Genomic DNA, 144,179 nt, shown 5'->3' with positions numbered 1-144,179 from the left:
GGTGGGTGGGGTGCTTGGTTGTCGTGCGCTCCTTCCGCTGTTTACGCTTGGCTTCTGCGTGCTCCCGTCAAAGGGACTCGAGGTGTTCGGTGCCTTCCCGGATGCTTCTCCTCCACTTTGAGCGGTCTTGGGCCGGGGATTCCCAGGTGTCAGTGTGGAAGTTGCACTTTTTCAAGGAGCCTTTGAGAGTGTCCTTGAAGCATTTCCTCTGCCCACCTAGGGCGTGCCTGCCATGTCAGAGCTCCGAGTAGAGTGCTTGTTTTGAGAGTCTAGGATTGGGCGTGCTGACGATACAAAGATAGGAGGAAAAGCAATGTGTGAGGAGGAAACACACAAAATCTGCAAACAGGCTAAGTGAGTGGGCAAATATTTGGCAGATGGAGTATAATGTTGGAAAGTGTGAGGTCATGCACTTTGGCAGAAAAAAAATCAAAGAGCAAGTTACTATTTATATGGAGAAAAATTGCAAAGTGCTGCAGTACAGCGGGACCAGGGGGTACTTGTGCATGAAACGCAAAAGGTTAGTATGCAGGTACAGCAAGTGATCAGGAAGGCCAATGGAATCTTGGCCTTTATTGCAAAGGGGATGGAATATAAAAGCAGGGAGGTCTTGCTACAGTTATACAAGGTATTGGTGAGGCCACACCTGGAATACTGCATGCAGTTTTGGTTTCCATATTTACGAAAGGATATACTTGCTTTGGAGGCGATTCAGAGAAGGTTCACTCGGTTGATTCCGGACATGAGGGGGTTGACTAATGAGGAAAGGTTGAGGAGGTTGGGCCTCTACTCATTGGAATTCAGAAGAATGAGAGGTGATCTTATCGAAACGTATAAGATTATGAGGGGGCTTGACAAGGTGGATGCAGAGAGGATGTTTCCACTGATGGGGAGACTAGAACTAGGGAGCATGGTCTTAGAATAAGGGGCCGCCCATTTAAAACCGAGATGAGGAGGAATTTCTTCTCTCAGAGGGTTGTAAATCTGTGGAATCCGCTGCCTCAGAGAGCTGTGGAAGCTGGGTCATTGAATACATTTAAGACAGAGATAGACAATTTCTTAAACGATAAGGGAATAAGGGGTCATGGGGAGCGGGCAGGGAAGTGGACCCGAGTCAATGATCGGATCAGCCATGATCGTATTGAATGGCGGAGCAGGATCAAGGGGCCGTAGGACCTACTCCTGCTCCATCAGAGGGGATCTCCTGTGGTGCAGCTTGTGATTGGATGATTTGCTGTTTTATAAGGATAGGAGTGTTACATAATGTAGTACATAATTATACAAACTCTTACAACACAGAAACAGGCCGAACTGGTTGATGATCAGCCTCCTTCCCACCCTACTTCATCTTACCCATCAGCATTACAGCAACTACTTGTATTTATATAGTGCCTTTAACATAGTAAAATGTTCCAAGGAGCGTTATCAAACAAATTATGACGCCGAGCCACGCGACAACAACAACAACTTGTATTTATATAGCGCCTTTAATGTAGTGCAACATCCCAAGGCGCTTCACAGGAGTATTATGAGATAAAAGATTTGACACCGAGCCGCATAAGGAGAAATTAGCGCAGGTGACCAAAAGCTTGGTCAAAGAGGTAGGTTTTAAGGAGCGTCTTGAAGGAGGAAAGAGAAGTAGAGAGGCGGAGAGGTTTAGGGAGGGAGTTCCAGAGCTTGGGGCCCAGGCAACAGAAGGCATGGCCACCAATGGTTGAGCGATTATAATTAGGGATGCTCAAGAGGGCAGAATTAGAGAACTTGGTGCGAGTTAGGATGTGGGCTGCCGAGTTTTGGATCACCTCTAGTTTACATAGGGTAGAATGTGAGAGGCCAGCCAGGAGTGCGTTGGAATAGTCAAGTCTAGAGGTAACAAAGACATGGATGAGGGTTTCAGCAGCGGATGAGCTGAGGGAAGGGCGGAGACGGGCGATGTTACGGAGGTGGAAATCGACAGTCTTAGTTATGCTGTGGATATGTGGTCGGAAGCTCATTTCAGGGTCAAAGGTTGCGAACAATGTGGTTCAGCCTCAGGCAAAAGTTGGGGAGAAGGATGGAGTCAGTGGCTAGGGAACGGAGTTTGTGGAGTTAAGGAGGTATTAGGACAGCTGACTAAAAGATTGGTCAAAGAGGAACATCTTAAAGGAGGAAAGAGAAGCGGAGGTTCCAGGAGAGATTTCCAGAGCTTAGGGCCCAGGCAGCTGAAGGCACGGCTGCCAATGGTGGAGCGATGGAAATTGGGGATGATCAAGAGGCCTGAATTGGAGGAATGTTGAGATCTCGGAAGTTTGTAGGGCTGGAGGAGATGGGGGGGGGCGGGGGGGCAAGGCCATGGAGGGAGTTGAAAACAGGATGAGAATATTTAAATCAATGAGTTGTTGGACCAGGCACCAATATAGGTCAGCGGGGTGCTGGGTGAGCGGTTGGCAGAGTTTTGGATGAAGTCAAGTTTACGGAGGGTTCAAGATAAGAGGCTGGCCTGGAAAGCATTCAAATCGTCGACAGTAAATGCTGGAAATACTCAGTGGGTTCAGGCAGCATCTGTGCAGAAAGAAACAGAGTTAACGTTTCAGGTTGATGACCATTCGTCAGAAGACTTATGAGGAAAGGTTGAGCCGCTACTTATTGGAATTCAGAAGAATGAGAGGTGATCTTATCAAAATGTATAAGATTATGAAGGGGCTCGACAAGGTGGATGCAGAGAGGATGTTTCCACTGATAGGGGAGACTAGAACTAGGGGGCATAGTCTTAGAATAAGGGGCCGTCCATTTAAAGCTGAGATGAGGAGAAATTTCTTCTCTCAGAGGGTTGTAAATCTGTGGAATTCACTGCCTCAGATTGCTGTGGAAGCTGGGTCATTGAATATTTTAAGACAGAGATAGTGTAGGGGGTGGTGTGTGGGGTCAGGTTCACTTCTGACCTTCTGAGCGGTTCAAATCGCTCCCACTCCCTGCGTTCTAGACTTTGGATTTATTTGGGGATGTGACAAAGTGCAAAAGACAACTGGTTTTGATGCAAGAAACTTCGATTTTATTAAGGAAAAGAAAAGTACAATGTCAAAACTTATAAACACTAGAATAAGGAACAATTCATCACACGTTCAAAAGGGGTTACCGAAAATAATATACCTCCGACCTCCCAATGCCTATCTCTGACTAGGCTGAACTCTAGGGCAAACAGGGATAATGCTCACCAATCCTCTTATTGTCAGTTAGCGGTGGTTCGCGGTTTCGGGGTTCGCTGGATTCTGTAGGTTCTGCTTGCCGTACCCCGAACGTCGTGGAAGACTTGCTGCGTGGTCTTTAGTTGGGTGGTGTCCACTGATGCGGTAGGACACGTATCGGATTTTATGGGGTGAGTACCCACTTTCTTCCGTCAGCAGTAGGTTTTAAAGTTCTTTTAAGGTAATGTTTCACCTGTTGGTAGCTAGGAACAGATTGTAGAGTGGAAACTTTCGAATCTTCGGTTTCTTCTTGAGGAGTTTTGTTCTTAGAATTTGTCAATCGTGGTGGTTTCGATCTTACCACGTTGGCTGTGGTCAGTTGGTGCCGCGATAAGTTGGTGATGTCCGAGGTCACTGGGAACTGCTTTTCTCTGCTTTGATGATGTTCTTCCTTCTTCTTTGGTAGCAGAGCAGTGTAACCCAGGAGTGTCGTTGAGGCTGAAGACGTTGATGTTCAGAAGGCTGGGTGGAAGGCTGTGTAGGAAGCTCTCTGGAAGGCTCATTAAGGCTGTTCCTCAAACCCATAGAACGGGGCCTCAGTTATACTTTGGGGGTCGTTCTAATCTGCGCGCCAAATCAGCCCCGATTCTTTGTCTTAATTTTGGTGGGCTCGTTACGTTAATGATAATTCATTTCGGATGTGCCAATCTGTCGAATTCATTTTTCAATCGGGAAAGTTCGTTTTGGCATTTGCGCTGTCTGCCTAGGTCTGGGTTTCCCATGCGGGCTGGATGGGCCATTAACATTATGTGTGCGCTGGATGGGTTTCATGCTTAGAGCTATGGCTGGCTATCTCTGGGTCGATTGTTGCTATGTTACTGTTCCTGGGGCGAAGGGTTTTCGAGTTTACACAATTCTCCAGACAATTTGTTTAGCTTCAATACCCCAGACGGCTTCAATATCCAAAGACTGGCTTGTTTAGAGGCTAGTTGTCCCTTAGTTTTGTAGCCCTTTTCACACAGACCCAATATGCCTTTTAAAATCCCAAACTTGGTTGAAACTCATGGTTTCTTCCACGTGCATTTCTGGATCCCAAACTTTCTGGTTGATAGTTCCAAATCAAATTCCCTTTTCAATGAGTCCAAACGCTGGGGTGGTTTTTCCCACGAATTTTGCAACCTTACAATAGGCAGTTTCTTAACCGATAAGGGATTAAGGGTTTATGGGAAGCGGGCAGGGACGTGGACCTGAGTCCATGATCAGATCAGCCATGATCTTATTGAATGGCGGAGCAGGCTCGAGGGGCCGTATGGCCTGCTCCTGCTCCTATTTCTTATGTTCTAAAATTTTCTTTATTCTTTTCCTTATAAATCAGGGAATAATAGACAGCCTGGAGGGAGTCGACTTTAATCTAATCATTAATTGGAGAGGTGTAATGCTAATGAGGGGAACTCTGCCTAACCCGATCCCCCAGCCATTAGGCTGATAAAACAGGATTGTAAGAGAAGATTGTTCCTTTCAGGCAGGTCCATGTTAAAGAACATAGAAACATAAGAAATAGGAGCAGGAATAGGCCATAGGTCCTTTGAGCCTGCTCCGCCATTCAATAAGATCATGGCTGATCTTCTACCTCAACTCCACTTTCCTGCCCAATCCCCATATCCCTCGAGTTCCTTAATATCCAAAAATATATTCAACTCTGTCTCAACGACTGAGCTTCCACAGCTCTCTGGGGTAGAGAATTCCAGAGATTCATCACCCTCTGAGTGAAGAAATTTCTTCTCATCTCCGTCCTAAATGACCGACCCCTTATTCTGAGACTGTGACCCCTGGTTCTAGACTCCCCAGCCAGAGGAATCATCTATCCTGTCTAGCCCTGTAAGAATTTTGTGTGTTTCAATGAGATAGCCTCTCATTCTTCGAAACTCTAGAGAATTATAGGACTGAATTTTCGCCGACTTTGCGACTGAGTTTTCTCCGCGATTTGACCCTCCGCGGGCGAAAACACGGTCGGCGGGATCCTCGGGCACCTCTTTGCGGCGGCGCTTCCACGTACCGCCGGGGAGAGGGGCGCCGACATGCAACGACGCGGATTGCGGGACTTTCGGCTCTCTCCCAACCCGTACACCGCGCCCAGAATACCGACAGGGCCGAACCTGCCGATGCAGCATTGCCAGCAGCGGTAAGTATGAAGACCTGCAAAAAATGTAAGTTAAAGTTTTTATTTTTAATTATTTTTCAGCGATTTAGTAGGTAAGGATTTTTTTAATGCTTTTTTTTGCACATTTTTGTTTATTTTTCCCCCCTCTTAAGGCCTCTCTTGCAGCGCTACCGGCCCCGGACTAAAGTTGCCGAAACTTGCGGTTTGCGCCGCAAATCCTTGTGCAATGCCGACTTTACCGACATAAAGGCCGAAAGTTAGGCCTAAAAACGTTAGCGCAGCGAAAATGGTAATTTTGGCGTAAAACTATCATTTTCGCCAAAAAAAACAAAAATCTAGCCCATAATATAGGCCTAGCCTACTCAATCTCACTTAGGGCAATCCCTCCCATCCCAGGAATCTGTCTGGTGAATATAGTCAACGACTGAGCATCCAAAGGCCTTCTGGGTAGAGAATGCCAAAGATTCACCATCCTCTGAGCGAAGAGATACATCACGGTTTTTAGTGTGTCTCTCAGCAACTTCCTGTTTCTCCGCTATTTTGGTCTTGTTTGACAAAGAAAGGCAGGGAAACTTCTTAGAATTGTTCTTACAGCTTCTCAAATCTGAGCTGCCGCTGCTACGTGTGACTGTACAGTTGAGGCTGCTCGAGACTTCATTCATACCCATTTAGGGGAGCTGTATTGGACAACCTCTGAATTCATAGTTTCTGGTGGAGGAAAAAAGAAATACTTGGCTTTCATGAAATACAGCGCTTTCATGACCATCGGCCTTCTGAAAGCGTTTCACAGACAATGAAGTACCTTTGGAGTGTGGTCACTGTTGTAATGTGGGAAACGCGGCCGCCAATTTGCGCACAGCAAGCTCCCACAAACAGCAATGTGATAATGACCAGATCATCTGTTTTTGTTATGTTGGTTGAGGGATAAATATTGGCCCCAGGACACCAGGGATAACTCCCCTGCTCTTCTTCGAAATAGTGCCATGGGATCTTTTTACATCCACTTGAGAGAGCAGACGGGGCCTCGGTTTAACGTCTCATCCGAAAGACGGCACCTCCGACAGTGCACCGGGATTGTCAGCCTAGATTTTTTTTGTGCTCAAGTCCCTGGCATGGGACTTGAACCCAGAACCTTCTGACTCAGTGGCGAGGGTACTAACCGCAGAGTCATGGATGACACAATATCAGATTTTCTCTGCCTTCTTGGGTGGCATCCGTTGTATATTGTATAAACTTCCCCAAGTTTAGTCACCTCTATCAGTTCCAGCTCTCTGCAGTGTGTGTTTATTCAGAAATTATTGACAGTCTGAGTCATTCCACCCACCCCTCCCCAACATCACTCACTTCTCTTGTATTCTTTCCTTCTCCTTTTTAGATTGGAACTTGAATTCACGTTGACTTAATCTATAGCTGCAATGTTTTGTGAAGAGTCTTAAACTTCATCTTTTATTTTCATCCTTAGTCCACTTGGGAGTTTGCTTCCTCAGAAGAGTTATGTAGGTTGCTGTCATGAAAGCAGAGCTTGCCTCTTAACAGGAAATTGTTTTGTAATGTATCCATTCTTTTTATACAACGACCATGGACATTAAGGGTAGCTGCATTCCCAACAAACTAGACTTAAAATGGAGGCTGTAATTACCAGCTGAGCAACCAAATGGAGGCCAGCACCAATGTGTCTACAAGATCTAGGCAAGGGTCTTTGATTTGCAGATGAAACTGGATGTGAAGACTCTGCCCTATGGAAGTCCCAAGCAACGGTTCGATTCCCGGGTAAGCAACGCCTCGATTTCAAATTTCACATCCTTGTTTACAAATCCCTCCAGGACCTCGCCCCTCCCTATCTCTGTAATCTCCTCCAGCCCCACAACCCCCCCGAGATCTCTGCGCTCCTCTAATTCTGCCCTCCTGAGCATCCCTGATTATGATCGCTCAACCATTGATGGCCGCGCCTTCTGTTGCCTGGGCCCTAAGCTCTGGAATTCCCTCCCGAAACCTCTCCACCTCTCTACCTCTCTTTCCTCCTTCAAGACGCTTCTCAAAACCTACCTTTGTGACCAAGCTTTTGGTCACCTGCCCTAATATCTCCTTATGTGACCCAGTGTCAAATTTTTTGTCTTATAACATTCCTGTGAGACACCATGAGACGTTTTACTACGTTAACGACGCTATATAAAAACAAGTTATTGTTGGTGTTGTATTGGGGGTGATTGTAATCTCAGCCACCCGCCGGGAAGCTGATGCCATTGAAGTCAATAGAAACTGACACCATGTGTAAATTAGGAAGTCGGTCTAATTGTGTCAGTTTCCTGCTGGACCAGTCAGGTTAAAATTACTCACAATATCTCTGAACTGAGCTTAATTAGACCAGCAAGTAGTTAGAAAGGCAACTGGAATGTTGGCCTTTATTGCAACGGGGATGGAGTATAAAAATAGGGAAGTCCTGCTACAACTGTACAGAGTGTTGGTAAGACCACACCTGGAGTTCTGCGTATAGTTTGTGGGCTGAAATTGCCGCCCTCCTTAAGGACCATTAGCGCCTCTAAGAGGCCATGTTAGGGCGATAAAGCCTTTTCGACTGGGGGCAGGTGGATGGTCCAACCCATCTGAAATTGCCGCCGGTCGAGAGCAGCGGAAACGGGTTTCTGCCCCGCCCATCGGCCACGCACTGACCCCTTACCGCCCGGCGAGGGAAATTGCCCTGCAGGAGCGTAGCAGCTGCCGGTCGGTGCCCCCGACACCTTTTCCCGGCGGGAAGCTGCCAGTGGCTGGGCGACGCGTCCGCCCTTAAAGGCAAACGTGCAACGTCGGAGACGCCATTTTATTGACTTTGAAGTCGGCCCGACAATGGCGGCCACTGGTTTGGCAGGGCCGCCAACCATCAGCCTGTTTGGCACCAGACTGCCGGCCCGGCCGAAGCCCTCCCTGGCGGGCTACAGGGCATCACTAAAGTGGTTCAAGAGCTCGCAGCAGCCCTCCCCTTTAACTGAAGGGGAGGGACGTAGCTACGCATCAGCGTGCTGATGACACCACCCGCTTTCCGTCCTGCTCCCAACCCACTTCCGCTCTGTTCCCGACCCACTTCCGCCCTGTTCCCGACCCACTTCCGCCCCACTCCCGACCCACTTTCGCCCTGCTCCCAACCCACTTCCGCTCTGTTCCCGATCCACTTCCGCCCCGCTCCCAACCCACTTCCGCTCTGTTCCCAAACCACTTCCGCCCCGCTCCCGACCCACTTCCGCTCTGTTCCCGACCCACTTCCGCCCCACTCCCGACCCACTTCCGCTCTATTCCCGACCCATTTCCGCCCCGCTCCCGACTCACTTCCGCCCTGCTCCTGCCCCATTTCCGCCCCGCAGCTGTCTGAAACACCGCCCCAACTAAATCACAGAAGAAAAGAGGGCAAAATCCGACTATTCTCCGCCCCACGGATTCGGCCGGAGAATAATCATTTAATTCGAACTGTGCGCCCCGTTTGTGGCGGAGGGCTATTTCGGCCCCTTGGTCTCCTTATTTAAGGAGGGATATACTTGCATTGGAAGCAGTTCATAGAAGGTTCACGAGGTTGATTCCTGGGACGAAGGGATTGTCTTATGAAGAAAGGTTGAGCAGGTTGAGTCTATGCTCATTGGAATTTAGAAGAATGAGAGAGGTGATCTTATTGAAACGTATAAGATTCTGAGGGGGCTCGATGTTTCCTCTCGTGGGGGGAATCTAGAACTAGAGGGCATAGTTTCAGAATAAGGGGCCGCCCACTTAAAACGAAGATGAGGAGGAATTTCTGCTCTGAGGCTCGTGAATCTTTGGAATTCTCTACCCCAGGGACCTGAGGAGGCTGGGTCATTGAATATATTTAAGGTGGAGATAGACAGTTTCTTAAACGATAAGTGATTAAGGGGTTGTGGGGAATAGGCAGGGAAGTGGAGCTGAGTCCATGATCAGATCAGCCACGATCTTATTAAATGGCAGAGCAGGCACGAGGGGCCGTATGGCCAACTCCTGCTCCTATTTCATGCTTTTATAAAGCCTCATCAAAGTATTAATTGGATATGCATGGGTTGGACGAGGTACAAAGAGTATCTTATCACATCATTCCATGAACCAAATGCTCCATTGTGTCTTTGAGCCGAAAGCCTACTGAAAGGGGATATAGAAGCGAGCCTTTCCTTCAAATTTTTGTTCCGTTTCTGTGCATTAGATATAGCGTTCATCCACTTTATCAGAGATAAGAAAGAAAAACTTGCACTTATATAGCGCCTTTCACGACCACCAGACATCCCAAAACGCTTTACAGCCAATTAAGTACCTTTTGGAGTGTAGTCACTGTTGTAATGTGGGAAATGCGGCAGCCAACTTGCGCACAGCAAGCTCCCACAAACAGCAATGTGATAATGACCAGATAATCTGTTTTTAGTGATGTTGGTTGAGGGATAACTATTGGCCCCAGGACACTGGGAATAAATCCCCTGCTCTTCTTCGAAATAGTGCCGTGGGATCTTTTACTTCCACCTGAGAGATCAGACGGGGCCTCGGTTTAATGTCTCATCCGACAGTGCAGTGCTCCCTTAGCGCCGCACTGGAGTGTCAGCCTAGATCTTTTGTGCCTTTTATTTTTTTGCCTTATAACACTCCTGTGGAGCGCCTTGGGATGTTTTACTACCTTAAAGGTGCTATATAAATTCAAGTTGTTGTTGTTGTTATTAGGTTCTGTATCATTAGCCCACTTGTAAATAAATCTGACTATTAGTTTGGGCCTAAATGCTACAGTCTTGACAGTGTGGCATTTCCAAACCTTTCAGAATGAACAGGAACGCACGGAGCGCAGCTCATGTGGGCTGGAATAAGGTTCCAGACATCAATCCGCAGGGCCTGTTTATGGAAACGTCCCTTTTCACTTTGACAGTGACTGAATTATAATAACTGATCAGGCGAGATCACCCCTTTCTTACTTGCTGGCTGCTATTTATCAGCTTCAACATCAGCGTTCTCCCTCAGGCCAACATCCCCAGCATCGAGGCATTGACCACGCTCGACCAGCTCCGGTGGGCGGGCCACATTGTCTGCATGCCCGATACTAGACTCCCGAAACAAGCACTCTACTCGGAGCTCCGACACGTCAAGCGAGCTCCAGGTGGGCAGAGGAAACGCTTCAAAGACACTCTCAAAGCCTCCTTGAAAAAATATAACATCCCCACCGACACTGTACATTAATGATTTAGACGAGGGGATTAAATGTAGTATCTCCAAATTTGCGGATGACACTAAGTTGGGTGGCAGTGTGAGCTGCAAGGAGGATTCTATGAGGCTGCAGAGCGACTTGGATAGGTTAGGTGAGTGGGCAAATGCATGGCAGATGAAGTATAATGTGGATAAATGTGAGGTTATCCACTTTGGTGGTAAAAACAGAGAGACAGACTATTATCTGAATGGTGACAGATTAGGAAAAGGGCAGGTGCAAAGAGACCTGGGTGTCATGGTACATCAGTCATTGAAGGTTGGCATGCGGGTGCAGCAGGCGGTTAAGAAAGCAAATGGCATGTTGGCCTTCATAGCGAGGGGATTTGAGTACAAGGGCAGGGAGGTGTTGCTACAGTTGTACAGGACCTTGGTGAGGCCACACCTGGAGTATTGTGTACAGTTTTGGTCTCCTAACCTGAGGAAGGACATTCTTGCTATTGAGGGAGTGCAGCGAAGGTTCACCAGACTGATTCCCGGGATGGCGGGACTGACCTATCAAGAAAGACTGGATCAACTGGGCTTGTATTCACTGGAGTTCAGAAGAATGAGAGGGGACCTCATAGAAACGTTTAAAATTCTGACGGGGTTAGACAGGTTAGATGCAGGAAGAATGTTCCCAATGTTGGGGAAGTCCAGAACCAGGGGACACAGTCTAAGGATAAGGGGGAAGCCATTTAGGACCGAGATGAGGAGGAATTTCTTCACCCAGAGAGTGGTGAACCTGTGGAATTCTCTACCACAGAAAGTTGTTGAGGCCAATTCACTAAATATATTCAAAAAGGAGTTAGATGAAGTCCTTACTACTAGGGGAAATCAAGGGGTATGGTGAGAAAGCAGGAATGGGGTACTGAAGTTGCATGTTCAGCCATGAACTCATTGAATGGCGGTGCAGGCTAGAAGGGCCAAATGGCCTACTCCTGCACCTATTTTCTATGTTTCTATGTTTCTATGTTTCTTGGGAATCCCTGGCCCAAGGCCGCTCAAAGCGGAAGAGGAACATCCGAGAAGGCGCCGAACACCTCGAGTCTCTTTGCGGGGAGCACGCAGAAGCCAAGCACAAACAGCGGAAGGAGTGTACGACAAATCAAGCACCCCACTCATCCATCCTTCCAACCACCGTCTGCCCCACCTGTGACAGAGACTGTAGGTCCCATATTGGTCTCATCAGTCACCTTAGAACTCATTTTAGCGTGGAAGCAAGTCATCCTCGACTCCGGGGAACTGCCGCAGAGAGCGAGAAATATTGTCTCACACGGTCACGGTTTCTTTATTTACTTCACAGACATTCCTGGAAAAACGGATTAATGCGACATCGCACTGGATTGGTTTCACAGACTTGGCCGCTGAAGGTGACTGGCGTTGGGTGGACGGAACCAATTATTCCTCCTCGGTGACGTGAGTTCTCTCTCAGAGCGTGCATTCCACTTAACCGTTGTGCTTCATATTAAATAGAAAATAGTGAGCATGTCAGTCGCAGACGTCAGGAGGACATAGACAGACTGGTGACATGGGCAGAGGCGTGGCAGGTGCAATTTAACGTGGAAAAGTGTGTACCGACACGCTGAGGCAATAGAATCTAAATGGTATAAAAACAGAAAATGCTGGGAACACTCAGCGGGTCAGGCAGCATCTGTGGAGCGAGAAACAGAGTTAACATTTCAGGTCGATGACCTTTCGTCAGAAACTGGAAAAAGTTAGAGGCGCAACAGTTTTAAGCAAGTGTAGGGGTAGGGAAAGGGGAGGGATGGGAGGAAAGAGCAAAAGGGAAGGCCTGTGATAGGGTGGAAGGCAGGAGAGATTAGAGAGACAAAAGAGACGATGGTGTGAGGCAAAATGAGATGGTAATGGGACAAGTTAAGAAACAAAAGATGAGTCTAGATAGTGTGTAAATGAAGATGGCAGAATCGTCAACAGCTGCTGTGGGAAATAGAAAAAAAATATATATAAAAATAATAAGAGCAGAGGTAATGGTTTGAAATTGTTGAACTCGATGTAGAGTCCAGAAACAAAAAAGTGTAAAATGCCTAAACAAAAAATGAGGTGCTGTTCCTCGAGCTTACGTTGAGCTTCATTGGAACAGTGCAGGAGGCCGAGGATGGAGAGATCAGAGTGGAAGTGGGGCGGAGAATCAAAGTGACAGGCGACCGGAAGCTCAGGGTCACGCTTACGGACTGAACGGAGGTGTTCCGTAAAGCGGTCACCCCAATCTGCGTTTGGTCTCCCAATGTAGAGGAGACCACATCGTGAGCTAAATGGTATTAGTTTGAGTACAGTGCAAGAACAGAGGGACCTGGGGGTGCCTATTCACAAATCTTTGAAGGTGTCAGGGCAAGTTGAGAAGGCAGTTATGAAAGCGTATGGTGATACTGGGCTTTGTAAATAGGCCAAAGACCGCCCTAAGTGGAGGAGGTGCATCCGGGAGAACGCTGAGCACCTCGAGTCTCATCGCCGAGAGCATGCAGAAATCAAGCGGAGGCAGCGGAAGGAGCGTGCGGCAAACCTGTCCCACCCTCCTTTCCCCTCAACGACTATCTGCTCCACCTGTGACAGAGACTGTGGCTCTCGTATTGGACTGTTCAGCCACCTAAGGACTAATTTTAAGAGTGGAAGCAAGTCTTCCTCGATTCCGAGGGACTGCCTATGATGATGTAAATAGGGGCATTGAATGCAAACATCAGGTAGTCATGCTAACCCTTTATAAATCACTGGTTAAGCCTCAGATGGAGTATTGTGTCCAATTCTGGGCACCACACTTTAGGAAGGATATCAAGACTCTGGAGATGATGCAGAGGATATTTACCAGGATGATACCAGGGATGAGGGAGTTCAGTCATGTGGCGAGATTAGAAAAGCTGGAGTTTGTTTGCCTTGGAGCAGAGAAGGTTAATGGGAAATTTAATAGAGGTATTCAAAATTACAAGGGGTTTGGATGGAGCAAGTCGGGAGAAATTGTTTCCTCTAGCACGTGAGTCAGTGGGTCATAGATTTAAAATAATTGGCAAAAGAACGAGAGGGGAAATTAGGAGAAATTTCTTCATGCAGAGGGTTGTTAAGATCTACAACGCACTGCCTGAAAGGGTGGTGGAATCAAATTCCATCGGAACTTTTAAACAATTGGACACGTATTTGAAGAAGACTTATTTGGAGGGTTATGGGGAAAAAGCTGGGGAGTGGCCCTGAATTGGAGAGTTCCTTCAATGAGCCAGCACAGGTATGATGGGCCGAATAGCCTCCTATTGTGCTGTACGATTCTATGGGCTGGACTTTCCACTGAAGATCGGAGGGTAGTAGAGCTGGAGGAGGTTACAGGGATAGGGAGGAGCGAGGGAGGTACACTCGATTTCATCGAAAAACCGAGGCTGATCTTCTATTCCAATTCTATTTCTCTTCTTTAGATTTTGGAAATCGGATGAACCCAATAATTCTGGAAAAGGGGAACATTGTGCAATGATGCTGGTTGATGGAAAATGGAACGACATTTCATGTGACAAAAATTTTAAGTTCATTTGTGAAAAACCAATGCTGTATTAATTTGCATAATATTTCACTCAAGCGAAGAGAGAAGGTTGGATTCCTTGCGTTTTATTGCAATGCTGATGTATTCAGTCTGAACAAACTGCTTCACAAATGCTTGACCATTCTCTGCGGGAGCCAATCTCTAGGCCTCTGCGTCTAATTGTATTCAAGGAATCTTTAATGGCAGAGTTCGTGCTATGATGGGTAAATGCCCACCTCCAATACTCACTTACCCAACGCGAAGTATTAGAACATAAGAAATAGGAGCAGGAGTCGGCCATTTGACCCCTCGAGCCTGCTCCAACATTCAATAAGATCATGGCTGATCTGATCATGGACTCAGCTCCACTTCCCCACCCGCTCCCCATAACCCTTTACTCCCTTATCGCTCAAAAATCTCCACCTTAAATATATTCAATGACCCAGCCTCCACAGCTCTCTGGGGAAGAGAATTCCACAGATTTACAACCCTCTGAGAGAAGAAGTTTTAAATGGGCAGCCCCTTATTTTGAGACTATGTCCCCTAGTTTTAGTTTCCCATATGAGTGGAAATATCCTTCCTGCATCCACCTTGTCAAGCCCCCTCATTATCTTATAACTTTCAATAAGGTCACCTCTAATTCTTCTGAACTCCAATGTGTATAGGCCCAACCTACTCAATCTATTCTCATAAGTCAACACCCTCATCTCTGGAATCAACCGAGTGAACCATCTCTGAACAGCCTCCAATGCAAGTATATCCTTCCTTAAATATGGAGACCAAAACAGTACACAGTACTCCAGGTCTCACCAATACCCTATACAGTTGTAGCAGGATTTCTCTGCTTTTAGACTTTATCCCCCTTGCAATAAAGACCAACATTCCATTTGCCTTCCTGATTACTTGCTAAACCTGCATACTAACTTCTTGTATTTCATGCACAAGGACCCCCAGGTCTCTCTGTACTGCAGCACTTTGCAATTTTTCTCCATTTAAATTAAAATTTGCTGTCCTATTATTTCTGCCAAAGTGATAACTTCATATTTTCCTACATTATACTCCATCTACCAAATTTTTGTCCACTCACTTAGCCTGTCTATATCCATTTGCAGATTTTTTGTGTCCTCCTCACAATTTGCTTTCCCACCCATCTTTGTATCATCAGCAAACTTGGCTAAATTACACTCGGTCCCTTCATCTAAGTCATTAATATAGATTGTAAATAGTTGAGGACCCAGCACCGATCCCTGTGGCACCCCACTATTCACTGTTTGCCAACCAGAAAATGACCCATTTATCCTGACTCTCTTTTCTGTTAGTCAACCAATCCTCTAGCCATGCTAATATATTAACACCAACCCCATGAGCTTTTATCAAATGCCTTCTGGAAATCCAAATACACCACATTCACTGGTTCCCCCTTATCCACCCTGCTCATTACATACTCAAAGAACTCCAGACTCTGCTTGATTGAATCATGCTTTTCCAAATGTCCCACTATTGCTTCCTTAATAATGGACTCCAGCATTTTCCCAACAACAGATGTTAGGTTCACTGGTCTATAGTTTCCTGGTTTTTTTAAATGGGAGCGTTACATTTGCAGTTTTCCAATCTGCTGAGACCGCCCCAGAATCCAGGGAATTTTGGTAGATTACAACCAATGATTCCACTATCTCTGCAGCCACTTCTCTTAACACCCTAGAATCTAAGGCATCAGATCCAGGAGGACAAAGGGTTTAATTAGGAGGGGGAAAATAGAGTATGAGAGGAAGCTTGCTGTGAACATAAAAACTGACTGCAAAAGCTTCTATAGATATTTGAAGAGAAAAAGATTGGTGAAGACAAACGTAGGTCCCTTGCAGTCAGATTCAGGTGAATTTATAATGCTAAACAAAGAAATGGCAGACCAGTTGAACAAATATTTTGGTCTGTCTTCACGAAGGAAGACACAAATAACCTTCTGGAAATACTATGGGACCGAGGGTTTAGTGAGAAGGAGGAACTGAAGGAAATCCTTATTAGGCGTGAAATTGTGTTAGAGAAATTGATGGGATTGAAAGCCGATAAATCCCCGGGGGCCTGATAGTCTGCATCCCAGAGTACTTAAGGAAGTGGCCTTGAATCAGTTCCTATGGACTGGAGGGTAGCGAATGTAACACCACTTTTTCAAAAAGGAGGGAGAGAGAAAACGGGTAATTTTAGACCAGTTAGCCTGACATCAATAGTGGAGAAAATGTTGGAATCAATTACTAAAGATGAAATAGCAGCACATTTGGAAAACAGTGACAGGATCGATCCAAGTCAGCATGGATTTATGAAAGGGAAATCATGCTTGACAAATCTAGAATTTTTTGAGGATGTAACTAGTAGAGTGGACAAGGGAGAACCAGTGGATGTGGTGTATTTGGACTTTCAAAAGGCTTTTGACAAGGTCCCACACAAGAGATTGGTGTGCAAAATTAAAGCACATGGTATTGAGGGTAATGTATTGACGTGGATAGAGAACTGGTTGGCAGACAGGAAGCAGAGAGTCGGGATAAACGGGTCCTTTTCAGAACGGCAGACAGTGACTAGTGGGGTGCCGCAGGGCTCAGTGCTGGGACCCCAGCTATTTACAATATACACTAATGATTTAGATGAAGGAATTGAGTGTAATAACTCCAAGTTTGCAGATGACACTAAGCTGGGTGGTGGTGTGAGCTGTGAGAAGGACGCTAAGAGGCAGCAGGGTGACTTGGACAGGTTAGATGAGTGGGCAAATGCATGGCAGATGCAGTATAATGTGGATAAATGTGAGGTTATCCACTTTGGGGGCAAAAACACGAAGGCAGAATATTATCTGAATGGTGACAGATTAGGAAAAGGGGAGGTGCAACAAAATCTGGGTGTCATGGTTCATCAGTCATTGAAAGTTGGCATGCAGGTACAGCAGACGGTGAAAAAGGCAATTGGTATGTTGGCCTTCATAGCTAAGGGATTTGAGTATAGGAGCAGGGAGGTCTTACTGCAGTTGTACAGGGCCTTGGTGAGGCCTCACCTGGAATATTGTGTTCAGTTTTGGTCTCCTAATCTGAGGAAGGATGTTCTTGCTATTGAGGGAGTGCAGCGAAGGTTCACCAGACTGATTCCCGGGATGGCAGGACTAACATATGAGGAGAGACTGGATCGACTGGGCCTGTATTCACTGGAGTTTAGAAGGATGAGAGGGGATCTCATAGAAACATATAAAATTCTGACGGGACTGGACAGGTTAGTTGCACGAAGAATGTTCCCGATGTTGGGGAAGTCCAGAACCAGGGGACACAGTCTAAGGATAGGGGGTAAGCCATTTAGGACTGAGATGAGGAGAAACTCCTTCACTCAGAGAGTTGTTAACCTGTGGAATTCTCTACCACAGAGAGTTGTTGATGCTAGTTCATTGGATATATTCAAGAGGTAGTTAGATATGGCCCTGATGGCTAAAGGGATCAAGGGGTATGGAGAGAAAGCAGGAAAGAGGTACTGAGGTGAATGATCAGCCATGATCATATTGAATGGTGGTGTAGGCTCGAAGGGCCGAATGACCTACTCCTGCACCTATTTTCTATGTTTCTATGTCTGCCTTTAGTCCCATTATTTTACCTAGTACTTCTTCATTAGTGATAGAGATTGTATTAAGTTCCTCCCTACCTATAGCCCCCCTTGTTTGTTATTCTCTGAGTATCGGAGCAGTTCTGCTGTGGATTAAAGATAACAGCGGTTCCCACTGCAGGAAATCGAGAACGACTTGCAGTCCTTTTATTGATAAGATTGGCACCAGTGTGATTGGCAAAAGAACCAGAGGTGACATTTCTTTACACAGCGAGTTGCTGTGATCTGGAACACGCTGCCTGAAAGCACGGTGGAAGCAGATTCAATAATCACTTCCAAAAGGGAATTTAATGAATACTTAAAGGGAAATAAAATACAGGGCTATGGAGAAAGAGCAGGGGAGTGGGATTAATTGGGTAGCTCTACCAAAGAGCACGATGGGCCGAATGGCCTCCTTCTGTGCTGCATCGTTCTATGATTCTAAACCACTGTTACTTACCTGCATGTTGTGATAATGTTTTAATGTGTATTAATGTTTTAACTATTATATGATAGAAGTAACTGCAATGTGTGTAAACTTGGCTAACCATGATACAAAGCCGAGAAGCAAAGCATGATGGTAAATTAAGCCAATATTATGTTAACTGCTATAATGTGCTGAAATAATGGGAATGTTGTTATGTTAGAATCCAGGATAGAGTCAAGGACCGAACATTAATTATTTTTGAAATGAGATAAAGGGTCTGCAGAATATATATCATTCCTTATCGCTAAATTTGCGAGCTATGAAATTTGTGTAGTTGTCTGTGTAAAAGTTCTCAAGTGTAACAATGGCTCCTTCTGCAAAAAGGAGGGTAGCAAGATAAGCTTGAAGGTCAGGGAATGCTTGAATTAATAACTAGAGGATTGTGATGGATGCCCAGGCAGCTGCGAGCTGTCACGAGTGTGTGAAAGGGGAAAAAAAGATATAAGAGAAGCAGCTATTGAACCCTGAAGGCAAAGGACGATAAGAACTACAGTTAACAGAAAACCGCAAGAGACTACACTGCAATCACTCAGTGGGCTTCTGCTGAGGGTCCAAGAAACAGACTGTCGACTATCGCCCTGTTAAGTATTACTTTTTTGGACTGGATGTAAAGTACTTAATAAAATCTGTAGTGCCGATAAACAATATACCTGTACCAATCATGGTTTGTTGTGGTCACAAACAAGTCTCTCATGTCAGAGTAAGCTGACGAGCAACAGGTTACACCACAGAGAAAGAGAGCGAGTGAGTGTGAGAGAGAGAGAGAGAGAGAGAAAGAGATGGAGATAGAGGGAGAGGGCGGGAGAGAGGAAATGGGAGAGGGAGAAACATAGAAACATAGAAAATAGGTGCAGGAGTAGGCCATTCGGCCCTTCAAGCCTGCACCACCATTCAATGAGTTCATGGCTGAACATGCAACTTCAGTACTCCATTCCTGCTTTCTCACCATACCCCTTGATCCTCCTAGTAGTAAGGACTACATCTAACTCCTTTTTGATAGAACTACAGCTAACTCCTTTTTGAGAGAGAGGTGGAATGGGAGAGGGGAATGGGAGGGAGACTGTGAGAGGGAGGGAGACTGGGAGGGGGAGGAAGGGGCAAGGAGAGGAGATGGGAGAGGAAATTGGAAAGGGAGGAGGGAGCGACAGAGCGAGGGAGTGAGAGGGAAGTTGGGAGAAGACAAGAAGAGGGAGAGAAAATGGGAGAGGGAGAGAGGGGGAATGGGAAAGAGAGAGAGAGGGGAATGGGAGAGGGAGGTAGACTGGGAGGGGGAGGAAGAGACAAGGAGAGGAGATGGGAGTGGGAGGAACAGAGAGGGAAGGAGGGAGAGGACAAGAAGAGGGAAAGGAAATGGGAGGGAAAGGGAGAGGGAGAAAGAGGGGGGAGATGAAACTCTCCTGAAGGTGTTGGTTTTTGCATGGTAGGGTTCCAGAGAAACCAGGACCTTCTATTTGCCATTGTGAGATGGGAACGAATGTGTTTAACACCCGGGAACCTCACCAGCACGAGGCCTGACTGATTCCTCCCCCTCGCAAATCCAAGGGTGTTGAGGCTAACCGGTTCCCCAGCTGAAATGAGTCCCTGGAGGAGGTGCAGAGAAGATTTACTTCGGCCCCAGGGCAGTGAGGTGCGTGTTTCGGGCAGAGACACTCCCGGGCTACCGCTGGGGTTCCAGCTGAAGCAGCGTGAGGAGGCCTGGTCCAAAGCAGGCGCCTTTGCCAGGCGCTCAATGGGAAAACACACTCAGAATTCTCTGGCCAGGTTCAGAGGGCGGCGGTGCCTTCTATTTACCCAGCAGGCTCTCCCAGCAGATTTCCTCCAGGGTCCGCAAACCAGAGCTGCGGGGTGAGCTGGTCCATTGTGCTGTGAGCTTCTGTTCAGAGGACGACAGCAGTCCCAGGGGGCTGGGCTTCAGGGTCTTAACAGTTTCAGCTGAAAGAATTTGGTGTAAGGCCAGAGAGTCACGGCAGTCCGCTTTCCAAGGAGAAAGAGTCGCCTAAACCCACAACCTCCGACGTAATGTATTTGCTTCATGGGTTCTTTGCTTACGAATTCAAAGCAACTCATTGCTATTAAGAACTAGTTGCTTTATTGATAAAGGTTTAACAATCACACTACACATTACCAGTTCATTCACACTGGGCTCACAACCACCTGCCTCATCGTGGATCCCCCGAACCCAACTGGCTGGGGTTTTATTGAGTCTTTGAACACCACATGACTGGCTAAGCCACTCACAATTCAACAGCTCTACAACTATTTTAGCTAGAATCCTCTTTTAGTAAGGGCACTAGAACCCACAAATTTCCAAATCAACTGGGAACTTTGCCAAATTAAATAAATATTCTGTTCCCGGGTGTGATGATGCACTCCAATCCCTCCGGTGCTCACCTCTCGCGGAAGGCCGCGAGCGTACCGGTGGACACCGCGTGCTCCATCTCCAAGGACACCCTGGCTCGGATGTAACTGTAGAAGAGAGGCAGGCAGTCGGGCTGAACGACCCCCTCGACTGCCCGCTGTCTAGACCGGTTAATGGCCACCTTGGCCCGGCCCAGGAGCAGTCCTACGAGGAGGTCCTCTGACCTACCCGCTCCCCTCTGCACAGGGTGCCCAAAGATCAGGAGCGTGGGACTGAAGTGCAGCCAGAATTTGAGGAGCAGCCCCTTCATATATTGGAAGAGGGGCTGCAACCTCACACTCTGTAGCAACACCTCTACAACTATTTTGTTGTAAGACAATAATCAAGTACCCCCTGATTAAAGGGGGGGGGCACACTCCAATCACTTTTCAGGTGCCCCCTTTTTTTCTCTTTTTTTTGCATCTTGTTTTGAGGTCACCAACACACAAGTTATACAAGTGCCAACTTGCTAAAGGGGGCGCACTAAAACAGGCACAATAAACAAATTAAACTTTAGACAAAAAACACCAAATTAAAATTTGGTTGCCGGGGGTGATGATGCACTCCAGTCTCTCCGGCGACCACCTCTCGCGGAAGGCCGTGAGTGTACCGGTGGATCAACAGCTCTACAACTCTTTTGGAGAAAACCATAATTAATTAAATCCAGTGCCCCCCGATCTGGGACACACTCCAAACATTTTTCACGGGCCCGTTTTTTTTTTTTTTTTCTTTTGGTGATTTTTGTGGGGTTTTTTGGGGTTTTTTTGGGGGGCAGTAAAACCATAATTTACACGTGCCCCCTATAAAAGGGGAGGGGGACACTAAAACCGGCAATTAAAACAAACTTTAAAACATATAAAATCGAATTAAAATTTGGTTGCCGGGGTTAATAATGCACTCCAGTCCCTCCGCGTGCAACAGCTCTACAAACCTGTGAGCATACTCACAGGTGCATACACTTCATCCACCACCTAGCAAGACCTGGGCAGCGGGTGCATGGGAATTCCACCAACTCCAAGTCACACACCATCCTGGCTTGGACATAGAGCACCATTCCTTCATCGTCGCTGGGTTAAAATCCTATTACTCTGTCCCTAACAGCACTATGCGAGCACCTTCACCACACGGACTGCAGCGGTTCAGGAAGGCAGCAGCTCACCACCACCTCAGGACTGCAGGTGGTCTCTAACCAGAGCTTTATAAAACTGGAGTATAACTTCCAGCCACATGTGACCCTTGAGAGAAAGGACAAACATTCTATTAGCCCTTTTGATTATTTTTTCCTGTATCTGACCACTAGTTCCCAGTGATTTCTGTTCCTGGTCCCCTCAATCTCTCTTGCTCCTCCACGGATTCCTCGCTCTTCGTCCAATTGTGCCGTGGGATCTTTGATGTTCACCCGCACAGAGAGACAATGGGCGGGAGGGAGGCCGAAATTCAGACCTGCCAGAAACCTGGCTCACTTACCATTTTTTTTTTTAAAGTGTTTTCACCGCCGGGAAGGATGAGGTCGACTCTTGATCGATAGTCAGCTCTCTGTCCTTTTTTTTTTGGAAGCGGCCAGGAAGTCGGTCATAATGGGGGTGGAAGTGAGGCGGTAAGTGCCGGCGAGGGGCGGAGGTGGAGGCGGGATGGATTCTCCGCCGCCGTCAATCAGCAGCGGAGTGGTGGTGATGTCATTGCGCGACTGCGTCAACACGCTTTCGCCCCTTAACTTAAAGGGGAGAGAAGCAGCGACTATTTAGGGTCGGCCACTTGACCAGCAGGGAGGGTTTCGGCCGGGCCAGCGGCCAGGCACCCAAGAGAGGGGGTGCGCCAGGCTGCATGTTGGCGGCCCAGCTGAACCCGAGGGTGTAATAGCCTGGCAGACATGGAAGGCGGCCGGCAAAAAAAAAAAAAAAAATGGCGGCCGCGGCGGTGCGCCCTCGCCTTTAATGGCTGCCGTGCAGCCAGGGCTCACAGACCGAATGCAAGGTGCGCCAACAGAAAATGCTGTCGGGGGCACCGCTCGGCGGGCATTAGAATTTTGGGCCTGAACTCCGCTGGAGGTGGGCGGTGCGCGCACTGATGACGCATTTAAAGCCGCTCGGCAGTGGCGGGGCGGAAGTGGTGGCCGCCAGAATTTGGCTGGCGGCGGCCATTCGACCACAAATCGGCAGCCAGTCGACTCCGCCAACCTGGTCGCCGCATGCCGGCGGTGACGGGCCTTCTTGGGAGGCTGATTTTCGGCCCCCAGTTGCTTTAGCTTCACATCTTATCCGCAAGGGCGGATGCTGCATTGAAACGTGCTCGAGTCCAGGAGACGGGCCGGAAGTCACCATCTTCTGGCGCAGAGGTGAGAGGGTTCAACAAACGGAGCCAAGCAGCGACGGGCAGGTTGAGAAGAAATACTCATTATCGCAACAGTCTCTTGTGCTCTCAGTTACACACAAATCAAAATACCCAACTGTGCACCAGTTGCCAATAGCTCCACCGAGCATGTATCACGGTGTAAAATGTGCACAGTAAGGCGTAACTTTTATAAAAATAAATTCTTGGGATGTGGGCATCGCTGGCAAGGCCGGCATTTATTGCCCATCCCTAGTTGCCCTTGAGAAGGTGGTGGTGAGCTGCCTTCTTGAACCACTGCAGTCCATGCGGTGAAGGTGCTCCCACAGTTAGCTCTGCACGTTCAGGATTTTGACCCAGTGACGATGAAGGAAGGGCTGATATATTTCCAAGTCAGGATGGCTTGGGGGGGTGGACTTGGAGGTGATGGTGATGTCCCCATGTGCCTGCTGCCCTTGTCCAAGAATCACAGAACAAAGTTACAACATGGAAGGAGGCCATTTGGCCTGTTGAGCCCGTGCTGGCTCTCTGCACGAGCATCTCGGCTCGTCCCACTCCACCCATCCCCCCGCCCTCCCCACCCCAGCCGCTCTTTCCCCGTAGCCCCGCAAATTATTTTCCTTCACGATGGCGTGTGCTTCTCGTCGGTGCAGGTTGCGGTTTTGGGAGCAACTGTGCCACAACCCAGTGTTACCCTGAACCGATGCAAAACTGAAACACACAGAAATGAGATTCTTGACTGAAATATCCAGGGTCCTTCAACCCATGGAGCAGAGGTAGGATAATTCAAGTATATCTTAGCAAAGTCCATCCCATCACTGCGGCAAAGAGGATGATGGTCTTCACTTCTTCATCCGTCAGGTTGACGTCGCACAACCGCTGAGAGGAGAGTTGCTTCATCGTTGCTCCGAGCTCTGCATCAACGTGGAAAATAAATTCTTATCAGTCAGTGAGTAACCTTAACCAGTCTGTAACATATCTGTGGTACGGTATTTGGTCAGAGGAGAATACGATGCAACATTACAGGCATCGTGACTTTGGGCCATCGTCCCAATCTCTCTAATCTCTCCTGCCTTCCACCCTATCACAGACCTTCCCTTTTGATCCATCCTCCCCTCTCCCTTTCAGTGCTCGTTAAGAATCTGTTCTTTCCAAACACTCTCCAGTTCTGACGAAGGGTCATTGACCCGAAACGTTAACTCTGCTTCCTTTCCACAGATGCTGCCTGACCCGCTGAGATTTCCAGCATTTTCTGTTTTTATTACAGACTCCAGCATCCGCAGTACTTAGCTTCCGTATTACAGGGTCCTCTCGTGGCTCAGTGAGTTCATCCAGTGAGCATCTGAGCCATGCACACCACAATGGCCTCAGATTTGATCCCCGTCTGTGCTATGTTAACTGGTCTCCTTCTGAAAGGCACCAAGGGCACTATATGTGCTGCTCATCTGCTGCTGAAGCCCTCATTCATGCCTTTGTTAACTCTACACTTGGCTATTCCAATGCACTCCTGGCTGACCTCCCACATTCTACCCTTATGTTAACTAGAGCTGATCCAAAACTCGGCTGCCCATGTCCTAACTCGCACCAAGTCCCACTCACCCATCACCCCCTGTGCTCGCTGACCTACATTGGCTTCCAGTTAAGCAGATTTCAAAATTCTCACCCTTGTTTTCAAATCTCTCCATGGCCTCGCCCCTCCCTATCTCTGAAATCTCCTCCAGCTCCACAACCCCCCCACCCCGCCATGACATGCCTGCGCTCCTTTAATTCTGCCCTCTTGAGCATCCCTGATTATAATTACTCAACCATTAGTGGCCGTGCCTTCAGCTGCCTAGGCCTCAAGCTCTGGAACTCCCTGCCTAAACCTCTCCGCCTCTCTACCTCTCGTTCCTCCTTTAAGATGCTCCTTAAAACTTACCTCTTTGACCAAGCTGTTGGTCACCTGCACTAATTTCTACTTATGTGGCTCAGTGTCAAATTTATTTGTTTTGTCTTAAAATACTCCTGTGAACGTTTTACTACGTTAAAGGCTATGTAAATACAAGTTGTTGTTGTACATTTACTTTCAGCGCTCATGGACTAGGAAGAGGAAACAAAAAACAGCCAGGGTTCCTTGCTCCTTCTCATTGCTATCCAGCAACGCCTGCCGGCAACACAGGACAGGTGAGGACAGGGTGGGGCTCGCTGTGACGCCCCCTGTGGTTGAACAGCCTGTCATTGCCAAACTGACACACAGAAGCAAATGGGGATAGAAATTGGGCTTGGGCGGAAGCGCAAAACGCGGGTTATCGAATCGAGGGCCTGTTATCCTCCCCGCTATCTCCCTGGCTTGCAGTAGAACAGTACCAGGCGGGGCTTGATCAGCTCCGCTGGGCGGGCCACATTGTTCGTATGCGAGACTCCCAAAGCAAGCGCTCTACTCGGAACTCCTTCACGGCAAACGAGCCAAAGGTGGGCAGAGGAAACGTTTCAAGGACACCCTCAAAGCCGCCCTGATAAAGTGCAACATCCCCCACCGACACCTGGGAGTCCCTGGCCACAGACCGCCCTAAGTGGAGGAAGTGCATCCGGGAGGGCGCTGAGCACCTCGAGTCTCATCGCCGAGAGCGTGCAGAAAACAAGCGCAGGCAGCGGAAAGAGGAGCGACAAACCAGTCCCATCCACCCTTTCCCTCAACCACTGTCTGTCCCACCTGTGACAGGGACTGTGGTTCTCATATTGGACTGTTCAGCCACCTAAGGACTCATTCTAAGAGTGGAAGCAAGTCTTCCTCGATTCCGAGGGACTGCCTATGATAATAATGATCGGGCGGGGCATATGACAGACGGCCGTGCGACCTCGCCCATTTAGCGCTGCTGCCCAAGTCGAATTTCTGCCCCCAGATGGTTTCTGGCAGCTGGTACCATCGGCTGAGCAAGGCAAGGATCGAAGGACGTGCCTCGGCCAACAACTCAACCACGGCCATTGGCGGTTGGGGACACGAATAGACGACAGTTTAAACCCACTCACCGATCCGGTTGTCATGGGCATGATTGCGGCGATGTGCTTGGGAGAAACAATCTTCTTTGTCTTGAACATCACGGAAAACCATTTCTGGAACTGAGCCCGCACCTTAAGGCAAGATACAAGAAGCGGTCAGTAATCCGGTGACTGGTAAATGGAACAGGAACATTCAGAATCTCGCACTGAATCCGTGAACTTGTCTCGGCACGGTTGGACAGAAAGAACCTGCTCTTGGTATGAATTATGTGGAATGTAAATATAGTCACTGTCATATACTGCAGGTCAAATCTCCTCCGCCTGATACTTGCTGCGATGAATTACAATACAGGGAGCAGTAGCACAGTGGTTATGTCACTGGACTAGTAATCCAGTGGCCTGGACTAATGATCCAGAGACATGAGTTCAAATTCCATCACGGCAGCTGGGGAATTTAAATTCAGTTAAATAAATCTGGAATAAAAAGCTAGTCTCACTAATGATTGTCATACAAACCCATCTGGTTCACTAATGTCCTTTAGGGGAAAGGAAATCTGCTGTCCTTACCCGGTCTGGGCCTATATGTGACTCCAGACCCACAGCAATGTGGTTGACTCTTAACTGCCCCTCTGAAATGGCCCAGCATGGGCAATAAATGCCGGCCTTGCCAGTGACGCCCACATCCCATGAATGAATTCCTCTGCTTATTGCTGGTCTCCTCCGTGAGATGCCCACTTTCGAACTAAATGCTTTAGGGAGGGTTGAAGAAGCTTGTACGAAATAAGAATAAAACCCTACGTCAAATTCAATAGTGACTGTGACTTGCAAAAAGGAGGAACATTTCGTGATGTCCCAGGTTCTATTCCTGCTCTGAATTTGGTGATTTCGGAATTGGGGTGGTAACTGGCCCCAGTGACTTTGAGCTAGGGAGTGTAGGATCCTTTCCCCCCCCCAACCCTAACCAATGGTAAAAATTGGACTATGAAATATAAAAACTCAGCACTGTATTGCAGCCAGCAAAAGATGCTGAGCGGTAAGGGGTTAATTCAGACATTGCAGCTGAAAACCACAAACTCTCAAGTGTCTGGACAATCCACAATGGAACAGATTGCTATACAAATGTTTTCTGTCTGGAAAATATACAAGAACATCCACACATCCGTTTACCTTAAGGGGTTGCATTGTTAAAAGATTGTACTTTGGACCATGGCCCAGACAGGCTGGTACCAGTGTAGGCCTAGACAATGGGTCGGATGCATCAACCATTTGAATACGAATGCTACAAGAAACTATCATCAACATATGAAGTTACCTTGGGACGGTTGCATTGTCAGAAAGACCTTATCATACAGACAGACTGTAGTCAAGGTAATCATGGACAATGAGGGACAATTAGCATCAAGAGTGTTTCTGCTAGAGGCATTCACACATTTAATACTGCCATCGTCTTCACACAAGGGCAACAGGGGATCTGTTTCAAGATATTGCAAGTTGGATTTTGTAGAACGAAGAGCCACTTCGAAGAGGGAAGAGCAGTGTGTTTGGACAGTCGACAAGAAGGACGCAAGCTGGTAACTATGATCTGGGCCTACAATCGACATCAGGAAACAACCAATGAGTGGTTTGGTCATACTCTATTTGTTTGTTACAGCTCACTGGACGGGCATTAGGACCCTACGGGAGCTATTCACAGTTGCCGTACTCATTCTGGTTCATGCCGGTTTGAGACTCCATTTTGGGTTGTATAAAAGCACAGTTAAGTTAAGTTACTTTTCACCTGGCTCAGTTTGTCAGTTATTTACGCGTCCACAGCAAGTGGGTGATTGTATGTCAGTCAAATCATAGAAGGGATTTAGTCTGAGTAATTTTACATGTAACAGTCGAATCGCAGACGTGTGTAACTGTATCATATTGTGTCGATAAAAAATTACCCTAGAGTAGGGGTTTGTATTTTGGGATATAAATCGTAGGGATTTATATTGGGGAGGTAATTGTGTGTATTTTCAATAAACAAACAATTAAGGTTGAGCCAAAATCCTGTGCCGTATGTAATTTGTTCTTATCTGAAGTCAAAGAACTGTGTGTAACAGGGGACTAGTATCAGAAACCCTTACAGGAGGAGTTGGCGGGACAGGCATCAGCTAGGGCTCACATTCCTCATCCCGATCTGGTGACCCGCGCTCCCCCACCCCCCGCGACCGTCCTGCGTGTGTGGATATCGGGTGCCCCCACCCACCCTGCGTGTGTGGATATTGGGTGCCCCCACCCACCCTGCGTGTGTGGATATCGGGTGCCCCCACCCACCCTGCGTGTGTGGATATTGGGTGCCCCCACCCACCCTGCGTGTGTGGATATCGGGTGCCCCCCTCCACCCCCCGCGACCGTCCTGCGTGTGTGGATATCGGGTGCCCCCCTCCACCCCCCGCGACCGTCCTGCGTGTGTGGATATCGGGTGCCCCCACCCACCCTGCGTGTGTGGATATCGGGTGCCCCCACCCACCCTGCGTGTGTGGATATCAGGTGCCCCCACCCACCCTGCGTGTGTGGATATCGGGTGCCCCCACCCACCTTGCGTGTGTGGATATCGGGTGCCCCCACCCACCCTGCGTGTGTGGATATCGGGTGCCCCCACCCACCCTGCGTGTGTGGATATCGGGTGAGATAGGATCAGATTACCCAAGATGCTTGGAAGTGGATTTTCCTCCAGCACGGATTTTGGACAACCAGCTGCCCGATAGGCCCAGAATGAGGGCTGGGGGGCTGGGGGGCTGGGGGAGGACCCAGAGCGACAGTGGTTCAGTCCAGCTTGTTGGAGCCCAGAAGAGAAAGAAAGACTTGCATTTATATAGCGCCTTTCACGACCACCAGACGTCTCAAAGCGCTTTACAGTCAATGAAGTACTTTTTGAAGGGTCGTCACTGTTGTAATGTGGAAAACGCCAACTTGCGCACAGCAAGCTCCCACAAACAGCAATATGATAATGACCAGATAATCTGGGGTTTTTTAATGTTGATTGAGGGATAAATGTTGGCCAGGGGATAACTCCCCTGCTCTTCTTCGAAATAGTGCCACGGGATCTTTTACGTCTACCTGAGAGGGCGGACGGGGCCTTGGTTCAACGTCTCATCCGAAAAACGGCACCTCCGACAGTGCAGCACTCCCTCAGCACTGCACATGCTCAAGTCCCTGGAGTGGGAGCTGAACCCATACAACCTTCTGCACAGGGTAGGCATGGAGAAGATGTTTCCACTTATGGGGGGGGAGACAAAAACTAGGGACCATCAATATAAGATAGTCAGCAATAAATCCAATCGGGAATTCAGGAGAAACTTCTTTACCCAGAGAACGGTGAGAATGTGGAACTCGCTACCACAGGGAGTGGTTGAGGCGAATAGTATCGATGCATTTAAGCGGAAGCTGGATAAACACATGCTGGAGAAAGGAATGGAAGGTTATGTTGTCCGGGGAGATGAAGTAAGTAAAGGGAGGACGCTCGTGTGGAACATAAACAGCGGCATATACCTGTTGGGTCGAATGGCCCATTCCTGTAATCCTACGATCCTTACCTTGGGATTTAACACACAGAGGATGATGAAGATGAAGGTGCCCTGGAAACTGTTGACGATGGTGAATAAATAGGCCATCACCACGGCTTCTTCCCCAAAGTGGAACAAGCCGAGAATCCAGCTGCAGCCCAGGATAAAGACCTGCGCGATGGCTTTAAACGCCAGCATCCTGTGGCAGAGAGAGAGAGAGATGGGTGAGATACTGAACTGGCTGGGCAAACTCCGTCATGTCCAATGTGTATGCATCAACACCTTCATTTTATATAACTTTATAAACTCGTTACTGCTGTGATGACTTATTTTATGACGCCTAGAAAAGCAGAGTATTTTTAAATGATTGGAGATTGGGAAATGTTGGTGTTCAGAGGGACCTGGGTGTCATAAGAACATAAGAAATAGGAGCAGGAGTCGGCCATTTGGCCCCTCGAGCCTGCTCCGCCATTTAATAAGATCATGGCTGATCCGATCATGGACTCAGCTCCACTTCCCCGCCCGCTCCCCATAACCCGTTAATCCCTTATCGTTTAAGAAACTGTCTATCTCTGTCTTAAATTTATTCAATGTCCCAGCTTCCACACTGCTCTCTGAGACATAGAATTCCACAGATTTACAACCCTCTGAGAAGAAATTCCCCCTCATCTCAGTTTTAAAGGCGGTCCCTTTTTCTGAGACTATGTCCCCTAGTTTTAGTTTCCCCTATGAGTGGAAATATCCTCTCTGCATCCACCTTGTCGAGCCCCCTCATTATCTTAAATGTTTCGATAAGATCCTTATACACGAATCACTGAAAGTTAACATGCAGGTACAGCAAACAATTAAGAAAGTAAATGGTACGTTGGCCTTTATTACAAGAGGGTTTGAGTATAAGAGTAAAGATACCTTCTTGTAATTATATAGGGTTCTGTGAGACCACAGCTGGAATATTGTGCACAGTTTTGGTCTCCTTACCTAAGGAAGGATATACTTGCCATAGAGGGAGTGCAGAGAAGGTTCACCAGACTGATTCCTGGGATGGGGGGATTGTCCTATGAGGAGAGATTGAGTAGACTAGGCCTATATTCTCTAGAGTTTAGAAGAATGAAAGGCGATCTCATTGAAACATACAAAATTCTTACAGGGCTTGACCGGGTAGATGCAGGGAGGATGTTTCCCCCTGGCTGGGGAGTCTAGAACCAGGGGTCACAGTCTCAGAATAAGGGGTCGGCCATTTAGGACTGAGATCAGGAGAAACTTCTTCACTCAGAGGGTGGTGAATCTTTGGAATTCTCTACCCCAAAGGGCTGTGGAGGCTCAGTCTTTGTGTATATTCAAGACAGAGATCGATAGATTTTTGAATATTAGGGGGTTCAAGGGATATGGGAATGGTGCGGTAAAGTGGAGTTGAGGCAGAAGATCAGCCATGAGGCAGAGCAAGCTCGAGGGGCCGAATGGCCTACTCCTGCTCCTAATTATTATGTTCTTATATTCTATTCCCCCTGATTTGCCCCTGTACTCCCGACTCCTGTTGCGGGTCAGTTTCATGGGCGTTGAGCCTGGACAAGCAATGGGATTACTAACTCCCATTGGACATATTCCTCAATCACATGACCTCTGGCCAGGTACCATCTGGTCACATGACACCTTGAGTCGAGTTAATTAATTAATTGCACTTACTCATAAAATAATGAAGGGATTAAAAATTAACACTGTCAATAATTTAAACTCTTGACGCAATTAAATTAAATTAAATGTTCTCTTTAGTTATCGGCACCAAAGGATCAGTCAATCAAGTCTAACATTCAGTAGGTTGTGGTGGGTTCAAGTGTCGCTTCATTGTTTTGACCTAGCTGACTCCAGCTGGATCAGCAGTAAGAATGCTCCTTTAGGTCCGAGTGCTGGGGTCTCTCTGCCTAACTCGCACCAAGTCCCGTTCACCCATCACCCCCTGTGCTCACTGCATTGAGTTAAGCAACTCCTCGATTCAAAAATTCTCATCCTTGTTTACAAATCCCTCCATGGCCCTCACCCCTCCCTAACTCTGTAATCTCCTCCAGCCCCACAACCCCCCTGAGATGTCTGCGTTCCTCTAATTCTGCCCTCCTGAGCATCCCTGATTATAATCGCTCAACCATCGGTGGTCGTGCCTTCTGTTGCCTGGGCCCCAAGCTCTGGAACTCCCTCCCTAAACCTCTCCGCCTCACTTTCCTCCTTTAAGACGCTCCTTAAAATCTGCCTCTTTGACCAAGCTTTTAGTCACTTGTCTCACTATCACCTTATGTGGCTCGATGTCAAATGTTGTCTGATGACGTTCCTGTGAAGCGCCTTGGGACATTTTACTATGTTAAAGGCACTATATAAAGGCCAGTTGTTGTTGCATCACTCATGGTACTCAGTTGCCCCTCCCTATATCGCCCTCTGCTGGACTCCCTCGTCTCAGCGGTCTTTGGTTCAGGAGCAGTAAAAGCAGCCAGCGTTCCCACTCCTGCTGACTACCTGGCGATCCCTGCTGGAAGGGCGTGCGTCGGACTGGGCTGGGGGATAATGCCTCCCACAGTCGAATATCCCGCCTCTGCTCACAGTCCAGGCTCGCACCATGAAGAACGGCCACCTTGGTGAGGCACCCAGTACTGAGCACCACAGAATTATACCCCGGCAAGGAATCGATTCCTTCAGCGGAGCTGGGGGGAGGCGGTCATTAAAAAAATCCTTCCGAACGAAAAGTCCGGCGCTCTTGGCGGGGCTCACCTTGTGTTGTGGAGTTTTGACACCGCAACGTTACGCTTGGCAACTTCTTTCTTCAAAGAGCAGAGCGTCACGAGGAATAGGAATGTGTTGATCTGTTGAAGGAAATGGGATACATTTGAGGAAAGCAGCACTCCCAACAGGGCACTGGAGGTGGAGAGAGAGACAGAGAGAGCTACAGTGCGATAAGACAGATTCCCCGGCCCACAGTGCCCGACGCCTGATGCCAGCTGTGATCGGGGCAGCCCAACTTCGCAAAGAGGGCCTCAAACAAGCCTGAGCCAAATTCGCAAAATTTGGAATATTTCCAAGTTTGCTGACGACATAAAACTAGGTGGGATTGTGAGTTGTGACGGGGATGCAAAGATGCTGCAAGGAGATTTAGATAGGTTGAGTGAGTGGGCAAACACATGGCAGATGCAGTATAATGTGGATAAATGTTAAGTTATCCACTTTGATGGGAAAAACATAAGGACAAAGTATAATTTAAATGGTAATGGCTTGGGAAGTGTCGATGTACAGGGGGACCTGGGTGTCCTTGTACTCCAGTCATTGAAAGCAAACACGCAGATGCAGCAAGCAGTTAGGAAGGTAAATGGTATATTGGCCTTCATTGCAAGAGGATTTGAGTACAGGAGCAAGGATGTCTTACTGCAGTTATACAGGGCCTTGGGGAGACCGCACCTGGAGTATTGTGAGCAGTTTTGGTCTCCTTACCTAAGAAAGGATATACTTGCCAAAGAGGGAGTGCAGCGAAGGTTCACCAGACTGATTCCTGGGACGGCAGGACTGTCGTATGAGGAGAGATTGGGTCGACTAGGCCTGTATTCACTCGAGTTTAGACGAATAAGAGGTGAAGGTATCGCAAAGTCTCTGTTTAAAGAATGGACTCAGTCGAGAATATTTCGTGGACTTTATGGGATTTTTCTGAGGGTATTTTTCCCTGTGATGGGATCACCCCGTGCAAAGAGACCGCAATGGCAGTTGGCCGTGACAGAAGGACTGTCAGTCACCCAGAATGTACAGGTTCGCCCACCAGTCCTAGCGAAAGGAAGGGGGCCATATGCAAAAGCACTTCTCATCTCCATCTCAGAAGAGAAGCAGAACAATGAACCCACTCGCCTGGCCAGCCAAAGAGGAGCCAGTTTTTTCCCAACACAAAGACCGAGATATGTCCCAGACTCAGGGCCATTAGTCCAATACACATGGGCCTGATGGCCCATCACTGACTAAGCACCAGAGTGCTGAGAAACAAAAGGGGTTTAAAGATTGGCGGGAAAGATAGAGGGAGCAAGACTCTTATAAAGATAGACTCTTTTCCGCCATTTCGCTAACCCCTTCTCCCTCTCCCTCTCGACAAAACAAGAAGTACCAGAGGAGGAAGCCGCAGTTCCACAGAAGAAGCCGCTGAGACAGAGAACCACATACCGCTCACAGGGATAGACTGGATGCGAGAAGGATGTTTCCCCTGGCTGGGAAGTCTAGAACAAGGGGTCACAGTCTCAGGATACAGGGTAGGAAATTTAGGACTGAGATGAGGAGAAATGTTTTCACTCAGAGGGTGGTGAACCTGTGGAATTCTCTATCCCAGAAGGCTGTGGAGGCCAAGTCATTGAATATATTTAAGAGGGAGATAGATAGATTTCAAGACACAAACAATATCAAGGGGTATGGGGAAAAAGCGGGAATATGGTGTTGAGATAGAGGATCAGCCATCATCATATTGAATGGTGGTGCTGACTCAAGGGGCCGAATGGCCTACTACTGCTCCTATTTTCTATGTTTCTATGTTTCAAACAAGCCTGAGGCTAAAAGCCTAGCGCATGTTTCAGTTGTAGGCCCCGAACGCCTGTTTTTCTGCCTTTACCAATATGGCGGACGACTCACTTCTGGCGCAAAATGAGCGCGCTCCGTCTGCCATATTGGATGCTCAGGCACCTGTTTTGCGTCTGAAGTACGGGAGTGCCTCCTTCAAATTCTGAGGCCGCAGTTTCATCCCTCCCACCTCTTCTCTTCGACAGCTCTCATCATACAGCATCGACATCTGTTGACATTCATGGTCTCTCTGTTTCCTCTGATCTCAACCGGAACTTCCATACATCCTCTATTACAGCTTATGGTCTACAGGGCAGTAGTGATACCCGCCCTCCTATATGGTCGTGAGCGTACCGGTGGAAACCACATGCTCCGTCTCCAGGGACACCCTGGCGCGAACGTAACCGTGGAACAGAGGCAGGCAGTCGTGCTGAACGACCGCCCGCTGCCTGTGGACCAGTTTATGGCCACCTTGGCCAGACTCTGGAGCAGTGAAGCATGGTTGCAACTTTCACCTTGCATCTCAGAGACGTGGACCATATACAGTAGACACCTCAAAGCGCTGGAGAAGTACCACTAGTGCTGCCTCCGCAAGATCCTGCAAATCCCCTGGGAGGATAGATGCACCAACGTCAGTGTTCTCGCTCAGGCCAACATCCCCAGCATCGAAGCACTGACCACGCTCGACTAGCTCCGTTAGGCGGGCCACATCGTCCGCATGCCCGACACAAGCCTCCCAAAGCAAGCGCTCGACTCGGATCTCCTACACGGCAAGTGAGCTCCATGTGGACAGAGGAAACATTTCAAGGGCACCCTCAAAGCCTCCTTGATAAAGTGCAACATCCCCACCGACACCTGGGAGTCCCTGGCCAAAGACCGCCCAAAGTGGAGGAAGTGTATCCGGGAGGGCGCTGAGCACCTCGAGTCTCGTCGCCAAGAGCATGCAGAAATCAAGCGCAGGCAGCGGAAGGAGCGTGCGGCAAACCAGACTCCTCACCCACCCTTTCCTTCAACCACTGTCTGCCCCACCTGTGACAGAGACTGTAATTCCCGTATTGGACTGTACAGTCACCTGAGAACTCATTTTTAGAGTGGAAGCAAGTCTTCCTCAATGTCGAGGGACTGTCCACGATGATGATGATGATGACAAGTGTTCCAGGTGAAACAGCGATTTACTTATACTACTTTCAAGTTAGTATTCTGTATTTATTCGCTGCTCACGATGTGGTCTCCTCTACATTGGGGAGACCAAGTGTAGATTGGGTGACCGCTTTGCGGAGCACCTCCGTTCAGTCCAGAAGTGTGACCCTGAGCTTCCGGTCGCCTGTCACTTTAATTCTTCACTGCATTCCCACTCTGACCTCTCCATCCTCGGCCTCCTGCACTGTTCCAATGAAGTTCAACACAAAGCTCGAGGAACAGCACCTCATCTTTCGTTCAGGCACTTTACAGCCTTCTGGCCTCAACATCGAGTCTAACAATTTCAATGCGTAGCCGCTGCCAATCGTTGGCTCCCCCCCACCGCCACCCCTCCCCCCTCCCCCCTCAGAGCTTCATTCTTTCTTTTTTCTCCTTAACTCTAATGGTCGCTGGTCATTATCCCGCCAGTCACACCCTATCTCGACTAATGTTTTTCTAACTCCTGGCTATACCATTTGAATTTGGGCCATCGTCCCTTTTGACTCTCTAATCTCTCCTGTCTTCCACCCTATCACCGACCTTCCCTTTTGTTCTTTCCTCCCCTCCCCCCTTTCAATGCTCCTGAAGAATCTGCTCTTTCCAAACACTCACCAGTTCTGACGTTTCATCGGCCTGAAACGTTAACTCTGTGACCAAAAGCTTGGTCAAAGAGGTAGGTTTTAAGGGGCATATTAAAGGAGAAATGAGAGGTAGAGAGACGGAGAGGTTTAGAGAGGGAGTTCCAGAGCATCGTGACCGGGCAGCTGAAGGCACCAATGGTGGAGTGATGAAAATCGGGGTTGGACAAAAGAGGCCCGATTTGAAGAAACGCAGAGTTTTCGGAGGGTTGTAGAGCTGGAGGAGGTTACAGAGATAGGCAGACCTTGGAGCGGTTTGAAAAGACGGATGAGAATTTTACAACAGAGATGTTGCCGGACCGAGAGCCAATGTGGGTCAGCGAGCACAGTGGGTGATGGGTGAACGGGACTTGGTGCGAGTTAGGATACGGCCTGCTGAGTTTTGGATGGGCTCAAGTCTATGGAGGGTGCCAGGCGGGAGGCCGACCGTGAGAGCACTGGAATAGTTGAGTCTGGAAGTCAACATCATCATAGGCAGCCCCTTGAAATCGAGACTTGCTTCTACTCTAAAAGGGAGTTCTTAGGTGACTGTACAGGCCAATACGGATATTACAGACTCTGTCACAGGTGGGACAGACAGTCGTTGGAGAAAAGGGTGGGTGGGACCGGTTTGCTGCACGCTCCTTCCATTGCCTGCCTTGTTTTCTGCATGCTCTCAGCAAACAGATTCGAGGTGCTCAGTGCACTCCCGGATGCACCTCCTCCACTTAGGGTGGTCTTTGGCCAGGGTTTCCCAGGTGACGGTGGGGATGCTTCATTTTATCAGGGAGGTTTTGAGGGTGTCCTTGAAGCATTTCCTCTGCCCAGCTGGGGCTCACTTGCTTTGGGAGTCTTGTGTCTAGAATGCGGACAATGTGGCCCGCCCAGCGGAGCTGGTCGAGTGTGGTCAGTACTTCGATGCTGGGGATGTTGGCCTGATCGGGGACGCTAACGTTGGTGCGTCTGTCCTCCCAGGGGATTTGCAGGTTCTTGCGGAGACATCGTCGGTGGCATTTCTCTGTATGGCTCAGAGACGTGGGCCATATACAGTATACACCTCAAATCGCTGGAAGTGTGGAGGTAATAAAGGCATGATGAGGGTTTCAACAGTAGATGGGCTGAGGCAGGGGCCATGGAGGAGCAATTTACTCTTCTGCCTGTTTGAATCAGAATCACAAATTAAAATGAACTGCACCACAATCTGAAGATGGACAATAAAACTTACCCCGATTATCACACACACAGGTGCCAGGAAGCTCCAGATGAATTTCCGACGCGTTTGTAGCCAGCAACTGGAATTTAACAATAGAGAAGTTGAGATTAGCATTTAGGAAGCATTAAGCATTCAGCAAATGCAGCATTGTGATCAAAATGTAGTTAATCAGCTAACCATCGTGCAAATGAAATAGGCTCGAGTGGAGCAAAAACGGCAGCACAGACTGGCTGGGCCAAATGGCATGTTTCTATGCAGTACATTCTATATCGAGAGCCATTTTCAGTGCGTGGTGTGCGCGGAGTGCTTTCAGCGAAGCGAGTGACAGGGAACACTACAACCTGGCTCATCGTGCCCGGGATCAATCGGTGCTCCTGGTGGGTGACCAGTGACGGCTGCAGCGGTGTAGAAATCGGGCCCGACATGCATAGGTAAAGATCATCATCATCACCGTAGACGATCCCTCGAACGAGGATGACTTGCTTCCACATGAGTTCACAGATGTTTCAATGAAGGACCCGATGTTCCGGTCCTGAACTCCAATTGAGGGGGTGGAAGATACCTGTGGGTGGATTTTTTTAACGTGGGGTGGCCGTTGCACACCAGCCACCACACGGGCTCGACAGAGCTAGGCCTTGGTCCAGTGGCAAGGGTTAACCAGGACGACTGGAGACCAGCTCTGCTGCACGGACCTAGTGCGCGCACATATCGCACAGTGTGGGCTGGGCCCGTGCTGCCCCTGGGCCCTCGCCTCTTCTGGGCCCCGTACCCTCATTTGCCGCACCTCCGCCACGATCTCTCGTCGCTCCTCCGCCATGATCTTTCGCCGCAGCTCTGCCCACGATCTATGTAAAGAAGGACCCTTTTAGCTCCGGGCGGGTGTCCTTGCTGCCCGCTCAGGAGAGCAGGTTAAAATTGCAGATGTTGCGATCGTGGTGGCTTTCGGACAGGTTAGAGCCAGGGGTGATTTTAACCGCCCGCCCGCCAGGTTTCTGCTGAGCCCCCTCGAGCAATAAGAATTCCAAGCCTCAAGATCATGTGTCAGATAATAAGCTTCTCCTCGAGTCCTGGCCAAGCCGGAACGTGGTTAGTGATCGTGTCAATGGTAAGTGAACAATGTGTATTGTAAGGCTGGAATAACAGGACACATTACTTACTGCCTGGATGACCCATAGCCATCGTGATAGACTGCAGCAGATATGACCACGATTACTGCAGGGACCCCGTAGCCAAAGGAGTACATGTACTTCTCAATTTTCCCTGAGTGGGGAACCCTCAATTGCCTGATGTTTCTGACCATGAGGAAGAGCTGGACTCCTTCCAGAAACATCCAGACAAACGCTGCCAGGAAGAAGTAGTGTAAAAACCCTGCCACAATCCCGCACACAACCTGAAACAACAAGAAACAGCATGAGAGCCTTTCACAGCCCACTTAATCTTATCTTTTCAATGATACACTTTTCGATCAAGAAAGATCTGTCTGTACATAGGGACAGGAAGAGGCCATTCAGCCCCTTGAGCCTGTTAACATAAGAAATAGGAGCAGGAGTCGGCCATTTGGCCCCTCAAGCCTGTTCCGCCATTTAATAAGATCATGGCTGATCTGTACCTCAAGTACATTTACCTGCCTTTGCTCCATATCTCTTGATACCCTTCCCTAACAAAAATCTATCGACCTCAGTCCTGAAAATTTCAACTGACCTCCAGTATCCACAGCCCTTTGAGGGAAAAAGTTTGCGAATTCCAGAACTCTTTGTATGAAGAAGTGTTTCCTGACTTCACTCCTGAACGGCCGACACGAACTTTAAGATTGTACTCGCTTGTTCTGGATTTCCCCCCCACCAGAGGAAATGCTTTGCTGTATTTACCGGAAAATCGTTCTATCATTTTAAAGAACTTGATTAGATTCCCCTCCCCCCACCCCCCCAAGCTTCTAAACTCAAGGGAATACAAGCCAAGTTTATACAACCTGTCTGTGATATATTCGTACAACATCACTAAGAAGCACACTGCACACAAGATGGCTCTTAACGGAAACTGTCATCATGTGACTTTGACACGTGACCTTTTTATTGTAGTTACATCAATAGTTGCAGTACATCAGTAGTCTGCTAGGTGGAGCAGTTGTCCACTCGGGGGAGCTCCAATACACTGTCCTCATCCTTTAAGCCAACGTAGCTCAGTGGGTAGCACACGCACCTTTGAAGGTTGTGGGTTCACTCCAGGGACTTGAGCACATAAATCTAGGCTGGCACTTCAGTGCAGTGCTGAGGGAGCGCCGCACTGTCAGAGGTGCCGTCTTTCAGATGAAATGTTAAACCCAGTCTGCCGTCTCAGGTGAGTGTAAAAGATCCCATGCCTGGCGCAGGAAGTCCTTCCCCGAAACGGGGTGGGGCACTGGGGAATTTCTCACCCCCCAACGAATCCGTTCATTAAAGAGGCGGGAAGCAACAAATCGGAACAAAGGCCCAGAGACATCTACACACAGACGCCCATCTCCCAATGAAATAAAAGGCAGCGGCTCAGACTGAGAACACACCAAAGGCGGGCTACGCACACAGATATAAACGCTCTTGCGCACTTTGGGGGTCATTTTAACCCAACGCGCCCGGCAGGAAACTGAACCGATCAATGGAACACCGGCCAACATGGACATTAATGGAGAGTAAAGAATGGCAGGGGGGGGGGGGGCAATACAAGCGACACACCCGCCCTGTGAGTTCCCCGATGGGTGGGCTCGGTTAAAATCCGCCCCCACCCCCCTTTTATGTTTCCCTTATTCTTCTTAATTAACAATTTTATATCATTTACTTCAGTTTGGATCATAGAATCATAGACTGGTTACAGCACAGAAGGAGGCCATTCGGCCCATCGAGCCCGTGCCGGCTCTCTGCAAGAGCACCTCAGCTCATCCCACTCCCGCGCCCTTTCCCCGTAGTCCTGCAATTTATTTTCCTTTAGGTACTTATCCAACTCCCTTTTGAAAGCCACGATTGAGTCTGCCTCCACCACCCTCTCAGGCCGTGCATTCCAGATCCTAACCACTCGCTGCGTAACTAAATTTTTGCTCATGTCGCCTTTGATTCTTCTGCCAATCACCTTAAATCTGTGCCCTATGGTTCCCGACCCTTCCGCCAATGGGAACAGTTTCTCTCTATCTACTCTGTCCAGATCCCTCATGATTTTGAACACCTCAATCAAATCTCCTCTCACCCTTCTCTGCTCCAAGGAGAACAGCCCCAGCTTCTCCAGTCTGTCCACGTAACTGAAGTCCCTCACCCCTGGAACCATTCTTGTAAATCTTTTACCCTCTCTAAGACCTTCACATCCTTCCTAAAGTGCAGTAACCAGAATAGGACACAATACTCCAGTTGAGGCTGAACCTGTCTTTTATAAAGATTCATTCACAACCTTGCTTTTGTTCTCTATGGGCTTAATTTTTGGCACTGTCCCTTTTGCGGCGTTATCCATGGCGGGTCGGTAATTATGGCGCCCGAGAAATGTTTGTGCCTCAGTCAGCAAAATTCACCAGCTGGGCCTTGAGTGTGGCGCGGAGTGCTAAGGGAGGCTTAGCACACCTCTTTCGGGCACTAGGCCGGCTGAGCAACTGACAATCCGCTGCTAAAGTGCTGGCCTCGGAGCGCCTGAAGAGAGGCTTCCGTGGCAAAAAGAAAATGGCAGCTGAAAACACAACATTCCCAATACCGTCAACAGCCCACAATGAGCCACATCGCAAAAATAAAGCTGAACAAAACAATCAAACTTGCCTCATTCACCAATCCCGTCACTTGCCACCGCCGGGAGCGGTCCCACCACGGCGCGATTTGGGGGCGCTATCGGGTCAGCGCACAAGTTTCACCGCACAGCCAAAACCGGTGGCGGTGCACGCCGGCTCGACGCTCCCGGGCGGTGCTGCTCTGCGTCCCGGCAAAACCGGCAACTAATTTGCCGGCGAGGCGCTGGGAGCTGGCCGCCTGCCCGGAAAACTTTCCCTCCGCCATTGCCTCCCCTCCGGGGCGCGAGCAGAGGCGGCGACATAATGAAAATCCAGCCCCGAGCCTCGCGTTCTGAAGGCCCAGGATCCCGTCTGCTTTTTCAACACTGCAGAGCGTGACCCCCAGGTTGACCTGCCTCTCGGGTGTTGCTGGCTGTGGAGAGGTCCCTTACCCGGTTTCCGGTCCTGTTGATCCCCACGATGAACAGCAGCTCCGCCAGGAAGAGACTCGCGCATAGCTGCGTGTGGGTGGCAGTTATGGCACTTTTTAAATTCTTCCAAAAGACAAAGATCCCGATAGTAACGGCGAGGCACACCAGTGATACGGGGATCCCGATGAACGTAATTATCATCAGAGCACGAGGCTCGACCTACAAGGGAGTAAGAAAAACACATTCAATGTCTCCGGCTCCGAGTCATTCTTATCAACCATGGCGGCTTCTGTCTGAGCTGCTGCTGTTAAACATTCTGCGACTTAACTGATGTGGACTCATACAGAAGGCCATTCAGCCCACTGAGCTTGTGCCGGCTCTTTGAAAGAGCTATCCTATTAGTCCTGCTCCCCACTCTTTCAACAACAACAACAACTTGTATTTCTATAGCGCCTCTAACGTAGTGAAATGTCCCAAGGCACTTCACAGGAGTGTTATGCGATAAACATTTGACGCAGAGCCACATAAGTAGAAATTAGTGCAGGTGACTTGGTCAAAGAGGTAGGTTTTAAGGAGCGTCTTGAAGGAGGAAAGAGAGATAGAGAGGCGGGGAGGTTTAGGGAGGGAGTTCCAGAGCTTGGGGCCCAGGCAACAGAAGGCACGGCCACCGATGGTTGAGCGATTATAATCAGGGATGCTCAAGAGGGCAGAATTAGAGGAGTGCAGACATCTCGGGGGGTTGTGGGGCTGGAGGAGATTACAGAGATAGGGAGGGCCGAGGCCACGAAGGGATTTGAAAATAAGGATAAGAATTTTTTAATCGAGGTGTTGCTTAACTGGAAGCCAATGTAGGTCAGCGAGCACAGGCGTGATGGGTGAGCGGGACTTGGTGCGAGTTAGGACACGGGCTGCCGGGTTTTGGATCACCTCTAATTGACGTAGGGTAGAATGTGGGAGGCCAGCCAGGAGAGGATTGGAATAGCAAAATCTCAAGGTAACAAAGGCAGGGATGAGGGTTTCAGCAGCGGATGAACTGAGGCAAGGATGTAGATAGACGATGTTACGGAGGCGGAAATAGGCGGTCTTAGTTATGCTGTGGATATGTGGTCGAAAGCTCATTTCAGGGTCAAATATGACACCAAGGTTGCGAACAGTCTGGTTCAGCCTCAGACAGAAGTTGGGGAGGGGGATGGAATCAATGGCTGGGCAACAGAATTTGTGGTGGGGACCGAAAACAATGGCTTCTGTCTTCCCAATATTCAATTGGAGAAAATTTCAGCTGATCCAGAACTGGATGTCGGACAAGCAGTGTGACCATTTAGAGACCGTGGAGGGGAGGAGGGAAGTGGCAGTAAGGTAGAGCTGGGTGTCGTCAGCGTGCATGGGGAAACTGACACTGCATTTTCTTTCTTCCTTCAAGAGGATCCTTAAAACCTACCTTTTTGACCAAGCTTTTAGTCACCTGCACTCATTTCTACTTATGCGGCTCGGTGTCAAATTTTTAACGCATAACACTCCTTGGGACGTTTCACTACGTTAAAGGCGCTATATAAATACAAGTCGTTGTTGCCCTCACTTTGGCTCAGTGGTAGCAGTGCCACCCCTCAGTCAGAAGCTGCGGGGGTTTGAACACCACGCCTGACAGTCGCGGAGAAGGGAGACGGGGACCCGGCACAGAATTCTGGGTTGACGTCCAGCGGGAAAGTTGAATCCAGCAACGATGTCTCCGTAAGATCCTACAAATCCCCTGGGAGGACAGACGCACCAACATTAGCGTCCTCGTCCAGGCCAACATCCCCAGCATCGAAGCACTGACCACACTCGACCAGCTCCGCTGGGCAGGCCACATTGTTCGCATGCCAGACACGAGACTCCCAAAGCAAGCGCTCTACTCGGAACCCCGTCATGGCAAACGAGCCAAAGGTGGGCAGAGGAAACGTTACAAGGACACCCTCAAAGCCTCCCTGATAAAGTGCGACATCCCCCACTGACACTTGGGGCTCCTTGGCCATAGACCGCCCTAAGTGGAGGAAGTGCATCCGGGAGGGCGCTGAGCACCTCGAGTCTCGTCGCTGAGAGCATGCAGAAATCAAGCGCAGGCAGCGGAAAGAGCGTGCGGCAAACCAGTCCCACCCACCCCTTCCCTCAACCACTGTCTGTCCCACCTGTGACAGGGACTGTGGTCTTCGTATTGGACTGTACAGTCACCTAAGGACTCTTTTTCAGAGTGGAAGCAAGTCTTCCTCGATTTCGAGGGACTGCCTATGATGATGATGATGGTCACCACACCCCCATCCCTTTCACCGTGTGGGGTTGTGGGAGCCCATGAAACCTATCGCCTGGTAAGGAAGATGGTTATGGTCACGTGGTGGCCTGTTGGTCAGCCTGCAAATCCTTCCACGACAACAACAACACCCTCACCCTTTCCTCCACATTGTCTAGCTGTCAGAAATTCACGAATATTGGGTGAATAAACATTTGTACCTGCCATTCGAAAGGAGTCATCAGCAGAGCGAGGCTGGAGAGATGATTACATCGGCACTGGGTCTCCGTTCCGTTGGAAGCTCCCACACTGCACCCGCTGGGAGACCAGTAACTTTTCCCAGATGCGAAATTCCAGTGGACACAGTGCATTGCCCAATCGCCGATAACTTCCTGTGGAGAGCAGGGATGACATTTTACCATCCGCAGTTACCGGGCCAGCTGTAACCGGGCAAGTCGATGGTGTGTGCACCGCTTAGTGGTGAAAGGCATCGGCCCAGTGTGGTACTGAGCCACACAGAAGGCAACGCCCCAGGCTCCACTCCGGGCCCTTGTTGGATTAGCCCATCTCAGCCCAGGCAGGAGTTGGTGGACTGCAACCAGCCCTAGTGCCTTCTCCATTCATGAAGCGTAAACAGGTCCTTAGGGCCTGAAAATTATGTTGGGTCACTTACTGCCCCATTTACGTGGGTACTCTGGCTGTCGCCATCTTGGATCGGGTCCTGAGATGGGCACCTGGAGCATCTGCCTGCTTCAGATGGGAGGCTACATGTAACAAAGGTCCTCTGATGTATGTAGGATCCTGATAGCAATTTCCAGGTACAAATAAACTCCCCTTGCTCTTTCTTGAAGAGGGATCTTTTACGTCCATCTGAACAGGGAGACAGAGCCTCAGTTTAACACTGTATGCTCCGAGGAAGGAGTATTATAGGAAGGAAGGAGGACAGTTGGAATATATTTGAGTTTGTGTGTTTGTATTGACACCAGGCGGAGCCTGGTCTCCAATCGTCTGGGATCCCCTTGCCCCTGGACCCAGACTTTGCTCTGCCAAGCCCGTGTAGGGGCTGGTGTGCAACGGCCACCCCACATTAAAAGAATTCACACCACAGGCATCGTCCACCATTTAAAATCAGTTAATTTTTTCGTGTGGAAGCAAGTCATCCTTGACCCCGAGGGACTGCCTATGATGATGATGGTGTGTGGACAATGGGTAGCAGCAGGTCCAGGGTCAGAGGCGATCCTCTCCACGAGCGAATGACCTGCCGACACTCACTTCCTGGATTCACACGTGAAGAACGGTCCAGTGAGTGAAGGGACAGGAAGGCTGCCCACACTGGGTCGAAGCTGGAAAGACTGATGAAGAAGTCTAACAGATTGCTGAGCCTCGCCATGAAAAATCTTGAGGATAGCAGCAAGGATGCATGGCTGCAGTTCTCCAGGCCATTGGTCACACCTGGTTTGGAATGTTTTGTTCAGTTTTGGGCATTCCACCTTGGGAATGATGTACTGACTTTGGTAAAAGTCCAATATCAATTCACCAGGCCGATACCCGGGCTGAGTGTGTGATGCGACACTGGGTAATCCTGGGAATGAAAATTGACACCAGAAATACCTATCAGGAAAGCATGAACAGACTGGGTCTCTTTTCTCTTGAAAGAAGGCGGCTGAGGGATGACCTATGAAAATTATGAAAGGTTTTAATCGAGTGAATACAGAGAGAATGTTTCCATAATTAGGGGCCATCAATGAGCATAATTAGGAGCCATCAATATAAGATAGTCACCAAGAAATCCAATAGGGAAATTCAGAAGAAACCTCTTTACCCAGAGAGTGGTGAGAATGTGGAACTCGCCGCCACAGGAAGTGGTTGAAGCGAATAGTCTCGATGCATTTAAGGGGAGGCTAGACAAGTGTATGAGGGAGAAGGGAATAGAGGGTTATGCTGATAGATTTAGATGAGGAAAGACGGGAGGAGGCTCGAGTGGAGCATAAACGCCGGCATGGACTGGTTGGGCCGAATGGCCTTGTTTCTGTGCCGTATATCCTGTGTAAACCTGTGTAAGAGGCTAAGGGATGATCTGGATAGTGCCTGTTTAAAATAAGGATGGAAATTGAGAGGTAGAATCCAGAACAAGGTGACTGGTGCAAAGCAAAAGAGGGTTGTGAGACTGTGGAATACATTGCACCGGAAGGCTACAGTTGAGGAATCAATGGAGGTGGCTAAAAGGTGGGGGATACACCCTGAGAAAGTTAGTTCAAAAGGGATATGGAACTGCCGTGGCTAGCAAAATGGCAGAGCAGACTTGAGACCAAATGGTCTACACAGCAATAAAATGGATTTACATCGCGCCTTTAACATAGCAAAACATCCCAAGGTGCTACACAAAAGTGTGATCAGAACTGGAGGCCAAGCCACAGAAAGACTTGCATTTATACAGCGCCTTTCACGACCACCGGACATCTCAAAGTGCTTTACAGCCAATGAAGTACTTTTGAAGTGTAGTCACTGTTGTAATGTGGGAAACGAGACAGCCAACTTGCGCACAGCAAGCTCCCACAAACATCAACGTGATACTGACCAGATTAACTGCTTTTTGTTATGTTGATTGAGGGATAAATATTGGCCCAGGATGCCGGGGATAACTCCCCTGCTCTTCTTCGAAATAGCGCCATGGGATATTTTGCATCCACCTGAGAGAGCAGACGGGGCCTCGGTTTAACATCTCATCCGAAAGAGGGCACCTCCGACAGTGCGGCGCTCCCTCAGCACTGCACTGGGAGTGTCAGCCTAGATTTATGTGCTCAAGCTCCTGGAGTGGGACTTGAACCCACAACCTTCTGACCCAGAGGAAAGTGTGCTACCCACTGAGCCACGGCTGGCAAGGAGGGGACCAAAGGTTTGGTCAAGGAGGTGAGTTTTCAAGGATTTCTTGAAGGCAAAGAGAGGGACTTAGCAAGAGACTCAGGGAGGGACTATCAGAATGTATGGTCTAGGTGGCTGAAGGCACAACATTGGGACAAAAGCAGGGAGAAATGTATAAGAGTCCAGAACGAGGAATGGAGGGTTTGGGAATGGGGATGAGGATGGGGGGGGGAGGGGGGTGGAGATGGGGAGAGGATGTCGGGCTGGAGAATGGAGCAAAGATAGGAAGGTGGGAAGTCATGAAGGTATTTAAACACAAGGATGTGAATTTTTAAATCTGCTGTTTCACTGCACGGATATCATTGAGAGACTGGGGAGGTATCAAATCATAAGAACTTAAACAATGGGAGCAAGAGTAGGCCATACGCTCCGTCATTTAGTAAGATAAAGCTAAACTTCTACCTCAACTCCACTTTCCTGCCCAATCCCCATCTCCCTTGATTCCCCCAGTGTCCAAAAATCTATCGATCTCCGCCTTGAATATATTCAGTGACTGAGCCTCCACAGCCCTCTGGGGCAGAGAATTCCAAAGATTCACCACCCTCTGAGTGAAGAAATTCCTCCTCATTTCAGTCCTAAATGGCCGACCCCTTATCCTGAGATGATGCCCCCTAGTTCTCGACTCTCCAGCCAGGGGGAAACAACCTCTCAGCATCTACCTTGCAAAGACATGTAAGAATTTTACACAATAAGAACAATCAAATACAATTACAATGAGATCACCTCTCATTCTTCTAAACTCCAGCGAATACAGGCTCATTTTACTCTATCTCTCCTCATGCCAGTTTGGTTAACAGCTTGTAACAATGATCCAATTGGAGTGTAATGTGGGAAAATGTGTGGTTATCCACTTTGGTAGGCAAAACAAAAAAGCAAATAATTTTTCAAATGGGGAGAGATTACAAAATGCTGCAGTACAGAGGGACCTGGGGGTCTTTGAACATGAAACAGACAAAGTTAGTATGCAGGTACAGCAAGTAATTCAGAAGGCAAATTCAACGTTGGCCTTTATTGCAAGGGGGATGGAGTATAAAAGCAGGGAAGTCCTGCTACAATTGTACAGGGTATTGGTGAGGCCACACCTAGTGTACAGTATTGGTCTCCTTATTTAAGGAGGGATATACTTGCATTGGAGGCAGTTCAGAGAAGGTTCACGGGGTTGAGTCCTGAGATGAAGAAAGGTTGAGCAGGTTGGGCCTGTACACATTGGGGTTTAGAAGAATGAGAGGTGATCTTATTGAAACGTATAAGATTCTGAGGGGGTTTGACAGGGTAGATGCAGAGAGGATGTTTCCCCTCTTGGGGGAATCTAGAACTAGGGGACATAGTCTCAGAATAAAGGTCGTCCATTTAAAACGGAAAAGGTTTTTGAACGATAAGGGAGTCAAGGGTTATGGGGAGCGGGCAGGGAAGTGGAGTTGAGGCCAGGATCAGACCAGCCGTGATCTTATTGAATGATGGAGCAGGCTCGAGGGGCCACATGGCCTACTCCTGCTCCCATTTCTTATGTTACAAACTGTACACAAACTGGCGCAACGCATTACAAACCTCTGTGTGCTTGAAAGTGAAGTTCAGTGTCGGGTTGGGTCCATGCTTGTCCCCGTTAGTTATCACGGCTGAAACTACATTTGAGATCAGTCGAAATGGCTTTGGTTTCCCACCGGCGGTGCTGAGGTTGAAAACACTTCCATTCAGGATGAAATCCATGTTCTTGTAGACGATCAAAGCCACAGCAGCAACATCTGCCCCGGGAGGGAGAGTCAAAGGTTACTAACGCCGGAATGAAATCCGCAGGGGAGGCGAAGGCCATAACATACACGTAACTCCTGCTGTGGAACCGGACCAGGTCACGGCCGGGGTTTGAGAGGTTGCCAAGCCGCCAGGATTGTCCTGAAATTAAAAATTAATCTCCTGGGCACTGGTGCGGGGAACACCTGGGGAGAAATATCACAGGGCCGCAAAAACAAAATGGTGGGGGCAAAATTCCCCAACGCCTCAATTGGGGGCGGTAACCGACTCGGGGCGGGACTTCCTGTGCCCGGTAAGGAAGTCCCACCCTGGCCGCAAAACTGTCCTGTTGGGGCCGGGATCCGGGGCGCGTTAGTCAGCGCTACGCAGCTGCTCCGCATAGCACGGGCGCGTTTCAACGCCCGCCCCTCCCCTTCGGTTAACAGGAATGGTCACTGCGCACTCTGCATGGCTTCTACTGGGCCACGTGGGCGGCGTGGGGACCAAGGCCGCAGGCCACCACACAAGACGGAGTGCCGGGCTGCACGGACCACGCAACGGAGGCAGACCTTCCCTTTAACCTCCGCCCCACCCCCCCCCCCCCCCGCATGAATGGAGGTCGGCCATGTTCGCGACTCGCGAGGCTGGTGCAGACACCGCTTGCGGCGGCCTTGCGGGGCGCTGGCCAATATCCGCCGCGGGGCGGGAAGGGTTCGACACGCGGGTCCAACGGGTCACCGCACATGGCGATGATGTAGCGTGGCGGCCCGGGAGCCTCCGGCAGGACGTGGGCAAGAACTGTTTAGCGCCCCCTGGAGGGGCTAACAGGCGTCGCCAAGCAGGGCAATTTCGACCCCTGTATTTTCCTCATTTTCGTTGTATATTTTTTATATGACTGTTAAAGATATTGGAGACCAGGCAAGAAAAGGCTGTTTGACTGCAGCAAGCTCCCACAAACAGCAGTGTGATAATGGCCAGATCATCTATTTTAGTGATGTTGGTTGAGGGATAAACATTGGTCCCAGGACAACTGGGCAGAACTCCCCTGTTCTTCTTCAAAATAGTTGGAGACTGGAAGGAAAGTGATGAACGATCCCGGAATACATCTAATCAGTGTTGGCAACTCTAAGGTCAGATGAGTCACACGGTTTGGACATGCCTGATCTAAGTTCCAAATATTCTTCCTGCATTACAACAATGAATCTCATGACTGTTCCAATGAAATAAAGTATCAAGATACAAGTTCCAATTGGGCATAGAAAAGTGGGGTAACAGGTAAAAGAAAGAAAGGCTTGCATTTATATAGCGCCCTCCCCTTTCACAACCCCAACTTGGCCCAAAGCGCTTTAAAATCAATGCAGTACCTTTGCAGTGTAGTCACTGTTGTAATGTGGGAAACGCGGCAGCCAATTTGTGCACAGCGAGCTCCCACAAACAGCAATGTGATAATGACCGGATCATCTGTTTCAGTGATGTTCGTTGAGGGATCAATATTGGCCCCAGAACAATTGGGGAGAACTCCGCTGCTCTTCTTCAAACTAGTGCCATGGGATCTTTTACGTCCATCTGAGAGGGCAGATGGGGTCTCTGTAGAACTGAGGCGAGGCGGAGCGCTTAAAGCAAGGCTCAACAGCAACATTCGAAAGGGACATCAGAGTTTAAAAGGGACGTCGGCACAAGGGAAGTAGCTGATTGGTGAGTCGTGGGTGAGTGGGTTTTTTTTCTGTTAAGTTAGTACTTAGTCTTTCAATCGCTGAGTAGTTGCTGCGTGTGTTTTGCTAAGGTTTCGCGTTTATTTTTGCTTGATAGTTCAGAGTCTAACTAGAGGGATGGCAGGGCAGCTCAGTTCCGTGGAGTGCACATCCTGTGGCATGTGGGAAGTCCTGGATGCTTCGGACAACCATGTGTGCAGGAGGTGTCTCCAGCTGCACCAACTCGAGCTCCGCGTTTTCGAGTTTCTGCGGCGGCTGGAGTTACTGCGGTGCATCCGCGAGGCTGATAGCTACGTGGCTAGCACGTTTCTAGAGGTGGTCACCCCACAGCTTAATAGTGTGCCGGCGGAGAGGGAGTGGGTGACCGCCAGACAGAAGAGGAGGACTAGGCAGGTAGTGCAGGAGTTCCCCCGAGTCCATCTCGCTCTCCAACCGCTATTCCCTTCCGAGTACCGGTGGGGGCGATGGTGGCTCTGGGGAGTGCAGCCAGAGCCGAGATCCACGGCACCACGGGTGGCACAGGGCGGGGAGGAAGAAGAATGGAAGAGCAACAGTGGCAGGGGATTCGATAGTCAGGGGAGCAGACGTGACTCCAGGACGGTATGTTGCCTCCCTCGTGCCAGGGTCAAGGATGTCACCGAGCAGCTGCAGGGCATTCTGGGGGGAGAGGGCGAACAGCCAGAGGTCGTGGTCCATATCGGGACCAATGACATCGGTAGAAAGAGGGATGAGGTCCTGCAGGCAGACTTTAAGGAGCTAGGAGAGAGATTAAAAAGCAGGACCTCAAAGGTAGTAATCTCCCTGTGCCACGAGCTAGTGAGTACAGAAATAGGAGGATAGAGCAGATGAATGCGTGGCTGGAGAGATGGTGCAGGAGGGAGGGTTTTAGATTCCTGAGGCATTGGGACCGCTTCTGGGGGAGGTGGGACCCTGTACAAGTCGGACGGGTTGCACCTCAACAGAGCCGGGACCAATATCCTCGCGGGGAGGTGGGAGGGGGGGTTTCTAGTGCTGTTGGCAGGGGGATGGGAACCTGAGAATAGATTCAGTCGGGAGGGGAATAAAGCTAGAATTAGAAAGCGAAAATGTAGAAAGTGAATTTGAAGGACAGAGGAAACAAGGGCTTGAAAGTAGTCAACAAGGAGGTCTGGCTGTGCTAAATGGTATGTACTTTAATGCAAGGAGTCTCTCATAGGCAGTCTCTCGGAATCGAGGAAGACTTGCTTCCACTCCTAAAGTGAGTTCTTTGGTGGCTGAACAGTCCAATACGAGAGCCACATACTCTGTTACAGGTGGGACAGACATTCGTCGGGGGAAGGGGGAGGGTGGGGCTGATTTGCCGCACGCTCCTTCCGCTGCCTGCGCCTGACCTCTTCACGCTCGCAGCGTTGAGATTCGAAGAGCTCAACGCCCTCCCGGACGCACTTTCTCCACCTAGGGCGGTCTTCGGCCAGGGACTCCCAGGTGTCAGTGGGGATGTCGCACTTTACCAGGGAGGCTTTGAGGGTGTCCTTGTAACGTTTCCGCTGCCCACCTTTGGCTCGTTTGCTGTGAAGGAGCTCCGCATAGAGCAATTGCTTAGGGAGTCTCGTGTCTGGCATGCGGACTATGTGGCCTGCCCAGTGAAGCTGGTCAAGTGCGGTCAGTGCTTTAATGCTGTGGATGTTAGCCTGGGCGAGGACACTGATGTTGGTGCGTCTGTCCTCCCAGGGGATTTGCAGGATATTGCGGAGACATCATTGGTGATATATCTCCAGCGACTTGAGGTGTCTTCTGTACATTGTCCATGCCTCTGATCCATACAGGAAGGCGGGTATTACTACAGCCCTGTAGACCATGAGCTTGGTGGTAGATTTGAGGGCCTGGTCTTCGAACACGCTTTTCCTCAGGTGACCGAAGGCTGCACTGGCGCACTGGAGGCGATGTTGAATATCCGCATCAATGATTGCCTTTGTTGATTAGAGGCTCCCGAGGTATGGGAAGCGATCCACGTTGTCGAGGGCCGCGCCGTGAATCTTGATGACTGGCAGGGGGGGGGCAGTGCTGTGCGGCGAGGACAGGCTGGTGGAGGACCTTTGTCTTACGGATGTTAAGCGTAAGGCCCGTGCTTTCATATGCTTCGGTGAATACATCGACTATATCCTGGAGTTCAGCCTCAGAATGTGCGCAGATGCAGGCATTGTCCGCATACTGCAGCTCAACGACAGAGGTTGGGGAGATCGTAGACCTGGCCTGGAGGCGTCATAGGTTAAACAGCTTCCCACTGGTTCTGTAGTTTAGTTCCACTCCAGCGGGGAGCTTGCTGACTGTGAGGTGGAGCATGGCAGCGAGGAAGATTGAGAAGAGGGTTGGAGTGATGACGCAGCCCTGTTTGACCCCGGTCCGGACGTGGATTGGGTCTGTGATGGATCCTCTGGTAAGGATCACGGCCTGCATGTCGTCGTGGAGCAGGCGAAGGATGTTGACAAACTTTTGGGGGCATGCAAAACGGAGAAGAACGCTCCATAAGGCTTCATGGTTGACAATGTCAAAGGCCTTTGTAAGATCGAAAAAGACCACATATAAGGGCTGGCGGCTGCTCCCTGAATTTTTCCTGCAGCTGTCGCGCTGCAAAGATCATGTCCGTTGCACCCCGTAGGGGATGAAATCCGCACTGTGACTCCGGGAGGAGCTCCTCGGCCACAGGAAGAAGACGGTTGAGGAGGACTCTAGTGACAACCTTCCCGGTGGCTGATAGCAGGGAGATTCCTCTGTAGTTGCCGCAGTTGGATTTGTCCCCTTTTTTAAAGATGGTCACGATCACTGCATCTCTGAGATCTCCTGGCATGCTCTCCGCCCTCCAGATGAGAGAGATGAGGTCATGTATCCGCACCAACAGCGCCTCTCTGCCATACTTTAGCACCTCAGCAGGAATTCCATCTGCTCCCGTAGCTTTGTTATTCTTGAGCTGTTTTATGGCTTTGCCTACCTCATGCAGTGTTGGGGTTTCACTGAGTTGGTGGCGGGTCGCATGCTGCGGGATGGAGTTGAGAACACTCGAGTCAAAGGCAGAGTCTCAATTGAGGAGATCTTCAAAGTGCTCCTTCCAGCGGGCCCTGACAGCCTCGGTGTCCTTGATGAATGTTTCCCCGTTCTTGGCCAGGAGTGGGGTGGGGCCTTGGGAGTTTGGACCATAGGGTGGCCTTACCTGCAATAAAGAATCCTCGCATATTGTGGCTGTCAGCCAGTTGCTGTATCTCCTGTCCTTTCTCCATCCACCACCTTTTCTTTAGGTCCCGGGTTTTTTGTTGGACCTCAGCCTTGAGCCGTCTGTAACACTGCTTTGTAGCTCCCGAGTTTGGTTGTTGCTTGACGCTCAGAAATGCTCTGCGCTTACGATCTATTAGCTCTTGGATCTCCTGATCATTTTCATCAAACAGTCCTGGTGTTTTCTGGTTGAGTGACCGTGTCGCTTCACAGGCACTGGTTATGGAGGCCTGGAGGGCAGACCAAACGCTGTGGGCATTCAGCATCTCAGGGTCATCAGGGCACGCCAGGTTAGCTGTGAGGCGTTAGCTGTATAGGACTCTCTTAGCTGGGTCTTTAAGTGCCCCGGCATTAACATTTTTGCGGCACTGCTTCTGCTGTCCCCTCTGCTTTGGGGTTATGTTAATATCGATGATGGATAGGCGATGGTCCGTCCAGCAGTCGTCAGCTACTGTCATGGCGTAGTTGATACGCACATCCTTGCGATCCCTGGCTCGGACGATGACATAGTTGAGCAGGTGCCAGTGCTTGGAGCGAGGGTGTTGCCATGATGCCTTGTATTTGTCCCTCTGGCGGAACAGGATGTTGGTGATGAGTTTGTGTTCTAGACATTTTGTCAGGAGTAGGGTGCTGTTGAAGTTGGATTTCCCTACCCCGTCTCTGCCAATCACACCTCCCCAGAGGGCTGTGTCTTTGCCGACCCTGGCATTAAAGTCACCAAGGAGAATCAATTTGTCGCCCGTGGGGATGTGGGACAGGATTGTCTCGAGGTTGGAATAAAAACCCTCTTTAGCCTCATCCGTTGCATCAAGTACATTGGGGCGTACGCACTGATGACTGTAGCACATTGGTTCTGGGATAGGGTGAGTCAAAGAGTCATGAGGCGTTCGTTAACCCCACAGGGGGAGTCGTTGAGGCGGCCGACCAGTTCATTTTTGACGGCAAAGCCGACTCCGTGAAGGTGGCGTTCTTCCTCTGGTTTTCCTTTCCAGAAAAAGGTGTAACCTCCACCATGTTCCTTGAGCTGGCCTTCCCCTGCCCGCTGGGTCTCACTTAGGGCGACGATGTCGATGTCAAAATGTCTAAGTTCCTGGACAACTATGGCGATGCGGCGTTCCGGCCTGTCGCTGTTGGATTGTCCATGAGGGTCCTGACGTTCCAGGTCCCGAACTTCATATTAGAAAAGTGGAAGATGCCTGTGCGTGAGTTATTTTAAAGTGGGGTGGCCGCACGGGCTTAGCTGAGGAAGGTCTTGGTCCAGTGGCAAGAGGGTCCAAGACAACTGAAGACCAGGCACTGCTGTATGAGCCTAGTTGCCTACGGCGAGGTGTTGGCCGCAAGCTCGGTGCTGGATAGCGCCATTGATGGTAGGTGGCCCGAGGCTTGGTTGGAGGTCAGGCATTAGGAAGGTCAGCTGTCCGCTGGGGTTCCGAGGGATGTTTTAGAGAGTTTCTGTCAAGGTAAAAAATTTCCCCAGAGGTTTCCAAGTTGCTTTAAAAGTTTAAGAGTTTCAAAGTATTTCCAAATTATTATTTTTTTAAAGTTGCACAGGTTGATTGAAGGTTTAATAAATAGATTAAGAGTTTTTAAAAGGTTGATAAAAAAAAGGTCTAAAATGAAAATCAAGTTGTTTAGCGAATAAGGTAGATGAGCTGAGAGCACAGGTAGACACTTGGGATTATGATATTATAGCCATTACAGAGACATGGCTAATGTTCACCGCTAGTGACCTAGGACAGGTACAGCCCGTCGTTGGGCCGGGCCAGCTGGTAGAAGAGACCCGGAGTGCAAGGCTGGGCTGGGTCCTCTGGCCGAAGGGACCCAGAGTGCGTCGTTGGGCCGGGCTGAAGGAAACACAGACCAAGGAGTATAGGCGATAAGGCAGATGAGCTGAGAGCACAGGTAGACACTTAGGAGTATGATATTATGGCTATTACAGAGACATGGCTAAAAGAGGGGCAGGTATGGCAGCTCAACATTCCTGGTTACAGGATCTTCAGACGGGATAGAGAGGGGGGTAAAAAGGAAGGGGGGGTCGAGGTATTGATTAAAGAAACTATAACAGCTGTGAAGAGGGATGAAATGTTAGAGAGATCATCAAACGAGGCCATATGGGTCGAACTGAAAAACAAAAAAGGGGCGATCACACTGCTGGGAGTGTACTATAGACCCCTAAACACTGAGAGGGAGATAGAAAAGCAAATATGTCAGCAAATTTCTGAGAAGTGCAAAAACTATAGGCCAGTAATAGTAGGGGAATTCAACTATCCTAATATCAACTGGGACAAAATTAGTGTGAAGGGTATAGAGGGTACGGAATTCCTAAAATGCATTCAAGAGAACTTTTTCAGCCAGTATGTAGCAAGCCCAACACGGGAGGGAACGGTTCTGGATTTAGTTTTAGGGAATGAAGCTGGGCAGGTGAAAGGGGTATCAGTAGGAGAGCATTTAGGTGCTAGTGACCATAATTCAGTCAGATTTAAGGTAGTTATGGAAAAAGCCAAGGATAGACCAGGAATAAAAGTTCCAAATTGGGGAAAAGCCAACTTTGCTGAGCTGCGAAGTGATTTGGCCATAGTGGACTGCAAACAGTTACTTGAAGGTAAATCAAGTGGGAGGCATTCAAGGAGGAGATCCGTAGGGTTCAGGCCAAATATGCGCCCTTAAAGAAAAAGGGAGGGACTAACAAACCTAGAGCCCACTGGATGTCGAGGGACATACAGGGTAGGATAAAGAAAAAAAGGGAGGCTAATGACAGATACCGAGGACTAAATACTGTAGAATCTCTCGAGGAGTATAGAAAGTGCAGGGGTAAAATTAAAAAGGATATTAGGAAAGCAAAGAGCGAGCATGAAAAATTCTTGGCAAGTAAAATCAAGGAAAACCCAAAGGTGTTTTCATATATATATATTAAGAGCAAGAGGATAATTAAAGAAAGGGTAGGGCCTATTGGAGACCATGAGGGTAATTTGTGGGTGGAGGCAGAAGATGTGGGTATGGTTCTTAATGAAAACTTTGTGTCTGTTTTCACAAAAGAGAGGGGCGATGCAGACACTACTATCGAGGAGAAGAAGTGTGAAATATTAGACGAAATAAACAGTGAGAGAGGAGGTATTAAGGGGTTTAGCAGCTTTGAAAGTGGATAAATCCCCAGGCCCAGATGAAATGTATCCTAGGCTGTTAAGTGAAGCAAAAGAGGAAATAGCAGATGCTTCGACGATCATTTTACAATCCTCTTTGGCTTCAGGTGTGGTGCCGGAGGACTGGAGGACTGCTAATGTGGTACTTTTGTTTAAGAAGGGAGAAAGGGATAGACCGAGTAATTACAGGCCAGTCAGCCTAACTTCAGTGATGGGAAAATTATTGGAAAAAATCCTGAAGGACAGGATAGATCTTTATTTAGAAAGACATGGATTAATCAAGGACAGTCAGCACGGATTTGTTAAAAGAAGGTCGTGTCTGACTAACTTGATTGAATTTTTCGAGGAGGTAACCAGGAGGGTCGATGAAGGCAAAGCATATTGTAAAGTCCTGTCCCCTCAGTACAGACTCACACGAGGCATGTAGTGAAGTCAAGGTCATTCTGGACCTGCACCTTTATTACACAGCTCTGGAATGCTGCACTTGTCTGAGACCTGTCCTTATATACCTGTCTGGGACAGGTATCCAGTGTCTCCTGCAAGGGCACCCCTGGTGGTAAGGTATGCTGGTGGTTACAGGTCATATCTTATTACAGTCATGTATAGCATGTTAGGATACAGTTAGATATAATAATGTAAGATACATGACACATATGCTGTAATGTATATGGATTTTAGCAAAGCTTTTGATAAGGTCCCACATGGCAGACTGGTCACAAAAGTAAAAGCCCATGGTATCCAGGGCAAAGTGGCAAGTTGGATCCAAAATTGGCTCAAAGGCAAGAAGTAAAGGGTAATGGTTGATGGGTGTTTTTGCGACTGGAAGGTTGTATCCAGTGGGGTTCCGCAGGGCTCAGTACTCGGTCCCTTGCTTTTTGTGGTATTTATCAATGATCTAGACTTGAATATGATTAAGAAGTTTGCAGATGATACTAAAATCAGCCGTGTGGTGATAATGAAGAAGAAAGCTGCGGACTGCAGGAAGATATCAATCAACTGGACAGTGGCAAATGGAATTTAATCCAGAGAAGTGTGAGGTAATGCATATTGGGAGGGCTAACAAGAAAAGGGAATACACATTAAATGGTAGGATACTGAGAAGTGTAGAGGAACAAAGGGACCTTGGAGTGCATGTCCACAGATCCCTGAAAGTTGCAGGCCAGGTAGATAAGATGGTTAAGAAGGCATACGGAATGCTTGCCTTTATTAGCCGAGGCATAGAATACAAGAGCAGGGGGGTTATGCTTGAACTGTATAAAAGACTGGTTCGGCCACAGCTGGAGTACTGCGTGCAGTTCTGGTCACCGCATTACAGGAACGACGTGATTGCACTGGAGAGGGTACAGAAGAGATTTACGAGGATGTTGCCGTGAGTGGAGACAGATTAGATAGGCTGGATTTGTTTTCACTGGAACAGAGGGGGCTGAGGGGAGACCTCATTGATGTGTATAAAATTATGGGGGGCCTAGATAGAGTGGATAGGAAGGACCTATTTCCCTTAGCAGAGGGGTCAACAACCAGGGGGCATGAATTTAAAGTAATTGGTAGAAAGTTTAGAGGGGATCTGTGGGAAATTTTTTCAGCCAGAGGGTGGTGGGGGTCTGGAACTCACGGCCTGAAAGAGTGGTAGGGGCAGAAATCCTCACCACATTTAAAAAGTACTTGGATGTGCACGTGAAGTGCCGTAGCCTACAGGGCTACGGACCGAAAGCTGGAAAGTGGGATTAGGCTGGATAGCCTCTTGTTGGCCGACATGGACCGAAATGGCCTCCTTCTGTGCCGTAAACTTCTACGATTAACATCTCATCCGAAAGACTGCCCCTCTGACAGTGCAGCACACTCTCAGCTGGGAGGGTCAGACTAGATTTTTTTGTGCTCAAGTCTCTGGAGTCGGACTCGAACCACAACATGCTGATTCAGAGGCGAGTGTGCTGCCCACTGAGCCACGGCTGATGCTGATTTGGTTGACGTCATAAATTCATCACAGCTACGACCCACTCTATCGCACCATCGATTGAAGTTCCAATGACCCTCTCCACAGCTGAATGTCCTGAACCAGTCTGCATTTTGACTTCGTAATGAAAATGAGTCGGTCGAGGTGCTTGCTGAGAGCATTTGAACTGGAGCAGAACGAACAGACGAAAATATAAAAAATGTTACAGTTACCTGTTGGTTTTTCTGTGGTGACTCTGCTTCGACAAATATCGACACAGTTGCCTTTTGCCTGAAGTCTGACCCAATCAGGCGCTGAAGCGTTTATGCCTCGAAAGCTTCGTAATTCCATCTCTAAAAAGTGAAAGGAAAGAAGCTCGATGAATGTGTCCTGTCGGAGTGAGATTTATTCACAGGAAGAATCCAACTTCTGCAATGAATAAATTTGAAAGTACTCGGGGATCATTTTAAAAGAAAGCCTTGGATTTATACAGCTCCTTTCACGACCACCGGACGTCAGAAAGAGCTTTCCAGCCAATGAAGTACTTTTGAAATGTAGTCACTGTAGTAATGTAGGAAACAGTTAATTTGCGCACAGCAAGCTCCCACACACAGCAATGTGATAATGATCAGATAATCTGTTTTAGTGATGTTGATGTAGGGATAAATATTGTTCCAGAACACCAGAGATAATTCCCCTGCTCTTCTTCAAAATAGTGCCGTGGGATCTTTTACGTCCATCTGAGAGAGCAGACGGGGCCTCAGTTTAACATCTCATCCGAAAGATGGCACCTCCGGCAGTGCGGCACTCCCTCAGGATTGTACTGGAGTGTCAGCAGGGATCTGGTACAACTGTCTCAAAGGGATGAAAATCAGACCGGTTCCACAACGAGCAGGTTATCAGCATTAATCTGATTATCCTATCCTCATTTGCCAATGCAATATATCTTCTTTACAACATCTATAACACACACATTATGAAAGGGAAATCATCCTTGACAAATCTTCTAGAATTTTTTGAGGATGTAACTAGTAGAGTGGACAAGGGAGAACCAGTGGATGTGGTGTATTTGGACTTTCAAAAGGCTTTTTCACAAGGTCCCACACAAGAGATTAGTGTACAAAATTAAAGCACAGGTTAATGGGGGTAATGTATTGACGTGGATAGAGAACTGGTTGGCAGACAGGAAGCAAAGAGTAGGAATAAACAGGTCCTTTTCAGAATGGCAGGCAGTGACTAGTGGGGAACCGCAAGGTTCAGTGCTGGGATCCCAGCTATTTACAATATACATTAATGATTTAGACGAAGGAATTTAATGTAATATCGGCAAGTTTGCAGATGACACTGAGCTGGGTGGCAGTGTGAGCTGTGAGGAGGATGCTAAGAGGCTGCAGGGTGACTTGGACAGGTTAGGTGAGTGGGCAAATGCATGGCAGATGCAGTATAATGTAGATAAATGTGAGGTTATCCACTTTGGTGGCAAAAACAGAAAGGCAGAATATTATCTGAATGGTGACAGATTAGGAAAAGGTGAGGTGCAATGAGACCTGGGTGTCATGGTAAATCAGTCGTTGAAAGTTGGCATGCAGGTACAGCAGGCGGTGAAGAAGACAAATGGTATGTTGGTCTTCATAGCGAGGGGATTTGAGTATAGGAGCAGGGAGGTCTTACCGCAGTTGTACAGGGCCTTGGCAGGCCACACCTTGAATATTGTGTTCCGTTTTGGTCTTCTAATCTGAGGAAGGACATTCTTGTTATTGAGGGAGTGCAGCAATGGTTCACCAGACTGATTCCCAGGATGACAGGACTGACATATGAAGAAAGACTGGATCGACTCGGCTTATATACACTGGAATTTAGAAGAATGAAACGGGATCTCATAGAAACATATAAAATTCTGACGGGATTGGACAGGTTAGATGCAGGAAGAATGTTCCCGATGTTCGGGAAGTCCAGAACCAAAGGTCACAGTCTAAGGATAAGGGGTAAGCCATTTAGGACCGAGATGAGGAGAAGCTTCTTCACTCAGAGAATTGTGAACCTGTGGAATTCTCTACCACAGAAAGTTGTTGAGGCCAGTTCGTTAGATATATTCAAAAGGGAATTAGATGTGGCCCTTACAGCTAAAGGGATCAAGGGGTATGGAGAGAAAGCAGGAGTAGGGTACTGAAGTTGCATGATCAGCCATGATCATATTGAATAGTGGTGCAGGCTCGAAGGGCCAAATGGCCTACTCCTGCACCTATTTTCTATGTTTCTCTACAAGATGACTTCATTACACAGGAACTTGTCAGGTGACCTTGTCACATGATGCTTTTATTGTATTTACAGCAGCAGTTGCATTGCTACAGTAGTCCACTAGGGGTGCTCTATATTACAGGCATAACCAGAGGGCAAAGGTGAACAATACTCGCCTGGTGTTTGGCGACATTTTGATCTCAGTATCCTAAATGTGTTCTCTCGAAAAAAGACTTGTCCATTAACTGTATCCCAGGGATTAAAGAAATATTGAAGAATAGTTCTGTACAAACTCTACATTATGTGCATTATGAAATGTTATTCAGCAAATTTATATGGGTCATTTTAGCTATGAGAAAAGATTGGGTAGGCTGGGGTTATTTTCTTTTGGAACACAGGAGGCTGAGGGGAGACCTTATTGAGGTGTATAACATAGAGGTGTATAAATAAGATAGAGTGGATAGGAGGGACCTATTTGCCTTAGCAGGGAGGTCAATAACCAGAGGGGCATAGAGTAAGTGGTAGAAGGTTTAGAGGGGACTTGAGGGGAAATTTCTTCAGCCAGAGAGTGGTGGGGGTCTGGAACTCACTGCCTGAAAGAGGCAGAAACCCTCACCACATTTAAAAAGTACTTGGATGTGCACTTGAAGTGCCGTAAGCTACAGGGCTGGAAAGTGGGATTAGGCTGGATAGCTCTTGGTCGGCCGGCACAGACTCGATGGGCCGAATGGCCTCCTTCTGTGCTGTAAATTTCTTTGCGTCTACGATTCTAATCCTCGCATGGCACACACAGCTGCCTCAAGAAAAAACATCAAATAAAATATATCTGTTGAACTTACCGATATTTTCAGTTGATTCAACTCTCCTGCCCTGATCCGGTAACTCCACCGCGGCAGTAATTGCAGCGTTTTCCATGGACTGCAGAAGCATAGAAGCCAGATAGAACCGCTCTTCATTTTCCATGCTGTCCCATATAGAATCATTTCTGAGTAGATCATGTGAGGCTGAAATAATTTCCTGCGGAGAACAAACCAATTCAATTCCATCCCAGTGAACATTGGGGCATTTTTTTTTTAATCTTCCAATTTAAAGATATTCTCGCTGTTATGTCTTTAATACTCTTATGAATGACTCCACGAGGTCTAGTATTGTACTTGAGCTGTTGTGACCTTAGTCCCATTTATTGTAACTCCAGAGTGAGGCACAAGCACGGTGGGCAGCCTTTAATACTGGGCCCAGCATACCTATACAGGTGACCCTCAGGTCTCCCACCGCAGTGCCCTCTGGTGACAAGCCTTATGTGACTATACAGTTAGTATACATACATGACACCCGCCACCGATTCCATCCACCTCCCTGGCCACTGCCTCAGGCTGAACCAAACTGTTCGCAGTCTCTCTCTGTCCTATTTGACCCTGAGCTGAGCTTCCGACCCCTTACCTTCCACATCACCAAGACTGTCTACTTCCACACCGTAACGTAATGTTGCCTGCCTCCGTCCCTGCCTCAGCCTATCAGCTGCTGGAACCTTCATCAGTGCCTTTGTTACCTCCAAATGCAATTATTCCAACACACCCCTGAGTGGTCTCCTATTTTCCACCCTCCATAAGCGTCAGCTCATGCAAAGTTCTGGTGCCTGTGTCCTATCCTGCGCCGAGATCCGTTCACCCATCATCCCCTGTGCTCGCTGACATATGTTGAACATAAGAACTAGGAACAGGAGTCGGCCATTTGGCCCCTCGAGCCTGCTCCGCCATTCAATAAGATTATGGCTGATCTGATCATGGACTCAGCTCCATTTCCCCGCCCGTTCTCCATAACCCTTATCGCTCAAAAATCTGTCTATCTCTGTCTTAACTATACTCAATAACCTAGCCTCCACAGCTCTCTGGGGCAGAGAATTCCACAGATTTACAACCCTCAGAGAGAAGAACTTCCTCCTCATCTCAGTTTTAAATGGACGGCCCCTTATTCTGAGACTATGCCCCCTCGTTTTAGTTTCTCCTATGAGTGGAAATATCCTCTCTGCATTTACCTTGTCAAGCCCCCTCATTATCTTATAAGTGTTGTGTATGCAATAACTGTTAGACTGAGTACTGTTTAACTCCAAGAAGTATGACCTTGGCTCTGCTTTATTAAGGCCCAAAGTGACTCATATACAAAATGGCTGGCCTTTTATACTTGGGCTGCACACACGTGCGTGCAGCCCAATGGCCTCCAACAGTGACGCCATCTAGTGGCTAGTGATTTCAAAAGTACATACATGACAATAAGCTTCAATAAGACTCCCGGTCCTTGTTTCCAAATCCCTCCCTATCTCATAACCTCCTCCGGCCCCACAACCCCCTGCGAACTCTGCACTCCTCCAATTATGGCCTCTTCTACATCCCCCACTTATTTCTCTCCAGCGTTGGCGGCTGTACCTTCAGCATCTAGGCCTTAAGTTCTGGAACTCCCTCCCTAAATATCTCCGTTTTTCCACTGCTCTCTCCTCCTTTAAGCTGCTGCTTAAAACCTACCTCTTTGACCAAACGTTTGGTCACCTGTTCCTTGTCTGATTACGCTCCTCTGAAGCGGCTTGGATGTTTTATAACCTTAAAGGCGCTATACAAATGCAATGTCCTTGTTGTGTAGCTCCCTCTATGACAATGCAAATTTACCTCATCAGTAACTGAGCAATGTGGATCCGAGGAAGTCAAGGGTTCGATCCTCAAGTCAGCTGATCGTAGCTAGGGCACCTATGGTGGGTCTATGATTGGGTCCTAGTGCCCAGGAAATTGTTTTGTTTTTGTTAGTGAAAGGTTTTTTTGGGCCAGCAGGAGCTGGAGTGCTCGACCCCACAAGGATACCTCCAATCCCCAGCTGTGGCTCAGTGAGTAGCACACTTGCCTCTGAGTCAGAAGGTTGTGGGTTCAAGTCCCACTCCAGGAACTTGAGCACATAAATTTAGGCTAACACTCCCAGTCAGAGGTACCGTCTTTTGGATGAGACGTTAAACTGAGGCCCCTTCTGCTCTCTCAGGTGGATGTAAAAGATCCCACAGCACTATTTTGAAGAAGAGCAGGGCAGTTATCCCCCGTGTCCTGGGGCCAATATTTATCCCTCAATTTGCATAACAAAAACAGATTATCTGATCATTATCATGTAGCTGTTTGTGGGAGCTTCTGCCGCGTTTCCCACATTACAACAGTGACTACACTCCGAAACTACTTCATTGGCTGTAAAGTGCTTTGAGACATCCGGTGGTTCGTGAAAGGATCTATATAAATGCCTTTCTTTTTGTGGGAGTCACTTATAGGGCAGCACATTAGTGAACCAGATAGTTTTATGACAATCCCATAATTTCAAGGTTACCATACTGATACTAGCTTTTTATTCCAGATTTTTATTTAACAAACTGAATTTAAATTCCCCAGTTGCCATGGTGGGATTTGAACTCATGTCACTGGATTGTTAGTTTAAGTCTCTGGATTACTAGTCCAGTAGCATAACCACTATGCTACCATTCCCATCCTAGTGATGCTGGTTGAGGGTTAAATATTGGCCCGTCCCTCTTCGCTGCTGTCGCCCTCCTGCACCATCTCGCGCTGTATCTTGAATTGGTACGCTGCCCATAGCCGCTGATTGGAACGTGGGCAAGTACGGCAGAAGCGGCAAGATCGGGGCGAAGGAGCGGAGAGAGATTGTAGAAGGAGGATGTGAGCGGGACCCGGGAGAGGCGTGAGTTCGGGGCCCAGGAGAGGCGAGGGCCCAGGGGCAGCACGGGCCAGCCCACACTGCGATATGTGTGCGCACTAGGTCCGTGCAGCAGAGCTGGTCTCCAGTCATCCTGGTTAACCCTTGCCACTGGACCGAGACCTAGCTCTGTCAAGCCCGTGTAGTGGCTGGTGTGCAACGGCCACCCCACGTTAAAAAAACCCACACACAGGCATCTTCCGCTCTTCAGGATGTAGTTCAGGACCTGGAATATTAGGCCCAGCATTGAAATACCCGTGAACTCATCCTTTTTTAGCGTGGAAGCAAGTCATCCTTGTTTCGAGGGACTGCCTATGATGATGATGAAATATTGGCCAGGTCACCGGGGATAACTCCCCTGCCTTTCTGCGAAACAGTGCCATGGGATCTTTTCTGTCCACCTGAGAGAGCAGACGGGGCCTCGGTTTAACGTCTCATCTGAAATACAGCACCTCCAGACAGTGCAGCGCTCCCTCAGCATTGCATCGGGAGCGTCAGCCTAGATTATTTGCTCAAGTCTCTGGAGTGGGTCTTGAACCCACGAATTTCTCACTCAGAGACAAGAGTGCTTCTACTCGTAAAGGAGGCGTCCATGATCTAATCCAGTATCCAGTGTACAGAGCACGTTCTCCCCATTATGATACCTGCCTTGGTATTCTTTACGAAGATGTTGAGCAGAAAACGGTCCACTCAGGGTCATAAGGGACGCAAGGTTCACTTACGGGAGTGAGCAGTGAGGTTGAACCCGAGAAACTATCTAGAGTGTAAATGAACCATTATTCTGCAGATATAAGAAATTCAATACAGATCAAATTCTGGGAACCACATGGCAATCTTTAATGTAATTGGCATTGTTTGCCCTTTAACCTCCCAGAACCGAATTATTAATTTCACCCCGTGAAAAACAATACAAAGCATAATGTGCCACTACTAACCTGCAACATAGGCTCGCCCGATTGATTCTGACACTGCTTATTCACCATCACAATCATTGAATTAATCACAGAGCAATATTGGTGGAATGTATACCTGGAAGACTGTGAGGAGAAAGAAAATAAGGTGTGACGATCTTCAGGAGCAGAGAGTGAACATCCGTTCACTTGAAATTATCCAACTCACAAAATCTACAGGGGTCAGCACAGGCATGCATAGATCGCACATGTACACACAGACCACACACGTACACACAGACACAGATATCATGCATGTACACACAGACACAGACATCATGCATGTACACAGACACATAGATCGCACATGTACACATACACATTGATCACACATGTACACAGACACAGACAACACATGTGCACCGAGACACATAGATCGCACATGTACACACACAAAGAGATGAAGCAGGTGCACGCTGATCATATATATACACACTGATGCATAGGGTGGGTTTAATTGGAAGCGGGTTTTGGGAAGACGGGAAGGGTGGTCGGAGCGAGCGTCAAACCCACCTGACATCATCAGTTCGAGGCCCGTAACTCCTGGGCCTCATTTGGATCCAACTCACATAAAACGGGCGGAAAGAGGCAGCTGACCAGCGCATAAGTATACACACTACACAGATACATAAATAGCATGTACTGATAGAGGGCTAGACAGGCAGAGGGCTAGACAGACAGAGAGATAGACAGACAGAGGGCTAGACAGGCAGAGAGATAGACAGAGAGATAGACAGGCAGAGAGCTAGACAGGCAGAGAGATAGAGAGCACTTGCATGCACAAATATACAGATTAAATGTACCCAGATATACTGATCAAATATAGGCACATATATAAACAGCTGCATGGATAAATATATATATATCCAGATACATAGATAGCATATAGTCACCTATAGATACATACATAGATGTTTAAAAATAGTGCATGTAATTATATAAATAGAGACTACACATACATACAGATACACATATCATATACATTGCAGGTATATGCACAGGCTCATGTGCACACATATATATATACACACACATACACATACATAAGTTGCACTGACTCACAGATCCCTTGATCGCACACATATACACACACATGTGTACAGAATCGCAGTTATATACGTGCACACACACACACACACACACACACACACACATACAGGTATACACTGAATATATGAGGAGATTTTCCACTCTGGCGTGCCCATGGAATATGCTTGGGCTAAGCAGGGAGGGGGGGTGGAGGCACGCAGAATCGGAATTTTATACCCGCACATGGATACAAACCCCCACCCCCCACAATGCGTAATTTGCATATTTGTCTATCTTTTACTTCCACCTGGTGATACCTTATCATGTCAAGGATGTGCCCCATCTTGTTTATGTAACATATCAATCTCTGGTTTTCATCAGAAAGAATTATATTAAGTGACATATCTTTCCGTTAGGCACGCTACTTGAGGGCAGAACAGATCGATCCCAATTCAATCTCAGCGACAATTACCAGAGGGTTGACAGCCAGAGGGAACAGATTAAAGGCGATTGGCAAAAGAACCAAAGGCGAGGTAAGAAAAAACGCAGCGAGTGGTTAAAATCTGGAACGCACTGGCGGACAGGGCGGTGGAAGTAGACTCAATCTCATCTTTCAAAGGGACGTGCTTTAAGTAGCTGAAGGAAAAAAACTTTGCCGGGCTACAGGGAAAGGAAAGTGGAGTGGGACGAGCTGAGAGTCGGCACGGGCTCGACGGGCCGAATGGCCTTCTTCCGTGCTGTAACCATTCGATGAAACCAAGCGGCTGGGAAACGCACGCAGGCCTGGCATGGAGTGCGCACTCTCTCCTCTCAGGGACACAACGCAGTCGCCAAGTCTGGAGGATTTCAGCGCAGGTTGGCGGAGCTGAGGTAAAGGGACACCCCAAGTGTGAGCACGCTGCACTTACTTTAACCAGTAAAACCCATGATAGAGCTTTCTCCCACGCCAGCCGTTGATGTTTCTGCCGTTCCCATTTACACCCTATCTAGACTCATCTTTTGTTTCTTCACTTGTCCCATTACCATCTCCTTTTGCCTCGCACCAACATCCCTTTTGTCTCTCTAATCTCTCCTGCCTTCCACCCTATCACAGACCTTTCCTTTTGTTCTTTCCTCCCCTCCCCCCTTTCCCTACCCCTACACTTGCTTAAAAACCTGTTACATCTCTAACTTTTTCCGGTTCTGACTAAGGGTCACCGACCTGAAACGTTAACTCTGTTTCTCGCTGCACAGATGCTGCCTGACCCACTGAGTGTTTCCAGCATTTTCTGTTTTTATCTCAGATTTCCAGTATTGACTCTTGCATTTGGTTAGCTTCCTGCTGTTTGTCCAGCTAAGACCACCTTCGCCGTTAAACGTTAACTTGATGGGGGTATCTCTATCTGAGTGGGAGGTGTCCATGCCCCAGATAGGCTCAATGGGCAATCGACAATAGTGCTGCAGAGTCCTGTGGTCTTGCCTGGCTCAGGGGTTGAATAACTGAGTCGCGGATCTCACACTGCTGCACATAAGAACATAAGAAACAGGAGCAGGAGCAGACCATTCAGCCCCTCGATTCAGTAAGACCATGGCTGATCTTCTACCTCAACTCAACTTTCCTGCACTATCCCCGTGTCCCTTGATACCCTTAATATCCAAAAATCTATCGACCCCTGTCTTGAATATACTCAAGGATTGAACCTCCAAAGCCCTCTGTGGTAGAGAATTCCAAATATTCACCGATCTTGCACCATTTAAAAAATACTCTGCTTTTCTATTTTTCCTACCAAAGTGGATAACTTCACATTTCTCCACATTATATTCCATTTGCCATGTTCTTGCCCACTTACTCAGCCTGTCTGTATCCCCTTGAAGTCTCTTTGCATCCTCCTCACAACTTACATTCCTACCTAGCTTTATATCATCAGCAAACTTTGATATAATACATTTGGTCTCCTCATCCAAAACATTGATATAGTTTGTGAATAGCTGGGGTCCAAGCACCAATCCTTGCGGCACCCCACTAGTTACAGCCTGCCAACCCAAAAATGACCCATTTATTCCTACTCTCTGTTTTCTGTCCGTTAACTAATACTCAATCTATGCTAGTATATTACCCCCAATCCCATGAGCTCTAATTTTGTTTAATAATCTCTTGTGTGGTACGTAAGGTATGCCTTCTGAAAATCCAAAGACACCACATCCACTAGTTCCCCTTATCGATTCTACTTGTTACAACCTCAAAAAACAGATTTGTTAAACATGATTCCCCTTTCATAAATCCGTGTTGACTCTGCCCAATCCGATTATTATTTTCTTAGTGCCCTGTTACCACGCCCTTAATAATAGATTCTAGCATTTTCCTTACTATTGATGTAAGGCTAACTGCTCTGTAGTTCCCCACTGTCTCTCTCTCTCTCCTTTCTTAAACAGCGGGGTTACATTTGCTACCTTCCAATACCCAGGAACCGTTCCAGAATCTATGGAAGATGACAACCTATGCATCCAAAAGCCACCTCTTTCAAAACACTAGGACATAGGCCATCAGGTCCAGGGGATTTATCGGCTTCCAGTCCCATTAATTTCTACAGTAATATTTTTTTACTAATTCTAATTTCTTTCAGTTCCTCATTCTCGCTAAACCCTTGATTCTCCACTATTTCCGGGAGGTTTTTTTTGAGTCTTGGGGGTAATGTACTGACTGGTTGGCAGACAGGAAGCAGAGAGTCGGGATAAATGGGTCCTTTTCAGAATAGCAGGCAGTGACTAATGGGGTGCCGCAGGGCTCAGTGCTGGGACCCCAGCTCTTTACAATGTACATTAACGATTTAGATGAAAGAATTGAGTGTAATATCTCCAAGTTTGCAGATGACACTAAACTGAGTGGCGGTGTGAGCTGTGAGGAGGACGCTAAGAGGCTGCAGGGTGACTTGGACAGGTTAGGTGAGCGGGCAAATACATGGCAGATGCAGTATAATGTGGATAAATGTGAGGTTATCCATTTTGGGGGCAAAAACACGAAGGCAGAATATTATCTGAATGGCAGCAGACTAGGAAAAGGGGAGGTGCAACGAGACCTGAAAGTGGGCATGCAGGTATAGCAGGCGGTGAAGAAGGCAAATGGTATGTTGGCCTTCATAGCTAGGAGATTTGAGTATAGGAGCAGGGAGGTCTTAATGCAGCTGTACAGGGCCTTAGTGAGGCCTCACCTGGAATATCGTGTTCAGTTTTGGCCTCCTAGTCTGAGGAAGGACGTTCTTGCTATTGAGGGAGTGCAGCGAAGGTTCACCAGACTGATTCCAGGGAAGGGTGGGCTGTCATATGAGGGGAGACTGGATCAACTGGGCCTTTATACACTGGAGTTTAGAAGGATGAGGGAGGGATCTCATAGAAACATATAAGATTCTGACAGGACTAGACAGGATAGATGCGGGAAGAATGTTCCCGATGTTGGGGAACTCCTGAACCAGGGGACATAGTCTTAGGATAAGGGGTAGGCCATTTAGGACTGAGAGGAGGATAAACTTCTTCACTCAGAGAGTTGTTAACCTGTGGAATTCCCTACCGCAGAGAGTTGTTGATGCCAGTTTATTGGATATATTCAAGAGGAAGTTAGATATTGCCCTTACGGTTAAAGGGATCAAGGGGTATGGAGGGAAAGCAGGAAAGGGGTACTGAAGGAATGATCAGCCATGATCTTATTGAATGGCGGTGCAGGCTCGAAGGGCCGAATGGCCTACTCCTGCACCTATTTTCTATGTTTCTATGTTTCTATGAAGATAGACACAAAAGCATTTGTTTAATTTCTTTGCCATTTTCTTACTCCCCATTATAATTTCTCCTGTCCCAGCCTGTGGGGGACCCACATTTACTTTTGCTAATCTTTTTCTTTTTACATACGTACGGAGGCCTCTCTACTCCAGTTGGGACTGAGGCAAGTTGTTGATGTAGCACGGTGGTGAATCTTTGGATACTCTCTACCCCAGAGAGCTGTGAGTGCTCAGTCGTTGAGTATATTCAAGACAGAGATCGATAAATTTGGGGGAAATAAGGGAATTAAGGGATTAGGAAGGTGGTTTTGAGGTAGAAGATCAGCCATGAACTTATTGAATGAAGCAGCAGGCCCGAGGGGCCAAATGGCCGACTCCTGCTCCTATTTCTTATGTTCTTAAAGGATGAAGATTTGCCCTGTATCTGACCTGAAGTCAGAGCGGGTGAAAATGGTCTTCACAGGTGGCGCAAAATGGGTGCTTTTCCAATTGGCAGTCCATTTCACACCGCCTTATAAGAACATAAGAACATAAGAAATAGGAGCAGAAGGACATATGGCCCCTCGAGCCTGCTCCGCCATTTAATACGATCATGGCTGATCTGATCATGGACTCAGGACCACTTCTCTGCCCGCTCCCTATAACCCCTTATTCCCTTATCATTTAAGAAACGGTCTATTTCTGTCTTAAATTTATTCAATGTCCCAGCTTCCACAGCTCTCTGAGGCAGCGAATTCCACAGATCCACAACACACTGAGAGAAGACATTTCTCTTTGTCTCAATGGGCGGCCTCTTATTCTAAGATTATGCCTCTAGTTCTAGTCTCCCCTCTCAGTGGAAACATCCTCTCTGCATCCACCTTGTTGAGCCCCCTCATAATCTTATACGTTTTGATAAGATCACCTCTCATTCTTCTGAATTCCAATGAGTAGAGGCCCAACCTCCTCAACCTTTCCTCATAAGTCAACTCCCTCATCCCCGGAATCAACCTCGTGAACCTGCTCTGAATTGCCTCCAAAGCAAGTATATCCTTTCGTAAATATGGAAAAAAAATCAAGCGCGGTGTAAACTGGGCTGCCGATTCACTAACAGCCCATTTCCAGCTACTAGCAAAGACCAATTTCACCCCCCCCCCTCCCAAACACAGTGCTGGATGCTAGCAATGGGAAATGGAGAAGCGCTCAGTTCCCCAACACTCACGTCGCTCACCCTGATGATTACAGAGCTTTATTAAAGTATGTCACACGTGGTTATTGCTTACGGCCATTCTATGTGGAATACGATCCTGGAGATGTGATGGTGGTAAGTGTTATATATGTAAATCTGTAAATACCTTGTTTAACCACCAGAGGGTGTATCCCCTGGAGTCCCAAGGGATCCCACAATCCCTTGGGAGTACCTGTATATAAGGAGGCCTCACGGACTGGAGAGGCACTCTGGAGACCCGTAATAAAGGACTACGGTCACACCTTACTTTGAGCTCACAGTATCTGGTCAGACTCTTTATTCAATACATAACAGTAAGATACCTGCATCTGCCGATCCCAGTGGGTGAAGTTGCACTGCTTCGCATCTAATTGCTTCTGGTCTGTAAAGACATTTAAACATGGAAGTCAAAAACAATAAAAGCAAATGAGAACCACGCACACATTTATTTTTATTCATTCTCGGGATGTGGCAGTCCTGGCAAGATCAGTATTTATTGCTCGTCCTAGTAGGTGGTGGTGGCATTTGCAATAACTTGAATGGCTTACTAGGCCACTTGGTTCACTTGGTTGATTCCGGAGATTAGGGAGTTGACTTATGAAAATAGGTTGAGTAGGTTGGGCCTCTGCTCATTGGAGTTCAGAAGAATGTGAGGTGATCTTATTGAAACGGAAAAGATAATGAGGGGGCTTAACAAGGTGGATGCAGAGAGGATATTTCCACTCATAGGGGAAACTAAAACTAGGGGACATAGTCTCAGAATAAGGGGCCGCCCATTTTAAATTGAGGTGAGGAGGAATTTCTTTTCTCAGAGGGTTGTAAATCTGTGGAATTCTCTGCCCCAGAGAGCTGCGCAGGCTGGGTCATTGAATATATTTAAGGTGGAAATAGACAGATTTTTGAGCAATAAGGGATAGGGAGCGGGCAGGGAAGTGGAGCTGAGTCCATGATCAGATCAGCCATGATCTGATCATGGTTCGGTATTCACTGAGGAGGACACAAACAACCTTCTGGATATAAAAGGGGTCGGAGGGTCTAGTAAGGAGGAGGAACTGAGGGAAATCCTTATTAGTCGGGAAATTGTGTTGGGGAAATTGATGGGATTGAAGGCCGATAAATCCCCAGGGCCTGATGGACTGCATCCCAGAGTACTTAAGGAGGTGGCCTTGGAAATAGTGGATGCATTGACAGTCATTTTCCAACATTCCATTGACTCTGGATCAATTCCTATGGAGTGGAGGGTAGCCAATGTAACCCCACTTTTTAAAAAAGGAGGGAGAAAGAAAACAGGGAATTATAGACCGGTCAGCCTGACATCGGTAGTGGGTAAAATGATGGAATCAATTATTAAGGATGTCATAGCAGTGCATTTGGAAAGAGGTAATATGATAGGTCTAAGTCAGCATGGATTTGTGAAAGGGAAATCATGCTTGACAAATCTTCTGGAATTTTTTGAGGATGTTTCCAGTAGAGTGGACAAGGGAGAACCAGTTGATGTGGTATATTTGGACTTTCAGAAGGCTTTCGACAAGGTCCCACACAAGAGATTAATGTGCAAAGTTAAAGCACATGGGATTGGGGGTAGTGTGCTGACATGGATTGAGAACTGGTTGTCAGACAGGAAGCAAAGAGTAGGAGTAAATGGGGACTTGTCAGAATGGCAGGCAGTGACTAGTGGGGTACCGCAAGGTTCTGTGCTGGGGCCCCAGCTGTTTACACTGTACATTAATGATTTAGACGAGGGGATTAAATGTAGTATCTCCAAATTTGCGGATGACACTAAGTTGGGTGGCAGTGTGAGCTGCGAGGAGGATGCTGTGAGGCTGCAGAGCGATTTGGAGATGCATGGCAGATGAAGTATAATGTGGATAAATGTGAGGTTATCCACTTTGGTGGTAAAAACAGAGAGACAGACTATTATCTGAATGGTGACAGATTAGGAAAAGGGGAGGTGCAAAGAGACCTGGGTGTCATGGTACATCAGTCATTGAAGGTTGGCATGCAGGTGCAGCAGGCGGTTAAGAAAGCAAATGGCATGTTGGCCTTCATAGCGAGGGAATTTGAGTACAGGGGCAGGGAGGTGTTGCTACAATTGTACAGGGCCTTGGTGAGGCCATACCTGGAGTATTGTGTACAGTTTTGGTCTCCTAACCTGAGGAAGGACATTCTTGCTATTGAGGGAGTGCAGCGAAGGTTCACCAGACTGATTCCCGGGATGGTGGGACTGACCTATCAAGAAAGACTGGATCAACTGGGCTTGTATTCACTGGAGTTCAGAAGAATGAGAGGGGACCTCATAGAAACGTTTAAAATTCTGACGGGGTTGGACAGGTTAGATGCAGGAAGAATGTTCCCAATGTTGGGGAAGTCCAGAACCAGGGGACACAGTCTAAGGATAAGGGGGAAGCCATTTAGGACCGAGATGAGGAGGAATTTCTTCACCCAGAGAGTGGTGAACCTGTGGAATTCTCTACCAAAGAAAGTTGTTGAGGCCAATTCACTAAATATATTCAAAAAGGAGTTAGATGAAGTCCTTACTACTCGGGGGATCAAGGGGTATGGTGAGAAAGCAGGAATGGGGTACTGAAGTTGCATGTTCAGCCATGAACTCATTGAATGGCGGTGCAGGCTAGAAGGGCCAAATGGCCTACTCCTGCACCTATTTTCTATGTTTCTATGTTTCTATATGTATTGAATTCTGACGAAGGGGCATCGACCTGAAACGTTAACTCTGTTTTCTCTCCACAGACCTGCCTGACCTGCTGAGATTTCCAGCAATTTCTATTTTTATTCCAGATTCCAGCATCCGCAGTAATTTGCTTTTCTCTTATTCAATGGCGGAGCAGGCTCGAGAGGCTAAATGGCCTACTCCTGCTCCTATTTCTTATGATCTTATGTTCTTAAAAGGACAGATAAGAGTCAACCATGTTGGTTTGGGACAGGAGTCACGTGTAGGCCCGGACCGGGTATGGAAGGCAGGTTTCCAGCCCTAAAGGACATTAGTGAATCAATTCAGGGTTTTTACAACAATTTGACAGCTTCATGATTATTTTTACTGATTCTCATTTCCAGATTTTTAAAACCAAATTCAAACTCTCAAACTGACATGGTGGGATTTGAACTCACGTCCTGCTGAATTCTCAGTCCAAACCTCTGGATTACTAGTCCTACAACACAACCACTACCCATCTGCACAGGTATTGCAAGAATTAATAGCCCCGTGAGACCATAAATCTCTGCTGGGGCCACAATGTGAGAGTTCTCACTGACTTTTATCGCAAGGCCAATCCTGCTCCGTAAAGAAAGACTTGCATTTATATAGCGACTTTCACCATCACCGGACATCTCAAAGCGCTTTACAGACTTTTGGAGTGCAGTCACTGTTGTAATGTGGGAAACACGGCAGCCAATTTGCGCACAGCAAGCTCCCACAAACAGCAATGTGATAATGACCAGATCATCTGTTTTTTTTATTGTTGATTGAGGGATAAATATTGCACAGGACTCCGGGAATAACTCCCCCTGCTCTTCTACAAAATAGGAGCAGGGATCGTTTCTGTCCAATTGAGAGAGCAGACGGGGCCTTGGTTTAATGTCTCATCCGAAAGACAGCACCTCTGACAGCGCATCGCTCCCTCAGCACTGCACTGGGAGTGTCACCCTGGATTTTGTGCTCGAGTCTCTGGAGTGGGACTTGAACCCACAACCTTCTGACTCAGAGGTGAGTGTGCTACCCACTGAGCCACAGCTGACACTTTTACTGGAAAGGAAGTAATCCTTCTCAAACAACCTTCTTGGCTTGGAGGCAGTACAACGGAGGTTCACTAGAATGATTCCTGGGATGAGAGGACTATTTATGATAGAAACATAGAAACATAGAAAATAGGTGCAGGAGTAGGCCATTCGGCCCTTCGAGTCTGCACCATCATTCAATATGATCATGGCTGATCATTCACCTCAGTACCCCTTTCCTGATTTCTCTCCATACTCCTTGACCCCTTTAGCCGTAAGAGCCATACCTAACTCCCTCTTGAATATACCCAACGAACTGACATCAACAACACTCTGCGGTAGAGAATTCTACAGGTTCACAATTCTCTGAGTGAAGAAGTTTCTCCTCATCTCGGTTTTAAATCGCTTACCCCTTATCCTTAGACTAACCATTGATTCTGGACTTCCCCAACATCGGAAACATTCTTCCTGCATCTAACCTGTCCAGTCGTCAGAATTTTGTATCTTTTTATGAGATCCCCTCTCATCCTTCTAAACTCTAGCGAATACAGGCCCAGTCGATCCAGTCTCTCCTCATATGTCAGTCCTGCCATCCTGGGAATCAGTCTGGTGAACCTTCGCTGCACTCTCTCAATAGCAAGAACGTCTTTCCTCAGATTAGGAGACTGTGATATATTCACAGAACACAACACACACAGCTTTCTAACATAGCAGGCAGCTCTGTCGGAAGCCTCTGGAACATGCCTGGTTCTGTTTATTATTAACTCTGTAGTTGCAGTACACAATACATCCACATCCACAGTGTGGGGCTACAAACATTACAAGCTTACAGACATTACACTTCTCCCTCCTTAATGAAGAAGTTATTATAACAAACATCATTCATAACTTGCATGTTTATACATAACACAGGATATAGATTTTTTTTTTCCATATTTACAAATTTAACTTAACTACTTTTCTGTTTCGAAGAGCATACCTTTGCTCTCGAACAGAACCTTCCAAACATGGTGTCGAAGTTACATTCATTCGAGGCTCATCCTGAGGAACGTTTTCCTGCACAGAATTTCCTTGATTTTCATTTGAACTCACTAACTTCAGGCTCTTTGTTTTCCTGACTCGGACTCAGACTTTCATTCTGACTTTGTCTTGGATTTGTTTCTAGTATATGATGTAGGATTTGCGACTGGTGTATCAAAACTCTCTGATAAGTCAGAAATAATTAAATCATTCCCACCTTCAACTCCTTCCATGTCTGTAGGTAAAATATGATCAATATGAACAAACCTAACCTGTCCATTATCAAACATCTTGACCAAATATGTGCGAGGACCACATATCTTCACCACTCTTGCACCCCATATGATACAATCTTTATCAACTGATAATTCATTCCTTCGAATGAAGAATGGATTAATATCTTTGTTTGTTATATGGTTTGGCCATCCATTTGCAATATAATCATACATCTTTGACATCACTGGGTCACGTTTGGTTGCTCTACCAATCTCTTCAGCTGTAACTGGCAGTTCATCAATGTATGAAAAATAAAACACTTCTTCCCTATCGGGTGTAACTTGTGATGGGGAAGGCAATCTAGACATTGCATCAGCATTACTGTGATCAGCTGATTGTCTGTATCCAATATCATATGTATATGCTGACAAAATCAAAGCCCATCTCTGCATTCGGGCTGCAGCTAATGTTGGAACTGGGGACTTTGGATGAAAGATTGCTGTTTGGGGCTTATGTTCTGTAATGATAGTAAACTTACGACCATACAAGTATTTGTGAAACTTCTTGACCCCAAAAATTAATGCCAAAGCTTCCCTTTCAATTTGCGCATAATTAATCTCACCGGCGCTGAGAGTGCGTGAAGCAAAAGCAATTGGTCTCTCCTCCCCACTACGTAATACATGAGAGATTACTGCCCCAACTCCATACAGAGAGGCATCACATGCTAGCTTAATCTCCTTAGATATGTCATAGTGAATTAACATGGTGCTCTCTACCAATTTGCTTTTGCACTCTTTGAATTCTTTTGACCACTTCCAATGGACCTGTTTTTTCAAAAGTTCATTCAGTGGATGTAATACTGTAGCCAAATTTGGAACTTCCCATAGTAATTGAAAAGACCCAAAAATGAACCAAGTTCAGTGACATTCCTGGGAGTGGGTGCATTTCTGATTGCATCCAGCTTTCCCATGGTTGGATGTAAACCATCTTTGTCTACTCTGTACCCTAAGTACTCCACTGAGTTTTGAAATAACTCAAACTTACGAGCAGACACTCGTACTCTGTGCTTCTCTAGCCGTTTGAGGACTTCATTCAATATGTTATTATGAATTTGCCTATTTGGTGCTGAAATTAGTATGTCATCTAAATAACATACTATCCCTTCAATACCTTGCAAAATCTGGTTCATCACCCCTTGGAATATGGCAGGGGCGGAAGACACTCCAAACGGTAGCCTATTAAATTGATATAGGCCTAGATGAGTATCTATAATCAAGCATGACTTGGACTCCTCATCTCGTTCAAACTGTAAGTAGGCATTCATAAGATCCAGTTTTGAGAAGATCTGACCACCTGTCAGTATTGTGAACAAATCTTCTACATTCGGCAATTGGGGAGATTACCCTCTAGAACCTGGTTTACGGTTACTTTATAATCACCACACAATCTTACCTTACCCTCAGTCTTAGGTACAACAACAATGGGTGTCACCCAATAACATCGATCTATCTTACAAATAATGTTCTCGGTCGCTAGTCTTTTGAGTTCTTGCTCAACTTTCTCCTCGGGTGCATATGGTACGGAACGTGACTTGTAGTAAACCGATCTAGCGTCCTTCTGTACCCTGACACTCGCCTTGAAGCCTTGGATCGGACTGCCCGTCTCACAGAACACCTTTGGATACTTCTTGATAACCTCATCCGTTGATGAAAATCTTGCTTCCACACGGAAAATCTTACTCCAATTCAGCTTCAGTGATCTCAACCAATTTCTTCCTAGTAAGGCAGGCTTGTCTCCTTTCACTACTATTCGAGGCAAGTTCTGAAATTGATCCATATATTTCACCGGTACGGTGATACGACCTACCACAGGAATGTTCTCTCCCGAGTAGCCTCGCAGCTCTATCTTGGAGTTCTCCAATGGGAAATCCCACAATTTGTCGAGGTACAGCGACTCCAGTACTACACTCACGGATGCACATGTGTCGATTTCCATTAGTATCTTGAATCCCGCAACCTATTTGTGGATTTTGATACTTTCCGAATCGCTGTCCGTTAACCTCGTGCTCCTGACGACGTGTAACTCTAACATCTCCTCGTCCTGTTGTTGTTCTTCCATGCTATGTAGTCTCTGTGGATTTCTACTCATAGCTTTTAACGCTGGACTCATTGCTTTGAAAACTGGTTTACCTTTCAGTCGGCATGCCTTCGCAAGATGCCCAGTCTTTCTGCAGAAGAAATATTCTGCCTTCACGTATGGACAACTTTGAGCAATGTGTTGTCCCAAGACTTCGACGCTCTGTTAGAATTTCCAGTTTCTAAGACATGGGCCCCTATCGCCTTTTACTTTGAATCTGCAGGCGATTCACCTCGGTTGACTGACGACCGTTATTATTATCTACTTCTCAGGAATACTGATCGGCCATGCCCTTCGAACTCATTGTCTGACAAGCAAGCTCAAAAGTCAACTCATCCGTCATCAATAACTTTCTTCTGATCACATCATTTTTCACTCCACAAACAAAACGATCCCGCAATGCTCGGTTTTGAAAGTTTCCAAAATTACAGTGAAGAGATAGCTTTTTTAATGCCACAATGTAATCACTGATACTTTCATCAGCCTTTTGATTTCGTATACCGAAACGATAGCTTTCAGCAATTTCTAACGTTTTGGGGTTATAGTGATGTTCCAGCTTCATTAAAATCTCTTTAAGCGTTGTGTCCTTTGGCTCGGCAGGCACAAGCAGATTTATCAGTGTTTCATACAATGCCGGTCCAGCTTCTGATAAGAAGTTCCAATATCGGCGGTTTCTGAACTGCATTGTCTGGAACTTCGATTATGTTATTTTCAGCGAAATACATTTCTAGCCGATCCACATAGGCTTTAAAACGTTCCTGGTCACGTCTATATTCACCCAAATGTCCAATTACACCTGTGGGTGCTGCCATTTTAATTTCTAGCTGTTCACACAGTGTGCTGTATTTTACCTCGGATTTTGTAGTTTTTTCCAAAGACAGAGAAGCTCCCAAAGTCTCTCTGTTGGCTGGCTGAATCTTCCACCAACAAAATTTCAGCTTTAAATCATCCGAAAAATCCCATCCCGCCACCAAATGTGATATTTTCACAGAGCACAACACACGCAGCTTTCTAACATAGCAGGCAGCTATGTCAGAAGCCTCCAGAACATGCCTGGTTCTGTTTATTATTAACTCTGTAGTTGCAGTACACAATACGTCCACATCCATAGTGTGGAGCTACAAACATTACAAGCTTACAGACATTACAGAGACCAAAACTGAACACAATATTCCAGGTGAAGCCTCACCAAGGCCCTGTACAACTGCAGTAAGGCCTCCCTGCTCCTATACTCAAATCCCCTAGCTATGAAGACCAACATGCCATTTGCCTTCTTCACCGCCTGCTGCACCTCGGTGACTGATGTACCATGACACCCAGTTCTCGTTGCACCTCCCCTTTTCCTAATCTGCCGCCATTCAGATAATATTCTGACTTCGTGTTTTTGCCACCAAAGTGGATAACCTCACATTTATCCACATTATACTGCCCACTTACCTAACCTGTCCAAGTCACCTTGCAGCCTCTTAGCATCCTCCTCATAGCTCACACGGGCACCCAGCTTAGTGTCATCTGCAAACTTGGAGATATTACACTCAATTCCTTCATCTAAATCATTGATGTACATTGTAAATAGCTGGGGTCCCAGCACTGAGCCCTGCGGCACCCCACTAGTCACTGCCATTCTGAAAAGGACCCATTTATCTCAACTCTCTGCTTCCTGTCTGCCAACCAGTTCTCTATCCACGTCAATACATTACCCCCAATACCATGTGCTTTAATTTTCCACAACAATATCTTGTGTGGGACCTTATCAAAAGCCTTTTGAAAGTCCAAATACACCACATCCACTGGTTCTCCCTTGTCCACTCTACTAGTTACATCCTCAAAAAATTCTAGAAGATTTGTCAAGCATGATTTCCCTTTCATAAGTGCATGCTAACTTGGACCGATCCTGTCACTGCTTTCCAAATGCGCTGCTATTTCATCTTTAATAACTGATTCCAACATTTTTCCCACTACTGATGTCAGGCTAACCGGTCTATAGTTCCTCATTTTCTCTCTCCCTCCTTTTTTAAAAAGTGGTGTTACATTAGCTACCCTCCAGTCCATAGGAACTGATCCAGAGTCGATAGACTGTTGCAAAATGATCACCAATGAATCCACTATTTCTAGGGCCACTTCCTTAAGTACTCTGGGATGCAGACTATCAGGCCCTGGGGATTTATCAGCCTTCAATCCCATCAATTTCCTTAACACAATTTCTTGACTGATAAGGATTTCCTTCAGTTCCTCTTTCTCACTAGACCCTCAGTCCCCTAGTATTTCCAAAAGGTTTTTTGTGTCTTCCTTCATGAAGACAGAACCAAAGTATTTGTTCAATTGGTCTGCCATTTCTTTGTTCCCCCTTATAAATTCACCTGATTCTGACTGCAAGGGACCTATGTTTGTCTTCACTAACTTTTTCTCTTCACATACCTATAGAAGCTTTTGCAGTCAATTTTTATGTTCCCAGCAAGCTTCCTCTCATACTCTATTTTCTCCCACCGAATTAAACCCTTTGTCCTCCTCTGCTGAATTCTAAATTTCTCCCAGTCCTCAGGTTTGCTGCTTTTTAAGGCCAATTTATATGCCTCCTCCTTGGATTTAATACTATCCTTAATTTCCCTTGTTAGTCACGGTTGAACCACCTTCCCAGTTTTATTTTCACTCCAGACAGGGATGTACAATTGTTGCAGTTCATCCATGTGATCTTTAAATGTTTGCCATTGCCTATCCACCGTCAACCCTTTAAGTGTCTATTCTAGCCAATTCACGTCTCATATCATTGAAGTTACCTTTCCTTAAGTTCAGGACCCTAGTCTCTGAATTAACTGTGTCACTCTCCATCTTAATAAAGAATTCTACCATATTATGGTCACTCTTCCCTAAGAGGCCTCACACAACAAAATTGCGAATTAGTCCTTTCTCATTACACTTCATCCAGTCTAGGATGGCCAGCCCTCTAGTTGGTTCCTCAACATATTGGTCTAGAAAACCATCCCTAATAAAATCCTGGAAATCCTCCTCCACCATATTGCTACCAGTTTGGTTAGCCCAATCTATATGTAGATTAAAGTCGCCCATGATAACTGCTGTACCTTTATTGCACGTATCCCTAATTTCTTGTTTGATGCTGTCCCCAACCTCACTACTACTGTTTGGTGGTCTGTACACAACTCCCACTAGCATTTTCTGCCCTTTGGTATTCCGCAGCTCTACCCTTACAGATTTCACATCATCCAAGCTAATGTCGTTCCTTACTATTGCGTTACTTTCCTCTTTAACCAGCAACACTACCCACCTCCTTTTCCTTTCTGTCTATCCTTCCTGAATGTTGAATACCCCTGGATGTTGAGTTCCCAGCCTTGGGCACCCTGGAGCCATGTCTCCGTAATCCCAATTATATCGTATTCGTTAATAGCTGCCTGCGCAGTTAATTCATCCACCTTATTACGAATACTCCTCGCATTGAGGCACAGAGCCTTCAGGCTTGTCTTTTTAACACACTTTGCCCCTTTAGAATGTTGCTGTAATGTGGCCCTTTTTGGTTTTTGCCTTGGGTTTCTCTGCCCTCCACTTTTACTTTTCTTCTTTCTATCTTTTGCTTCTGCCCCCATTCTACTTCCCACTGTCGCCCTGCATAGGTTCCCATCCCTCTGCCATGTTAGTTTAACCCCTCCCCAACAGCTCTAGCAAACACTCCCCCTCGGACATTGGTTCCAGTCCTGCTCAGGTGCAAACTGTCCGCTTTGTACTGGTCCCACCTCCCCCAGAACCGGTTCCAATGTCCCAGGAATTTGCATCCCTCCCTCCTGCACCACTCTTCAAGCCACGTATTCATCTTTGCTATCCTGCAATTCCTGCTCTCACTAGCACGTGGCATTGGTAGCAATCCTGAGATTACTACCTTTGAGGTCCTGCTTTTTAATTTAACTCCTAGCTCCCTAAATTCAGCTTGTAGGACCTCATCCCGTTTTTTACCTATATCGTTGGTGCCTATATGCACCACGACAACTGGCTGTTCACCCTCCCCCCCAAAATGTCTTGCAGCCACTCGACCCTTGCATCAGGGAGGCAACATACCATTTTGGAGTCTCGATTGCAGCCGCAGAAATGTCGATCTATTCCCCTTACAATAGAATCCCCTACCATTATAGCTCTCCCACTCTTTTTCCTGCCCTCCTGGGCAGCAGAGCCACCCACGGTGCCATGAACTTGGCTGCTGCTGCCCTCCCCTGATGAGTCATCCCTCCCCCCAACAGCGTCCAAGGCGGTGTATGTGTTTTGGAGGGAGATGACCGCACTACCTTCCTGCCTGATTGTCACCCATTCCCTATCTGCCTGAGTAACAGTGTGACCAACTCACTAACTCACTGACGAGAGATTGTATAGGATGGGTCTATACTCTCTCGCGTTTAGAAGAATGAGAGGTGATCTCATTGAAACATGCAAGATTCTGAAGGGGGTTGACAGGGTAGATGCAGGGAGGATGTTTCCCCCTGGCTGGAGTGTCTAGAACCAGGGGTCACAGTCTCAGGATAAGATCAGTTTCCAATTCAAATTTGAGCCCAAACAGATATTGATGCATTTTCTTTACCCCATAAACACATGCTAACGCTTCTTTTTCAATCATGCTGTAGGCTCTCTCAGCCTTAGACAGACTTCTGGATGCATAAGCAACCAGTTGCAGTTTCCCAAAATCATTAGCTTGTTGCAATACACACCCGACGTCATATGACGACGCATCACATGCTAGAACCAAACGCTTACATGGATCATACAGCACAAGCAATTTGTTTGAGCATAACAATTTTCTAGCTTTTACAAAGGCATTTTCTTGGCTTTTGCCCCATAGCCATTCATCCCCTTTATGCAGTAAGGCGTGCAGTGGTTCTAACAGTGTGCTGAGACCCAGTAAGATGTTACCAATGTAGTTCAGGAGTCCTAGAAATGACCACAGCTCCATCACGTTCTGTGGCCTCGGTGCATTCTCGATTGCCTCCATCTTCGAATCGGTGGGCCTGATGCCGTCCACCGCAATTCTTCTCCCCAGAAACTCCACTTCAGGCACCAGGAAAACGCACTTCGAGCGTTTTAACCTGAGCCCCACGCGGTTGAGCTGACTAAGAACCTCCTCCAGGTTCTGCAGATGCTCGATTGTGTCCCGACCTGTAACCAAGATGTCGTCCTGGAAGACCACCATGCGTGGGACCGACTTCAGTAAGCTTTCCATGTTTCTCTGGCATATCGTCGGGGCTGATCGAATTCCAAACAGGCATCTGTTGTAGATGAAGAGACCTTTATGCATGTTGATGCAGGTAAGGCCCTTCGATGATTCCTCCAGCTCCTGCGTCATGTAGGCCGAGATCAAGTCCAGCTTCGTGAACTTCTTTCATCCCATCAGCGTAGCAAAAAGGTCGTCAGCCTTTGGTAGTGGGTAGTGATCCTGCAGAGAGAAACGATTGATAGTTACTTTGTAATCAGCACAGATTCTGATGGTGCCGTCTCCCTTGAGGACTGGAACAATCGGACTGGCCCACTCGCTGAACTCGATCGGCGAAATTATGCCCTCTCGTTGCAGCCGGTCTAGCTTGATCTCTACCCTTTCTCTCATCATGTACGGTACTGCTCTCGCCTTGTGATGGATGGGTCGCGCTCCCGGAATTAGTTGGATCTACACTTTTGCTCCTTGGAACTTCCCAATGCCTGGTTCGAACAGCGAAGGGAACTTGTTTAAGACCTGGCCACACGAAGTGTCATCAGCGGACAAAAGCGCTCGGACGTCGTCCCAGTTCCAGTGTATCTTTCCCAGCCAGCTCCTGCCGAGCAGCGTGGGACCATCGCCCTGTACCACCCAGAGTGGTAGCTTGTGCACCGCTCCATCGTAGGAGACCTTTACAGTAGCACTGCCGATTATGGGAATCAGTTCCTTTGTGTATGTTCTCAGTTTCATGCAAATGGGAGTCAGGACTGGCCTTGAGTCCTTGCTGCACCACAATTTATCGAAAATCTTTTTGCTCATAATGGACTGGCTCGCGCCAGTGTCAAGCTCCATTGACACCGGGAGTCCATTTAATTCAACCTTCAGCATTATTGAGGGACACTTTGTGGTAAATGTGTGCAACCCATATATCTCTGCCTCCTCGGTCTGAGGCTCTGGTTTGTCATGATCCGCCGTGGATCTGTCCTCCTCTGCAACATGGTGGTTTGCAGGATTAACAGGGTTTGCAGCCCGATTGTTCCACAGCCCTTGCAAACGTACCCTTTGAAGCAGCATGAATGGAAATGATGATCACCCCCGCAGCGCCAACAAGGTGTTAATGGCCTTGCATTCATCACCCTTGATGGTGGACTCAGACATCTGCGGACGTGCAGCTGCAGGCATGTGGGGCCTGCCCTGTATGTTGCGATTTGAAAACAACATCACTTTGTTCACAGTACTTGTAGCAGCACTCGTGTGCTGAGAGATTTGCTTCATATTGTCACTGGTGGCAATGAACGCCTGGGCTATCACTATGGCTTTACTCAAGGTTGGGGTCTCTACAGTCAAAAGTTTGCAAGTATCCCTTCATGGCCAATGACAAGTACGAAAAAGTCTCTGAGCATTTTCTCCAAATGTCCTTCAAATTTGCAATGTCCTGCAAGGCGTCTTAGCTCGGCGACACAACTCGCCACTTCCTGGCCTTCAGACCTTTTGTAGGTGTAGAACCTCAAGTCGCTGGAGAAATACCACCAGCGATGTCTCCGCAAGATCCTGCAAATCCCCTGGGAGAACAGACGCACAAACATTAACGTCCTCGTCCAGGCCAACATCCCCAGTATTGAAGCACTGACCGCACTTGATCAGCTCCGCTGGGCAGGCCACATTGTCCGCATGCCAGACACGTGACTCGCAAATCAAGCGCTCTACTCGGAACTCGTCCACGGCAAATGAGCCAAAGGCGGGCAGAGGAAATGTTATAAGGACGCCCTCAAAGCCTCCCTGATAACGTGCGACATCCCCACTGACACCTGCGAGTCCTTGGCCATAGTCTGCCCTAAGTGGAGGAAGTGCATTCGGGAGGGCGCTGAGCACCTCGAGTATCGCCGCTGAGAGCATGCAGAAATCAAGCGCAGGCAGCGGAAGGAGCGAGCGGCAAACCAGGCTCCCTGTCCACCCTTTCCCTCAACTGTCCGCCCTGTGACAGAGACTGTAGTTCTCGTATTGGACTGTACAGCCAGCTAAGAACTCACTTTTAGAGTGGAAGCAAGTCTTCCTCGATTCCGAGGGACTGCCTATGATGATGATGAGGTGTAGAACCAGTACCTCGCCATCAGAACGCTTTCCTTTGGGTTCCGATGCTCCCGGACCAGTGTGCATAAATCATCATACGATTTCTCTGTGGGTTTCGCTGGAGCACGCAGATTTTTCATGAGGTCATACATTGGTGTCCCATAGACGGTGAGGAGAATCACCCTTCATTTGGCAGCGTTCACTTCTCCTTCCAGCTCGTTGGCCACGAAGTATTGGTCGAGTCGCTCCATGAAGGTTTCCCAATCATCTCCCTCCGAGAATTTCTCCAGGATGCCCACTGTTCTCTGCATCGTTGGGTTCATCATCTGTATCTCATCGCCAGTTGTTATGTATGAGTAAAGAGTCTGACTGGATACTGTGAACTCAAAATAAAGTGTGATCTTAGTCTTTTATTGCATGTCTCCAGAGTGCCTCTCCAGCCTGTGAGGCCTCCTTAAGTACTTGTGCTCCCAAGGGATTGTGGGATCCCTTGGGACTCCAGGGGATGAGCCGTCTGGTGGCTACACAAGGTATATACAAGTTTCCATATATAACAGAACTGATCAAGAGCTTTGAGTTGGGAGAAGGAGATTTCTCTCCTATGTTACCTTGTGCTGACGTCGTATGTGGTTCTCCCGAAAACCCTTGCAGAATGGGGTCTTTTAAATCTGCTGTTTGATCCTCATACTATATGAGTTGTTTTTGAAACACTAAAGAATCTCTTATCAGTTTGAAGACCATGTTTCCTGATCTCTACCTTATCTGTCTCAGCTGTTTTATCTTAGTGGTTGCTCAGGTTTTCTAACCTACCAACGTTTGCTCCAATCTTCCTGACGTACGATTCTCTCTCCAAATCTCCTGGACAGTGAGAAAAGACCACCATGCATCCCGATATTGGTCAAACTGAGAGTTCTGTGTTCTTTTACCAAGTCATTTCCAAGTCCATTATGCCAGCCTTCTTTAAAAACAAGTGCCCAAAGTCCACGTTATAAAGTCCAAATTCCTTCAGGCTCTGTGCCAAAGAGGGCAGTTCATCATTTCCGTCAATTCATGCGGAACCCTCCATTTTACAAGCTAAGATAGCATTAGCTTTTTCCGACTTTAGATTGAAGGTGAATATGCAGCCCTTTAATGGCTGCTGCAGCGCTGCACTGTCGGAGGTGCCGTCTGTCAGATGAGACGTTAAACCGAGGCTCCGCCTTCCCTCTCAGGTGGACCTAAACGCCCACGGCACTGTTTCGAAGAAGAGCAGAGGAGTTGTCCTGGGCCAATATTTATCTCTTAATCAACATAACGAAAACAGATTATCTGGTTATTATCACATTGCTGCTTGTGGTAGCTTGCTGCTGCAAGTTGGCTGCTGCGTTTCCCACATTACAACAGTGACCACACTCTAAAAAGTACTTCATTGGCTGTAAAGCACTTTGAGACGTCCGGTGGTCGTGCGAGGCGCTATATAAGTGCAAGTCTTTCTTTTTTCTATTCATTAGTCCAGGCCTCTGCATTACTAGACAAGTAACATAGCCACTAATCGACCGTATCCACATACGACGACCACAAGGAAAGTTGATCCTGAAGGTGAGAAGGACATGAGGGGTAAGGGCAGAGGCAGATGATACTGCGAAGGTGAATGATGATCTGGGTGGTGGATAGGACACTGGGCTCAAAGCTCAGCCCAGCTCAACAACAAATTGCACTGGTTCGGCATCTTTATCGTAGAAAAGGACCCAGAGTTCGAACAGGTTCAGTCTGCCTGAGCACCACCAAGAGCAACTTACACCGTAAATTTCATCCAGTATTCGGCATTAATTCAATAAATAAGTTATGGACATTTTTGTTTACCAATGCAGGTTCTGTTAGTACAGGTGAAGCTCCCAGGTGTATTTGTGCAGACTTCCTGAGGATCACATGGATCCGTAAGGCACTCGTCAACATCTGAAATCAGAAAATACATATCAGTGTAGGTGTCTGCCATAATGCCGGTCCTATTAATTAACAGATAATAATAGAATCATAGACTAGTACAGCACGGATGGAGGCCATTCGGCCCATCAAGTCTGCGCCAAATCTTTCGAAGAGTGATCAAGTTAGTCCCACTCGCCCGCTCTTTCCCCATATCCCTGGAATCTTTTCTCCTTCAAATATTTATCCAATTCCCTACTGAGTCTGTATCCACCACCCTATCAGGCAACGCATTTCAAATCCTGACCGCTCGTTGCGTAAAAAAGCTTTTCCTCCTGTTGCATCTGGTTCTTTTGCCAACCGCCTTCAGTCTGTGGCCTCTGGTTATCGACCCTTCAGCCATTGGGAAGAATTTCTCTTTGTTTACTTTATCAAAACCCTTCATGATGTGAAACACCCTGATAGATAATTCAAGCTCTGCAGCCTGGCTGCAGTTTTGAGAAAACACAGATCACATTGCATTAAGTCATCAGTCAACTTGACATTTTAGGACCTTGGGTAGCGAGCCAATTAAAGGTTAAAAGACCATTAATTGAGCCAATAAGGTCAAAGAATGCGAGTTCTTTTCTGTAAATTGAACCAGGTATAAGTACAGCCATTTTGGCCATGTGGTCTCAGAAGGACAAAGGCCTGGCTTAAAGCCAGAAGCTTGTTGCTGCTGCCAGAATAAAGTTACATTAAAACGACAACCGGAGTTCATATTTCATTGGAAATTAAGAGATCTAACACACCCCTATCAAATCTCCTCCAAGCCCCTTTCAGGTCGACATAGGGAATGCACAGATAAGGTTTTGGTTCATATAATAATGCAGGTTAACCTAATACATATCCTTTCAACAGTTAGGCATATGAAGCGGTTACCCAGTGCTAGCTGTGGCTCAGTGGGTAGCACTCTTGCCTCGGAGTCAGGAGGTTGTGGGTTTGAGTCCCACTCCAGAGACTTGAGCACAAAAAAAAATCTAGGCTAACACTGCAGTGCAGTGTTGTGGGAGTGCTGCACTGTTGGAGATGCCAGCTTTCGGATAAGAGATTAAACCGAGGTCCATCTGCTCTCTCAGGTGGATGTAAAAGATTCCATGGCACTATTTCGAAAAAGAGCAGGGAAGTCCTGGACAATATTTATTCCTCAATCATAGAAATTTACAGCACGGAAGGGGCCCATCGTGTCCGTGCCGGCCGACCAAGAGCTATCCAGCCTAATCCCACTTTCTAGTTCTCGGTCCGTAGCCCTGCAGGTTACAGCACTTCAAGTGCACATCCAAGTACTTTTTAAATGTGGTGAGGGTTTATGCCTCTACCAGCCTTTCAGGCAGTGAGTTCCGCCCCAGACCCCCATCACCCTCTGGGTGAGGACATTTCCCCTCATACCTCCTCTAAACCTCCCCCAATTACTTTAAATCTATGCCCCCTGGTTGTTGACCCCTCTGCCAAGCTTTGCTAAAATCCATATACACTACATCATACGCACTGCCCTCATTGACCCTCCTCAAAAAATTCAATCAAGTTAGTCAGACACGACCTTCCCTTAACAATTCCATGCTGACTATCTTTGATTAATCTACGTCTTTCTAAATGAAGATTTATCCTGTCTCTCAGAATTTCTTCCATTAGTTTTCCCACCTCTGAGGTAAGGCTGACTGGCCTGTAATTACTCGGTCTATCCTTTAACAAATATACAACTTTAGCAGTCCTCCGGTCCTCCGGCACCACCCCTGTATCCAGAGAGGAACAGCAAGATCACTAAAACAGATTACCTGGTCATTATCACATTGTTGTTTGTGGGAGCTTGATGTGTGCAATTTGGTTGCCGCGTTTCCTACATTACAACAGTGACTACACTCCAAGAGTACTTCATTGGCTATAAAGCGCTTTGGTCCGTCTTGAGGTCTTGAACGGCGCTATTTAAATGCAAGTCTTTCCTTCTATTTATACAGCCCCTTCAGTGTGGCAAATTGCCTCAAGGAACATCACAGAGGCAGAAATGAATTGAGAGCAGTGGGAGGAGGAGAGTTATATGGGTGATTGAGGCAGGGTCAAACAGGCAGGATCTGAACAGGGTTTTTAATGATCACCATTATTAATTCTTGGTTTTTAATTTCTGATATATTTAATTGACTGAACTTAAATTAATCAGCTGCTCTGGTTGGGATTTGAACTCGTAAATTTGGAACATTAGTCCAGGCCTCTGGATTATTGGACAAGTAACATAACCAACTTAACCAAAGGAGAGCATCCTCACGGCCAGGCACAGATTCTACACTCACCGCAGACCTGAGGGCCAGGAGATTGCAAAATATGCTGCCGACCTCAGGAGACTTGCGGCACCGTGTGATTTTGGCACGCACCTCAACAAAGCACTGCGAGACATCTTCGTTATGGGAATTGGCCATGAGGGCCTCCTATTATCTGCCGACACCACAGTCAACCTGAAGAAAGCCATCAGCATCAGTCAGGCGTTCATGACCTCGACCTGCAGCACCAAGCATATTATTCATCCTGTGGACTCAAACCCGGCAAGTACTGCACACAGAATGGTGCCTTTCACAGGCAAGACTGTAGAATGTGGCTCTGCCCAGGGCAGAGTGCACAGACCTCAGGGTTCCAGAACTCAGAGTCCACATAGGGTGCTAATCGAGTAGCACGATGTTGGTGTTGCGGAGGAAACCATAGGGCTCACCAGTGTTGGTTTGCTGAGTACATATGCAAAGCCTACAACACAAAGGGCCACCTCCAGCATATGTGTAAAAGAAATACGACTCACTGTTTAGCAGAGGAGTCGGTAGATGACTTTGAATCCAGCGGGAAATATGATGATTTGGCCAGAGAGACAGCTCAGCCCCAAGAAGAAGTGTATGGATTGTATACCTGCACCACCGATTGTCCTCCAGTGAAGATGGAAGTTGAGATAAAAGGCATTCTAGTCTTCATGGAAGTGGACACGGGATCGAACCAGTCAGTGATGAGCCAGGATGCCTTTGAGAGGCTAGGGAACGAAAAACGGCCCGAGCTGGTTCCAGTACAGGAAAAGCTGCACACCTACACCAAGGAGCTGATCCCAGTCCTTGGTAGTGCAGATGTAAGTGTAATCTAGAATGGTGTGGTGCACAAGTTACCTCTGTGGATTGTTGCAAGTGATGGTCCAACGCTACTCGGAAGAAGGTAGATGGGGAAGGTGCAGTGGAAATGGGAAGACCTCTTCACTCCAGCAATCGATGTCCCCCGTGGTCAGAGGCAGAGCAAAACCTCACCATCGCTTGGGCCAGGCATCAGAGAACAGATCAGCGCAGCCCCTGAGGCACAGACCGTCCATCACAACTGCGTGGCAATGATCCGACCGGAACGACCTAAAAGTACCTTCCCGGCTCCAGTGGCAGGTCTCCTGGGGAGGAAGATCGAATTCACAGGCACTCTTCCAGCTTTTGTGGCAGAATCGCGTGAGAGAAGGATCAAGGCAGTCGACCTCGCGAACAGAGGCAAGATGGGTCCCTGAACCAGTGAGGTGCAGTGTGGCTGAAAAGAAATATGGCCGCGGCCATATCACGAGGTGCAACGCTGAGGGACCAACACGTGATGTCTAACAAAGGATTTGATTGGGGTAAAGCCAGGAGGGTTCTCTTAAAGAAGACCTACAACCAACTGAACTTAAAGAGACATTGTATGCATGGCAATCAATGTAACGAACTGATTAAGATTGTGAACAAAATGTTGTTGCGAGATGTCGGGAATAGAGTGTCCCCAAAAGTAGCAAGTGAGCGAATTCGGGAGGGTAAATGCGCTGATCCTGATGCCCTGCCCCAGGTGTCCCCACAAGTTATGGACCAGCGACCTCAGGAGGCTGAAGGCACTGATCCTGATACCCTGCCCCAGGTCTATCCCACGCTGCAGGCACCCGATGGCACTATTCGCCATGGACCTGGAAACGAAAACGGCGCCAATACGCACAGACGGCCACCGGTGCCCACCCCCTGGGTGGAGGTGGTGCAGCCCCCAGACCCAGTTGCTATCTCGTCCATGTTCAGGAGCGAAAGGTCAGAACCAACGAGTTCCCCAAACGGGACCTGGAACAGTCAGGTTCCCAACACCGTGAGGGAGCAGGCAGAAGACTCTGCAGCCATCAGAGGAGGACAGAGAGGCCACACACATCTGTGGCTCTGCCCACCACTAGGCAATGGCAAAGGCTCTGAGTCCTGGCTAGGTGAGCGAACCAAGCCCACCCCGCCAGCAGGGGGCGCAGCGTCGCTATCAGATGACTAGGACCCCGTCCGGTTGCTCTCGAACCTGCATCCTCGTATACCTGTACTGATACCTCAGTACTTACCATGACGGAACCATGAATGCAATCTACCCAATCTTGGCGCACGACCGCAAAACGTAACGAATGTAAGTCACTGAACCAAGGTGTCACGATACAAACTGTAACTTCCTTTCTTTGTACTTACATTAACATACAAGATCAGACACAGTGCAACAGGCCTGCTGCGCGATCTCGCTGTGGGGGGGGGGGGGGGGAAATGGATGTATGTAGCCATGGACACACGCATGGATCATACCCAGAACCCACTGGAATCTCCACTGCATCATCAAACCATCCAAACTGGTAACCACTACCCAATGATGTGGCAAAAGGACTTGGGAGTTAGCAGGGAGAGGCAAGCCAAAGCACAGCCAAGGTGCAAGGGCTGTAGGCACTTAAGTCTGGGGAGAGCTAAGCCAGAGCATGTAGTGCAAAGGTAGCCAGCACAAAGGACTTGGGGGGGGGGGGAGGGGAAGTGATGTTATATATGCAGACTATAGATATACTCTCTGTGTAGTCAATGTATAGTTGGATAAGATGGAGACTCGTTACCTGATGTAGTGTCAATAAGGTTTACACTGTGTATATACTATGCTGGCACCACTAGAGGGTGCAACTGGTGGAGACCGGGCTTTCCTGCCCCTGTGGCAGAGGCTGTCCACCAGAGGACACTACAGTGGGAGACCTGAGGGTCACCTGCATAGGTGTGCAGGGCCCAGTATAAAAGGCTGCCCACCATGCTTGTGCCTCACTCTGGAGTTACGAATAAAGGGCCAAGGTCATTACAGTTTGAGTATAACACATTGCCTCGTGGAGTCATTCATAAGTGCATTACAGACATAGTCTGGGTGATGGATAGGACACTGGGCTCCAAGCTCAGCCCAGCTCAACAACAACTTGCACTAGTTCGGCATTTTTATCGTAAAAAAGAACCCAGAGTTCGAGCAGGTTCATTCTGCCTGAGCACCACCAAGAGCAACTTACACCCTAAATTTCATTGGGTATTTTGTTGTAGTATAATAAATAAGTTATGGACTTTTTTGTTTACCAATGACGGTGCTGTTAGTACAGGTGAAGCTCCCAGGTGTATTTGTGCAGACTTCCTGAGGACCACATGGATCCGTAAGACACTCGTCAACATCTGAAATCAGACAATACATATCAGTGTAGATGTCTGCTATGATGCCAGTCCTATTAATTAACAGATAATCATAGAATCAAAGAATAGTACAGCACGGATGGAGGCCATTCAGCTCATCGAGTCTGTGCTGGCTCTTTCGAAGAGCGATCAGGTCAGTCCCACTCCCCCGTTCTTTCCCTTGGAATCTTTTCTCCTTCAAGAAGTTATCCAATTCCCTTTTGAATCTGTATCCACCACCCTAACAGCTGAGCGCAAATTAGCTGCCGCGTTTCCCACATTACAACAGTGACTACACTCCAAAACTACTTCATTGGCTGTAAAGCACTTTGTGCCGTCCTGAGGTCATGAACGGTGCTATATAAATGCAAGTCTTTCCTTCGATTTATATAGCTTCTTCAGCGTGGCAAATTGTCCCAAGGAACATCACAGAGGCAGAAATAGATTAGAAACATAGAAACATAGAAAATAGGTGCAGGAGTAGGCCATTCGGCACTTCGAGCCTGCAGCACCATTCAATTAGTTCATGGCTGAACATGTAACTTCAGTACCCCATTCCCGCTTTCTCACCATACCCCTTGATCCCCCTAGTAGTAACTCCTTTTTGAATATATTTATTGAATTGGCCTCAACAAGTTTCTGTGGTAGAGAATTCCACAGGTTCACCACTCTTTGGGTGAATCACCACTCTCTGGGTGAAGTGGGAGCAGTGGGAGAGCAGTGGGAGGAGGAGAGTTACATGGGTGATTGAGGCAGGACCTGGAGAGGCTTTGTAGGAGATAGAAAGGCAGAGGAGTTGGGGAAGAGTTTTTCCAGAGGTGGGGGAATGCTCTGACAGGAGAAGGTGGCGATGCGATGGAGACCAGGAAGAACGCAAGGTGCATGTTGGCATGTTGGAGAAGGAGGGTGCAATAGTAGGAGAGGCAGAACATGATTCGGTTTGTAAACAATGGCACAGATACTCTGGGGGATGAAGAGCCAGTGGTGGTGGTGAGGACAGGGGTTATGAGAGCGGGGCGGAGTGGATAGAATACAGAGTTTTGGGTAAATTGGAGGGTTTTAAAAAATTTATTCCTGAGGTGTGGACTTCACTGGCAAGGCCAACATATATTGTCCATCCCTAATTGCACTTGAGAAGCTGATGGTAAACCACATTCTTGACAAACGAGTGACTTGCTAGGCCATTTCACAGGGCAATTAAGAGTGATATGTGGGTCTGGAGTCACATATAGGCCAGATCAGGTAAGCACGGCAGATTTCCATCCCTAGAGGACAATACTGAACCAGTTGGGTTTTTAATGATGATCCATTAGTTCCATGGTCACCATTATTATTACTTGTTTTTTAATTACCGATATATTTAATTGACTGAACTTAAATTAATCAGCTGCTCTGGTTGGGATTTGAACTCGCATCTCTGGATCATTAGTCCAGGCCTCTGGATTACCAGACAAGTAACATAACCTCTAATCTACCGTACCCACATACGACGGCCACAAGGGAAGTTGTGCCTGAAGGTGAGAAGGACAAGAGGGGTAAGATCAGAGGCTGGTGATACTGCGGAGGTGGATCATGGTCCGTGTTATATATGCAGACTATAGATATACTCTCTGTGTAGTCACTGTACAGTTGCATAAGATGGAGACTTGTTACCTGATGTACTGTCAATAAGGTTTACACTGTGTCTATACTATGATGGCACCACTAGAGGGTGCAACTGGTGGCGACCGGGCTTTCCTGCCCCTGTGGCAGAGGCTGTCCCCCAGAGTTCACTGTGGTGGCAGACCTGAGGGTCCAGTATAAAAGGCTGCCCACCATGCTTGTGCCTCACTCTGGAGTTATGAATAAAAGGCCAAGGTCATAAGAACATAAGAACATAAGAATTAGGAATAGGAGTAGGCCATCTAGCCCCTCGAGCCTGCTCCGCCATTCAAAAAGATCATGGCTGATCTGACCGTGGACTCAGCTCCACTTACCCGCCCGCTCCCCATAACCCTTAATTCTCTTATTGGTTAAAAATCTATCTATCTGTGATTTGAATACATTCAATGAGCTAGCCTCAACTTCTTCCTTGGGCAGAGAATTCCACACATTCACAACCCTCTGGGAGAAGAAATTCCTTCTCAACTCGGTTTTAAATTGGCTCCCCCATATTTTGAGGCTGTGCCCACTAGTTCTAGTCTCCCCGACCAGTGAAAACAACCTCTCTGTCTCTATCTTGTCTATCCATTTCATTATTTTAAATGTTTCTATAAGATCACCCCTTATCCTTCTGAACTCCAACGAGTAAAGACCCAGTCTACTCAATCTATCATCATAAGGTAACCCCCTCATCTCCGGAATCAGCCTAGTGAATCGTCTCTGTACCCCCTCCAAGGCTAGTATATCCTTCCTTAAGTAAGGTGACCAAAACTGCACCCAGTACTCCAGGTGCAGCCTCACCAATACCCTGTACAGTTGCAGCAGGACCTCCCTGCTTTTGTACTCCATCCCTCTCGCAATGAAGGCCAACATTCCATTCGCCTTCCTGATTACCTGCTGCACCTGCAAATTAACTTTTTGGGATTCATGCACAAGGACCCCCAAGTCCCTCTGCACCGCAGCATGTTATAATTTAACAGTTTGAGTACAACATATTGCCTGGTGTAGTCATTCATAAGTGCATTACAGCCATAACAGTCTGGGTGATGGATAGGGCACTGGGCTCCAAGCTCAGCCCAGCTCAGCAACAACTTGCACTGGTTCGGCATCTTTATCGTAGAAAAGGACCCAGAGTTCGAGCAGGTTCAGTCTGCCTGAGCACCACCAAGAGCAACTTACACCATAAATTTCATTGCGTATTTTGCTGTAGTACAATAAATAAGTTATGGACTTTTTTGTTTACCAATGACGGTTGTGTTAGTACAGGTGAAGCTCCCAGGTATATTTGTGCAGACTTCCTGAGGACCACATGGATCCGTAAGGCACTCGTCAACATCTGAAATCAGACAATACATATCAGTGTAGGTGTCTGCCATAATGCCGGTCCTATTAATTTACAGATAATCAGAGAATCATAGAATAGTATGGCACAGAAGGAAGCCATTCGGCCCATCGAGTCTGTGCCGGCTTTTTCGAAGAGCAATCCAATCAGTCCCATTCCCCGCTCTTTCCCCATATCCCTGGAATCTTTTCTCCTTCAAGTATTTATCCAATTCCCTTTTGAATCTGTATCCACCACCCTAACAGCTGAGCGCAAATTAGCTGCCGCGATTCCCACATCACAACAGTGACTACACTCCAAAAGTACTTCATTGGCTGTAAAGCACTTTGTGCCGTCCTGAGGTCATGAACAGCGCTATATAAATGCAAGTCTTTCCTTCTATTTATACAGCCCCTTCAGTGTGGCAAATTGTCCCAAGGAACGTCACAGAGACAGAAATGGATTGAGAGCAGTGGGAGGAGGAGAGTTACATGGGTAAGTAAGGCAGTACTTGGAGAGGCTTTGTAGGAGAGAGAAAGGCAGAGGAGTTGGGGAAGAGTTTTTCCAGAGGTGGGGGGAATGCTCTGACAGGAGAGGGTGGCGATGCGATGGAGACCAGGAAGAACACAAGGTGCACGTTGGCACAAAGCAAGCCGGAGGGTGCAATAGTAGGAGAGGCAGAACATGAAAGGTTTTGTAAACAATGGCACAGATACTTTGGGGGATGAAGAGCCAGTGGTGGTTAGTGAGGACAGGGGTTATGAGAGCGGGGCGGAGTGGATAGAATACAGAGTTTTGGGTAAATTGGAGGGTTTTAAAAAATTTATTCCTGAGGTGTGGACATCACTGGCAAGGCCAACATATATTGTCCATCCCTAATTGCACTTGAGAAGCTGATGGTAAACCACATTCTTGACAAACGAGTGACTTGCTAGGCCATTTCAGAGGGAAATTAAGATTTAAATGTGGGTCTGGAGTCACATATAGGCCTGATCAGGTAAGGACGGCAGATTTCCATCCCTAGAGGACAATAGTGAACCAGTTGGCTTTTTAATGACAATTCATTAGTTCCATGGTCACCATTACTAATACTGTTTTTTTAATTCCAGATATATTTAATTGACTGAATTAAAAATAATCAGCTGCTCTGGTTGGGATTTGAACTCGCATCTCTGGATCATTATTCCAGGCCTCTGGATTACCAGACAAGTAACATAACCTCTAATCTACCGTACCCACATACGACGGCCACAAGGGAAGTTGTGCCTGAAGGTGAGAAGGACAAGAGGGGTAAGATCAGAGGCAGGTGATACTGCAGAGGTGGATCATGGTCCGTGTTATATATGCAGACTATAGATATACTCTCTGTGTAGTCACTGTACAGTTGCATAAGATGGAGACTTGTTACCTGATGTAGTGTCAATAAGGTTTACACTGTGTCTATACTATGATGGCACCACTAGAGGGTGCAACTGGTGGAGACCGGGCTTTCCTGCCCCTGTGGCAGAGGCTGTCCACCAGAGTCCACTGTGGTGGGAGACCTGAGGGTCACCTGCATAGGTGTGCAGGGCTCAGTATAAAAGATTGCCCACCATGCTTGTGCCTCACTCAGGAGGTCCGAATAAAGAGCCAAGATCACTACAGTTTGAGTGCAACACATTGCCTCGTGGAGTCATTCATAAGTGCATTACAGTCTGGGTGGTGGATAGGACACTGGGCTCCAAGCTCAGCCCAGCTCAACAACAACTTGCACTGGTTCGGCATTTTTATCGTAGAAAAGGATCCAGAGTTCGAGCAGGTTCAGTTTGCCTGAGCACCACCAAGAGCAACTTACACCATAAATCTCATTGCGTATTTTGCTGTAGTACAATAAATAAGTTATGGACTTTTTTGTTTACCAATGACGGTTCTGTTAGTACAGGTGAAGCTCCCAGGTGTATTTGTGCAGACTTCCTGAGGACCACATGGATCCGTAAGGCACTCGTCAACATCTAAAATCAGACAATACATATCAGTGTAGGTGTCTGCCATAATGCCGGTCCTATTAATTTTCAGATAATCATAGAATCATAGAATAGTATGGCACAGAAGGAAGCCATTCGGCCCATCGAGTCTGTGCCGGCTCTTTCGAAGAGCGATCAGGTCAGTCCCATTCCCCCGCTCTTTCCCCATATCCCTGGAATCTTTTCTCCTTCAAGTATTTATCCAATTCCCTTTTGAAACTCTTTTGAGTTTACCTGCGAAAACATAAAACATTAGAGAGTGCCACCCGACCTGGGTGACACTCCAGACATTTACAAGGCCCTTTTTTTCCCCCCTTTTTTTTGTTTTTTTTTTTGTGTTTTTCTTTTTTTGGTTTTTTTTTTGGGCACTAAAATCACAATTTTTCCCCAGTGCCCCCTATAAAAGGGAAGGGGACACTAAAAGCACCGGCAATTAAAACAAATTAACTTTAAAACGTAAAATCAAATTAAAATTTGGTTGCCGGGCGTGATGATGCACTCCAGTCCCTCCGGTGCCCACCTCTCGCGGAAGGCCGCGAGCGTACCGGTGGACACCGCGTGCTCCATCTCCAAGGACACCCTGGACCGGATGTAAGAGCGGAAGAGAGGCAGGCAGTCAGGTTGAACGACCCCCTCGACCGCCCGCTGCCTGGACCGGCTGATGGCACCCTTGGCCGTGCCCAGGAGCAGTCCTACGAGGAGGCCTTCGGACCTACCCGCTCCCCTCCGCACAGGGTGCCCAAAGATCAGGAGAGTGGGACTGAAGTGCAGCCAGAATTTCAGGAGCAGCCCCTTCAAATAGTGGAACAGGGGCTGCAACCTCGTGCATTCAATAAAAACATGGAACACGGACTCCTCCAGACCGCAGAAGTTGCAGGCGGCCTGGGAGTCCGTGAACCGGCTTAAAAATTTGTTGCACGGCACTGCTCCGTGCACCACCCTCCAGGCCAAGTCCCCGATGAATAGTGGGAGGACCCCTGCGTAGAGTGCCCTCCATCGGGGACCCCCGCCTCCTCCGGACGGCAAGATGGTACGCCATGGCGTGTCCGGACGGCCGGCGAGGATGGCAAAGTTGAGGGTGTGCAGGAGCAGCCCGTACAGGAAACCCCTCCGCGTGGAACTGAAAGGCACGGAGGGGATTTCCCGGAGGCGGCTCAAGTTGTGAGGCGCCGGCCCCCGAGGGAGGTTCCGGGGTTTGGCGCCGATGAGGAATTCCGTCCGGACGGGGGTCAGTTCGGACGGGATCTCCCCACGTGCTTGAGCCTCCTCGATGCACCTAACGGAGTCAGGGCCCAGAGCTGTTTTTAGCGACTCGATGGCATCGGCCGCGTGGCGGACGTTGGCAGAATTTAGGCGCCGCGCCAGCGTGTCTGGCGCCATCCAGCCCGCTCCTCCGCCATCGAGCAGGTCCCTGACCCTGGTCACCTCACCAGCCACAGCCCTCTCTTCCGACCGCCACATAAAGCCTCGGCCGTGGAGGTACGGATTCCCGAGCAGCGGTTCCTGCAGGACGGCCGCCACTCCAGCCGGCGGAGAGCTGCGCTTGGTGGAGACTTTGTTCCAGACCCTGATGAGTTCCCTGTAAAAGACAGGCAGCTCCCGGAGGGCGGTCCTGGCACCCCCCAAGTTCACAAACAGGAGCTGCGTGTCATAATTGAGGTCGAGCTGCTGGCGGAAGAAATACCTCGCCAGAGCACACCACCTAGGAGGGGGCTCGACGTAAAGGTATTTCTGCAGGGTCTGAAGACGGAAAGTCGCGAGCTGGGCGCTGATGCACACCAACGACTGACCGCCCTCCTCAAGCGGGAGACTCAAGACCGCGGCAGAGACCCAGTGCTTCCTGTTGTTCCAGAAGAAGTCCACCAGCTTCTTCTGTATCTTGGCGACAAACGCAGGGGGAGGGGTCAAAGTGACCAGCCGGTACCACAGCATTGCGGCCACCAGCTGGTTTATGACTAGCGCTCGACCCCTGTAGGACAGCACTCGGAGCAGTCCTGTCCAGCGCCCTAGGCGAGCGGCGACCTTGGCTTCCAGCTCCTGCCAGTTCGCCGGCCAGGATCCCTTGTCGGGGCTAAGGTAGACTCCCAGATAGAGGAGATGGGTCGTGCTCCAGGCAAAAGGCCTGAGCTCCTCCGGCAGGGAGTCCACCCGCCACTGACCCACCAGGAGTCCGGAACATTTCTCCCAGTTGATCCTGGCGGAGGACGCGGCCGAGTAAATCTCCTGGCACTCACGCATCCTCCGCAGGTCAGCGGGATCCTCTACCGCGAGGAGCACGTCATCGGCGTAAGCCGAGAGGACGACCTCCATGCCCGGCCCTTGCAGAGCCAGTCCCGTCAACCTCGTCCGCAAGAGGCGCAGGAAAGGCTCCACGCAAACGGCGTATAACTGGCCGGACATGGGGCATCCCTGGCGCACCCCTCTCCTAAAGCGAAGGGGCGCCGTCAAGGACCCGTTAACCTTAATCAGACACTCCGCCCCAATTCCCTTTTGAATCTGTATCCACCACCCTAACAGCTGAGCGCAAATTAGCTGCCGCGTTTCCCACATTACAACAGTGACTGCACTCCAAAAGTACTTAATTGGCTGTAAAGCACTTTGTGCCGTCCTGAAGTCATGAACGGCGCTATATAAATGCAAGTCTTTCCTTCTATTTATACAGCCCCTTCAGTGTGGCAAATTGTCCCAAGGAACGTCACAGAGGCAGAAATGGATTGAGAGCAGTGGGAGGAGAGTTACATGGGTGAGTAAGGCAGTACTTGGAGAGGCTTTGTAGGAGAGAGAAAGGCAGAGGAGTTGGGGAAGAGTTTTTCCAGAGGTGGGGGAATGCTCTGACAGGAGAAGGTGGCGATGCGATGGAGACCAGGAAGAACGCAAGGTGCATGTTGGCATGTTGGAGAAGGAGGGTGCAATAGTAGGAGAGGCAGAACATGAAGGGGTTTGTAAACAATGGCACAGATACTCTGGGGGATGAAGAGCCAGTGGTGGTTGGTGAGGACAGGGGTTATGAGAGCGGGGCGGAGTGGATAGAATACAGAGTTTTGGGTAAATTGGAGGGTTTTAAAAAATTTATTCCTGAGGTGTGGACATCACTGGCAAGGCCAACATATATTGTCCATCCCTAATTGCACTTGAGAAGCTGATGGTAAACCACATTCTTGACAAACGAGTGACTTGCTAGGCCATTTCAGAGGGCAATTAAGAGTGATATGTGGGTCTGGAGTCACATATAGGCCAGATCAGGTAAGGACGGCAGATTTCCATCCCTAGAGGACAATAGTGAACCAGTTGGGTTTTTAATGACGATCCATTAGTTCCATGGTCACCATTATTATTACTTGTTTTTTAATTACCGATATATTTAATTGACTGAACTTAAATTAATCAGCTGCTCTGCTGCTCTGGTTGGGATTTGAACTCGTTTCTCTGGATCATTATTCCAGGCCTCTGGATTACCAGACAAGTAACATAACCTCTAATCTACCGTACCCACATACGACGGCCACAAGGGAAGTTGTGCCTGAAGGTGAGAAGGACAAGAGGGGTAAGATCAGAGGCAGGTGATACTGCAGAGGTGGATCATGATCCGTGTTATATATGCAGAATATAGATATACTCTCTGTGTAGTCACTGTACAGTTGCATAAGATGGAGACTTGTTACCTGATGTAGTGTCAATAAGGTTTACACTGTGTCTATACTATGATGGCACCACTAGAGTGTGCAATTGGTGGAGACCGGGCTTTCCTGCCCCTGTGGCAGAGGCTGTCCACCAGAGTCCACTGTGGTGGGAGACCTGAGGGTCACCTGCATAGGTGTGCAGGGCTCAGTATAAAAGATTGCCCACCATGCCTGAGCCTCACTCAGGAGGTCCGAATAAAGAGCCAAGATCACTACAGTTTGAGTACAACACATTGCCTCGTGGAGTCATTCATAAGTGCATTACAGACATAGTCTGGGTGATGGATAGGACACTGGGCTCCAAGCTCAGCCCAGCTCAACAACAACTTGCACTGGTTCGGCATTTTTATCGTAGAAAAGGATCCAGAGTTCGAGCAGGTTCAGTCTGCCTGAGCACCACCAAGAGTAACTTACACCATGAATTTCATTGCGTATTTTGCTGTAGTACAATAAATAAGTTATGGACTTTTTTGTTTACCAATGACGGTTCTGTTAGTACAGGTGAAGCTCCCAGGTGTATTTGTGCAGATTTCCTGAGGACCACATGGATCCGTAAGGCACTCGTCAACATCTGAAATCAGACAATACATTCAGTGTAGGTGTCTGCCATGATGCCAGTCCTATTAATTTACAGATAATTTTAGAATCATAGAATAGTATGGCACAGAAGGAAGCCATTCGGCCCATCGAGTCTGTGCCAGCTCTTTCGAAGAGCAATCCAGTCAGTCCCATTCCCCGCTCTTTCCCCATATCCCTGGAATCTTTTCTCCTTCAAGTATTTATCCAATTCCCTTTTGAATCTGTATCCACCACCCTAACAGCTGAGCGCAAATTAGCTGCCGCGTTTCCCACATCACAACAGTGACTACACTCCAAAAGTACTTAATTGGCTGTAAAGCACTTTGTGCCGTCCTGAGGTCATGAATGGCGCTATATAAATGCCAGTCTTTCCTTCTATTTATACAGCCCCTTCAGTGTGGCAAATTGTCCCAAGGAACGTCACAGAGGCAGAAATGGATTGAGAGCAGTGGGAGGAGGAGAGTTACATGGGTGAGTAAGGCAGTACTTGGAGAGGCTTTGTAGGAGAGAAAAAGGCAGAGGAGTTGGGGAAGAGTTTTTCCAGAGGTGGGGGGAATGCTCTGACAGGAGAGGGTGGCGGCGATGGAGACCAGGAGGAACACAAGGTGCACGTTGGCACAAAGCAAGCCGGAGGGTGCAATAGTAGGAGAGGCAGAACATGAAGGGGTTTGTAAACAATGGCACAGATACTTTGGGGGATGAAGAGCCAGTGGTGGTTGGTGAGGACAGGGGTTATGAGAGCGGGGCGGAGTGGATAGAATACAGAGTTTTGGGTAAATTGGAGGGTTTTAAAAAATTTATTCCTGAGGTGTGGGCATCACTGGCAAGGCCAACATATATTGTCCATCCCTAATTGCACTTGAGAAGCTGATGGTAAACCACATTCTTGACAACCGAGTGACTTGCTAGGCCATTTCACAGGGCAATTAAGAGTGATATGTGGGTCTGGAGTCACATATAGGCCAGATCAGGTAAGCACGGCAGATTTCCATCCCTAGAGGACAATACTGAACCAGTTGGGTTTTTAATGATGATCCATTAGTTCCATGGTCACCATTATTAATACTAGGTTTTTAATTTCTGATATATTTAATTGACTGAACTTAAATTAATCAGCTGCTCTGGTTGGGATTTGAACTTGCAACGCTGGATCATTAGTCCAGGCCTCTGGATTACCAGACAAGTAACATAACCTCTAATCTACCGTACCCACATACGACGGCCACAAGGGAAGTTGTGCCTGAAGGTGAGAAGGACAAGAGGGGTAAGATCAGAGGCGGGTGATACTGCGGAGGTTGATCATGGTCCGTGTTATATATGCAAACTATAGATATACTCTCTGTGTAGTCACTGTACAGTTGCATAAGATGGAGACTTGTTACCTGATGTACTTTCTATAAGGTTTACACTGTGTATATACTATGCTGACATCACGAGAGGGTGCAACTGGTGGAGACCGGGCTTTCCTGCCCCTGTGGCAGAGGCTGTCCACCAGAGTTCACTGTGGTGGGAGACCTGAGGGTCACCTGCATAGGTGTGCAGGGCCCAGTATAAAAGGCTGCCCACAATGCCTGTGCCTCACTCGAGTTATGAATAAAGGGCCAAGGTCACTACAGTTTGAGTATAACACATTGCCTCGTGGAGTCATTCATAAGTGCATTACAGACATAGTCTGGGTGGTGGATAGGGCACTGGGCTCCAAGCTCAGCCCAGCTCAACAACAACTTGCACTGGTTCAGCATCTTTATCGTAGAAAAAGACCCAGAGTTCGAGCAGGTTCAGTCTGCCTGAGCACCACCAAGAGCAACTTACACCCTAAATTTCATTGTGTATTTTGCTGTAGTACAATAAATAAGTTATGGATTTTTTTGTTTACCAATGACAGTTCTGTTAGTACAGGTGAAGCTCCCAGGTGTATTTGTGCAGACTTCCTGAGGACCACATGGATCCATAAGGCACTCGTCAACATCTGAAATCAGAAAATACATATCAGTGTAGGTGTCTGCCATAATGCCAGTCCTATTAATTTACAGATAATCATAGAATGTGAATCACAGAATAGTATGGCACAGAAGGAAGCCATTCGGCCCATCAAGTCTGCGCCGGCTATTTCGAAGAGCGATCCAGTTAGTCCCACTTCCCCGCTCTTCCCCATATCCCAGGAATCTTTTCTCCTTCAAGTTTTTATCCAATTCCCTTTTGAATCTGTATCCATCACCCTAACAGCAGAGCGCAAATTAGCTGCCGTGTTTCCCACATTACAACAGTGACTGCACTCCAAAAGTACTTCATTGGCTGTAAAGCACTTTGTGCCGTCCTGAGGTCATGAACGGCGCTATATAAATGCAAGTCTTTCCTTCTATTTATACAACCCCTTCAGTGTGGCAAATTGTCCCAAGGAACGTCACAGAGGCAGAAATGGATTGAGAGCAGTGGGAGGAGAGTTACATGGGTGAGTAAGGCAGGACCTGGAGAGGCTTTGTAGGAGATAGAAAGGCAGAGGAGTTGGGGGAAGAGTTTTTCCAGAGGTGGGGGGAATGCTCTGACAGGGGAGGGTGCCGATGCGATGGAGACCAGGAAGAACACAAGGTGCACGTTGGCACAAAGGGAGACGGAGGGTGCAATAGTAGGAGAGGCAGAACATGAAGGGGTTTGTAAACAATGGCACAGATACTCTGGGGGATGAAGAGCCAGTGGTGGTTGGTGAGGACAGGGCTTATGAGAGCGGGGCGGAGTGGATAGAATACAGAATTTTGGGTAAATTTGTTCCTGACGTGTGGGCATCACTGGCAAGGCCAACATATATTGTCCATCCCTAATTGGCTAAGAAGCTGATGGTGGACCACATTCTTGACAAACGAGTGACTTGCTAGGCCATTTCAGAGGGCAATTAAGAGTGAAATGTGGTCTGGAGTCACATATAGGCCAGATCAGGTAAGGACGGCAGATTTCCATCCCTAGAGGACAATAGTGAACCAGTTGGATTTTTAATGACGATCCATTAGTTCCATGGTCACCATTGTTAATAGTAGGTTTTTAATTTCTGATATATTTAATTGACTGAACTTAAATTAATCAGCTGCTCTGGTTGGGATTTGGACTCGTAACTCTGGATCATTAGTCCAGGCCTCTAGATTACTAGACAAGTAACATAACCACTAATCGACCGTACCCACATACAATGACCACAAGGGAAGTTGTGCCTGAAGGTGAGAAGGACATGAGGGGTAAGGCCAGAGGCGGGTGATACTATGGAGGTGGATGAAGGTTTGGGTGATGGATAGGACACTGGGCTCCAAGCTCAGCCCAGCTCAACAACAACTTGCACTGGTTCGGCATCTTTATCGTGGAAAAGGACCCAGAGTTCGAGCAGGTTCAGTCTGCCTGAGCACCACCAAGAGCAACTTACACCCTAAATTTCATTGGTTTTTTTTTTCTGAAGTACAGTAAATAAGTTATGGACTTTTTTGTTTACCAATGACGGTGCTGTTAGTACAGTTGAAGCTCCCAGCTGTATTTGTGCAGACTTCCTGAGGACCACATGGATCCGTAAGGCATTCGTCAACATCTGAAATCAGAAAATACATTTCAGTGTAGGTGTCTGCCATAATGCCGGTCCTATTAATTAACAGATAATCATAGAATCAAAGAATACATGGCACAGAAGGAAGCCATTCGGCCCATCGAGTCTGCGCTGGCTCTTTTGAAGAGCGATCCAGTTAGTCCCACTCCCCTGCTCTTTCCCCATATCCCTGGAATCTTTTCTCTTTCAAGTATTTATCCAATTCCCTTTTGAATCTTTATCCACCACCCTATCAGGCAATGCGTTCCAAATCCTTACCACTCGCTGCGTAAAAAAGCTTTTCCTCCTGTTGCATCTGGTTCTCTTGCCAATCCCCTTCAGTCTGTGCCCTCTGCTTATCGACCCTTCAGCCACTGGGAAGAATTTCTCTTTATTTACTCTAACCTGTCATGATCTTAAACACCCCTATCAAATCGCCTCATAGCCCTTCTCTGGCTGACATATTTCCAATAGGGAATACACAGATAATGTTTTGCTTCATATTGTAATGCAGAATGACCCGATACATATCCTTTCACAGGTTAGGGATATCGAGGTGTTATCCCAATGCTGCTCAATATCCATACACAGCTGTCAGCCGTGACTCAGTGGGTAGCACTCTCAACTTAAGAGTCAGAACGTTGTAGCTTCAAGTCCCACTCCACAAACCTGAGCCTCTAATCCACTCGGACACTCCAGTGATAGTACTGAGGGAGTGCTGCACTGTCAAAGATAGTGGAGTTGAGGTAGAAAATCAGCCACCATCATCATCATCATCATAGACAGTCCCTCGGAATCGAGGCAGACTTGCTTCCACTCTCAACATGAGTCCTTAGCTGACTGAACAGTCCAATACGAGAACCACAGTCCCTGTCACAGGTGGGACAGATAGTCGTTGAGGGAAAGAGTGGGTGGGACTGGTTTGCCGCTCGCTCTTTCCGCTGCGCTTGGTCTCTGCATGCTCTTGGCGACGAGACTCGAGGTGCTCAGCGCCCTCTTGGATGCACTTCCTCTACTTAGGGCGGTCTTTGACCAGGGACTCCCAGATGTCAGTGAGAATGTTGCATTTTATCAGGGAGGTTTTGAGGGTGTCCTTGTAACGTTTCCTCTGCCCACCTTTGGCTCATTTGCCGTGAAGGAGTTCCGAGTAGAGTGCTTGCTTTGGGAGTCTCATGTCTGACGTGCGAACAGTGTGGCCTGTCCAGTGGAGCTGATCAAGTGTGGTCAGTGCTTCAATGCTGGGGATGTTGGCCTGGTCGAGGACGCTAATGTTGGCGCGTCTGTCCTCCTAGGAGATTTGCGGCTCTTGCGGAGACATCGTTGGTGATATTTCGCCAGCGACTTGAGGTGTCTACTGTACATGGTCCATGTCTCTGAGCCATACAGGAGACTGGGTATTACAGGCCGGGTATTGCAGGCTGTGATCCTTACCAATCGATCCATTACGTCATGTATCCAAACATGTGTACTGCTTGTACTATTACATATGATGTGCCACCAGAGGGTACTACTATGGGAAACTTGTACACCAGCTGAATAGTCACTCAGGGAATGCCACCAGAGGGCACTGCAGTGGGAGACTTGTAGGTTGCCAGTACAGGTGTGCCAGGCCCAGTATAAAAGGCAGGCCACCATGTGTGATCCTCACTCTGGAGTTACATTAAATGGAGTAAGGTCACTGCAGTTCAAGTACAATACATTGCCTCGTGGAGTATTATCAGAGCATCTAAAGACATAACACATTACAGACCCAATCCACATCCGGACCGGGGTCAAGCAGGGCTGCGTCATCGCCCCAACTCTCTTCTCAATCTTCCTTGCTGCCATGCTCCACACTGGAGTGGAACTAAATTACAGAACCAGTGAGAACCTGTTTAACCTTCGCCGCCTCCAGGCCAGGTCCAAGACCACCCGAACCTCTGTTGTCGAGAAAATCAGCCACGATCTCATTGAATGGTGGAGCAGACTCGAGGGGCCGAATGGCCTCCTCCTAATTCTTATGTTAGGTAGTCTATACAATCTTTCCTTGTAATTTTACCGTTTTAGCCCCAGGTATCAATCTGGTGAATCTGCGCTGCTCCCACTCTAAGGCCGGTGTATCCTTCCTGATGTGCAGGGCCCAGAACTGAACACAGTTACGCCTGATGGAGTCTAACCAGAGCTCTGTACAGTTGTAATGAAATTTCCATCCCTTTGCTCTCCATCCCTCTTGAGGCAAAGGCCAACATTCCATTTAATTAGCTGGGTTTAACTAACCCTTGTGGCAATTGTCACATCCGTGGACTTCTCCACTGACAGGCCAGCCATGTTCTAACGTTCTGCCTCACAGCGAGGCTCCAGGAAGCTGCCTTTATGCCGCTGGTATCCGGAGTGGCGAGAGATCGTGGCGGAGGTGTGGCGAATGAGGGTACGGGGCCCAGAAGAGGCAAGGGCCCAGGGGCAGCACGGGCCCAGCCCACACTGCGGTATGTGCGCGCACTAGGTCCGTGCAGCAGAGCAGGTCTCCAGTCGTCCTGGTTCAACCCTTGCCACTGGATAAAGGCCTAGCTCTGTCGAGCCCGTGTGGTGGTTGATGTGCAACGGTCACCACACGTTAAAAAAATCCACGCACAGGCATCTTCCACCCCCTCAACTGGAGTTCAGGATCTGGAACATCGGGTCCTTCATCGAAACACTCTGTGAACTCTTGTGGAAGCAAGTCACCCTCGTTCGAGGGACCGCCCATGATGATGATGGGTATCCAGAACCATGAAGACCTGTTTTTTTATTTACAGCCAGTTACCCCGGTGAATTGCCTTGGAGAACTTAGCAAGTTAAGATTGAGATCACAGCGAGCTCCACTGGACCTGTGTTCTATCATAGAATCATTGAATAGTTTCGGCGTGGAAGGCGACCATTTGGCCCGTCGAACCTGTGCCACTCCCAGCTAGTCCCACTCCTCCTTTCCCCGTAGCCCTGCAATTTTTTTTCCTTCAGATACTTATCCAACTCCCTTTTGAAAGATAAAATTGAGTCTGCCTCCACCACCCTTTCGGGCAGTGCATTCCAGATCCTAACCACTCGCTGCGTAAAAAGGTTTTTTTCTTACGTCGCCTTTGGTTCTTCTGCCAGTCACCTTAAATCTGTGTCCTCTGGTTCTTGACCCTTCTGCCAATGGGGACAGTTTCTCTCTATCTGCTCTGTCCAGACCCCTCATGGATTTTGAACACCTCGATCAAATCTCCCCTTGACCTTCTCTGCTCTGAGGAGAACAACCCCAGCTTCTCCAGTCTGTCCACGGAACTGAAGTCCCTCATCCCGGGAATCATTCTCGTAAATCTTTTCTGTACCCTCCCTGAGGCCCCCACCTCCTTCCTAAAGTGCGGGGCCAGGAATTGGACACAATGCTCCAGCCGGGGCCGAACCAGTGTTTTATACAGGTTCATCATAATTTCCACACCTTTGTCCTCTATACCTCTATTTATGAAGCCCAGGATCCCGTAAGCCTTTTTAACAGCTTTCTCAACCTGCCCTGCCACCGTCAACGATTTATCACGATACATTTTTTGAGAATGATTGTTTTCAATAGTCCCATAAAGAAATATAATGCTTAAATGTCCTACTTACCTATGCACCTTTGTGAAAATGGGCTTGCCTTTATTTTACTTGAATAGGGTTTGTGCTCACAGGCACAATAACGATTTCCAGGTGCAACAAAGCATCTTCTATTTACAGCACACCAGTTAATCGTAATACGTTCTCGCCGGCCGCAAGTCAAGTCTGAAATGAAGAGAACGAGGTTTACAAAGATTATTAGCAGAGGAGATTTACTAGAATAGTACCAGGGATGAGGGAATTCAGTTACGTGGAAAGATGCTGGGATTGTTCTCCTCAGAGCAGAGACAGTTAAGGGAAAATTTAATAGACGCGTTCAAAATCACGAAGCGTAAATAATGAGAAATTGTTTCCACTGGCAGAAGGGTCGGTAACCACAAGACACAGAGTCAAGATAGTTGGCAAAAGGGTCAGAGGGAAGATGAGGGGAATTTTTTTTACACAGTGAGTTGTTGTGATCTAGAATGCACTGACTGAAAGGGCGGTGGAAGCGAATTCAATCGTAACTTTCAAAAGGGAATTGGATAATTACTTGAAGTGTCCTGGACAATATTTAGCCCTCAACCAACATCATTAAAAACTGTATAAAACACTACTTAGGCCACAGCGAGAGCACTGCGTGCAGTTCTGGTCACCACCCTGCAGGAAGGATGTGATTTCACTAGAGAAGGTACAGAAGAGATTTATGAGGAGGGGGCTGGAGAATTTTAGCTATGAGGAAAGACTGGGGTTGTTTTCTTTGGATCAGAGGAGGCTGAGGGGAGACTTAATTCAGGTGTATAAGAACATAAGAACGTAAGAATTAGGAGCAGGAGTGGGCCAATTGGCCCCTCGAGTCTGCTCTGCCATTCAATAAGATCATGGGGTAGAGAATTCCAAAGATATGGGGGCCTATAAACAACTCCCACCAATGTTTTCTGCCCCTTGCTGTTTCTTAGCTCCACCCAAACTAATTCTACTTCTTGATTTTCCGATCCTTTCTCTCTACTGTCTTTCTCCCATCTTTATTATCAAGGCTGCCCCTCCACCTTTCCATTTTGCCTATATCTTCTAAAAGTTAAGTATCCTGGAATATTTAGTTTCCAACTTTGGTCACTTTGCAACCGCGTCTCCATAATGGCTATTAGATCAAACCTATTCATTTCTACCTGTGCTATTAATTGATCTATTTTGTCGCGAATGCTTTGCACATTCAGATATAATGCCTTTAGCTTTGACTTTTTTCTATTTTTCCCTGTTGTCACCTTAGTCAGTGATGCCCTATTACCTTTGTTACTCTCTCTGTCCCTTCCTGCTTATTTTTACCCAAAACTCTGCTCTGCTCTAGAGCCTTGACATTTCTTGTTGCTTTTAAATTTATTCTTTCCTGAATCCTCCCACTCTCCCTTTATTAGTTTAAAGCCCTGTCTACTGCCCTAATTATTCGATTCACCAGAACACTGGTCCCAGCCCGGTTCAAATGGAGCCCGTCCCAACGGAACAGCACCCTCTTTCCCCAGTACTGGTGCCAGTGCCCCATGGAGCGAAACCCATGCTTCCCACACCACTCTTTGAGCCACGCATTTAACTTTCTAATCTGCTTATCCCTACACCAATTGGCGCGTGGCTCAGGTAACAATCCAGAGATTATTACCTTTGAGGTTCTGCTTTCTAATTTGGATCCCAATTCCTCAAACTCTTTCAGCAGAACCTCATTCCTAGTTCTACCTATGTCGTTGGTTCCTACGTGGACCACGACAACTGGATCCTCCCCATCCCGCTCCAAGTTCTCCTCTAGCCGCGAGGAGATGTCTTTAACCCTGGCAACATAACCTTCGGAACTCCTGGTCGTGGCTGTTTAAAATGATGAGGGGCCTAGATAGAGTGAATAGGAAGGAGCTATTTTCCTCAGCAGCGAGGTCAATAACAAGGGGGCACAGATTTAAAGTCATTGGTAGGAGTAGAGGGGATTTGAGGAGAACTTTTTTCACCCAGAGGGTGATGGGAGTCTGGAGCTCACTGCCTGAAAGGGTGGTAGAGGCAGAAACCCTCACCACATTTAAAAAGTACTTGGACCTGCACTGCAGGGCTACGGACCAAGAGCTGGAAAGTGGGATTAGGCTGCATGGCTCTTTGTTGGCCGGCGCAGACATGATGGGCCGAAATGGCCTCCTTCCGTGCTGTAAATTTCTATAACTCTATGAAAACAGATTATCTGGTCAATATCACACGTTGCTGAGTGTGGGAGTTTGCCGTGCAGAAATTGGCTGCCCCATTTCCTACATTACAACAGTGGCTACACTTCAAAAAGGTCCCTCATTGGCTGTAAAGCTCTTTGAGAGGCCCTGAGGCTGTGAAAGGCGCTATATAAATGCAAGTTCTTCCTTTCTTTCTGGGAGCTGCTTTTGAAACTAACTGCCCTAATGGCCCCCTGTACCTTCTTCCCGGGATGGAAACTGTCACTCAGCTCAGACTTATGATGCTCATGCCAGGATTCCTCTCTGCACAGGGTCGCTGTCTCTCCAGGACTGCCCTGCACTTTCCTGGAATTCTGCCAGCAATCCAGGAGAAAAATCCTTGGGGCGTGAAAAAACACACGTGTATTTGTGATCCTCTTCGAACATTTTCATTTATTAGTTGTGACAAATATCAGAGGTGGGGCAGAAGGGCTGTTGGACTGACAGTCAAGATTAATCTAATTGGGTAACAAAGAACATAAGAACATAAGAAATAGGAGCAGGAGTCGGCCATTCGGCCCCTCGAGCCTGCTCTGCCATTCAGTAAGATCATGGCTGATCTGATCTTGGCCTCAGCTCCACTTCCCTCCCCGCTCCCCATAACCCTTTACTCCCTTATCGCTCAAAAATCTGTCTATCTCCACCTTAAATATATTCCATGACCCAGCCTCCACAGCTCTCTGGAGCAAAGAATTCCACAGATTTACAACCCTCTGAGAGAAGAAATTGTTCCTCATCTCAGTTCTAAATGGGCGACCCCTTATTCTGAAACTATGCCCCCTAGTTCTAGAATCCCCCACAAGGGGAAACGTCCTCTCAGCATCTACCTTGTCGAGCCCCCTCAGTATCTTATATGTTTCAATAAGATCACCTCTCATTCTTCTAAACTCCAATGAGTATAGGCCCAACCTGCTCAACCTTACTTCATGTCAACTCCTTCATCTCAGGAATCAACCTCGTGAATCTTCTCTGAGTTAGTTTGGCTCTCCAATTGGCTGTGGGAAGGAGGATGGACCAATGGCGGGAGAGTGAGGGGGCGGGACAGTATGAGGCGGGAGGTCATGTGACGAAACCTCCAGGAATACATCCAGAGCAGAGTTGCATTATTCTAACAGAGGCGTTCAATGAGTTTGCACCCGCCTTGTTCAAAGATTGTAGAATGGACTTCGGTACAAGTGTGTCCAATGTTCACGCTGAAGAGAGGCAGAAAGACAGAGGAAACGCTGCAGGTTTCAGGTTTGCACTCACCGATGCAGAACTTTCTGCTGTTACTGTAGAATCCAGGTGGGCACAAGTTACTGTTGGTAAGGAGCGTATCATTGAAAAATCGCGGGTCAATCTCTGCAAGTAAAAAAAACAAATCAAATATTTTGCCGAGACAGTCCCTTTTGCAAATGGTTTGCTAATCAGAGAGTTTCTTGGAGATAGAAAAGAAGCAGAAGTTTTTTTTATTTTGCTAGTCAAAATATCAGCCTCACGATACCAGCAGGGGGAGACACAGCAAGGTACAGGTCTCGTCGGGGCTGTCTTTTGGTGAATTGAGTGGGTAAGTTACTTGTAAAATGGAAGGAATGAGTAATGGGCTGAGTGGGGTTGATATTTGTCCCTTGAGCTCCATTTGTGCTCAATACTGGCGCAGTAGTGGGCAACCAAAAAAAAAAAAAAATCGTCCTTTTTTCCCTCCCACTTGCCGGCGAACTTTGACCCTGGTGGCCAGAGCTCGCGTCCGAAACAGGCAGGAGCTCCGTGAATAAAGGTGAATGGAGTTGGAGGGGGGGGGTCGCGTGATGCCATTAAAACCCCCGACGCCATTTCCGCCCTCCCTGTCGACCGCTACTTGCTGCTCCCGTTCGCTGAGCCTGTTCCGATTGGCCAATTGGAAAGCGAGTCTGGAGGCGGCCATTTTAAAACACGGGCTGCGCTCGTGTAAAGTTTTTGGAAAGTTCCTGGAAACTTTTTTTTTTAATTCCAGGGCTCTTTGACTACAAATTAATTTGAAAGTGCAGCGGGAGGCCCTTTAGAACCTGCGGCACAGCCCGATTTCCCACCACCTCGTCTGCAAGCTGCCCAAGGCGGGGGGGGGTGGTGGGGTGGGGGGGGGGGGGGCAAGTTAACATGAGGCAGTCGCCTTAAATATGCTAATGGGGGGGTGTAATGTATTTGCTTCATGGATTCTTTACTTAATAGCAATGCGTTGCTTGGAATTCTTACGAACTAATTGGTTTATTAACAAACGTTTAACAATCACACTACACATTACCAGTTCATCCACTAGGCTCACAACTACCTGCCTCATCGTGGATGACCTAGACGCAACTGGCCGGGGTTTTATTGAGTCTTGTGAACATCATGTGACTGGCTAAGCCACTCACAATACAACAGCTCCACAATCCTGTGAGCATGCTCATTGGTGGATACATTACGGATGGCGGGGGGGGGGAGAGGGGTGGCGAACGCCCAAGAAACTGAGACAGGTCTCCTAGCAACCCCTCCGGATGACTGTTGATCTCACCCCACCCATTGCCCCCACCCCCACCCAATCACCAAAGACCAAGACCAAAGTAACGGCCAACGACCAAAAAAGGTCAGAAATTGAAATTCAACAACAACAGCTTAACTCTATATTTCGGAATCATAATTTTTAAACAATTCGTGAGTCCTTATTTACCTTTGCAGTTTGGCCACAAATTGACATATTCAGCCACACCGACAGTTTGTGTTCCAGAACATTTACAGTGCACAGTTGTGGGTGCAACATAGCATACGGCTTTCCTGGCACACTCTTTAAGTCGAATAACTTTGCTCGTGTTACAGTGGTTATAATCTGAAATGCAGGGAACAAGGCTTAGAAGGCTCACTTTACCTTTGGTGAATTAAGTCGCATAGCGGGAGCCGCTCAATATTTTTTTCCGCCCCGATTTTAACTCCGGCTAGCTTCTCGGTCAGGCTTGAGTTAAAATTATAGCCGGGTCTTAATGATATCATCGGGCCCCAATATGCACATATGCAAAGAAGGACCCTGGGCTTGTGTCCTCGCTGCCTGCAAGTTAAAACTGCAGATGTTGCGATCATGCCGGCTTTCGAACAGGTAAGAGCCGGGGCGATTTTAACCGCCCAAACGCCTGCTGAGCAAGTAGGGTTAAAATGCACCCCACCCCCCCTCCTCCCCCCCGGTTAAACATAAGAAATAGGAGCAGGAGTAGGCCATATGGCCCCTTGAGGTTACTCCACCATTTAATTCGCTCATGGTTGATCTGATCATGGACTCAGGTCCACTTCCCCGCCCGCTCCCCATAACCCGTTATTCCCTTATCGGTTAAGAAACTGTCTATCTCTGTCTTAAATGTATTCAATGTCCCGGCTTCCACAGCTCTCTGAGGCAGCGAATTCCACAGATTTACAACGCTCTGAGAGAAGAAATTCCTCCTCATCTCAGTTTTAAATGGGCGGCCCCTTATTCTAAGATTATGTCCCCTAGTTCTAGTCTTCCGAATCAGTGGAAACATCCTCTCTGCATCCACCTTGTCGAGCCCCCTCACAATCGTATAGGTTTCGATAAGATCACCTCTCATTCTTCTGAATTGCAATGAGTAGAGGCTGGTATCAATGCCAACACAGAAACGTTCCACAATGGGGCAATAGGGTTGCCAACCCTGGTTGGACATATTCCAGGAGGAATTGTCAGATGACCCGCCCTCCTCCAACCGTCCCACCCCCACTCTCCCGCCATTGGTCTCCAGGCACGCCAATCCTCACGGGGCCCCGCCCTCCCCCGCCCATTGGACAGCAAGCAGATTCTTCATTACCTGATTGGATGTCTCTTCACCATCAGAATGCAACAGCTCCACAACTCTTTTAGAGGAGACAAATAAACATTAGGTCAAGTGACCCCCGATCTGGGGGACACTCCAAACATTTCGCAAGGCCCCTTTTTATTGTTTTTTTAAATATTTTTGTAGATTTTTTTTTGGGGCTCTAAAAATATAATTTACAAGTGCCCCCTATAAAAGGGGAGGGGCAACAGCTCCACAAACCTGTGAGCATACTCACAGGTGCATACATTACGGAGGGGGGTGGGGGGTGGGGGGGCGCCCAAGAAACTGGGATGGGTCTCCTAGCAACCCCTCCAGATGACTGTCACTCTCACACCGCCTCTCCATCCCCCCCACCCCCCACCCCCCCAACCCCACCCCAGCTTTTTCGAACTATTAAACAAAGTGGTCAAACTAAACGGGTGGAAAAAAAACACATTTCTTTTAATGGTCCTGTGATTATTCTCCAGGGTTGCTGGAGGAAGTGTCCAGGAGATTAATCTTTAAGCCTCGGAGAATCCAGGACAGTGCAGGAGGTCCTGTGGGGTAAAGGTGATTGGTTTTCGCTACTCAACCAACTTAACTCAACGGCTCAGAGTTTAATGGGGGGGTGGGGGTGGGAAGAGGGAGGGAGGGCAGGAATGGTGAGAGCTGACAAGCTCTCTTTCGCCTTTAGCCCATTTTTACAGCCTCTTTTACCTAGCGAAGCATTGATAGAAATTTGGCACCTTCTGAAAGAAGATCGTGAAGGAACCGTTTATTGTTTTTGGTCAGACAGTTGTCTGAACACCAGCTGGCGGGGGGGACGGGGGAACCAATCCGTGACTAAGGGCGAGAATTGCCACACCATTTCCACCGGGTTTTTTTTTTTGGCGGCAGTGCGTGTTTTCGGCGGGAATTTCTCCAGAGAGTTCTGCCGGTGGTTTCAAAATACCACTGGGGGGGCAGAGCGCCGGCGTGCACCACCGAAAAAAACACTGTTTGGTCTCAGCGGTGACCCGTAGCTGAGTAGGAAAGAAATACGGCCACAAGGAACCAGCTGGGCGGTAGGTATGAAGCCTTGCAATAAAAACGGTAAATTAAAGTGTTTTTTATAATTCTTTTAAAATTCTTTTACAGCGACTAAGTGTAAAAGGGTCCTGTTTTCTGATTATTTTATTTTTTTGTTTTTGTGGAAAAAGTATTTTTTGTGGTTTCCCCCCTCCCTAGGCCCAGCCCGCAGCCTCGGACTAAATTTGAGTAAGTACCACCCAATTTGATGAAGAGCCGCCCAATTTACCCAGGATCGTTATTTCCGCCCAGAGACAGTGTGTGAGACCCATTTTTCCCGCCGGATGGAATTTTTTTCCTTTCTTTGTACAATTTTTCGCTGGCGTTAATTTAATAATCTTAACAGTTTTTTGGGCGGCAATCCGGCGGTGGTGGATTTTGTGGAAAATTCTAGCCCAAAGAGTCTCCAGACAAAGCAACCGAGAAATTTGTGTTTTCCTGATACTCTCAGCCCCCACTCTGTTACATCGGTTCAGAGAGCTTCGGCGCAGGATGCAAACAGCTTCGATTTTGAGACCCTCAGACTTGTTATGGGATACGTCTGGAGTTTAAACCAACCAAGTTACTGTCGGGATATGGGGATCGGGCTGGAAGGTGAAGCCACGATCTTATTGAATGGTGGAGCAGGCTCGAGAGGCCTTATGGCCTACTCCTGCTCCTAGTTCTAAAGAAAAATGTAATTCTAGAAGATTGCAGAAAGGCTATAAACATTGGAGACTGTACATGATGCCAATCCTAGGGGTGCCAGCCACAGCTTAGTGGGTGGCACTCTTGCCTCTGAGTCAGAAGGTTGTGGGTTCAAGTCCCACTCCAGACAGTTGAGAGCAAAATCTAGGCTGACACTCCAGTGCAGTGCTGAGGGAGTGCTGCACTGTTGGAGGTGCCGACTTTCGGATGTGCCGACTTTCGGATGAGAAACTGTGGGCTAGAAATTGGTCTTTTGGTGATAACGGTATTGTTTTGCCATTTTTCGCCAAAAATACCGCTAATCACACCGCCATTTTTTAAAGGCCTAAAATTGGCAACAAAAAAATGCGCCCAGTGGTAAAAATCGACGTAGTGCGCCGGAAACCGAGATCCTCGCCATCTTTAGAACATAGAACATAGAACATTTAGTCTGAGGCCGATTGCTGCTAAAAGACAGGCCCTGGAAGGGAGGACAACACACAAAAAAATAGCAAAAAACAAAAATTTTTAAAAGTCACAAAACATTTACAAGACCCTTAATTTAGTAATCGCTGCAAAAAAGAATTAATAAAAACTTTTACTTCCCTTTTTTGCAGGTCTTCATACGTACTGCCGTTTTTGGGCCTGCAACTCAGGCTTCTATCGGGCATTTTTTTTCACTCAGAATGCAGGTGCGCCGAACGGCCAATTTAAAGCGATAGCGCTTTTGTTCATCTTGCAAGCCGACGGTCCGCTTTTCAGCAGTATTTCAAAACCACCGGCGCAAGACTTTGGCTAATTTACATGATCACCTTTCTCCGCCAAAAGCGGCGAAATATCGCCGAAAAAAACGGGCGCAAGGCTGGCCAATTTCTAGCCCATTAAACTCCGGTCCGTTCTGCCCTCTCAGGTGGATTTAAAGGATCCCATGGCACTATTTGGATAAGAGCAGCGAAGTTCTCCCCGGTGTCCTGGCCAATATTTATCCCCAACCAACAATCACTGAAGCAGATTAGTAGGTCATTATCAGGTTGCTGTTTGTAGGAACCTGCTGTGCGCAAATAGGCTGTCGCATTACAAGAGTGAAGTAAACTTCAGAAGTACTTCATTGGCTGTGAAGTGCTTTGGAACGTCCTGAGATCATGAAAGGCGCTATATAAATGCAAATCTTTCTTTCTTTAGTATTTGATGACTCACCGAGGCAGATCTTGCTTCTTCGAAAGTGGAAAGAGGGCGAGCAGTTATCACTCGTGATGATAAATTGATTCATTAAGTTGCCAAAGTAACTCACTGTAAGGAAAAGAAATATTTAAGTACTTGAAAATATCTCTTCTGCAGATCCTGTTTCTAATACAGGTTGAACCTCCCTTCCAGAACCCTCGGGACCCGGCCTGTGCCGGAAAAGGGATTTTGCCGGACGAGGGGAGGTCACGTTAAATTGAATGGTACAGGTACTGAGCAAGGGGATATCGGGGCTTGGGGTGGGAGTGTGGCAGAGAGATCATGAGGTGGGGAGGGGGGGTGGGCAGGAGGGGATTGCGGGGTCAGGCCGGCGTTTGCGGGAGTCGGCAGCGAGGAAGGACTTCAATTTGTTCATGTTGGAGTTCTGCGCATGCGCCACCCGGTGGCCGGGGATGGTTCTGGACGAGGGGTGGTTCTGGATAAGAGAGTTCTGGACAAGGGAGGTTCAACCTGTAATTGTTGATTATTTTAGAGAATTTTGGCTATGAGGAAAGATTGGATAGGCTGGGGTTTGTTTTCTTTGGAACAGAGGAGGCTGAAGGGAGATTTAATTGAGGTGTATAAATTTTGAGGGGCCTAGATAGAGTGGATAGGACGGACCTATTTCCCTTAGCAGAGGGGTCAATAACCAGTGGGCACAGATTTTAAGTAATTGGTCGAAGGTTTAGAAGGGATTCGAGGGGAAATTTCTTCACCCAGAGAGTGGTGGGGTTCTGGAACTCACTGCCTGAAAGGGTGGTAGAGGCAGAAACCCTCACCATATTTAAAAATTACTTGGATGTGCGCTTGAAGTGCCGTAACCTCCAGGGCTACGGACCGAGAGCTGGAAAGTGGGATTCGGCTGGGTAGCTTTTGGTCGGCCGGCGCGGATACGATGGGCCGAAATGGCCTCCTTCTGTGCTGTAAATTTCTACGATTTCTATGATCAGTCTGTTGCCTGAAGGGAAATGTTTTTTTTGTCAATAAGGGTATGCCATGTCCTGCCAGTATTGCGGCAAGTGGGGGGGGCAGCAGAATCCTCCTGGCACTGCTCACTGAGAGGGGCCATGAAGTTGCATAAGAGCACAGCGGGCAAGGAAAGACCAGCTGCTCCATCGAACGCCACCCCATATTGTTATGGTGCGACTGAGCATCTTCAGCACCATGGCAACCCCTCACCCACCTCATCCGCCAACCTCCACAACCCCTAGAGATGTCTCTTTGAGCCCGGTAATGTTTCCAGCCTTGCATTACGAGCACAGAGTAAATTAGTGAGGGGAGGGGAGTTCAGGTTTGACGCCGAGACCAGCGAGATCTCGGGGACGCGACCAATGGACTGATGTTAGCAAGAAACTGGTCCCGTCAAGCTCAGACCATCCGCAGAGCATCTATTCCGTGCATTTAATCTCACCAATGGAAAAGCTCTGCATAAATATTCCTTGATCTTCCTCCACCCCCACTCCTAAATAAATCAAGTAAAGATTTCTGACATCGAAACATTGGATGCACACTCTCTCCCCATAGGGACATGTGTGATGTGTCTTGTCAGCCGTGGCTCAGTGGGTAGCACTCTCACCTCTGAGTCAGAAGGTTGTGGGTTCAAATCCCACTCCAGGGACTTGGGAACAGTTTCTTGGCTGATGTTCCCAGTGCAATCAGTGAGGGAGTGCTCTACTGGCAGAGCTGGTGTCTATCAGTTGAGACGTCGGCGTCAGGTCGGGGCCATAAAAGGAGCGGAGGCCATGATTAGCGTGGCGGTGTACCACGGCAAGGTACAGCGCGAGCTGGTGCAGGAGGGCGACGGCAGCAAAGAGTGACGTCATCAAGGTCCAGGTCGGTGATTGGAGCGCGGGCAGGTACAGCAGGAGCGGCGAGATCGGGGCGAAGGAGCGGCGAGAGATTGTAGAGGGGTGTGATCGGGGCCCAGGAGAGGCGAGGGCCCAGGGGCAGCACGGGCCCAGCCCACACTGCGATATGTGTGCGCACTAGGTCCATGCAGCAGAGCTTGGTCTCCAGTCATCCTGGTTAATCCTTGCCACTGGACCAAGACCTAGCTCTGTCAAGCCTGTGTGGTGGCTGGTGTGCAACGGCCAACACACGTTAAAAATAATCCACGCACAGGCATCTTCCACCCTTCAGGATGTAGTTGGGGATCCGGAATATTAGATCCTTCATTGAAACACCTGTGAACTCAGCCCTTTTTGGCGTGGAAGCAAGTCATCCTCGCTTCGAGGGACCGCCTATGATGATGATGATGATAAACCAAGGTGCAGGTGGCTGTGAAGTATCCCGCGGCACTAGTTTGAAGAAGAACAGGGGACCTTTTCCCTGTGAGCTGGCCAATATTTATCCCGCAACCAACATTGTTAAAATACCGATTTCCTCATTGATAATTGTGGGACCATGTGCCAAATTGGCTGCTGTGTTTCCTACGTAACAAAGACCACGCCTCAAAGGTATGACCAACTAATGACTATCCTCCTTGGCGGTAAAGGGCTTTGGCACGTCCTAGGGCTGTGAAAGGCGCTGTAACAATGCAAATCTTTATTTTCTTTTGTGTTACCTACATCCAGAAAGCTCAGACGCTGGTTGGCCAGGGCCAGCTCAAAAGGACATAGAAACATAGAAACATAGAAAATAGGTGCAGGAGCAGGCCATTCAGCCCTTCTAGCCTGCACCGCCATTCAACGAGTTCATGGCTGAACATGAAACTTCAGTACCCACTTCCTGCTTTCACGCCATACCCCTTGATCCCCCGAGTACTAAGGACTTCATCTAACTCCCTTTTGAATATATTTAGTGAATTGGCCTCAACTACTTCCTGTGGTAGAGAATTCCACAGGTTCACCACTCTCTGGGTGAAGAAGTTTCTCCTTATCTCGGTCCTAAATGGCTTACCCCTTATCCTTAGACTGTGACCCCTGGTTCTGGACTTCCCCAACATTGGGAACATTCTTCCTGCATCCAACCTGTCCAAACCCGTCAGAATTTTAAACGTTTCTATGAGGTCCCCTCTCACTCTTCTGAACTCCAGTGAATACAAGCCCAGTTGATTCAGTCTTTCTTGATAGGTCAGTCCCACCATCCCGGGAATCAGTCTGGTGAATCTTCGCTGCACTCCCTCAACAGCAAGTATGTCCTTCCTCAAGTTAGGAGACCAAAACTGTACACAATACTCCAGGTGTGGCCTCACCAAGGCCCTGTACAACTGTAGCAACACCTCCCTGCCCCTGTACTCAAATCCCCTCGCTATGAAGGCCAACATGCCATTTGCTTTCTTAACCGCCTGCTGTACCTGCATGCCAACCTTCAATGACTGATGTACCATGACACCTTCCCTTTTCCTAATCTGTCACCATTCAGATAATAGTCTGTCTCTCTGTTTTTACCACCAAAGTGGATAACCTCACATTTATCCACATTATACTTCATCTGCCACGCATTTGCCCACTCACCTAACCTATCCAAGTCACTCTGTAGCCTCATAGCATCCTCCTCGCAGCTCACACTGCCACCCAACTTAGTGTCATCCGCAAATTTGGAGATACTACATTTAATCCCTTCGTCTAAATCATTAATGTATAATGTAAACAGCTGGGGCCCCAGCACAGAACCCTGCGGTACCCCACTAGTCACTGCCTGCCATTCCGAAAAGTACCCATTTACTCCTACTCTTTGCTTCCTGTCTGACAACCAGTTCTCAATCCACGTCAGCACACTACCCCCAATCCCATGTGCTTCAACTTTGCACATTAATCTCCTGTGTGGGACCTTGTCGAAAGCCTTCTGAAAGTCCAAATATACCACATCAACTGGTACTCCTTTGTCCACTTTATTGGAAACATCCTCAAAAAATTCCAGAAGATTTGTCAAGCATGATCTCCCTTTTACAAATCCATGCTGACTTGGACCTATCATGTCACCATTTTCCAAATGCGCTGCTATGACATCCTTAATAATTGATTCCATCATTTTACCCACTATTGAGGTCAGGCTGACCGGTCTATAATTCCCTGCTTTCTCTCTCCCTCCTTTTTTAAAAAGTGGGGTTACATTGGCTACCCTCCACTCGATAGGAACTGATCCAGAGTCAATGGAATGTTGGAAAATGACTGTCAATGCATCCGCTATTTCCAAGGCCACCTCCTTAAGTACTCTGGGATGCAGTCCATCAGGCCCTGGGGATTTATCGGCCTTCAATCCCATCAATTTCCCCAACACAATTTCCCGACTAATAAAGATTTCCCTCAGTTCCTCCTCTTTAATAGACCCTCTGACCACTTTTATATCCGGAAGGTTGTTTGTGTCCTCCTTAGTGAATACTGAACCAAAGTACTTGTTCAATTGGTCTGCCATTTCTTTGTTCCCCGTTATGACTTCCCCTGATTCTGACTGCAGGGGACCTACGTTTGTTTTTACTAACCTCTTTCTCTTTACATACCTATAGAAACTTTTGCAATCCGCCTTAATGTTCCCTGCAAGCTTCTTCTCGTACTCCATTTTCCCTGCCCTAATCAAACCCTTTGTCCTCCTCTGCTGAGTTCTAAATTTCTCCCAGTCCTCAGGTTCGCTGCTATTTCTGGCCAATTTGTATGCCACTTCCTTGGCTTTAATACTATCCCTGATTTCCCTAGATAGCCACGGTTGAGCCACCTTCCCTTTTTTATTTTTACGCCAGACAGGAATGTACAATTGTTGTAATTCATCCATGCGTTCTCTAAATGTCTGCCATTGCCCATCCACAGTCAACCCCTTAAGTATCATTAGCCAATCTATCTTAGCCAATTCATGCCTCATACCTTCAAAGTTACCCTTCTTTAAGTTCTGGACCATGGTCTCTGAATTAACTGTTTCATTCTCCATCCTAATGCAGAATTCCACCATATTATGGTCACTCTTCCCCAAGGGGCCTCGCACAATGAGATTGCTAATTAATCCTCTCTCATTACACAACACCCAGTCTAAGATGGCCTCCCCCCTAGTTGGTTCCTCGACATATTGGTCTAGAAAACCATCCCTTATGCATTCCAGGAAATCCTCCTCCACCGTATTGCTTCCAGTTTGGCTAGCCCAATCTATGTGCATATTAAAGTCACCCATTATAACTGCTGCACCTTTATTGCATGCACTCCTAATTTCCTGTTTGATGCCCTCCCCAACATCACTACTACTGTTTGGAGGTCTGTACACAACTCCCACTAACGATTTTTGCCCTTTAGTGTTCTGCAGCTCCACCCATATAGATTCCACATCATCCAAGCTAATGTCTTTCCTAACTATTGCATTAATCTCCTCTTTAACCAGTAATGCTACCCCACCTCCTTTTCCTTTTATTCTATCCTTCCTGAATGTTGAATACCCCTGGATGTTGAGTTCCCAGCCCTGATCATCCTGGAGCCACGTCTCCGTAATCCCAATCACATCATATTTGTTAACATCTATTTGCACAATTAATTCATCCACCTTATTGCGGATACTCCTTGCATTAAGACACAAAGCCTTCAGGCTTGTTTTTTTAACACCCTTTGTCCTTTTAGAATTTTGCTGTACAGTGGCCCTTTTTGTTCTTTGCCTTGGGTTTCTCTGCCCTCCACTTTTCCTCATCTCCTTTCTGTCTTTTGCTTTTGCTTCCTTTTTGTCTCCCTCTGTCTCCCTGTATAGGTTCCCATCCCCCTGCAATATTAGTTTAACTCCTCCCCAACAGCACTAGCAAACACTCCCCCTAGGACATTGGTTCCGGACCTGCCCAGGTGCAGACCGTCCGGTTTGTACTGGTCCCACCTCCCCCAGAACCGGTTCCAATGCCCCAAGAATTTGAATCCCTCCCTGCTGCACCACTGCTCAAGCCATGTATTCATCTGCGCTATCCTGCGATTCCTACTCTGACTAGCACGTGGCACTGGTAGCAATCCCGAGATTACTACTTTTGAGGTCCTACTTTTTAATTTAGCTCCTAGCTCCTTAAATTCTTTTCGTAGGACCTCATCCCTTTTTTTACCTATGTCGTTGGTACCAATGTGCACCACGACAACTGGCTGTTCTCCCTCCCATTTCAGAATGTCCTGCACCCGCTCCGAGACATCCTTGACCCTTGCACCAGGGAGGCAACATACCATCCTGGAGTCTCGGTTGCGTCCGCAGAAACGCCTATCTATTCCCCTCACCATCGAATCCCCTATCACTATCGCGCTCCCACTCTTTTTCCTGCCCTCCTTTGCAGCAGAGCCACCTACGGTGCCATGAACTTGGCTGCTGCTGCCCTCCCCTGATGAGTCATCCTCCCCAACAGTACTCAAAGCAGTGTATCTGTTTTGCAGGGGGATGACCACAGGGGACTCCTGCACTATCTTTCTTGCACTGCTCTTCCTGTTGGTCTTCCATTCCATATCTGGCTGTGGACCCTTCTCCTGCGGTAAGACCAACTCACTACACGTGATACTCACGTCATTCTCAGCATCGTGGATGCTCCAGAGTGAATCCACCTTCAGCTCCAATTCTGCAACGCGGACCGTCAAGAGCTCGAGGCGGATACACTTCCCACACACGTAGTCGTCAGGGACACCGGAAGTGTCCCCGAGTTCCCACATGGTACAGGAGGAGCATATCACATGACTGAGCTCTCCTGCCATGTCTTAACCTTAGATACCCTTAAATTGGTAATAACAATGTTATAGTTCACTTACTGATATAAAAAATAAAAGAAAAGCTACTCACAAGTGTACGATGTGAATGGAACCAACTGAAGCCGTGCAGCTTATCAATATAGCTACTTGTCCATCTAGGACCAGGCTGTTTGCAACCTAGGTGTCATATTTGACCCGGAAATAAGCTTCCGGCCATATATTCATGGCATAACGAAGACCGCCTATTTCAACCTCCGTAACATCGCCCGTCTCCGCCCTTGCCTCAGCTCATCTGCTGCTGAAGCCCACATCCATGTCTTTGTTACCTCCAGACCTGACTACTCCAATGCACTCCTGGCTGGCCTCCCACATTCTACCCAACATAAACTTTAGGTCATCCAAAACTCGGCAGTCCGTGTCCTAACTCGCACCAAGTCCCACTCACCCATCACCCCTGTGCTCGCTGACTGACATTGGCTCCCGGTTAAGCAATGCCTGGATTTCAAAGTTCTCATCCTTGTTTACAAATCCCTCCATGGCCTCGCCCCTCCCTATCTCTGTAATCTCCTCCAGCCTAACAACTCCCCTAGAGATATCTGCGCTCCTCAAATTCTGCCCTCTTGAGCAGCCCTGATTATAATCGCTCAACCATCGGTGGCCGTGCCTTCAGCTGCCTAGGCTGCAAGCTCTGGAACTCCCTCCCTAAACCTCTCCATCTCGCTATCTCTCTTTCCTCCTTCACGACGCTCCTTAAAACCGACCTCTTTTTTGGTCACCTGTGCTAATTTCTACTTATGCAGCTCAGTGTCAAATTTTTGTCTTATAATACTCCTGTGAAGCACCTTGGGACGTTTTATTATGTTAAAGGCGCTATATAAATACTAGTTGTTGTTGTCGGACCGACCTACCTATTATAGTATTATCGTGCATGGTTAGCTGGAATTGAGTAGGAAGAATTCCAGCCCTCCAGGCATCAGTACTGAGCCAGGCTGATTGCTCAATCACCAACAGAGCCCTGGTATATTTTACCTGACTGAGTCTCCGATGCGGAAGTCGATTTTGTTGCAATCATCCATCAACAGGCATGTCTTCCCGCGTCTCCAAATAGACTTTAGTTACCACCTCTCCAAGGGAGATAATCACTGATTGGTCAACAGACAACTGACAAACACAGACTAATCACACAGTGGATACCAGAGACTCCTCACCAATAACATGGCGAGTAGCACAACATACGCAAGACATGCCAGTGCAAAACCACCAGCTTCCTGACCGCAATGTGGACCATAGATTAAAGGTCATAGGGCACTGATTCCACCATTTGATGGTGGAAGACTTTAATTTGTTTCTCTCTGGCCCGATCACAAAATCCTCCTCAGATATACGACAGACGACAACAACAACTTGTATTTATAAAGTAACATTAACAACAACGTGCATTTATATAGCGCCTTTGACATCGTGAAATGTCCCAAGGCGCTTCACAGGAGTGTTATGCGATAGAAATTAGCGCAGATGACCAAAAGCTTGGTCAGAGAGGGAGGTTTTAAGAAGCGTTTTGAAGGAAGAGAGTGAGGTAGAGAGGCGGAGAGGTTTAGCAGGGAGTTCCAGAGCTTGGGGCCCAGGCAGCTGAAGGCACGGCCACCAATGGTTGGGCGATTATAATCAGGGATGCTCAGGAGGGCAGAATTAGAGAAGTGCAGACATCTCGGGGAGTTGTGGGGCTGGAGGAGATTACAGAGATAGGGAGGGACGAGGGCCACGGAGGGATTTGAAAACCAGGATGAGAATTTTTAAATCGAGGCGTTGCTTAACCGGGAGCCAATGTAGGTCAGCGAGCACAGGGGGTGATGGGTGAGCGGGACTCGGTGCGAGTTAGGACACGGGCAGCCGAGTTTTGGATCACCTCGAGTTGACGTAGGGTAGAATGTGGGAGGCCAACCAGGGAGTTCCGAGGGTTATGGAGGGAGTTCCAGAGCTTAGGGCTCAGGCAGCTGAAGGCACGGCTTCTGACGACGGAGCAAAGAAAAGCTGGGATGCGCAAGAGGCCAGAATTGGACGGACGCAGAGATCTCGGAGGGTTGTAGGGCTGGAGAAAGTTCGAGATAGGGAGGGGCATGGCCATGGAAGGTTTTGAAAACAAGGATGAGAATTTTACAATCGAGACACTGCCGGACTAGGAGCCGATGGAGGTCATCGAGCACAGGGGGTGATGGATGAATGGGACTTGGTGCGAGACATGCCTTCAAAGAGGTTAGCGACTTGGGCAGGGCAGCATGCAATCAGATATTTTAGTCATCCAATTCTAATGTTGTGTTTACCCATCACCAACTATTTAATTCAGGTCTTCATGTGACGGGCTTTAGAGAAAAAAATGTGCCCACTATGGAACTGACTCACACTCAGGGTACTCAGTGACAGGGCATTGTAGACCTTTCCCTGCAATCCAGTGCCATTTTTTTCCCATAAATCTACCTCATACTCTGTTCCTAAACCTTGCATGTGAGCTATGTGATCTCCTTCCATTGACATTCTGAACTATGAAGGAGAACTGTTTGGATGCCGAGAGAATCATAGAATGATACAACACAGAAGCCATTTGGCCCATCGTGCCTGTGCCGTGCTCTTTGGTAGAACTATCCATAAAGCCCACTCCCCTGCAATTATTCCCTGTAGCCCCCATAATATTTTTCCCTTCAACGATCGATCCAATTCCCTTTTGAAAGTTACTGTTGAATCTGCTTCCACCGTGCATTCCAGATAGCAACAACTCGCTGCTTGAAAGAAAATTCTCGTGTCGCCTCTGGCTCTTGTTTTATGTATTTATTGATGTATCTTATTTTATAGCACTCTGATATCAGCGCTGTACTAGGTGGTACACCCCACAACCTAACAGGCAGTGCCTATTTTTGGGCAAATGGTGCTAACCACTGGCTATCACCGTAGGTGTCAAGTACAAAGATGCCGTGTAAAAAAACACGTTTCCTCATGTCCACTCTGGTTCTTTTGCCAATCTCCTTCTATCTGGGTCCACTGGTTACCAACCCTTCTACCAATGGAAACATTTTGTCCTTATTTACTCCAACAAAACCCTTCATGATTTTGAACGCCTCCATCAGATCTGTTCTTAATCTTGTATTCCAATAGCTCAACCTGAGTCAGCGCTTTGGTGCCATTTAAGAAAGATGAATCAGACCAAGACACCCTTCGTCTCTTCTCAGTATGGTCCTAAGGAACTGTATCTGAGTTAAAATACAAGGCAATACGATAACAATATTGATCAACTATTAGGTCAGGTTCCACTTAAATAATGCTGGCCTTCCACATTCTACCCTACGTAAACTAGAGGCGATCCAAAACTCGGCTGCCCGTGTCCTAACTCGCACCAAGTCCCGCTCACCCATCACCCCTGTGCTCGCTGACCTACATTGGCTTCCGATTAAGCAACGCCTCGATTTCAAAATTCTCATCTCGGTGTTCAAATCCCTACATGTCCTTGCCTCTCCCTATCTCTGAAATCTCTCCAGCCCCACAACCCCGCCGCCCTCTCCCTGCGAGATGTCTGCTCTCCTCTAATTCTGCCCTCTTGAGCATCTCTAATTATAATCACCCATCCATCGGTGGCCGTGTCTTCTGTTGCCTGGGCCCCAAGCTCTGGAACTCCCTGCCTAAACCTCTCTTCCTCTCTTTCCTCCTTCAAGACGCTCCTTAAAACCTACCTCTGTGACCAAGCTTTGGGTCACCTGCACCAATTTCTACTTATGCAGCTCGGTGTTAAATTTATTTTTTTGTCTTATAATACTCCTGTGAGGCACCATGGGACATTTCACTATGTTAAAGGCTGCTATATAAATACAAGTTGTTGTTGTTGTTGAAGGCCGAGTGAAGTCGAAAGCTAATAAAAGTGATGCAAATAAGCTACCATACAGTACAGGTGCAATGTTTCACAATCTTATCTGAAGCTACAGTCTGGCCGACTCCCTTCTGATTACTGAACTGGCCTCAAAAGCATCTGATAGGTTTGTAGTAACAATTGAAGGATGACCTTATGATATACTGATATCAACGGAAGCTCTCTTTCCTCTTGTGTCAATCATTAATGCGGAGGATTGACTCAACATCAGCTGGCGTTTGATTCAATAATGATATGCAGAGAAGGCAGATTTTTATTTACATTTTTGGGTGTTCCGTTTATATCCTCTGATGTACTGAAATAAAGGTTCACACTTGGCTCCCTGGCCTTTATATCCAGAGGACTAGGATACAAGGGGTTAGAAGTTTTGCTACAGCTATACACTTGATCAGCTCCCTGGGCGGGCCACATTGTTCGCATGCCAGACACGAGGCTCCCAAAGCAAGTGCTCTACTCGGAATTCCTTCACGGCAGGCAAGCCAAAGGTGGGCAGAGGAAACATTACAAGGGCACCCTCAAAGCCTCCCTGATAAAGTCCAACATCCCCACTGACACCTGGGAGTCCCTGGCCAAAGACCGCCCTAAGTGGAGGAAATGCATCCGGGAGGGCGCTGAGCACCTCGAGTCTCGTTGCCAAGAACATGCAGAAACCAAGCGCAGGCAGCGGAAAGAGCGTGCGGCAAATTTGTCCCACCCTCCCTCTCCCTCATCCTGTGACAGGGACTGTGGTTCTCGTATTGGACTGTTGAGCCACCTAAGGACTCATTTTTAGAGTGGAAGCAAGTCTTCCTCGGTTCCGAGGGACTGCGTATGATGATGATGACAGTTATACAAAGCCCTGGTTAGACCACACCTTGGGATGCTGTGAGCTGTTCTGGGCACCATACTTTAGGAAGGATATATTGGCATGGAGGGAGTGCAGCGTAGGTTTACCAGAACGATACCTGGACTTCAAGGGTTAAATTATGTGATTACACAAATTAGGGTTGTATTCCTTGGAGTTTAGAAGGTTAAGAGATGATTTGATCAAAGTTTTCAAGATATTATTGAGGCCCTCGCTGCCAAAATGTCCCAGTTCGAAGAAGAGCAGGGGAGTTCCCCCCAATATTTATCCCTTGATCAACGTAACAAAAAACAGATTATCTGGTCATTATCACATTGCTGTTTGTGGGAGCTTGCTGTGCGCAAGTTAGCTGCCGCGTTTCCCACATTACAACAGTGACTACACTCCAAAAGTACTTCATTGGCTGTAAAGTGCTTTGAGACCTCCAGTGGCCGTGAAAGGCGCTATATAAATGCAAGTCTTTCTTTTATATTAAGGGGAACTAACTGATAGGGTAGAGAGAAATTATTTGCGCTGGTTGGGGCATAGCCTAAAAGTTAGAGCCAGACCTTTCAGGAGTGAAATTAAGAAACACTTCTACACACAAAGGGTAGAAGTTTGGAACTCTCTTCCGCAAACGGCAGTTGATGCTGGATCAATTGTTCATTTTAAATCTGAGATTGATAGATTTTTGTCAACCAAAGGTATTAAGGGATATAGACCAAAGATGGGTATATGGAGTTAGGTCGAAGATCAACCATGATCTCATTGAATGGCGGAACAGGCTCAAGGGGCCTCCTGGCCCACTCCTGTTCCTGTTTCCATGTCCCGAAGGTTATGTACAGCAGATCATGGAGCATTAACTGTCTACAGTACACCAGCAGTACTTCTTTATTCACAACTAAGTAACTAGGATTAAAGAGAGCAATTTGGCTTATTTCAGTTTCACCACTGCCACTTAACAGCACATCACAACTGTAGCAGCGTTACAAACTAGAGGTTAAAGCTCAACCAATTGTGCCAGCTGTGGCTCAGTGGGTAGCACACTGACCTCTGAGTCAGAAGGTTGTGGGTTCAAGTCCCACCCCAGGGACTTGAGTGCCTAAATCTAGGCTGACGCTCCCAGTGCAGTGCTGAGGGAGCGCCGCACTGTCGGAGGTGCCTTCTTTCGAATGAGACGTTAAACTGAGGCCCCGTCTGCTCTCTTAGGTGGACGGAAAAGATTCCACGGCACTATTTCAAAGAAGAGCAGGGGAGTTATCCCCGATGCCAATATTTATCCCTGAATCAACATCACTAAAACAGATTATCTGGTCATTATCACATTGCTGTTTGTGGGAGCTTGCTGTGCGCAAATTGGCTGCCGTGTTTCCCACATTACAACAGTGACTACACTTCAGAAGTACTTCATTGGCTGTAAGGCACTTTGAGATGCCTGGTCGTGAAAGGCGCTATATAAATGCAAGTCTTTCTTGCCTAATAGAGTGTCTCTTGGGGGAGCACTCCATCCTGGTCAACCCAATGTTAAAAAAGGTACCTCCGTTACAGATATTAAAGAGGGTTAATGCGCCCTGATATTAACGCAATGCTCCCGGCAGGAATGGGGGAGTTCAGATCCTGTTTTACATCCCGTCCAATGTTACTCTCCAGTGGCAATCAAACCCAAACCCATCCCGTACCCGCCAGCTAGGGTTCAAATCGGGGCTTACCTTGGTTTGCTTTTCCATTTATGAATGTATGTGTCATCTCGTTGAAGGCCTTAAGGGGCCGAGATTCAGTCACACCCCGTTTGGGGTCGGAAACCGGGGCGAGGCGGGCCTTCCTAAGCCCAGGCCGGAATTGGGGGTCACCGCCCCCGAGAGGAAGTGGAGCTCGCTAAGTGCGGGAATTTTACAGGGCCACGCGGATCGCTGCATCGGGGGAGGGGGGGGGGCGAAGGGGCCACCGCTTCACCACCGGGGGAGCGTGGGGGGCCGTGGCAGCAACGCGGCGGCACGGACCTCGCGAAATCGCCAACGCGAGGCGGCAATTTAAACAAAATGGCGGCGCGCACCTCCCCTTTAATTTTTGCCCCGCGAGGCGGAGTGCGCACATTGCCCGTGGCGGGCTCACGGGGCCACTAGCCAATTGCGGCGAAAATGGGTTGCTGCGCACTGGGCACTACTGGTACGCGCCTCCCCCCCCCCGGGGGCCATTAACTGCAGGCACAAATTATGTGAATTTCTCCCCCTAAGACTTGTGCAAGTGTACACCTGATATTGTGTAAGTGTGACAAAGCACGTTTGTTGTTTAAACGGGACAATTTCCGGCTGAAACTGTGTAACGTGGCTGAAATTTCTATGCACACTACTTTTATCGCACGGGTTACAACAACAATTGCATTTATATAGCGCCTTTCAGGTCGTAAAACACCCCAAGGCGATTTACTGGAGCGTTACCAGACAAAATTTGACACCGAGCCATGTAAGGTGCTATTAATGCAGGTGACTAATAGCTTGCTCAAAGAGGTGGATTTTAAGGAGCGTCTTAAAGGTGGTGGGGGGGAAAGAGAGGTAGAGAGGCGGAGGTGTTTAGGGAGGGAATTCCGGAGCTTGGGGCCCAGGCAGCTGAAGGCACGGCTGCCAATGGTGGAGCGATGAGGGTTGTGGGGCTGGAGGAAGCTACATGGATAAGAGCTTAAGAAATAGGTGCAGGAGTCGTCCACTGGGTCCTTCGAGCCTGTTCCGCCATTCAATAAGATCACGGCTGATCTTTGACCGCGACTCCCTCTTCCCGCCCGATCCCCAGAGATGGAGGGATGACACCATGGAGGGATTTGAAAGCAAGGATGAGTACTTTTAACTTGAGACGTTGCAAACCATGCCCAGGGACTTGAGCGCATAAATCTAGGCTGACAGTCCCAGTGCAGTGCTGAGGGAGCGCCGCACTGTCGGGGAGTGGATTCAGGGCTAGAAGAGGCCCGGGTAAGGAAAGTTTAAGATTTTGTTTGACGGTTCCCTCGAGGACCAGGAGGAGTGATCCGCTGCGCCTCGAAAGGGAAGCCTTCGGCCTTCCCCTGTCCTGCCCGGGCTTCCCGCGATTGCTGCGGACGGCAGCTCAATCCGCGAACCTGACCTTGGCGGGGGACAGTTCCCGCGGGTTCCCGAGGCGGGGGCCTCTTGCTGCACTCGCCCGATTCCCGCCCGGACACCTGGCGTTACTGTCTCCCATTTCGGACGGGAAACCATGCCCCTGGAGCATTTAAATTAGGCCGGGGAGTTAAAAAGCGCCCTGGGCCTTCCGCGTCAGCGAGCCAGGGCGAGCTTGACGTCGCGCCACCAGCCCCATGCTCGCCGCTAGGCCGCACCCTGCAATCGACTGGCTCTGAATCAGTTCACGAGACGGTATGGCCCCTTTCCCTACATTTAATCATGAGAAAGAATTGTATTTATGTAGCACCTTTCAAGGGAGTCCCAAAGTACTTTACAGTCAATGAAGTACTTTTGAAGTGCAGTCACTGTTTTGGAATGTGCGAAACGCGGCAGCCAATCTGTGCACAGCAAGCTCCCACAAACAGCAACAACCAGGTCATCTGGTTTTCTCGAAGTGATGTTGGGTGAGGGATTAAATATTGGCCCCAGGACACCGGGGAGAACTCCCCTGCTCTTCTTCAAATATAGTGCCACCTAAGAGGGCAGACGGGGCCTCGGTTTAACGTCTCATCCGAAAGACGGCACCTCCGACAGTGCGGCACTCCCTTCGTACTGCACTGGGAGTGTCGGCCTCGAGTTATGTGCTCAGGTCTCTGAAGTGGGACTTGAACCCAGAACCTTCTGACATCAGAGGCGAGAGTGAGAGCCACGGCTGACACCTCCATGGGCGGTAACATTCCTGGCTTTTACAATGTTAACTTCCGCGCATGCGTGAAACTGATTGGCAGCGCACCCTACAAAAGACCGAGGGGAAGACTGATGTGTGGTCCCCGACAGTTATAGCTGGCGCGTTGGTTGTCAAGGCGATTTGTCCGCGATATGCGGTTGGTGCAAAATGGCCACTCGCGTCCTTCCAAAGCAAAAGTGTTTGTGGGGAGGTGCGGGGGGTGTCCTCGAGTACCTGGCAGCCGAGAGCCTGGAGTTAGCGGGCAAGCAGAACAACGAGAAGCCATCCATCCCCCCCATTAAGTCCTTTCATAGTTCCAGGCGATTCATTTGTCATTACATTTTTTTGCGGGCAAGAGATGATAGTGACTGTATTCGGAACTAATTGAACCCATTCAACGCAATCTCTTGTCCTCCTCTCAACCCTCCCCCCCAACACGAAGAACTTCACAAGCCAGCGAGAAGGATTCACAGGGGTTCGCGAGGTCACGGGGGAGGGGGGGTGGGGGTGTGAGCGGAGGACAAGAGATGGCGTTGAATGGGTTCAATTAGTTCCGATTACAGTCACTATCGTCTCTTGCCCGCCAAAAAATGTAATGACAAAAGGGTCGTCAAAAGGGAACCATGAAAGGAGCTAATAATCAGCATACTTTAACAAGCTGCGAACTGTTGGGGTGAAATTATTCTGCGTAAACTGTCTGAAATAGCCAGCTAGCTTAATCCGGCTTAAGCGGCGCCATTCTAACTGACACCGATGGTGATAGCGAGCAGTTAACGCCATTTGCCCCAAAATAGGCGCTGCCCATGGTAAGCTCGGACAGTGGGGTCGGTACCACCAAGTACAGCGCTGATATCAGAGTGCTATAAAATAAGAAAAAAATTGCAGGGCCACGGGAAAAGGGCAGGGGAGTGGGACTGATTGGACAGCCCTTTCAAAAATGGGCCGAATGGCCTCCTTCCGTGCTGTTTCATTCATGTTTCTGCCACCAATCACACTTGGAGCACTGCGTACAGTTCCGGCGTACATTATTAAAAAGGATGTAGAGGCACTGGAGAGGGTGCAGAGCAGATTTACAAGGATGATACCAAAAATGTGAGGGTATACATAATCAGGAAAGGGTTAACAGGCTGGGTCTCTTTTCTCTTGAAAAAAGAAGGCTGAGGGGTGACCTAAAAGAGGTCGTTCAAATGAGGAAAGGTTTTGATCGAGTGGATACAGAGAGAGTGTTTCCACTTGTGGGGAAGAGCATAACTAGAGGCCATCAATATAAGATAGTCACCAAGAAATCCAATCGGGAATTCAAAAGAAACTTCTTTACCCAGAGAGTGGGTGAGAATATGGAACTCGCTGCCACAGGGAGTGGTTGAGGCGAATAGTATCGATGCATTTAAAGGGAGGCTAGACAAGCGTATGAGGGAGAAGGGAATAGAGGGTTATGCTGATAGATTTAGATGAGGAAAGACGGGAGGAGGCTCAAGTGGAGCATAAACACCGGCATGGACTGGTTGGGCCAAATGGCCGGTTTCTGTGCCGTATATCCCATGTAATTACTTACCCATGATCAGATATGTTGAGCTCAGTGCTGCCATGATCTTCCGAGATGTGGTCTCTCCAGACGTGATGCTCCAGATAGCATCTCCCACACAATGGGTGCAACTTCAACACTTCTAGGCAGCTCTACATCATCCATGGGAAGTCGGACCTCACTGGTCGGGAGGTGCGTTCTCCAACACAATACAAATTGATAAACCGATGAAAGCTATCAGGGAGTTTTCCACATCAGCAGGACTTAGAAATCCTTAATCACAGCATTGGGTTTGTGCGTGTTCGAGTGAGAACGTGTTGAAACAAGTAGACTTGCGCATCAGCTCGGCTGGAGGAGCAGGCTTCAGCGGGAAGCTATGTGTGGGCTGGACACAGAATACGTGGGACTGAGAGATTGGGACAAGTACATTGAACAGAGGAACGTGGTGAGTATATGTGCACAAATCGTTGAAGGTGGCAGAGCAGGTTGAGAAAGCAGTTTTTTTTTTAAAAGCATACGGGATCCTGGGCTTCATGAATAAAAATATAGTACAAGTTATGATGAACCTGTCAAAAAAACATTGGTCAGCCCACAACTGGAGTACTGTGTCCAATTCTGCACATCGCACTTTAGGAAGGATGTGAAGGCCTTAGAGAGGGTACAGAAAAGATTTCTGAGAATGATTCCAGGGATGAGGGACTTCAGTTACGTGGATAGACTGGAGACCATAAGGACATAAGAAATAGGAGCAGGAGTAGGCCATTCGGCCCCTCGAGCCTGCTCCGCCATTCAATAAGATCATGGCTGATCTGATCCTGGCCTGAACTCCACTTCCCTGCCCGCTCCCCATAACCCTTGACCTCCTTATCATTCAAAAATCTGTCTATCTCCACCTGGGGTTGTTCTCCTCAGAGCAGAGAAGGTTGAGAGGAGATTTGATACGGGTATCCAAAATCATGAGGGGTCTGGATAGAGTGGATAGAGAGAAACTGTTCCCATTGGCAGAAGGGTCGCGAACCAGAGGACACAGATTTAAGGTGATTGGCAAAAGAGCCAAAAGCGACCAAAGACAAAACTGTTTTACACAGCGAGTGGTTAGGATCTGGAATGTACTGTCAGAGAGGGTTACAGGGAGAGGGCGGGGGAGTGGGACTGGCTGAGGTGCTCTTGCAAGGAGCCTGCAGCAGCTCAACAGGCCGAATGGCCTCCTTCCGTGCTGTAACCATTCTATGATTCTATGGGGCCGATTTTCAGCAAGGCCTCTACCCGCCCAAAGTGCCGCCGATGGCCACTGAGGTCCCTGACGGTACTTTGGGCTGGATATTCATCGCCGAGGTCCCTCGAAGGTCGGCGGGCGACCAATCTGGGAGGCAGCCGGCGGGAGGTCTCATTCTCGGCGGCAGAGGCGCTTGCCGCCCAAGTGCGACTGAGGATGGAGTCGGGCCCACGGAGGGTCGAAGACCTGAAAAAAAAATTCAGCAGTAAAAAATGGAGAAACTATCGGAAGGCCTTCAGGGGACCCCCATGCTGTGGAAAAAAAATTTCAAATGTTCACTAACCTTTTTTTTCAGGCTCTTCCGACTTACCGTCGGGGACAGACCAGCCTCCAGCCAGCGGTCCATCCCCGTTCTGCCGCCGACTCCCGCCCGCAGGAATCTGGGAGCTTGGCAGGCGGTCAGTTGCACCACTTGGTCGTCCGCTGACGTCAACGGCCGGTTCCCGGCGGCTCTTCCCTCCCGCCCGCTCCAGGCCACCTCGAAAGTGGCACTGGGCGGATCTGCAAGAGGAATGACGGCGGCCGTGAGTTGATGAATTTTGGCCCCTATGATTCTAGGCCCTTGGTGACACTTTTCATGGATTAGGAAGTGTGAAGAACTCAGTGTTGGGGGTTGGTATTGCTTTCCCACAATGTTGGTTAACACCAATGCCAGCTGTTCAGCCGACAATGAATCTGCTCAACTGGGACTCAATGCATGTTCCTCTTTAACTGGTACAGTCTGTGGTAGAACCACAATATCAGATAAAAATTGACACCGAGTCAAAGCAGGAGATATTGGGTCAGGTGACTAAAAGCTTGGTCAAAGAGGTAGGTTTTAAGGAACATCTTAAAGGAGCAGGATGTGGTGGAGGCGGAGAGGTTTAGGGAGGGAGTTCCAGAGCTTAGCACCTAGGTGGCTGAAGGCACGGCCGCCAATGGTGGCCAGAGGCAAGTGGAGAACGCACACAAGGTGCTGGAGTTGAGGAACACAGAGATCGCAGAGGTTTGTAAGGCTGAAGGAGATTACAGAGATAGGGAGGGACGAGCCTATGGAAAGATTTGTAAGAAGGATGAGAATTTTAAAATCGAGGCGTTGCTGGACCTGGAGCCAATGTTGGTCAGCGAGCACAGGGGTGATGGGTAAGCGGGACGTGGTGCGAGTTAGGACACAGGCAGCAGGATTTTCAATGAGCTCAAGTTTATGAAGGGTGGAAGATGGGAGGCCAGCTAGGAGTGCGTTGGAATAGTTAAGTCTGGAGGTAACAAAGGCACGGATGAGGGCTTCAGCAGTAGATTGGAATCGGGCGATGTTATGGAGGCGGAATGGAAAGCAGTCTTGGCGATGGAGCGGATACGTGGTCGGAAGCTCAACTCGGGGTCAAAGACAAGGCCAAGGCTGCATACAGCCTGGCTCAGCTCCAGACAGTTGCGAGGGATGGAAATTCTGGCCAGGGAACAGTGGGCATTTCTGCTCATCCGGTACTGGATGTCAGACAAACAGTGTGACCAATCAGAGACAGTGGAGGGGTACAGAGAGGCGGTGAGATAGAGCCGAGTGTTGTCAGCGTACATGTGGAACCTGACGCTGTGATTCTGGCTGATATCGCCGAGGGGCAGAATGTAGATGAGAAACAGAAGGGGGACCAAGGATAGATCCTTGGGGGAATCCAGAGATAATAGTGCGAGAGTGGGAGGAGAAGCAGTTGAAGGTGATTCTCTGGTTACGATAGATAAGACTGAAACCAGGCGAGTGCAGTCCAACCCATACACGAAGGATATGGAGAGTAACAATATATTTTATTGCATTACACATAACAGGGCAGACTGGTCAAAGTGTCAAGGCCCTTGCTGCCTCGCACTTAGAAACATAGAAATTTACCGCGCAGAAGGAGGCCATTTCGGCCCATCATGTCCGCACCGGCCGACACAGAGCTGCACGGTCCTCGGTCAGCAGCCCTGAAGGTTACATACAAAGCTAAGAACAATGAACAATGACGGAAAGGTAAAGAGCACTCAGCCCAACCAGTCCGCCTCACACAACTGCGACACCCCTTACACTGAAACATTCTACACTCCACTCCAACCGGAGCCATGTGATCTCCTGGGAGAGACAAAAAACAGATACAAACCCTTGTGTTATGAATCTTCTCTGCCCCGCAGCGCACGGCTTAACTGATGGATTTTCACTGCCGTTTAAAATATTGCATGCTCCATCTTCATTCCTAGCATAGGGGATTGGAATATAAAAATAGGGAAGTCCTGCTACAACTGTACAGGGTATTGGTGAGGCCACACCTGGAGTACTGCGTACAGTTTTGGTCTCCTTATTTAAGGAGGGATATACTTGCATTGGAGGCAATTCAGAGAAGGTTCATGAGGTTGATTCCGGAGATGAAGGGGTTGTCTTATAAAGAAAGGTTGAGCAGGTTGGGCCTCTACTCATTGGAGTTTAGAAGAATGAGAGGTGATCTTATTGAAACGTGTAAGATTCTGAGGGGGCTTGACAGGGTAGATGCAGAGAGGATGTTTCTCCCTCGTGGGGGAATCTAGAACTAGGGGACATAGTTTCAGAAGAAGGGGTCACCCATTTAAAACGGAGATAAGGAGGAATTTCTTCTCTCTGAAGGTCGTGAATCTTTGGAATTCTCTACCCCAGGGAGCTGTGGAGGCTGGGTCATTGAATATATTTAAGGTGGAGATAAATAGATTTTTGCACGATAAGGGAGTCAAGGGTTATCGGGAGCGGGTGGGGAAGTGGAGTTGAGGCCAAGATCAGATCAGCTGTGATCATATTGAATGGCCGAGCAGGCTTGAGGGGCCGAATGGCCGACTCCTGCTCCTATTTCTTATGTTCTTATGTTCTATACCAGGCTGTTTTTTTTTTAAGATGAGATCCTAAACTGAGGTCTTGTCTGCCTGCTTAGTTGGCCTTCAATTATCCCGGGGGGAGCTTTTCAGAGAAGAGCAGGAAGTTGTCCTGGTGCCTGAGGCAACATTCCTTCTTCAAACAGCACCACCAGAAAGAGATTAACCGGTGATTCATCTCATTTGCTGTTTGTGCGGCTTGTTGGCGAGAAATTTGGCTGCCGCAATTGCTTAGATAACAGTGACTGCACTTGCAAAGTATTCCACCGATTGTGAAATGATTCGGAATGCCCCTGAGGGCTTACATCAAGCTCTCTGACTTCCCGGATGGACCTCTTTTTCTTTAATATACACACCTGGGCTGACCAAAAGTCGTCTTCCAGTAATTACACACCCCTCACCCGTAATCCCTCTGTTATGTATGCAATAAAGGTACACACTGAGTACTGTTTAACTGAACGAGGTACACCCTTTATTACGGCCCAAAGTGCCTGACTCACAAAATGGCTGGTCTTTTATACCAGAGTAGCACCATGTGCATGCTGCTCAGTGGCCTCCAACTGTTACACCATCTGGTGGCTACAACCAGCATGTGCATACATCACAATACCCTCCTCTGAGATCTTATCACAGTCTTTCACAGGTTGAGACGGTCCGGTGCTTTACGCTCCCGGGTTGACCGTCTCAGTTCGATTCCGGCCTTGGGTGAATGTGTGGGGTCTGTTGTGGCTGGTGGCTGGATGACTGACTTGTTGGGGATGGCAGTGGCCACGTCAGGAATTGTAAGTCCATTTTTATTGAACAAGTCCGTGATGGAAATTCTGGGTTCACTGATGACCCTTGAGTCCACTGCAGGCTGCTGGTAGGTTGGTTGGTCGTCGATGGTTTCTTCGTCCGACTGCTCTGCCTCGTCTGTGTGCCTCAGCTTTGTTTGATCCATGTGTTTCCTGCAAGTTTGTCCATTCTTGAGCTTAATGACAAATACTCTGTTGCCCTCCTTGGCTAAAACCGTACCAGCGATCCATTTGGGACCCTGACCATAATTCAACACACATACAGGATCATTCACAGAAATCTCGCGTGACACAGTTGCGCGATCGTGGTACCCTTGTTGACTCTGTCTTCTGTATTCAACATGATTACTTAAATCTGGTATACACGAGATAACTTGGTCTTAAGACCTCTTTTCATCATGAGTTCAGCAGGCGAGACCCCTGTGAGTGTGGGGTCTTGTCCTGTAACTCAGCAGTATGCAAGACAAGCAGGTCTGCAGTGTCCCTTGGGTTACTCTCCTTATACTTTGCTTGATAATTTGTACTGCACGTTCTGCTTGCCCATTGGACGCAGGCTTGAACAGTGCTGATCTTACATAGAAACATAGAAACATAGAAAATAGGTGCAGGAGCAGGCCATTCAGCCCTTCTAGCCTGCACCGCCATTCAATGAGTTCATGGCTGAACATGAAACTTCAGTACCCCCTTCCTGCTTTCTCGCCATAACCCTTGATCCCCCGAGTAGTAAGGACTTCATCTAACTCCCTTTTGAATATATTTAGTGAATTGGCCTCAACTACTTTCTGTGGTAGAGAATTCCACAGGTTCACCACTCTCTGGGTGAAGAAGTTTCTCCTCATCTCGGTCCTAAATGGCTTACCCCTTATCCTCAGACTGTGACCCCTGGTTCTGGACTTCCCCAACATTGGGAACATTCTTTCTGCATCTAACCTGTCTAAACCCGTCAGAATTTTAAACGTTTCTATGAGGTCCCCTCTCATTCTTCTGAACTCCAGTGAATACAAGCCCAATTGATCCAGTCTTTCTTGATAGGTCAGTCCCGCCATCCCGGGAATCAGTCTGGTGAACCTTCGCTGCACTCCCTCAATAGCAAGAATGTCCTTCCTCAAGTTAGGAGACCAAAACTGTACACAATACTCCAGGTGTGGCCTCACCAAGGCCCTGTACAACTGTAGCAACACCTCCCTGCCCCTGTATTCAAATCCCCTCGCTATGAAGGCCAACATGCCATTTGCTTTCTTAACCGCCTGCTGTACCTGCATGCCAACCTTCAATGACTGATGTACCATGACACCCAGGTCTCGTTGCACCTTCCCTTTTCCTAATCTGTCACCATTCAGATAATAGTCTGTCTCTCTGTTTTTACCACCAAAGTGGATAACCTCACATTTATCCACATTATACTTCATCTGCCATGCATTTGCCCACTCACCTAACCTATCCAAGTCACTCTGCAGCCTAATAGCATCCTCCTCGCAGCTCACACTGCCACCCAACTTAGTATCATCCGCAAATTTGGAGATACTGCATTTAATCCCCTCGTCTAAATCATTAATGTACAATGTAAACAGCTGAGGCCCCAGCACAGAACCTTGCGGCACTCCACTAGTCACTGCCTGCCATTCTGAAAAGTACCCGTTTACTCCTACTCTTTGCTTCCTGTCTGACAACCAGTTCTCAATCCACGTCAGCACACTACCCCCAATCCCATGTGCTTTAACTTTGCACATTAATCTCTTGTGTGGGACCTTGTCGAAAGCCTTCTGAAAGTCCAAATATACCACATCAACTGGTTCTCCTTTGTCCACTTTACTGGAAACATCCTCAAAAAATTCCAGAAGATTTGTCAAGCATGATTTCCCTTTCACAAATCCATGCTGACTTGGACCTATCATGTCACCATTTTCCAGATGCACTGCTATGACATCCTTAATAATTGATTCCATCATTTTACCCACTACTGAGGTCAGGCTGACCGGTCTATAATTCCCTGTTTTCTCTCTCCCTCCTTTTTTAAAAAGTGGGGTTACATTGGCTACCCTCCACTCCATAGGAACTGATCCAGAGTCAATGGAATGTTGGAAAATGACTGTCAATGCATCCGCTATTTCCAAGGCCACCTCCTTAAGTACTCTAGGATGCAGGCCATCAGGCCCTGGGGATTTATCTGCCTTCAATCCCATCAATTTCCCCAACACAATTTCCCGACTAATAAAGATTTCCCTCAGTTCCTCTTCCTTACTAGACCCTCTGACCCCTTTTATATCCGGAAGGTTGTTTGTATCCTCCTTAGTGAATACCGAACCAAAGTACTTGTTCAATTGATCCGCCATTTCTTTGTTCCCCGTTATGACTTCCCCTGATTCTGACTGCAGGGGACCTACGTTTTATATGTTTTATGCCATTAAGTTTTGCAAACTCCTGAAACTCCTGACTGGTGAAGCACGACCCATTGTCGCTCACCACTATGCCAGGCAGATCATGTGTCACGAACATGACACTGAGATTCTCTATGGTTGCCGTGGACCTACTGGATGACATGATTATGCATTCTATCCACTTCGAATAAGCATCCACTACCACTAAAAACATCTTGCCCAGGAAGGGACCTGCAAAATCTACATGGATCCTGGATCAAGGTTTGGATGGCCATGACCACAGACTCAGCGACGATTCCGCTGGTGCTTTGCTGAGCTGCATGCAGGTGTTGTACTGATGCACGCTGCTTCCAGCTCAGAATCAATTCCTGGCCACCATACGTGGGACCTGGCGATGGCCTTCATCATCACTATACCAGGATGTGTGCTATGTAACTCACGCACAAACTTCTCTCTCCCTTTCTTAGGCATTACAACGCGATTGCCCCACAATATGTAATCGGCTTGAATAGACAGTTCGCCCTTGCGCATTTGCTTAGATATGGCAGACCAATTCCCTTTGAAGATGCAACCCTTTACCATCGATAATATTGGGTCCTGGCTGGTCCAGGTCTTAACTTGTTGAGCCGTGACAGGGGTACCTTCACTCTCAAAAGCATCCATAATTAACATTAAATCTGCCGGTTGTGGCGTTTCCACCTCCGGTGTGGGCAATGGCAACCGGCTCAATGCATTGGCACAATTCTCTGTGCCAGGTCTGTGGCGAATAACATAATCATAGGTAGATAATGTCAGTGCCCACGTTTGGATGCGGGATGAAGCTTTGGTATTGATACCTTTGCTCTCGGAAAACAACAAAATGAGCGGCTTGTGATCGGTCTCTAATTCGAACCTCAGACCGAACAGGTATTGATGCATCTTTTTAACACCATACACACACGCTTAAGCTTCTTTTTCTACCATACTGTAGGCTCTTTCTGCTTTAGACAAACTTTTGGATGCATATGCGACAGGTTGAAGTTTCCCCGACTCATCGGCTTGTTGTAACACGCAACCAATTCATTATGACGATGCGTCACAGGCCAAAACTAAACGTTTACATGGGTCATAATGTACCAGCAGCTTGTTCGAGCAAAGCAGATTGGTGGCTTTCTTGAAAGCTCTGTCTTGCAATGCGCCCCACACCCAGTTGTTGGCTATTCTCAAAGGTTCAAATAAGGTGCTCAATTTAGGTAGGAAGTTACCAAAGTAGTTGAGTAGACCCAGGAATGAACGCAGCTCCGTCACGTTCTGCGGCTTGGGTGAATTCTTGATGGCTTTGGTTTTCACGTCAGTAGGTCTGATGCCATCAGCGGCGATTTTCCTCCCGAGGAATTCGACCTCCGGTGCCATGAAGACGCACTTCGAGTGTTTAAGTCTGAGTCCCACTCTGTCCAAACGCAATAGAACGTCTTCCAGATTGTTCAGATGTTCCTTGGAGTCACGACCGGTGATTGGGATGTCATCTTGGAACACGACGGTTCTGGAAACACACTTCAGTAGTCTTTCCATATTCCTCTGGAATATTGCTGCAGCCGAGCGAATTCCAAACGGTAAATAAACAGTCCTTTGTACGTGTTAATGTACGTAAGTCTCTTCGATGTCTCGACCAATTCCTGCATCATATAAGCCGACGTCAAGTCCAGTTTTGTGAACGACTTCCCTCCGGCTAGCATCGCCGGTAACGGGTACTGATCTTGTTTCGAAACCCTGTTGATCGTAGCCTTGTAGTCTCCACAGATTCTGACTGTGCCATCACTTTTCAGCACAGGAACAATGGGGCAGCCCCATTCATTAAATTCGACCGGTGATATGATCCCTTCACGCTGGAGTCTGTCCAGTTCAATTTCAACCTTCTCCCTCATCATACACGGCACTGCCCGAGCTTTATAATGGACGGGTCTTGCATCTGAGTCCACGTGAAGTTGCCGATACCCGGTTCGAACAGCGAGGGGAACTTGCTCAGTACTTGGGCACATGTATCTTCTTCCGACAACAACGCCGTTATGTCCTTCCAGTCACATCTGATTTTCTCCAAC

The 144,179-nt window shown here is 48.0% G+C and overlaps 1 protein-coding gene across 1 annotated transcript; it reads right to left on the bottom strand.

The window, feature by feature from the left end:
- Positions 1-22,568: 22,568 nt before the first annotated feature.
- Positions 22,569-143,816, bottom strand: LOC139237762 (adhesion G protein-coupled receptor E3-like). Its single transcript, XM_070866948.1, has 20 exons — positions 143,716-143,816; positions 136,117-136,268; positions 118,041-118,133; positions 113,984-114,139; positions 112,564-112,656; positions 109,112-109,264; positions 95,604-95,696; positions 71,290-71,348; positions 64,967-65,068; positions 61,136-61,313; positions 58,292-58,411; positions 47,848-48,041; positions 43,599-43,769; positions 41,136-41,333; positions 38,126-38,358; positions 36,981-37,047; positions 32,148-32,239; positions 29,424-29,592; positions 25,888-25,989; positions 22,569-22,874 (listed from the first exon to the last, which is right to left on the bottom strand). Exons 1-20 carry the CDS (start codon positions 143,814-143,816, stop codon positions 22,569-22,571), a joined length of 2,832 nt encoding a protein of 943 aa, XP_070723049.1.
- Positions 143,817-144,179: the final 363 nt, after the last annotated feature.

This window comes from Pristiophorus japonicus, chromosome 24 (assembly GCF_044704955.1).
Source record: "Pristiophorus japonicus isolate sPriJap1 chromosome 24, sPriJap1.hap1, whole genome shotgun sequence".
NCBI lineage: Eukaryota > Metazoa > Chordata > Chondrichthyes > Pristiophoridae > Pristiophorus > Pristiophorus japonicus.
The sequence above is the reverse complement of the archived record's forward strand: the minus strand, read 5'-3'. Positions and strand labels throughout refer to the sequence as shown.

Coding starts and splice junctions, on each gene's coding strand:
- LOC139237762 (XM_070866948.1), bottom strand. CDS start 143,816: ATGCTAGCCGGAGGGAAGTCGTTCACAAAACTGGACTTGACGTCGGCT. Junction 41,334..43,598: donor TGACTCCTTTCGAATGGCAG/GTACAAATGTTT, acceptor ACTCCCTTGTAG/GTCGAGCCTCGTGCTCTGAT. Junction 22,875..25,887: donor TGCCCATGACAACCGGATCG/GTGAGTGGGTTT, acceptor CCTCTGCGCCAG/AAGATGGTGACTTCCGGCCC.